Below are 137,348 nucleotides of genomic sequence, written 5' to 3' on the forward strand. Positions count from 1 at the left end.
GTCTTCAACTTTTTACCTAGTCATTCTTAATCAGTTAAATCCTTATCAAGCCTCATCTCTCTCCTGATGGACTGGATTGGGAAGATAATAAATTCTTCTACTGTTGGAAATGCATTTGTTATGTTCTGACTCTGCTTTGATATTGACAAATCAATCATTATAGAATTCTATAACCCAACAGCATCTGATTCCATTTTCTGGCCTTGAATTCAAGATAGTTTGGAACCTACTTACCAATAATAAATAGTTTCTGCACATGACAGAATGGAGAAGTAAATACAACTAGCCTACCTATCCCCTTAGGCTTTACTCTGAGATGTTTTCAGGTATTTTTGCATTCCTCTGATAAATTAAGGGAAACATAGTCAACACCTGCGAGCCAGCCTCTGAATCACCTAGCAAACAGGAAAATCAAGACATTGATCCAATTCCTAATAACTTTTTTGTTAATGGGCTGAGCCCTCAAATGCCTGGAATCGAATTGACAGCATTTCTGAAACATTAAATGTTGTTTCCACTAGATGAATTATATTAGGAGAGCTGATTATTATACCATTGATGGTTATACCAAAAACTTCCCCAAAGAATATCCTTTGGGAGAGGCCTCAGTGAGAAGAAAAGAATCACTAGATTGATTTATTCTACAACTCAGTAGGATGAATGGTGTTTTAGTAATAGGTATATAAATACATGGACAGGGGTGGGAGGGAGGCTCAAGAGGGAGAGGGTTATGTATACTTATACAGGATTCATGTTGTAAAGCAGAAACTAATACAATATGGTAAAGCAATTGTATTCCAATAAATACATGGATAATATCATTATTTAATAATTAATCCTTCTTTGCTTATTTCTATTTTCAGGGTAGACATTTTAGACCTTGTTAAAAGGGATCATTTCTCTCTTGAACATACTCTAATCCCAACTTTAACTTTGCTCACTATGGTGATTTAGGTAATAGGAAGGTTAATGTGGAATGAAGGTTGTTTTTTTTTTTTTTAAGTAACCTATAAGTAGCTTTCTCAGAGCTAAACACTCCACAGACCTTCTTTTCAAACTGATCTTGGGGAAGAATATCCTGTTTAAGAATACTAGCTGATAGGTCAGTTAAGCCAATCTTGAATCCCTTGTGTCTGGGTATTCACTCATTTAAAAATTTAATGAATGCCTACCATGTCCCCAATACTGTGCTAGTTCTTAGAGGTACTAAGATGAGTAAGATACAGCCTCTTTGGTAGCTTTTGAGTTCAATGTAGTGACAGAGCTCATAGGAAAGAGTGGTGAGGAATCCATGTATTTCTTCAAAAATGCCTGAATGTTTGGGATGGACATGTACAAATTGCTATTATCAAAATGGATAACCAACAAGGACTTCCTGTATAGCACATGAACTCTGTCCAATGTTATGTGGCAGACCGGTTGGGAGGGGAGTCTGGGGGAGAATGGATACACGTATATATAAGGCTGAGCCCCTCGCTGTTCACCCGACACTATTACAACACTGTTAATCAGCTACGTGTGCTAAGTCGCTTCAGCCACATCCAACTTTGCGACCCTACGGACCATAACCCACCAGCTCCTCTGTCCATGGAATTCTCCAGGCAAGAATACTGGAGAGGGTTGCCATGCCCTCCTCCAGGAGATCTTCCCAACCCAGGGATCAAACCCACATCTCTCATATCTCCTGTGCTGGCAGGGAGGTTCTTTACCACTATGCCACCTGGGCTATAATTGGCTATACTCCAATATAAAAAAAAGTACCTGAATGCCTAATAACACACTGGGTCCAGTGCTATGGGTGGGCATTCAGTAGGAAAAAAGATGGACATGTACCCTGTTTTCATACAGCTCATGGCTTAATAGGGAAGACATAATCATTTATTAGAGTACACAATAAATACTATAATTACGGAAAAGTACAAAATGCTTAAGAATATACAACAAAGGTAGAGAGAACAATTGCTTTTGATAAGAAAACTACTGGAAGTTAAGACACGGCAACAAATAAAACTCAGAGACAAAGTCTTAGTAGGTTTAAATTCTTTTGTAAGCACTTTATTCTTTCAAACAATAACTGGGAGACTTCAGGTTTAGCCAAGTGTGTCTATAAACTCATTAATAAAAGTAGATTTTTGGCTGTTACCCATGGTCTGAGTACAGCTTATCTTGATAATGACTAGGTTTTCCCATAAAACTTCCAAGTATACACTGATGATGTCAGCAGGTCCTGTCCACTTAGAAAACTTCAGTGACACACACTTAAGACACCTGTAATAAGCTGACTGCTGGGCCCCAAAGATATTCACATGCTAATCACCAGAACCTGTGAATGTTACCTTTTACAGCAAAAGGGACTTTGCAGATAAGGATCTTGAAAAGGAGAGATGAGTTGGAATTATCTGGGAGGGCCTGATGTAGCCACAGAGGTACTAATAAGAAGGAGGCAGAAGACTGGCGCAAGTAGAAGGCCATGTCAGACAACAGGAGCAGAGGCTGGGGTGCTGTGGCCAGGCCTGAGGAACGCTGCACTGTCTAGAAGTTGCAGGAGACAAAGGAACGGATTTCCCCTGGAAAACTCAGGGGGGGAAAACAGCCCTGCTGACATCTTCATTTTAACCCCTTAAAATTCACTTTGTTGCCTGACTTCCAAATATGTAATAGAATAAATCCGTGTTGTCTAAAGCTTATGATATTTTGTTACAGCAGAAATAGGAAACGAATACAGCATCCAATTACTTATGTAAACTAAAAAGGGTCTTGGAGGCTTCCCTGCCGGCTCAGTGGTAAAGAATCTGCTGGCCGATGCAGGAGATATCGGTTCCATCCCTGATTTGGGAAGATTCCACATGCCATGGAGCAGCTAGCCCATGGGCCACAACTACTGAGCCTGTGCTCTAGAGCTGTGTGTGTTAGTTGCTCAGTCGTGTCCGACTCTTTGTGACCCCATGGACTGTACAGCCTGCCAGGCTCTTCTGTCCGTGGGATTTTCCAGGCAAGGATACTGGAGTGGGTTGCCATTTCCTTCTCCAGGGGATCTTCCCAACCCAGGGATCGAACCCAGGTCTCCTGCATTGCAGTCAGATGCTTTACCATCTGAGCTACTAGGGAAGCCCTGGGGAACCATAATTACTGAGCCTATGTGTTGCCACTGCTGAAGCCTGTGTGCCCTAGACCCTCCACTCCCCAACAAGAGAAGCCACTACAGTGAGAGGCTTGGGCATTGCAAATTGAATGTAGCACCTCCTCACCACAACCAGAGAAAAGTCCACGCAGTGACAAAGACCCAATACAGACAAATAAATAAATAAATATTTTTTTTAAAAGAGTCTTGGGAATCTTTATGGAAAAGTTAGTTTGATTGACATTTCTAACCACCAGTGTATTCTGCTGCTATTCTACCTGTAGAAGCAAAATACTCTTTGTCTTCTCTCTTGGTTATAGTACACATTCAGAGAAAACTACAATATAATGTATTAATGATAATACATAGTATGGGAAGAATTTTATTTGAAAGTGAATCGCTGTTGTTACAGTCCCTCTTCTGTTACATTCACACACATATAACTGGATCCTGCTACATAACTGGATGGATGCATGCCACCTGCTATAGCAAACAGGAAAGCAAACACCCTATACATGGTGAAATGTACCTATAGGAAGCAAATGAATTTATTGTATCATCACCAGCAAGCATATTTTGGCTTCTACCATTTAAAAACCCTAATCTGATGTGACAACTATTTACCAACTCTCAAATGCTTCCCCGTGCTGAACAGTTTACCTCTGTGGATCCCGTCCTCAATTTGTGCTGGGGCTAGGAGGCTGACCTGTGCAGACTGTATCAATGGGCTTCCTTCTGCATACTGCCTTCTCTTCTGTGGTTTCTGGAAGCTCTGCCCACATACTGGTAAATCATTCATTTATTATTAAATTCACCTCCAAGTTGAGTGTGCATCTTTACCTATCTTACACAATCATTTCACCCAGTTATATTTTGAAGCAAAGCAATTCCATCAGAGTCTAGTCTATTCAAAATCAATTGTTCTGCAAGGTTCAGACTGAAGTTATTTTATTTTTTTTCTAAATTTTCTGGAGCAAATGTGTCCAGAAGAGGGTCATCTTCATGGTGCTGTCCTATGGGTCCATCCAAGGCCACGTGTTCTGTGTAACCAATGCATTTAAGGAGCGTGGAGAAGAACTGGCTCCCATCTTCTCTACTTTAATTCCCCAAATAATGTCTGTGAATATAGCATCTTCACAACCTCACTTCCTGGCTCTGCCACGCTCCATGCTTCTGCTGATGCACAGCGCCTCTGAAGTTATTTTAATACTCATTTGGCTACATCTGCCCCTGATGTTTTTCAATAAATGACTAATCTCTTCTAAGATTTATATTACAGAGCTCTAGGGTCTCGGTTAAGAAGTGGTCTAAATGTTTTCACAGATGCAAACTCTTTTCCAAGAGAAATTCAGACGTAGAGGGAAGGGGGATAACTCTTCATTTGGGTAGGAAAAATGGTGAGACTTGTATTTCTGCAACAGAATATCAACAGTCTTGACTGTAAAGTATGGCCTAAATAACTGGCAAATATTCCTGTCACTCACTAAAGAAGTTAACCATGAAATAACTTTGATCTAGAAAAGATTAGCTAACATTTGGTTCAACATTGAACATCCATCCACCTGAGTGCATAGAAGTCCCAGATTTAATTCCATTTGCTGAATATAAAATGGTATCTATACATTTCCCTACTGAAGGTATTTCATTGTTTCATTACAACTATAATGGACATCTCTGTACATATCTACTTGCAGACAAGCACACTAGGCAAGTACTAAGGTAAATATGAAAGGTATTATGCTTTACTTCTTGCAACTGCATGCTTTTATTTGCCTATAAATTGTAAAATCACTTTTGTGTGTCTTCACCAATATTCTTTCCATTTTAAAGTAAAATACAATAGCATAGAAAATACAGTGCAATGCATTTAGTGATGGTATTATTTAATGGAAAGTTATTGGTGGCATATATGTACATATGGACATGTATATGTAGGTTTGTGCACTATGTGTGGCACGGCGTGAAATGGTTTCCTTCAAAATATCTGAAAACTCTTCCATGACATATTAATAGATACAGAAGTAGAATCTCTGTGTCACAGAATGTTTACATTTTTCAACCTCACTGGCTATTGACAATCTAGTTGATAAGTAAATTTATACTTCTATCAGAATGTAGAGAAATTCCTTCTTCTTCGTATTTTCAAAACGTTGTTTTAGAACTCTTCTTTTCTTCCAATCTAATAGATTTTGAATAACTTAACATTGTTTCAATTTGCATTTCTCTGATCCTCTAGTGAGGCTGTAAATTACCTAAAAATATATTTTATAAGCTTCCTCATTTTTCTTTTTAATCAGCACTAATTCTTTCTACATTCTGGATACTGATCTTTGTCTTTTACAGAAGTTGCCAATATTCTTTTCCTAATCTATTGCTTTGCTTTTAATTTTGTGGTGTGTCTAGTCATATAGAAAGAAGTTTTACATTTAGACGTAGTGAAACATATCAACCTATCTTCTTAAAAATGATTTGTGATTTTTACTTTCTGTCTGAAAAATCCATCTATCCCTCAAGGTCATAAGAACATTCTCCTATATCATTTTATAATTTTTTTTTAAGTTTTGCCTTTTTCCATTAAGTTCTTCAATTCATTTGGACTTTTTGTTATGGTGTGTAGAAAGGGTGTAATTTTATTTTATTTTTTGATATGGAAACCCAACAGTTGCTCAACAATAACTGAATAGTTCAGTTTTTTTCCCCACTGAGTTGTCATACCATCTTCAGAAAATGCCAAACTGTTATATATCCTTTGTCTTGTTCTGAGATTTCTATTATGTTTTACTGATCTGCTTATCTATTGCTACACTCATACCATAGCTTTGTTTTAATATCTGGGAAGTCAAGTCTCTTGCTTGTCTTATATTTTTGGGATTGTTGAGTATTTTTGAATCTTTACTTTTCCTTAACTAGAGTTATTTTTCCAGGTTCTGTGTAAAAAAAAAAAAAATCTTATTAAGGTTTTAATATGTATTGCCCCTGACTGTCAACATTTCTGCTGAAACTGCCTCAGCAAAACCAAATGCCTCCATCTTTGTAGACCCCAGTAGGAAAAAATGATCCACCACAAGGACGGCCTCCACCTCACTCCCACATTCTCAATTCCATCTGAATCTGAGTGACGGAAACTTAATTGCACCTAGAAGCCTAGCTGCAAAGGGTGTTTGGGAAATGTACATCTTAGCTTTAAAGCCTCTGCAGTACAACAAGAAGTACAAGAGAAGAACCATGGATTTTCATGTTATAGTAGGTCATGAAATTGGTTTGCTGCTGCTGCTGCTGCTAAGTCGCTTCAGTCGTGTCCGACTCTGTGTGACCCCAGAGACGGCAGCCCACCAGGCTCCCCCGTCCCTGGGATTCTCCAGGCAAGAACACTGGAGTGGGTTGCCATTTCCTTCTCCAATGCATGAAAGGGAAAAGTGAAAGTGAAGTCGCTCAGTCGTGTCCGACTCTTTGCAACCCCATGGACGGCAGCCTACCAGGCTCCTCTGTCCATGGGATTTTCCAGGCAAGAGCACTAGAGTGGGAATTGGTTTAGGGGATCACAAATGGCATTTTAAAAAACAAAGTGGGACAGAATATATGCTATCTTAAGAATAAACATGTTTCATGAAAGTTTTATATACATATTTTAATGCATTTTAAATATTTTCATCTAGTAGGCATTTGTAAGGCAAGAAGAAAGAGCAAAACAGAGACAGAGATTAGAAAGAGGTGGAAGAAGAGGGAAGAGAAAGAATCCATTTGTTATTGTGGTCATTATCAGTAAAGTCTGAAGGCCAAAGTTCTGGGAAGGTGATGAGATCTTATGTCCCAATTAACCTTATGTACTACGATATCCCTTATCCTGAGAAGGAAGTTTCTTTTTATTCCTTATCTGCTAGTAGCTTTTATTTTAAATAGGTGTTGAATTTTGCCAAATAATCTTCATGTATCTATTGAGTTGGGCTTCCTTGGTGGCTCAGATGGTAAAGAATCTGCCTGCAATGTGGGAGACCTGGGTTCAGTCCCTGGGATGGGAAGATTCCCTGGAGGAGGGCATGGCAACCCACTCCAGAATTCTTACCTGGAGAATCCCCATGGACAGAGGAGTCTGGTGGGCTACAGTCCATGGAGTCGCAAAGAGTCGGACACAACTGAGCAACTAAGAACATCTATTGAGATGACTATAAGGTCTAATATACTACACAGATAAATTTTCTAACCATGCCCTATCTTTGCATTTTTCTCCTAGATATATTTTTACAGTTATCTTCTGTTTCCACCAACTCCTTAAACTTGCTATAGCCCCTGTCCCACAAACCACCCATAGTTTCTAGCATATTCTATATTTGTTCCATTTGTCAAAGATGCTACTATATACATCCTGACATATTCTGTAAGAACAAAAGAAAAGCCTATGTTTTACAATTCTCTATCAAATTCACAAGCCAAAAAAACTGCATTTTATTTACTGAAAAAAATCCTTTATAGATGTCCAATTTAAGAATTATCTAATAAAAAATATAGATGTCCAATTTAAGAACTAATGAGCTAATAAAAAATTGTAATGGAGGAGTCAGTTCTATTAGAAAGCTACATTTTAATTCTGGTTTAGTAGAGAGAATTATTGCAATGTTTTGTTAAGAATATAAATCTATTAGAAGTATCTTTATCAATTTGACCTCTATAAAAATACTTGTCTGGATCAAATTTATTTGGGCAGTGTCCCAGGAACATTTATTTGCTTCTTACTTACTGTATTTGTGTTTTTTTCTTTATTTTTAGATACTAAAGAATGTCTGTTATCACTTGAAATCAGCCAAATGACAAATATTGCATTTTCAATGGGCAGTGGTTTTTAACCCACTGATCAGAAAACTATAGTACAGTTTCTTTCAAGACATCTGTGTGGTGCCTAAGTTCTGGACAAGCTGTTGATAAGACCTTAGATGCTGGAAGCCCTGGGATTTCTCATGTGTCTTACATTTTTCTTGTTGCTTTTCTGGAGAAAAGAAATTTAATTTTGAATACAATACAGACATTTGAAAGGAAACCTTTTACAAATCATCTGCACAAACAACATATGTTATCTATAAATTAAGAGTTTTCCAATAATTTAATCAACACAAATGTACTCATGTGCAAAATCTCCACAATCACTATTTTTCAACAGTTAACACCAAAAGGAAAAAAAAATCTGTTTTTATAAAAGGCAAATTATTAAACTTTGCCAAAAGACCATCAAGAAAGAAACACTAAAGAAATTTAGTGGCACATCTGACACGAGCAGCTGGTAGTCCAGCCTTAGCAACATGTGTTCAAACTGTGTTTCCTTCCCTCCCTTCTTCTATCCTAGAGTTGGAAAAAGAGAATACTTAGGGACAGAACTAATGGAATCCTTATTTATCTAGTCAGAGGCAGAGGGAACCCCAGTACCAACAAAAAAGATGGGTTACCAGTTGGTCTTCAAAGAGAACAAAGCCACAACACTGGCTGACTCTGGGTGTTGAGTCTATGAGTAGTACATTTTTTTAACTTCTAGTTTCCACATTTTTTGATAATGGGGTCATTACTCTTATAATGCAAAGAGGCTGACAACCAGCCAAGAACGACCAAATGTTAGCTTGTTGTTTTCCATTTAACGTCACAACAAAGAGCTTCTAAGTGTCCTTTTAAGTTCTTCCTTTCTTCTTCTCTTGATGGTGGGCAGGGTCTCCATTTCCCAGAGAAAGATGCCAAGATTCCACAGTCTGGGGGTTTGGGGCAGATTTGCCTGTGATGGACAAAAGCGATACTGGCAGGAGTTCTACAACTTCCTTGATGGCTAGAAACAGCAATACATAGTGTGTTCTGGGCACAGCGGAGAGAAATAAACAGTAGTAGAGATGCTTCCTATTTATAAAGAGCCCAATACATTAAGGGCATGAAGGATATAAAACACTTTAACAAATACAAAGGTACAGGCTAGTATAGTACAAACCAAGAAGTAAATGGAAGAAGACAGGAGAGGGTTGGAGCTGATTCGAGGTGAGTCCTCCAAGATTTCCAGACACAGACACAGTGATGACTTTTATTTCTAATGAAATTTCTTTTTCTCCAAGAGATTAGCAGAAACGGAAATTCTGAAAACACAGAAACAGTCCCAGTTGGGAAACTGACCTAAAGCAATGCGGTCCAAGCTTGTTGACTCCAAGATAACACTTCTTTTTGAGATAACACTGGAGTTTCACAGGAAACACTTCCAGCACATGATTTGAGGAAACAGAGTATGACTGATTTTATTTGAAAGCCAGTGGTTCTTAACGAAAACCAACATTTCCTAGGAAACTCCTGTGCCTTCCATTCTAGCTAAACTAAACAGGCTGGGGCTGACCTAGGACTAAATGAGTTCCAGTCCTTAAAGGTTGCCAAAGTTCCTCCTTGCACAACACTGAAGACAAAACAAACAGAAAATTGTGAAAGGTAACTTTCTTTTCTTCCTTATTAAAAATGGCATCTTTTTTCTCCCCTTCAAACATCCTAGGGCTCAACAAAAGGGCTCAACATGTCACTTTTTAACTGCCCTTCCCCTCTATAAAACGTCATCATTTACTGGGCATGTTTGGAAGTTTCGCTGGTACTAGAATCTGAGATGGAAATTTGAGTATCAAAGGGAGCTGCTGGGTGTGGGGGGCGGGGGTGCAGCCACACCTTGGACTCTGAACATTACTTTGGTGCAGCTGGATTTTTTCTAGAGGGTCATCTGTCGGATTAACACGAGGAGCTGGAACCAGTCACTGAACCAGGGGCCAAGCTGAGGGCCCAGATTTCATCTCTTGGGGTACAGCTGGAGGGCCTCAGGTCATACAAACGATCTCTCAATGCTTTTCTTCTGGCACAAAAATGAATGGAATGCTAACATCAACTTGCCTCCAAAGATTCCTGATGAGAAGCAATCGAGACAGGCAGATGTCAAAGCTGATGCACAGATTCCATCTTAATGGTGAGAAGAAATTTTACATATTTGCCTTTAGGTCACAATGAAGTTGAACGGCAACATAATCAAACTTCTAGAAACAACTGAGTTTATCACTCTGGCATGCAGAATTGAGCAATCTGGCCAAAGGTCATGATTCTGCACTATATCTCAACTGTAGGCAAGTTAATAGCTTTTCACTCAGTGATGTCCTGTTCATGGAAATCTCTTCTCCAACTTCCTTGGTGCCTATAAAACATCAGGCCACACTGAGTACCTTCAGTTTGTTCAAGCCTTTCTTTCCACAGCTCTCTGCAATTTCCCAGGAGCACCTGCCCTTGACAGAGGCACGGAAGATGACCCTCTGCTTCTGAGGAGGAACCTGGGACTCCTCATTTGATCATCTGAGTCTCCTCATCAGCATCGTAAAACTCTTCCTCTTCATCACTCTCGCTCCCTAAAGGGCTCTCCTTGTCCACAGACTAAAGCAGGAGAGAAGAAACGGGTAGGGAAATGGTGTCATGACATCTCTAAAATTAAATTACTGTCTAGCATTCAACTGACAAAGGTACTCTGATGATATTTATTCCCCTAAGGATTAGTCCCTTAAGTGTTCTAAGAAAGCTAAGGAATCATCTTTATTTCCCTGAAAATTAGCTGCAATTGGATCCCACCTTTGTTTTCCAGCATTTTTGCTCAGTTCTATTACTCTAACCAGGTGGCTTTCCAGGTGGCCCAGTGGTAAAGAATTTGCCTGCCAATGTAGGAGATGCAGGTTGGATCCCTGGGTTGGGAAAATCCCCTGGAGAAGGAAATGGCAACCCACTCCAGTATTGTTGCCTGAGAAATCCCAGTATTCTTGCCTGAGAAACAGAGGAGCCTGGCAGGCTACAGCCTGTGGGGCTGCAAAGCCCATGTGACTGAGCACACACACATTACTCTAACCAGACATTCTTTCTTTTTATTACCCCCAAAACTGTCATCATGTAGTAAAGCAGAATGATAAGAACAATTGTGTCATACCTGAGGGGGATCCAAGGTCTGTAAAGATAATGCTTCCTCCCCTAGCCTCCGATATGAGTATACTTGAAGGTCAGAAAATGTCTCCAGCAATGGGCTGTTAAGGGTTTCTGGCAATAATAAACTCAGGAGGCCTGAGGTCAGCCCTGTGGCTCCGAAGACAATGAAGGGTAAAGACCACTGCACATACTTCTGTGGGGACAGGGAGCGGAATGAAAACAAACAGAAGCTCAGCGTTAGTTTCCTGGCAGGTGACATCAGCACTCATGACTAAGGACCTGCCACGCTTACTGTCCAAGTCCTGCTTTCCCACTAGAATACACCACGCAGCCTTCCTTCTCTTCCCATAGAGAATTACCGGGGGAAACCAGAGCCAGTCCTCAGGCACAGTGATGCAACTGAGCAGATAAAAAGGACTGCTGGCTGTGGAGCAGAAGCAGCAGACTGTTTCATGCTCGGGTGGGGGCTGTGGTAGGGGCAGCGTAGACACATGGCCAGGGTGAGCCAGACACTCAGCTCCCACTTGAGGCGAGTGGCCTGGGACACGGTGATCTCCACATGCAGGCAACACTGCAAATGACTTCTAAAGTTCCCAACCCTGCAACTGGCCAAACAGTCTCATACACGTGTGCTGATTCCCTAAGCACCAGAACTGAGAGGCTTGGGGGTTAAAGGTGTAAACACCCTTAAATATTCAGGACTGATTTCCTTTAGGATGGACTGGTTGGATCTCCTTGCTGTTCAATGGACAGGAGTTTGAGTAAACTCCGGGAGTTGGTGATGGACAGGGAAGCCCGGCGTGCTGCAGTCCATGGAGTCGCAAAGAGTCGGACACGACTGAGCATCTGAACTGAACTGAACGCCCTGAAAAGGAAGAGAAAAGCCTAGAGAAACCTACACATGTGGTTTTGATATGCTAGCAGGCTGATCCAAAAGACATTCTCAGGAAAATTTAAATACAAACATATCATTTCAAAGATAATACTATGGTCCTTGCAGGACTGGGCTCCAGGAGATTCCTGAACTGATTATCATTCCTAAATTCCTGCATGGGAACCACCTAGTTTTGTCATCTCTGGTTTGGGCTTCTAAATTCTGTGGCTAGTTAGAATGTCTGCTTTGGTCATCTTTTCCTGATTTTTCAAAGGTGATGACATGATGGGGGAGGAGAGGGAGGTAAGGGGAGGAGGAGAGGGGGACTCCGGCCCTCTGCATGCAAACACGTGACCACACTGCAGGTGTGTGATTGAACCAAGGGGAACACTCGCCTCTTCTCAACTTAGCCGGACTCAGGGGGAAACACCATGTTGGGTTTTATAACGTTCTAGGACAGCCATCCAAAACAGGGTATCTTTAATGATAAACACCTAATGTTGGACACATTTTGCAGACTGGAACTAGTAAGACCTATACAAAGGGTCTTGTGATCTAAAATTGAGTGTGAAACATGGAGAGATGTCTCAGGGAAGAGTCAATTCTTACTTCATGTTGGATCTGTTTCTTTGACTTGCTTTTCATTGCTTTTGTCATTATAATCATACATAATGGCCTGCCTCAGAGAACCTTGGGCTTCTCAGGCGGCGCTAGTGGTAAGGAACCTGCCTGCCAATGCAGGAGACATAAGAGACACAGGTTCGATCCCTGAGTCGGGAAGATCCCCTGGAGAAGGGGATGGCTACTCACTCCAGTGTTCTTGCCTGGAGAAATCCAAGGACAGAGAAGCCTGGTGGGCTATGGTCCATAGGGTGGCAAAGAGTCAGACACGACTGAAGCAACTTAGCACACACATAGCACACAAAGAACCATGCTTGAGGGTTAAAGTGCCATTCTTCAACTCACAGAAAGATAATCTGACCCTGGCCACCTGTGAACTGCTGCAAGAAAGAAGAGATTATCACATCCCCTCTCCAGGCTGGCCATTCTGGGAGATATTTGCAAGATTAATGGCCTTTTTATTTTATTTCTTCACCTCCTCCGACTCTGTGTTCTATGAAAGAACCTAGCATTCAGACTCTGACAAGATGGTTCTGTTGAGACATTAGTGGTTGACTGGCCTGTCACTCAGCAAACAGAGAAAGCTTGGACTCAGTATCAGAGATACTCAGAAAAAGGAAGTATATCCTGCTTCCTCAAGAAAAGAAAAGGCTACAATGGCACTTCAGAAATATCCTATACTAGGGTGTGGTGAGTCGTAGCCTGAGTGATGAGTGGTTGTCTATAGAACAGGCTCACAGCCTCACATCAAACCTAGTCACGTTTCAATAAGTCTTGGCTGGGAAAGTCCTAGAGAAGACCAACAGAGACGTGCCCGGGGGGCTCCATGGGATCTTTCGCAGAACATGGACACTTGAAGATGGGATGGAATTTACACTATTCATATCTCCCTTTCACACATTTCTCTTGTAACTTTCTTTTCCAAGTGGTGTGCTTTGTTCTCCTCATTATTAATACAGGGTACCAACGCATAGCACATAAGGTTATGGTGAAGACTGCATGAGACGATATATGTAAGAGGCTTAGCACAGAGCCCAGCACACAACAGAAACTTCAGAAATGCTCACTAATCTGCTAACTTACAAATAGGGACAGGAGGGTTCAGGTTGGTATCAGCTGACTGCAATGAACACAGTCAACCCCTGGGAAGTGTCCATCTGCACTGACAGATCCTTAATCTAAAAGGCACAAGGTTCTCATTTGCATCGGCTCATCTTCAATGGCAGCTGCTTGCTGCCTCTTTCTACTCAAGAGCACAAACATTTACAAAGCAGAGAATCAAGAAAGACAAAACTAGGAGGTACAAACCAACCAGTGAGGGGATGAAGGGAGCAATGATCCCACCAACTCGGGAGAACATGGAGCAAGTTCCAAGCCCAACATTCCTGTAAGGTATGAGAAAAAGCAAAAAACAAAAAAAAAAAACCAGTAAGTTCTAGGGGGACAATTTTAAGGCTCTAAGGGATAGTGGGCTCGGAATAACAAATCCCAAAGTGGAAGTACAGGATACTATAAGCAGTACTGCCCATTAGAACTTTCTATGATGCTGAAAATGTTCTGTAAGTTCCCTGTCCAGCATGGAAGCCCCCAGACACATGCAGCTACTCAATGCTCAATGTGAGTAAGAATGAGGAACTGCACTTTTAATTAATTTAAACTTACATAGCTACATGCAAGGTTGGACAGTGCAGCTATAGAGGCTGGTGAAAAAACAAGCATGTGAATATTTCTTGTTAAATGTTCTCATGTTTTAGGTCTCCTATTAGTTCAAATAGTCAAAGAAAAGCCAAGGCTTTATGGTCTGAAAAGTCTGTCCATTCTTTTAAACTCAACTAATTAGCTACAGAAGGATCAGGCATATAAATAGGAACTGGCTGAACATATTTTCTCAGGAAACCAAGAACATTACCTTTCTGGGAGTGTGGGTATTAAGGAGCAGGGAGGAAATGAAAATGATAATGATTATAAGTAGTGTGATCATACAGCACTCTGTTATCCCAGCTGAATTGTTAACAAGTCCACTTTCACTCTGAAAAGTGTCCCAGTTTGGAACCAAATGGCCATCCTAGTTTTATAGGGAATAGCCAGAGAAGGCAGTTTCTGGGAATAACCAGGGAATGACAAGCCAATTGTGGGCAATCTGATCTCTTACTGGGAAAAAGGTAGACAGAACCATTAGTCTTCTTGTATGGAGTCCACTTGGAATGATCCTCAAAAAAGATTGGGAAAATGCTAAATAGGGAACCAAGACCCAGCACACAGAGCCAGTTCTGCAAAGACTAAGCTGCATCTCTGCCCTTCAAATTAGGTTTGGTTTCTTGTTTTCAAATTTATTTTATGAGGGGAAACTTGGAAAGAAATATGTTGAGGCTTTTCTTGGTTTGTTTTTGAATATGTTATTTTTGATATAAGCATGTCCTTGTCATTAAAAACTACTTTTAACATGTAAATATAATATTCACTTATAACTATAAAGGATTATCTCTTTTGAAATATGTGTATTTTGTGCTAAAATACAGATTCTATGATAACAGGGACCTTGTTCTCTGGTCCACTGCGTGCCTGGCACAGGAGGGAGGGGTGTCTGAGTCACTCAAGTGACTGAAATAAAAACAACATACGAGCGCTATTCGGGTGATGGGATACACTTAGTGTAGAGTAATTCTCTCACAAGACGGACAGGGAATTCAGCCAAAGATAAAGCAACATTTTCCTCAGCTAGTAGGGCAAGACTGAGCCTCCACAGGCCCTGGGTTCATGACTGCTTACTGCGTTGCTTCTGGCCCCCACCGACTGTGCTCTAGAAGTGAGGACCGTGCCTCTGTCAATGCAAAAATCTACAGCAAAATGCAGGAAATGTGAAGGCGGAGGCTGAGGGCAAGGCGTACCTGATGACTGTGGGGTATAGCTCCGAGGTGTAGATGTACACAATGTTGAAGGCAGCGCTGATGGTCAGCTTTCCCAGCAGGGACAAGGAATGGCTGTTCACCACTGCAAACACACCTGTGTCTGAGGAAGACAAGTTGCATACCTGTGAGGTCTTCGGTGGAGAAAAATCCCTCTGAATGACACACTTAATTCTGAAGGAGTAAGAGACATTCATGGTGATCTCAAGTAGCAGAGAGGTCGTATAACTAGACACACATGCAAAAGGTTTAGTCATCTCAAACGGCACAAAAAAATATTTCTCAGCATTTTGGCCAGCCCCAGGAAATCTTTCACAGTGGCTATCATGATGGGTGATTAAACCTACACAACCTAAATGTCCATTGACAGATGAGTGGATAAAGAAGATATATATGTGTGTGTGTGTGTGTGTGTGTGTGTTTACATATACAATGGAATATTACTTTGTCATAAAAAATGCCATTTGCAGCAATAGGGTGGACCTGGAGACGATCATACTAAGTCAGACAAAGACGAATACCCTATGATGTCACTTACATGCGGAATCTAAAATATGACACAAATGAACATACCTACAAAACAGAACCAGGCTCACATAGAGAGAACAGACTTGTGGTTTCCCGGGATGGGGGTGGGGGAGGGAGAACCTGGGAGTTCGGGACTGTGTGTGTGCTCAGTCTCCCAGCGTGTTAGGGATTAGCAGATGCAGACAATTACACAGAGGATGGATACACAACAAGGTCCTACTCTACAGCACAGGGCGCTGTATCCAATATCCTGTGATAAACCACAACGGAAAAGAATGTGAAGAAGAATATATACGTATAACTGAGTCACTTTGCTATACAGCAGAAATGAACACAACATTGTAAATGAACTATATGTCAATTAGATTAAAAAAAAAAAAAAAAAAAACCTGCACTCACTCCTGAACGACAGAGCTCCCTGAAAACGTCTGTACTGGAGTCGAGTGAGTGGCACAGAAGTCGTGAGTTCTACCTATATGGGTATTACCTGCCTCTCCTTTCTTCCCAACCTCATTCAACAATCAATGATCAGCACGAGAAGCCCTGATACATGAGAGGAGTAAATTTCCCCAAACTCCAATCTTCAGTTTGTATTCCTTGGCATTCCATTGCAAAGATAAGTAATAACCCCACTAAACTATTACCAGAAGGTATACATTAATGTTCCTTAAAGAACAAGATTCTAAATATGGAACTACTTTTCATCCTTCCTCCTCCCCAGCTTCTTACTTGGATTACTAATCAATAATGATACTTGAGTTTCCTAATGTAACCTTTTTCTTTAAACACACAATGCAAAAATACAGTTTATGCCAGTTCATTTCCCTATCTAAAATGCTATCAATTGTCCAGTGGTTCTTTCTTTTTATTAATAACTATCTTCTCTGGGATCTTACAATGTAATTATTCCTCAAAAATATTTAACTTCTTCCCTTCAGCAATCCACTAGCCTCCACCTTCAAAATAACACATTTCTCCTTCTACAAAAATACCCAAAATTCTCATTGGCTCTATTGCACTTTTCCTCACTTCACAATCAAACATCTGCAATGAGTGACTGACCTGAGTGACTGACCCTCCCTTTCCTCAAATGCATCTGCCTTGTGACTCACTACAATGTGGCTTCCAATACCATCCTCTCCTGAAACTCCTATTCTTGAAGGTCAACAGCAATGTCCTGATCACCAAAGTAATTGCTTCTCATTCTCCTTGACATTTCTGTGTAATAGAACATGCCTGTCCCTTCCTTGGGACTGCATACGTGGTTCATCAAAACCACTCTTCCCTTAAATAACTCAAATGCAATATCCTCTCCTGCCCTTGACTTTCATGGCCCCTATTCCCCAGTCCGCGCCACTGGCATGTTTCAGACACTCTCTTGTAGTTGCTTACTTTTCCAGTTTGTCTGCCCCAAATATATTTGGACTTCTCTGAGGCCAAGGCTTTGTTTGTGTCTGTTTCCCTCATGGCACCTCCCATAGTCTGAGGCACAGAGGTGCTCACTAAATATTTAATGAATGGATAAGTGTAAAGACTAGGACCGGGATTAATTTAAGTGAAGACATCTGAAGAGGGAGGCACATAATACACCCCATTCCAAAATACAAGTTTCACATTCCCAGCTTGACTATGAAATAAATCTTCATCTACTTTAAAGATGGCATTCTAAAGATGATGTTCTGAATGCAGTGGCCCAGCACTGCCAAACTCGACCATCTGGGGCCTGCTTCTCTTCTGCCAGGCCATTTGGAAGACTATGTCAGCGATTTTAAGTACTGAATATATTATTTCAAGCCATGAGGTGCTTGCTTCTGGAAAAACAATCATGTTCAAGGTATAGGACTGGGACTTTGATATATAAAAAATTCAAGTAAACCAATAATGAGGGCAAATTAAATTCATCAGTGATTTTTCAGGAAACCGGGGGAGTCAGGAAGTGTCTTGAGTGGCACTGAAGCAAACAGAAATGTGCACATTTGCTTGATTGCAAATGATCTTTGGGACTGTTTTCAACCCACACAGGACGGCATCTTTCAGAACAGAGCTGGAGACACTCTACATCTTTAAAACAGGTTAGGGGATTGTCATCCTGAAAATTAAATTCATATAATATGTCACAGCAGGTGACATCTAAACACCCACAAGACCCCAAGCTGAAAGATGTCTCCCTGGCAAGGTTCAGGACACTTCCAGCCACGGTTCATCTGGGGAGCCCGGCTCCAGCCACATACCCACAGAGTGCTCCCATCAGCCCGACACCTCATCTGCTGCTTGAAACTTCCCCTCTATGTTCCTGCCAATGGAGTCTGCAGTGGCCACTTGAACGTGGGGAAGCTCACTTTCCCCAGAGTAGCTCATGTCAATTTGAGACAGCTCTGATTACTACAAAATGATTTCTTAGCCTTTCCCCTGTGGAGCTGCTGGGCTGTTGGTCATCATGAGCCAATGATGAGGTAGGCTTTGCAGCCACTGGGCTGGTTCCCTGGATTTCTGACCTTGGTTCTTTATCCAAAAATGAAATAATATATTATTGGCTATTTATAAATGTTCAAAGTGACTGTTGAGAAAAAAGAGTGTTTTAAAAGGAAAACTTAAGCTCAATTATCTTTGTGAGGGAAAAAACAGAATTTTCAAAACACTTATATCCTTCAAAGTAATGAACTTAAAAGGCTTTAAGTTAATTCCAATGATGTAGCTACTAAGGATGTCATTTTCAGAACTAGTTATCTGAAGTTTTCTCAGAGTCCGTTGGGGTCACCAGAATACATATCTCAGTATATTATAGTCACATTGCACTGACCCAAAGAGTAAAAGTTCAACTTTATCATCCACTTAATTCACTGGGCGATTACAGTAAATTTCTACTATTTGTGAATATGCTAAAAATCTATTTTGTGAATATGTTAAAAATTTATCAGAGAGCTCTAATGCTTCTGAAATTCATCCACGACCCTGTATGTATCAGAAGGTTTTAATGTCTTCCTTTGTTGTTGGTGAGTAATTCTTTGTATGGATATATCACAATTTGTTTATCCATTCCTCAGCTGGGGCGCATTTGGGAACTATTATATACTATGAACATTTTTATCAAAGTCCTTTCGTGGATCTATGCTTCTGCTTCCACTGGGTATTTAGGAAGTCCTATACATTCACTCTTATGCCAATACCATACTTACTGGTTTTGTTTTTTTTTTTTTCTTTTTCTTGTTTTTAGGCCACACTCCGTAGTTTGTGGGATCTTAGTTCCCCAATTAGGGGTTGAACCCTGGCTACTGAAGAGAAAGGACTAAAGCTTAACCACTGGACCACCAGGGAACCCCCCATGTTGTCTTGATTAATACAAATTTATAATAAGTTTCAAAATCAGGTAGGATAAAATCCTCCAACTTAATTTTTCTTGATAAAAAATTGTTTTGGATATAATTTGCATTTCCATAGAAATTTTAGTATTAACTTGTCACTGCTGCTGCTAGTCACTTCAGTCGTGTCTGACTCTGTGCAACCCCATAGACAGCAGGCTCCCCCGTCCCTGGGACTCTCCAGGCAAGAACACTGGAGTGGGTTGCCATTTCCTTCTCCAATGCATGAAAGTGAAAAGTGAAAGTAAAGTCGCTCAGTTGTGTCCGACCCTCAGCGACCCAATGGACTGCAGCCCACCAGGTTCCTCCATCCATGGGATTTTCCAGGCAAGGGCACTGGAGTGGGGTGCCATAGCCTTCTCTGAACTTGTTACTATGTATCAACAAAAAGAAGCCTGATAAATATTTCACTGGGATTGTGCTGAAGATAAATTGACGTGGGGAGAACTTGACATCTTACATAGTATTTCCTGATCCTTGAGTATGGTAAACTCTTCATTTATTTTATTATTACCATTACCACCAATTCATTTATTTAGTCTTCTTCAATTTCTCCCAATGTTTTATATTTTATAGTTTTATATAGGTTTTATACATATTTTAAAAATTCTATTCCTAGATATTTAATATTTTTATTTTTTTTAAATAGCCTTGTTTTGTTCCAATTTTTTGTTTATTGCTGCTGCTGCTGCTAAGTCGCATCAGTCGTGTCCGACTCTATGCAACCCCATAGATGGCAGCCCACCAGGCTCTCCCGTCCCTGGGATTCTCCAGGCAAGACTTCTGGAGTGGGTTGCCAGTGCCTTCTCTGTGTTTATTGCGAACATACACAAATAAAACCGCACCAAAGACCGCTAAATTCATTTATTTATTCTAAAAGATTTTTTTTTTAGTATTTTCTATGGAGACAATCATGTAGTCTTACGAATAAAGACAATTTTACTTCTTTGTTTTCAGTTTGGATCCCCCTAATTTCTTTTTAATTGCCTCACTGTATTCGCTAGCTATTTCCGTAATTTCAGTAAAATGCTCCAAAGAAGTGGCAATCCTTGCCTTTTCCCCTGATCTTAGGGAACGATAATTTAGCTTTTCACCATTAAATGTGATGTTAGCTACAGGTTTTCTTTTATCAGGCTAAGGAGACTTCTAGTTGCTGTGAGTTTTTTTCCGCTTGCATTTGCACCATACTATTGTCTTTTTATTCATTTTTAAAAATCTTTAATTGGAGGATAGCTGCTTTACAATGCTGTGGTGGTTTCTGTCTTACGTCAACATAAATCAGCCATAGTACACACATGTCCCTTCCCTCCTGAGCCTCTCTCCCACCCCCCACCCCACCCCACCCCACCCTTCTAGGTTGATCGTCACAGAGCACCATGTTGAGCTTCCTGCCTCATATGGCAAATTACCACTCCAGTATTCTTGCCTGGAGAATTCCCAAGGACAGTGGAGCCTGGCAGGCTGCAATCCATGGGGTGGCAAAGAGTCGGACACGACTGAGCAACTGGGCAGAGCACAGCATCTGTTTCACACGTGGAAACGCATGCATTTCAGCGCTACTCTCTGTGCCTCCCTCTTTCCCCGCTGTGTCCACAAGTCTGTTCTCTGTTTGTGTCTCTATTGCTGCCCTCAAATAGGTTCATCAGCACCACTTTTTCCAGATTCTATATATAAGCATTAATATATGATTTTTTTTTTTCTCTTTTTGACTTACTTCATTCTGTATCACAGGATCTAGGTACATCCGTCTCACTAGTGCTGACTCAAATTTGTCCCGTCTTATGGCTGGGTAATATTCTATTGTATATATGTACCACAACTTCTTTATCCATTCATTTGTTGATGGACATCTAGGTTGCTTTCATGTCCTGGCTATTGTAAATAATGCTGTAGTGAACACTGGGGTACATGTGTCTTTTAGAATTGTGGTTTTCTCAGGGTAAATGTCCAGCAGTGGGATTGCTGGGTCATACGGAAGCTTTATTTCTAGTTTTTTAAAGAAATCTCCATACTGTTCTCCATTGTGGGTATATCAATTAACATTCCCATAACTGGTCAAGAGGGTTTCCATTTGTCCACATCCTCTCCAGTATTTATTGTTTATAGATTTTTTTGATGACGGCCATTTTGACCAGTGTGAGGTGGCACCTCATTGTAGTTCTGATTTGCATTTCTCTAATAATAAGTGATATTGAGCATTTTTTTCATGTATTCATGAGCCATCTGTATGACTTCTTTGGAGAAATGTCTGTTTAGGTCTTCTGCCCATTTTTTGGGTTGTTTGTTTTTCTGATATTAAGCTGAATGAGCTATTTGTATCTTTTGGAGATTAATCCTTTGTCAGTTGCTTCATTTGCAATTATTTTTCCCCATTCTGAGAGCTGTCTTTTCATCTTGTTTATGTTTTCCTTTGTTGTGCAAAAGCTTTTATGTTTAAGTAGGTCCCATTGTTTATTTTTGTTTTTATTTCCATATTGTAAAGAATGGGTGTTGAAATCTGACAAGTGCTTTTCCTACTTGTATTGAAAGGATCATATGGTTTGTTTTTCCTTTTGGTCTTTTAATATGGTGAATAACACTGATTAGCTTTTGAATGTTAAGCCAACATTGCACTTGTGGGATAAATCCTGCTTGATCATAATGCATTACCCTTTTTATTTATTGCTGAATTGAATTTGCTAATATTTAGGTAATGATTCTTGTATCTATATTAATGAGAGATACTGACCTGTAGTTTTCTTACGTCTTTTTTTGGTTTTAGTATTACGGTAATTGCTGGTCTCACACACTGGGTTGGAAGAGTATTCTTTTTCTTATTTTCTGAAAGAATGTGTAGAATTATATTATCTCTTCCTTATGTGTTTCATAGTTTACCAGTGTTTCTAATTATGTGTTTCATAATTCCAGCCATCTGGGCCAGGAATTCTCTTTGTGGAAATGTTTTAAACTACCAATTAGATATCTTTACTGGATAAAGTGGCTATTCAGCTTATCTTTGTTTCTATACAATTTGGTAGTTTGTATCTTTCAAGGAATTTTTCCATTTTGCCTGTCGAACTTATTGGCATAAAAATGTTTATGCCAATTTATGCCAAAACTATCTCCTTATAAAAGCCTAAAATTTCTATAGTGATGTCCCTCTTTCATTCCTGATATTGGTAATTTGTGTCCTCTTTCTTTTTCCTTTATTAGTTTCAGTTCAGTTCAGTCACTCAGTAGTGTCCAACTCTTTGAGATCCCATGAACCGCAGCACGCCAGGCCTCCCTGTCCATCATCAACTCCCAAAGTCCACCCAAACCCATGTCCATTGAGTCAGTGATGCCATCCAACCATCTCATCCTCTGTCGTCCCCTTCTCCTCCTGCCCTCAATCTTTCCCAGCAACAGGGTCTTTTCAAATGAGTCAGCTCTTCGCATCAGGTGGCCAAGGTATTAGAGTTACAGCTTCAGCATCAGTCCCTCCAATGAACACCCAGGACTGATGTCCTTTAGGATGGACTGGTTGGATCTCCTTGCAGTCCAAGGGACTCTCAAGAGTCTTCTCCAATACCACAGTTCAAAAGCACCAATTCTACAGTGCTCAGCTTTCTTCACAGTCCAACTCTCACATCCATACATGAGCACTGGAAAAACCATAGCCTTGACTAGACAGACCTTTGTTGACAAAGCAATGTCTCTGCTTTTTATATGCTGTCTAGGTTGGTCATAACTTTCCTTCCAAGGAGTAAGCATCTTTTAATTTCATGGCTGCAGTCACCATCTGCAGTGATTTTCAGTTCAGTTCAGTTGCTCAATCATGTCTGACTCTTTGTGACCCCATGAACCACAGCACACCAGGCCTCCCTGTCCATCACCAACTCCTGGAGTCCACACAAACCCATGTCCATCGAGTCGATGACGCCATCCAACCATCTCATCCTCTGTCGTCCCCTTCTCCTCCTGCCCTCAATCTTTCCCAGCATAAGGGCCTTTTCAAATAAGTCAGCTCTTTGCATCAGGTGGCCAAAGTATTGGAGCTTCAGCCTCAACATCAGTCCTTCCAATGAACACCCAGGACTGATCTTTAGGATGGTCTGGTTGGATCTCCTTGCAGTCCAAGGGACTCTCAAGAGTCTTCTCCAACACCACAGTTCAAAAGCATCAATTCTTCGGCACTCAGCTTTCTTTATAGTCCAACTCTCACATCCATATATGACCACTGGAAAAACCATAGCCTTGACGAGGTGGACCTTTGTTGGCAAAGTAATGTCTCTGCTTTTTAATATAATGTGTAGGTTGGTCAAAACTTTCCTTCCAAGGAGTAAGCGTCTTTTAATTTCATGGCTGCAGTCACCATCTGCAGTGATTTTGGAGCCCAGAAAAATAAAGTTAGCCACTGTTTCCACTGTTTCCCCGTCTATCTGCCATGAAGTGATGGGACCGATGCCATGATCTTCGTTTTCTGAATGTTGAGCTTTAAACCAACTTTTTCCACTCTCCTCTTTCACTTTCATCAAGAGGCTCTTTAGTTCTTCACTTTCTGCCATAAAAGGGTGGTGTCATCTGCATATCTGAGGTTATTGATATTTCTCCCAGCAATCTTGATTCCAGCTTGTGCTTCTTCCAGCCCAGCATTTCTCATGATGTATTCTGCATATAAGTTAAATAAGCAGGGTGACAATATACAGCCTTGACGTACTCCTTTTCCTATTTGGAACCAGTCTGTTGTCCCATGTCCAGTTCTAACTCTTGCTTCCTGACCTGCATATAGGTTTCTCAAGAGGCAGGTCAGGTGGTCTGGTATGCCCATCTCTTTCAGAATTTTCCACAGTTTATTGTGATCCACACAGTCAAAGGCTTTGGCATAGTCAACAAAGCAGAAATAAGATGTTTAGCTAGAGGTTTATTGATTTTATTGATCTCAAAAAAACCAGCTTTTGGTTTCATTGGTTTTTCTCTATTATTCTCCTGTTTATATTTTATTGATTTTTACTTTTATACTTATTATTTCTTTCCTTTTGCTTTCTTTGTGTTTAATTTGTCAGTCTTTTTTTTTCTTTTAATTTGCCTTCTAATTTCTTAAGGGGGATGCTTAGATAACTGATTTGAAAACTTCCTTTTAAAAAATGTCTTACTTTTGGCTGTGCTGGGTCTTCGTTGCTACACATGCGTTTTCCCTAGTTGCGGTAAGCCGGGATAACTCTTGGCTGGAGCATGGGCCCTAGGCACGCCAGGCTTTAGTTAGTTGTGGCACACGGGCTTAGTAGCTCCGTGGCACATGGGATCCTCTCGAACCAGGGATTGATCCCATGACTTCTGCATTGGCAGGCAGATTCTTAACCACTGGACCATGAGGGAAGTCCCCTCTGATGCTTTTTTTAACTACACTAATTTCCCTCCAAACCCTGCTTTACTGTGTCCCACAAACTTGATACATTGTACTTTGTTTATTTTAAAACATTTTCTAATTTCCTTTGTGATTTCTTCTTTGACCCATGTTTTTTTCCGAAGAACGGTTTTTAAAATCCAGGATCTGAGGATTTCCTGATATCTTTCTACTACAGACTTCTAGTTTAATTCACCTTTGGTCAAAGAACTCATTTTTGTAAGAGTTCAATCCTTTTAAATTTATTGAAACTTGTTTCATGGCCCAGAACATAGTCTCTCTTGGTACTTGTTCTGGGCGCACTTTCCAGACAGAATGCATATTCTGCTGTTTTAGGGATGTGTGTTTGATAAATGTCAGTTAGTTCATGTTGGCTGTTTAAGTCTCCATATCCTAATTCTTTTCTGTCTACTTTTTCTATCAGTCATTGAGTCATTATAAATATCTAATTATAATGGTGGATTTGTCTATTTCTCCTCCCACTTCTGTCCATTTTGCTTTCTGAACTTTGATTCTGTTATCAGATGCACACACAATCAGGATGCACACACAATCAGGACTGTAATATCCTTCTGATGAACTGACCACTTTTTCATTAAGCATTTATAGTTATCATCAAATCTGGAAAGTAGTCGCCCATAATTTTTGCAAGTATCTTTTTTTTTTTAACTTTTTCCTTCTTAGGTTCCAATTGCATACATGTTGGGTTTGGTGTTGTCCTATAACTTTTGTTTGTTTCATTCTGGAGTGTGTTTTGCTATGTCTTCCTCACTGATTTTTAAAAAAAATTTAATTTATTTTTGGCTGCACTGGGTCTTCATTGCTATAGTTGGGCTTTCTCTAGTTGTGGTGAGCAGGCTTCTCACTGTGGTGGCTTCTCTTGCTGCAGAGCACAGGCTCTAGGTGTGCGGGCTTCAGCAGCTGCAGCTCACGGGCTCAGTGGTTGTGGTGCATGGGCTTAGTTGTTCTGCAGCATGTGGGAACTTCCCAGACCAGGGACTGAACCTGTGTCCCCCACACTAGCAGGCGGACTCCTGACTGCTGGACCACCAGGGAAGTCCCCTCCTCATTCGTCTTTTTTTCTGTTTTTCATCTCAGTCACTGCTTTTATTTTCATATACTGTATGTTTCATCCCTAGATGTAACGTGTGCCTCTTTTTCTATCTTCTATTTCTCTGCCCATATAATGCTTCTATCTTCTATTTCTCTGCCCATTATGATCATGCTTTCTTCTGTCTTTGTAAACATATGGCATACACTTAAAATGGCTGTTTTAAGGTTCCTGCCTCCTCATTCTATTATCTGTGTCATTTTTGGTTCTGTTTCTATTGACATTTCCCCTTGTTGTGGGAGATACTTTCCTGCTTATTTGCACACCTGGCAACACTGACTGATGCCATAGGTTATGAATGTTACACTGTTAAGTGCTAGATTATGTCATATTCCTTTACATATTGATGTTCTTCTTCCTAGAATGCAGTTAAGTGACTTGGAATCACCGTATCCTCTGAGTGTTTGAAGCGCTTTTCGAGCAGGCTCTGCTATAGCAGAACAGCCTATCATGTTGGGTTACTTTGGCCCAGGAAGTCTCACCCAACACTCCACATTTGGCTAAAGAGAACACAAACCAGGCGTGGCCCCACGTTCTAAGATTTGTTCTACTTGTTCCTTCTGTTCCAGCCTCAGGAGCTTCCTCAGACACATGCCAGATCCGAAAACAGCCAAGGGCTCAGCGATCTTCTGCAGATCTCTGGGGTTCTCCCTAAATAGATCTTACTCCTCTCCAGGATTTTGTCCCAGAAAATTCCAGCTATATTGGCCTTCCCAAGCTTTACTATCCATCTTCTCAATTAGGCTCCTGCTTGGCAGGCAGATTCTTTACTGTCTGAGCCACCAGGGAAGCCCTTAATCAAGGATAGCGATCAGGTAAAATGTATGACAACCAATCTGTGGAATAAATTAGTGACTACTTTGTAACACTGCCCCCGGGGAGAACATCTACTTAGAGGCCAACCAGGGTGCAAATAGGTACTGAACAGACACACAGGCTAAGGAACGCCAAGCAATCTATTTTCTAGCTTACTGGCTGTCTCTTGTAGAGGCACACCTATGTCTGTGCCTCAGACACTGAGCACCACAATCATACGCAAATGCTAAAAAAGAGCTGGGAGGTAGAGGGCCACTTAAGTTGGCAGAAAGGAAAGAGTGAATGTATGCTTGATAAGGAAAAGTGAGGGCAAATGAGCAGAAAAGCAGTAAGAAAGTGAGTGGTCACCAAACTCACGTACAAGATGTTAACAGAAGTTTTTGAATGGCCAGGACTCTTTCTTCATATACATTTACTGGAATTTTCATAACAGGTAGCCTAAACCTCGGGCCTTTGAAAAAAACTGAGCTTTAAAAGAAAGCCATCAGAATATTTTAAAGAGTAAATATGAAAGGTTCAAAGAAAGTTTAAAGAACAAATATTTTTAGCTCAAAGTAGAGAAGACTCAGGAATAGCTTAGATGACTCCCTGCAAAGACAGAAAGGATTATGCAAAAAAGGGGTGACCATATGTTCACTATCTCTAGTGATGAATAAAATGAAAGGAAATGGGCTCCGTTGTAGTGGAAGAGGCTCATTTTAACACTGTAATGGCTATTAAAAATAGAGACAATTTGCGAAGGAACATTACGGAATGTCTTTCTCTGGAAATCTTCAAAAATAGACAACATCCACTTTTCTAAGTGTGTCAGAGGAATCCTATTCCCAGGGCACATCTGAGACTCTGCTGTGCTGTTTGTTACTCAGCGTCCACCAAGGGCATGATCCATGAGGGGCTCAGCTGCTCTCTTAGGATAGATAGGAAGTGAGCAGACAGTGATGACCAGTCTAGTCCAGAGACCACAAATCTGCATTCCCTTTGGCTCTGTGTAGAAACGGCTGTGTGTCAAAAATAAACTCAAAATGGATTAAAGATCTAAACATAAGACCAGAAACTATAAAACTCCTAGAGGAGAACATAGGCAAAACACTCTCCGACATACATCACAGCAGGATCCTCTATGACCCACCTCCCAGAATATTGGAAATAAAAGCAAAAATAAACAAATGGGACCTAATTAAACTTAAAAGCTTCTGCACAACAAAGGAAACTATAAGTAAGGTGAAAAGACAGCCTTCAGAATGGGAGAAAATAATAGCAAATGAAGCAACTGACAAACAACTAATCTCAAAAATATACAAGCAACTCCTACAGCTCAATTCCAGAAAAATAAATGACCCAATCAAAAAATGGGCCAAAGAACTAAATAGACATTTCTCCAAAGAAGACATACAGATGGCTAACAAACACATGAAAAGATGCTCAACATCACTCATTATCAGAGAAATGCAAATCAAAACCACTATGAGGTACCATTTCACGCCAGTCAGAATGGCTGCGATCCAAAAGTCTACAAGCAATAAATGCTGGAGAGGGTGTGGAGAAAAGGGAACCCTCTTACACTGTTGGTGGGAATGCAAACTAGTACAGCCACTATGGAGAACAGTGTGGAGATTCCTTAAAAAACTGGAAATAGAACTGCCTTATGATCCAGCAATCCCACTGCTGGGCATACACACTGAGGAAACCAGAATTAAAAGAGACACGTGTACCCCAATGTTCATCGCAGCACTGTTTATAATAGCCAGGACATGGAAGCAACCTAGATGTCCATCAGCAGATGAATGGATAAGAAAGCTGTGGTACATATACACAATGGAGTATTACTCAGCCATTAAAAAGAATACATTTGAATCAGTTCTAATGAGGTGGATGAAACTGGAGCCTATTATACAGAGTGAAGTAAGCCAGAAAGAAAAACACCAATACAGTATACTAACGCATATATATGGAATTTAGAAAGATGGTAACAATAACCCTGTATATGAGACAGCAAAAGAGACACTGATGTATAGAACAGTCTTTTGGACTCTGTGGGAGAGGGAGAGGGTGGGATGATTTGGGAGAATGGCATTGAAATACGTATAATATCATATATGGAACGAGTCGCCAGTCCAGGTTCGATGCATGATACTGGATGCTTGGGGCTGGTGCACTGGGACGACCCGGAGGGATGGTATGGGGAGCGAGGAGGGAGGAGGGTTCAGGATGGGGAACACATGTATACCTGCGGCAGATTCATTTCAATGTTTGGCAAAACCAATACAATATTGTAAAGTTTAAAAATAAAATAAAATTAAAAAAAAAAAGAAAGAAACGGCTGTGTGTAGAGTCCCACCGTGTGGGTTACCTGGAATTCAGATATGTGGGAGAGAGGAAAGACATGAAGAGGCCAGGCTTGCCTAAGGTGTGACAGCTAATAGATGCACTTAGAATGAAAAGGAAAAGTTTCTCTCTGTAAGAGATGATTACAGGTAGAAAACACCTGAATTTCCAGGTTGTCTATGAAAAACAGAATCTGTTGAACTGAAAACTGCAATGATTTGAAGACCATCAGTGCCTCATTGCAGACAAACAGAACAGGGCACGTAGTTCTCCCAGCTCAAGGCAGGGCCACAGTAGAGAAGCTTCTCCTTTTGCTAGCGGAAGCACAGGTGACAACTTTCTTAGAGGTGAGAGAAGCAGGCAAACCTATTGAATTCTCTAGTTTCCAGGATTCCATGAAAATCACTGTAGGGCTGCGCTAAATACTGAGTAAAATCCTAACTAGAACCAACAGCGCTCTGGTCTTAAGGCACAGAGCCTCAGGCAGCAGCCAACAGCACAGGAGGTGTAGATGGGGCTGCAGAACTAGGGCACGTGGCCTTGGCGTCTTCAGTGACCCCTGAAGAGAAGCCATCACCAAGGCAGCACTTAACACATGATATGCTCCGACAGGAAACGAATTCTTCAGCTGCATTTCTAGCAGTTATCAAAACTTTATGTTAGGGTGAGCCTGGATGGGAGGGGAGTTTGGGGAGAATGGATACATGTATACGTGTGGCTGAGTCCCTTTGCTGTCCACCTGAAACTATCATAACTTTGTTAATTAGTTATACTCCAATATAAAATAGTTAAAAAGAAATAGAATTACTTCCAAGCAACAACCACACAAAAAAGTTTGTTAGAGAGTTCCCTGGCAGTCCAGTGGTTAGGACTCAGAGCTTTCACTGTCGGTGCTTGTATACTAAGTTGCTTTGGTCGTGTCCAACTCTTTGCAACCCTATGGACTGTAGCCCTCCGGGCTCTTCTGTCCATAGGATTCTCCAGGAAAGAATACTGGAGTGGGATGCCATGCCCTTCCTCAGTGGATCTTCCTGACCCAGGGATTGAACCCGTGTCTCCTGTGGCTCCTGCATTGCAGGCAGATTCTTTACTGCTGAACCACCGGGGAGGCCCAACCTGCTGGGCCTCAGGGCCCATATAAGCTCAGACCCTATAAGCTGCCCAGCTTAGCACTCCCTTAAAAATATTTGTGTTAAACCATTTCACAATGATTCTCACCTAAAGAACAAGCGCCATGATGGAGCCCTAACAAAATCCAAAAGCCTCTAAAACAGGGTTTGCATTGTACCCTAAGCCCCAGAAGCAGAGAGTTCATTATGACCCATTTCTTATCTTTGAAAATCACTGCTAAAACCACAGTTCTTGATGCAATAGAGGGCATGCCTCAGGTGTGCTACAGCAGAAAAGAAATTGAGAAACAGCATTATCTACAGAATTTCTACAGATGGGCAGGAATCATATTAGAAATGAATGCCAAAGGGACTTTTCTTTAAAGCTGTGTTTACATAGCAACGCGACAAATATAAAAATAGCGGCATTTCCTAAGGATGTTTTATTCACACTTTACAAAAGACTGAGAGAAGGTCAATCATCACCAATATTATTCTTCTTCTGCTCTTGCTATTATCAGGGTGCCTTGGAAGTACTGATGGGGATGCTGAGGGGTGCCAAAACCACCGTGGAGGCCCAGTGCCCCTCATCTCCGGTCTCGTGATTGGCTGGACCAAGGAGGGCAATCTGCAGCCTTGGACAGAGTTTCCTTCTGTGCAGAACTAAATGGCCCTCATCATCATCAAATAAACAACTCTAACAACACCAGTACTGCAGTCCAGACACCCCAGATGGTAGCTTAATCGCCTGAAAGAATTAATAGTGCACCTCTAAGCACATTATTCACCCAGAGAATAGTTTAGGCAATGGAAAGAATCTGGCCCATTATACCCCACACAATTGCTAAATAATATGCAATCACAGAAATGAAGCATGGCATATGGTAATCTCTCCACTATATTGAGATTCATTGTAATAAAAGTGCTGTTCAAAACCCCCATGTAGAAACTGGAAAGGCATACCTTTCTTTTCTGGGAGAAACATGACAATAAGACAAGCCAGTCCTCCGAGGCACAGAAATGCTGCCAACGTCCGCTTCCGACCAAACCTAAATAAAACAGAGAAGTTCACGTCTCTCTAGAGAAACTTACACATTCATTTCCTCCATCCTCCAACCTTCCTTTTTAAATGTCCCCACGTTTATTACATGTTCATCTTTTCTTAAGGAGTGGGTAGCAAATGTGACTGACCAAGACATGACTTAAGTAACCATCACAAAGCAAAGGAAAACCACCTGGATGGCAGGATTAAATGATGTGTGTGGGACAAGAACAGAGAACGATTCCATCTACTTTTGTGAGTGCTTACTATGTTCTAGGCACTATCGGAAATGTTTTCTGTCTCTATCATCTTTCTTAATGCTAATAATCAACCTTTAAGACATGTGCTTAAGGGTTCTCCATCTTCTAGAGAAGAAAACTGAAACATGGAGAATTTTAGCTCATTTATTCATTTTCTGGTTATTTGTATCTTAAGCAGTTAAAATTTTATACACCTCTTTCTTAAAAAGACAAACAGAAGGAAATTTCTTGTTAGTGTACCAGAATTAAATGAAATTCATTGCACACTTTCTTGGGAGAAATAATTTTCAAATAAGAGCTCTAGACTTGAAAGAAAGATAAGAACAATCACAAGCCTTCCTTTACTAGGCAATATGCTAGGTCCTCTGTGAGGCGCTTCAATGTTATTCGGTACTTTTATGATAATTTTTCCAGGGGACTTTCATAATCCCTGGTTTAAGGATAAATACATCAAGGAACGTAACTTCTCAAAGTCATTAAATTAACACATGGCTAAGATAGGTCTGCCTGACCCCCAATGTGGCGCTCCTTCCCTCTGCCTCAGGTTTTAATCCTGACTCCAGTGGTGGTGGCTGGGGGACAGGGAAGGATGCTAGTCTCCAGGTTATTGTGCTTAATTTAACAGTCAGTATCCAATGTTTTTCAAATGATAGGCATCATTCAAGGCAGGCATTAGGGATTCAAAGACATACAGGACACCCCATGGACTATGTCCTCGTGACACTGTATGTGGTCATCAGAGGGGGGCACAGGAAGCTACAACAGGAAGAACACCTGAGGGGTGTCTGGCCCCCCGAGGATGCTGGGACAGATTTCTGAATAAGTCCCCTGACTCAGCCCTTGGACCATGATGTGAGTACACTCAGGCATGAAGAGAGGGGTCAGCAGAGGCAACTGGGCCCAATCCCCAAAGAAAAGCCCTTCAATTGAATGGAATCTAAAACTGCCCTTTAAAATAAGCTGACCTCAATACCCACAATGACAGCATCCAGTGCATGCTAAAGGAATGCTGTTTTTTTTTTTTTTTTAATAAAAATGATGACTTCTAGAAAATGATAAATGGTATAAGCCAATTGATTTCTAGCTCACAATTTCCAACTGCCCTGGTCAGCGGTTCAGTAATAGAAGGAATCGGAGAAAGCCAAGGAATGAGTGCTCTATAAAAGAACTTTTAAAAAATATTTCAAAACTGTGCTCACTGATTATGATTGGCAAAAGCAGGATCTACTCTTCCCATCAACAAAGTCCGGTGGGACTTAAAAGGAAAGAAAAGTCTTTCTCATTCCTCTAGTTCTTTGTCTTATGTGAGAGCTTCTAAATGACCATGAGTGGGTCATGAAATTCTAATTGGGTCATGGAGTTCTATGTATGTCGAGCTGATATTCCCATTTGGGATGAACGAATTACACACAGCCTGCTCAAAAACAGTCAGGTGGTAACGTCTTTTAATATTGGGTTAAAAATCTATGAAGACCTAAATAGATATTTCTCCAAAGAAGATGTGCGGATGGCCAATCAGCATAGGAAAAGATGCTCAACATTGCTAATTATTAGAGAAATGCAAATAAAAACTACCAGATGTCACCTCCCACCAGCCAGAATGTTCATCATTTAAATTCAACAGATAATAAATGCTGAAGAGGATGTGGAAAAAAGGGAAACTTTTTCTCCATAGCGGCTATACTAATTTACATTCCCACCAGTAGTGTGGAGGGAATGTAAATTGGTATAGCCTCTATGGAGAACAATATAGAGGTTCCTTAAAAAGGTAAAAATAGAGATACCGTATGATCCAGCAATCCCATTCCTGGGCATAAATCCAGAGAAAAACAGAAGATACCCTGCACTCCAATGTTCACCGAAGCACCATTTACAATAGGTAAGACATGGAAGGAACCTAAATGTCCACCAACAGATGAATGGATAAAGATGTGGTACATAAATAAAATGGAATGCTACTCAGGCATAAAAAGGAGTGCAACAATGCCATTTGCAGCAACATGGATGAACCTAGAGATTATCATACTAAGTGAAGTAAAGTCGCTTAGAGAAAGACAAATAGCATGATATCACTTATATGTGCAATCCAAAATATGATACAAATGAACTTATTTATAAAACGTGAACCTAGATATTATCATACTAAGGGAAGCCAGTTACTTCGAGAAAGACAAATATGATACTACTTACATGTGGAATTCAAAAGGTGACACAAATGAACTTATCCACAAAACACAGACATAGAGAACAAACTTATGGTTACCAGAGGGGAAGGGCGGGGAGAGAGACATTAGAGGAGTTTGAGATTGCCAGACACAAACTACTGTATATAAAATAGATCAACAACAAGGTCCTACTGAGAGGGTAACAGGCACGAAAGCTAGGGGTCTCCAATTGGAGGAAATAGGCTGCAAGTGTCAGACGTGTTTTATCGCTCTCTTAAGCGGCAGGAGGAAATAAACTGCAAGTCTCAGATTTTTCCCTTCTCTATACAAAATTAAAAGGAGGTTTCTCTTAAAATTCTGTGTTGCCATGATGACACCTGGTTCCACCTGAACTTAACTTTTCTCAAACCTTGAGCTAACCTGTGCGTTTTTCTTATGTAAATGTTTTTCTTAAGCTATGTTAATGAACTATGAATTTACCCTAGAGTCTGTCTTTCTTCAAGTCCTGCATAAGACTCAGAACCAATAAGGGCTCAACAAACCAGTATGTTTTACTCATACAATTATTCTCCTAATCTATGTTAATGACACTATATATTTGCTTGGAAACCTGCCTTTCTTCAAGATTCATATCAATCATTTTCTGGCATGGGATGATTCACCTTGGCGTAGTCAATAAAGCAGAAGTAGATGTTTTTCTGGAACTCTCTTGCTTTTTCAATGATCCAATGGATGTTGGCAATTGGATCTCTGGTTCCTCTCCCTTTTCTAAATCCAGCTTGAAGTTCATGGTTCACATACTGTTGAAGCCTGGCTTGGAGAATTTTAAACATTACTTTGCTAGCATGTGAGATGAGTACAACTGTGCGGTAGCTTAAACATTCTTTGGCATTGCCCTTCTTTGGAACTGGGATGAAACTGACCTTTTCCAGTTCTGTGACCACTGCTGAGTTTTCCAAATTTCCTGGCATATTGAGTACAGCACTTTCACAGCATCATGTTTTAGGATTTGAAATAGTTTAACTGGAATTTCATCACCTCCACTAGCTTTGTTCATAGTGATGCTTCCTAAGGCCCACTTGACTTCGCATTCCAGGATGTCTGGCTCTAGGTGAGTGATCACACCATCGTGGTTATCTGATTCATGAAGATGTTTTTGGGTAGTTCTTCTGTGTATTGTTGCCACCTCTTCTTAATATCTTCTGCTTCTGTTAGGTCCATACCATTTCTGTCCTTTATTGTGCCCATCTTTGCATGAAATGTTCCCCTGGTATCTCTAATTTTCTTGAAGAGATCTCTAGTCTTTCCCATTCTATTGTTTTCCTCTATTTCTTTGTACTGATCACTGAGGAAAGCTTTCTTATCTTTCCTTGATATTCTTTGGAATTCTGTGTTCAAATGGGTATATCTTTCCTTTTCTCTTTTGCCTTTTGCTTCTCTTCTTTTCTCAGCTATTTGTAAGGCCTCCTCAGACAACCATGTTGCCTTTTGCGTTTCTTTTTCTTGGGGATGGTCTTGATCACTGCCTCCTCTACAATGTCATGAACTTCCATCCATAGTTCTTCAGGCACTCTATCAGATCTAATCCCTTGAATCTATTTGTCACTTTCACTGTATAATCATAAGGGATTTGATTTAGGTCATACCTGAATGGTCTAGTGGTTTTCCCTACTCTCTTCAATTTAAATCTGAATTTGGCAATAAGGAGTTCATGATCTCAGCCACAGTCAGCTCCCAGTATTGCTTTTGCTGACTGTATAGAGCTTCTCCATCTTTGGCTGCAAAGAATATACTCAATCTGATTTCAGTGTCGATCATCTGGTGATGTCCATGTGTAGAGTCTTCTCTTGTGTTGTTGGAAGAGGGTGTTTGCTATGACCAGTGTGTTCTCTTGGCAAAACTCTGTTACCTTTGACCTGCTTTGTTTTGTACTCCAAGGCCAAATTTGCCTGTTACTCCAGGTGTTTCTTGACTTCCTATTTTTGCATTCCAGTCCCCTATAATGAAAAGGACATCTTTTTCGGATGTTAGTTCTAAAAGGTCTTGTAGGTCTTCATAGAACTGTTCAACTTCAGCTTCTTCAGCGTTACTGGTTGGGGCATAGACTTGGATTACTGTGATATTGAATGGTTTGCCTTGGAAACGAACAGAGATCATTCTGTCATTTTTGAGACTGCATCCAAGTACTGCATTTTGGACTCTTTTGTTGACTATGATGGCTACTCCATTTCTTCCAAGGGATTCTTGCTCACAGTAGTAGATATAACGGTCATCTGAGTTAAATTCTCCCATTCCAGTCCATTTTAGTTCACCAATTCCTAAAATGTCGATGTCCACTCTGCCATCTCCTGTTTGATCACTTACAATTTGCCTTGATTCATGGACCTAAGATTCCAGGTTCCTATGCAATATTGCTGTTTATAGCATCAGACTTTACTTCCATCACCAGTCACATCCATAACTAGGTATTGTTTTTGCTTTGGCTCTGTCTCTTCTTTCTGGAGTTATTTCTCCACTGATCTCCAGTAGCATACTGGGCATGTACCGACCTGAGGAGTTCATCTTTCAGTGTATCAGAAAAACATCTAAGTGTAAGTAAGTAAGTGTTAGTCGCTCAGTCGTGCCCGACTCTTTGCGACCCCATGGACTGCAGCCCACCAGGCTCCTCTGTACATGAGATTTTCCAGGCAAGGATACTGAAGTGTGTTGCCATTTCCTTCTCCAGGGGATCTTCTCAACCCAGGGATCGAACCAGGGGGTCTCCTGCACTGAAGGCAGATTCTTTACCAACTGAGCTATACTTTATTGACTACTACAATCACAACAAACTGTGGAAAATTCTTGAAGATATGGGAACACCAGACCACCTGACCTGCCTCCTGAGAAATCTGTATGCAGGTCAAGAAGCAACAGTTAGAACTGGACATGGAACAGACTGATTCCAAACCAGGAAAGGAGTACATCAAGGCTGTATATTGTCACCCTACTTATTTAACTCATATGCAGAATACATCATGTGAAATGCCGGGCTAGATGAAGCACAAGCTGGGATCAAGATTTCTCAGATATGCAGATGGCCCCACCCTTATGGCAGAAAGTGAAGAAGAACTAAAGAGCCTCTTGATGAAAGTTAAAGAGGAGAGTGAAAATGCTGGCTTAAAACTCAACATTCAGAAAACTAAGAGCATGGCATCTGGTCCCATTACTTCATGGCAGATAGATGGGGAAACAATGGAAACAGTGACAGACTTTATTTTTCTAGGCTCCAAAACCACTGCAGATGGTGACTGCAGCCATGAAATTAAAAGACACTTGCTCCTTGGAAGAAAAGTTATGACCAACCTAGGCAGCATATTAAAAAGCAGAGACATTACTTTGCCAACAAAGGTCCATCTAGTCAAAGATATGGTTTTTCAATAGTCATGTATGGATGTGAAAGTTGGAGTATAAAGTAAGCTGAGTGCCAAAGAATTGATGCTTTTGAACTGTGGTGTTGGAGAAAACTCTTGAGAGTTCCTTGGACTACAAGGAGATCAAACCAATCAATCCCAAAGTAAATCAGTCCTGAATAGTCATTGGAAGGACTGATGCTGAAGCTGAAACTCCAATACTTTGATCACCTGATGTGAAGAACTGACTCACTGGAAAAGACCCTGACGCTGGGCAAGATTGAAGGCAGGAGAAGGGGACAACAGAGGAAGAGATGGTTGGATGGCATCACCGACTCGATGGACATGAGTGTGAGTAAGCTTTGGACATTGGTGATGGACAGGGAAGCCTGGCGTGCTGCAGTCCATGGGGTCACAAAGAGTTGGACACGACTGAGGGACTGAAGTGAACTGCCTCACCTTGTGCCAATGTTATCTCAAAATGCATGTTGTGGGTGAGGGACCTGGCACCACTCTGAGTTTTGAGACATTTCCTTTCTCTAATTAGCAGCCTGCTGATATAACATACTGCTAAAGGCTAGCAGGTGGGGAACTCTTTCTGCCCTCTTCTGATGTCTATGTCAGAAGCTTTGTCTTATCTCTTTTATACTTTAATAAAACTTTATCACACAAAAGTTCTGAGCGATCAAGCCTCGTCACTGGCCCCAGACTGAATTCCTCTCCTCCAGAGGCCAAGAATCCTGGTGTCTTTCATGGCTCAGCAACAACTTTTCACTATTGTATGGCACATGGAACTATATTCAATATCTTGTAATAAACTATAATGGAAAAAGTTATGAAAAAGAATATATATATATATGTATAACTGAGCTGCTTTGCTATACACCAAAAACTAACACAACACTGTAAATCAACTATACTTCAATTGAAAAAAAAATCTACACAATAACTCATAAACTTGAAACCCAAGGAATAACGCACTAAATAATGAATTCTCAATGTGTCTGGTCTGAAAAGAATTCTGATCATCACGGAATACTTAGCAGATACTGCATATGGACAACAACAGGAACATTTGGGTGTTTATGCATGTTAGTGTATGTGTCCTCTACACGGTACATTTCATATCCACCCATACTCACCATCTTTGGTTAATCAAGTAGATGCAGACAGGGTAAGATGGAATCTCTATGAGGCCGGACAGGGCTAAGTTGGCATAAATGTTTCCACCTAGATCACCTGCACTCAGAGTGAGGCCATAATACACCAAGCTGCACACGAACCTGCAATTGGGGGTGAAAGACAAGAAAGACAATGGGAAAGTCCATAAGCATTTGTCAGAAAAAATTAAAACACTGGTTCAAATAATGCCCTCTGTCTCAAAGAGTAAGTTTGACTCCCTCATTAGGCTTTCTATCCTAATATAATTTCTATACTAGGACAAAATAAAAATAAAATAAAGGGGCCTTGGAAATGTTGTGAGCTACGTCTAGATGCTCTATAAAGCAAACGAGTGGCCAGGCCCTGACAGAGAAGATGTCATTAGTGCCCTCATTACACACTTCTGCATTTATTAGGAGACAATGACTCTATTTTAAATTTATTTAATTCAACTATTTATAAACACTTGCCCTAAGCAGTCACTGTGATATTATGAAAATGACTCTACAAAAGAACTCCTAAGGACAGGCCAACAGGGGATGGTGTTGAGAACACATGCTAATAAGTGCCTGAGTCACCAGTGGGTGGCCTGCTGGCCAGAGTAACAGGGACTCTAACACCTGGCCATAGTCTCAACCCCTCCTGGCATTCAGCAGGTGCATATGCTGCAGACAGCCACAACAGGTAAGAGAAGACGAGGCCATGGCAGAGGCAAGCTCCTCTAGGACTATCAAAGCCCGGTACTGATTTCTGCGCAGCTTTGCCGAAACATCGAGGCAGCACCCCTTGCGTGGCAGATATTGTGCCAGGCATGGAGCCTATGTCTTACAGCCCAGAAGCTACACTGGAGAAAAGGCCATCCTGAAACTCCAAACTGGGGAGTAACAGGAACTTCTTCCAGAGTGAAGGGAATACAGCACTCTCTGCTTATCCACAGGGGATACGTTCTAAGACTCCTGGTGGATGCCTGAAACCATCGATAGGATCAAATCCTTTATGTACTATTTTTTGCCCTAGACAGCCATCCCTATAATAAGGTTTAACTTCTATATTAGGCCTCGTAATAGAACATATGAATTGCTGGCATCGCTACTCTTATGCTTTGGGGTCATTACTAAGTAAAATAAGGGTGATGTGAACACAAGCCCTGGGATACGGATAGTCGATCTGATAAGTAAGACAATGTAAGTGACTAATAAGCAGGATATGCTGGACAAGGAGATGATTCATGTCTTAGGTGGGATGGAGTGGGAGGGAACGAGATTTCATCATACACTTAGAATGTCATGCAATTTAAAAACTTATGAGTTGTTACTTTCTGGAATTTTTCATTTAATATTTTCAGACTGCAGCTGACCTCAGGTAATTGAAAACCACAGAGAGCAAAACCTTTTGTGCCTAGGAAACTGCATTATTAAAAATAAAACAAACTAGAACAGAACGTAAATAAACCCTGAAACTAGGCTTCGTTAAACATGAATGCATTTTGTAAACCAAAAATTTCTATACAACAGTAAAACACTTGGGTTTTGGAAATTCATTAGTTTTTATGTTTATACAGTTCATTTTGACAAGTGTTAATTACGAGGAAACTCCCAGTTGCATCTCTTTTCCTTAGAAAAAGTCCAATAAGCTACAACTATGAAGAGATCAACAGGAAAGGGAAAGCGTTCTTTCCATCTCTGCCAAAAAAGCAGAGTGGGCCAAGCGCCCCAGGTTATTATTACGAATGGGCCACAGGAACCAGGGAGAGGGAAGGTTACAAATGGGCCACAGGAACCAGGGAGAGGGAAGGCAGGGAGAGCGGTCCCCGGAGACGGCCTGCTTAGTGACTCATCCCTCTCTGGCAAATGAGCTCCGGCAGCAGCTACTTCCCATTACTTCGTCCTAGGTGGAGCTGTCATTCATAAACTATGGATGACGAGCAGAGTCACAGCTGGGGCATCACGGGTAAGGATGCAAGGCAACAGGGAATTGTCTGGTTTCCCTGCCTGCTAGTACTTTGCTGTGAGCAGCAAGCTGAGCAAACTGAAATATTTTCCTAATTTTTTTTTTCTTCACTCCCCACAGCCTGTGGGATCTCAGTTCCCCAACCAGGGAATGAACCTGTGTCCCCTGCATCGGAAGCACAGGGTTTTAACCACTGGACTGCCAGGGGAATCCCCTTCCTAAAGTATTTTTTAAATCCTTTCCATCTGCAGTAGAGACGAGACCCTCCTCTTACTTAGTGCTATTCCTAATGTATTGTATGTGTTGGTATGTATTTATTCTGCATTTAAAACAGGAGTCCTAGTGAAGAATTCCAGACATAGAAATACACATACATATTTAATTCAGGCTGTGAAGGTAGTAAGAAGGGCACAAACAAACAAAGCCAGTTCGAGACACTAGAGGAGCCTAGCTGGTGGTAAGAGAAAATAGGGAGAACATGCAAGGAAGGCCTCTGGTCCCGAGATGCGGACCCTGCCTACAAATTTCCTTGATGGCAGAGTTGGTCGTTTGGATGCATAATTACAGCTATTAAAATCATTTCAATCCTGTTTATGGGACCCAAACAAAAATTTTAAATGCTTGCATAATATTTAACAGTATACTTAGGGCATCATGAAATTATTATCCCACACTACTGTGGGAAACAGCAAAGGAACAGATGTTAAACACAGAAGCATAATTTCACTCCCCAGTTAAGGCTTCTTCAGTGACAGATCCACAGAAAAGATTTTAGAATTTTATAGCATCTTCAAAAAGAACGGCTCTATGTGGAATGACACTGTCTCTGTTATCATGTGTTTTAACATTCTGAGCCCTGGGGGCAGAAGTTTATTTGAGAAGAGCTCATTTGGCTGTGTAAGACACAAAATAAACAGGAATATTCTCCCTGACTCTGGGTCTAGTTTGTCTATTTTATTTTTTTATCCCCTGAAGTCTAGAACCCAAAAGTTAATATTCCTGGGGAAAAACCTTAAAAACTGTAAGTAACCCCTAAGAAAGCAGATGCTTCCTTCAAGGCAGAGGGTTTGATTGACTGTCTACATGACATGCAAATGCAGTTTTATGGAGCCTTAAAGTACCTGAACATACTTTGTAAGTATTTCCTTTACAATTGATAGAACCTCAAATTAGTAGCTCCCATGGAAGGACATAGAAATTGGCATACTGAGTGAAGTGAGTCAGACAGAGAAAGATAAATATCATGTGATGTTGCTTATATGTGGAATCAAAAAAAAAAGGGTACAAATAAACTTATCTACAGAACAGAGAGTTACAGATGTAGAAAACAAACTTATGGTTATCAGGGGTAAGGGGGAGAGACAAACTGAGAGACTGGGATTGGCAGATACACAGTGTGTGTGTGTAGGTGGGGGGCTGCTGTGTGTGCTTGAACTCATTTGCTAAGGCATGTCTGACTCTTTGTGACCCTGTGTACTGCAGCCCTCCAGGCTCCTCTGTCCACAGGATTTTCCAGGCAAGAACACTGGAGTGGGTTGCCATGCCCTCCTTCAGGGGATCTTCCCAACCCAGGGATTGAACTTACGTCTCCTGCATTGGCAGGCAGGTTCTATACCACTACCACCACCTGGAAGCCCCCATACATACCCTACTACATATAAAATAGATAACTAACAGTCCTGCCCTGTGCTACTGTATAGCACAGGGAACTCTGCTCAAAACCCTATAATGGCCTATATGGGAGAAGAATCTTAAAAAAATGGATATATGTATATGCACGACTGATTCACTTTGCTGCACACCTGAGGCTAACACAACAGTGTAGATCAACTGTATGCCAATAAATATTTTAAATTAATTAATCAATTGATTATTTTAAAAACAGGTTCCCTTACTCCCTGAATCCCCATGCCTCCAAGCTTGTGTCCTTCATTCAACATTTCTTATGTATCCATGATATTCCAGCAGCAAGCTGGCTCAGAGAGCTGGTATGACCTGACCCCTAACCATATAGGTGGTAGCCAGGGTTTGATTGGGTGGGAAAAGAGAATCATGCTATAGAAAACTATCTTTGCAGCTTCTTCTTCTCAATCTACTGTTCTTTTTAGCTTTATATATATATGATTAACTTCAAATAAAATGACTTCCCATGTGAAAAATACAAGTTTCTATGTAGCCTTCTTGCCAAATACATGCAAACCACAGCACATCCATCCTTTAGGCCAGTAAATATGATGTTCGTGTCCAATCCTGGACCAAATTACACTTATGGCACTTTAATGGAATGGATAATATTAAAACACATGGGTACTCTACAAATTCTACATATGGATTATCCATTTTTCCCTTTTCCACAATTTTATTCTTTCAATGGAACCATTTGAACCACTCAGTGCAATCTACATTAATGCTAAGAACATTCTGACGGCAGGTCAGAATTAGCCAAACTAGAAAATCAGGTTTGGAGAGTACTAACCCATTCATTCACTGACTGGCACCGGGGCTTTGAGGCTTTTTTGAGGCTGTCATGTGGCACTCCTAGGACACTCCTAGGATCTCACTGATAGGAGGGATAACAGCTCACTTGTTGAGTCAGTGAGTGGGAATGTTCAATTAGAATGTGCTACCTGCCTGAGGCCAAAACCAAGGGGAGGTGCTTCAAAGCTCTCCTTAGAAACTCTTCTGTCCCTGTTCTGTCTGCTGCTTTCCTTTTTTTTTAAGGAGGAGGGTTGGGGGATTTAGATCCAGCTAGTCAAGGCTATGGTTTTTCCAGTAGTCATGTATAGATGTGAGAGTTGGACTGTGAAGAAAGCTGAGGACTGAGAATTGATCCTTTTGAACTGTGGTGTTGGAGAAGACTCTTGAGAGTCCCTTGGACTGCAAGGAGATCCAACCAGTCCATCCTAAAGGAGATCAGTCCTGGGTGTTCATTGGAAGGATTGATGTTGAAGCTGAAACTCCAATACTTTGGCTACCTGATGCAAAGAGCTGACTCATTTGAAAAGACCCTGATGCTGGGAAAGATTGAGGGCAGGAGGAGAAGGGGATGACAGAGGATGAGATGGTTGGATGGCATGACCGACTCGATGGACATGAGTTTGGGTGAACTCCGGGAGTTGGTGATGGACAGGGAAGCCTGGTGTGCTGTCGCAAAGAGTCAGACACGACTGAGCGACTGAACTGAACTGAACTGGGGGATTTAAAATTTACATTATATACTTCATAAGCAAAGATGTGTTTCTGACATCTATAAGTTCAGTAAACCTCCTGGCAGACACCATTATTTCCTCCTTGAAAGGGAGGATGCTGAGAAAGCTCAGGTGAGTACAATGCCTAAGGGAGGCAGGGAGGGTTGTTTCTTCTGAAAACAATCTCATGCTGAACGCAAGAGTGAAATTTTCTGTAACCCTGAAGAAAGAAGAGACTATCAGTAACCTGGGTTGCGGACCACAGCAGAGCCCTTAGAGAGAATTACCAGATGAACATCAGGGTCAGCGTGTGCCCCAGGAGCACCCGGCGACGGAAGAGGTCCAGGACGCTGCCGGCCTCCTCGCAGCTCCCGCCTGCTGGGCGCGCCAGCGAGAAGCTGCACCTGAGCTGCCGGTTCCTCTTGGCGATGAGGCGCAGAGTGGCTTCAGCCTCAAGCAGCCGACCCTGGGAGTATAACCAACGAGGGGATTCAGGAATGGATCTGAAAGAGACGTCATCAGAGGCTGTATATTCGTACAGGTACATACGCACCGGAAGGAAACAGATCCCCCACGCAGGACATGGTCCCCAGACCACAAGTGGATTCCATGTTAGGGTTAAAGCTTGACTCTCCCAATGACAAGTGGAAGGGAGAGGGCTACAGAGGGCAGCTGTCAACAGCTGCCAACATTAATAATGGCCTCTTTTATGACTGGAAACCAAAAACATGCTTCCAAAGCTGCAGTGAAAAAAGCAGACTATGCGTTTACTTTTTTTTACTTATTTTTAATTGAAGGAAAATTGCTTTACAGTATTGTGTTGGTTTCTACTAAGCATCAACATGATGCATTTACTTTTCAGCAAATTTTAATATATAAATAGCAATTTATAATTTATAAATCATATAAATAATATATAAACAGTAATACAATACTGAGTAATTCTTCATAAAACATGCATCAGAGATGAGACTCCAAATCATGGTCAAGTGTTGTTAGAATAATATTAATAAACATAATACAGAGTTTTTAAAGTTCTGAAAAAGCCTCACAAAGATTAAAATCTCTATTATACATCAGAAGAGAATTTTTAAAGTGTTTTTAACATAGTGATGCTATTTAAAAGGTAGAGATTATTTGAAGACTACATATAAAAATGAAAAAGAAGTGATCACATTTTAGCAGCTTTAGAGCTTTTAAAGCTTTAATATTTTCCAGTCAGCTGACACACTCACTTTAATATGTCCTGAGGATATTTCCTGATCTCCCAAGTCCTTCAAGAAACAAAGCTTATTTTCTGGTTAACTTTCATTTCCAAAAAATAACAGTTGTTTCTCACTATAGCAACAAAGTATCGAACATTTCTGTTGCCACAGCTCTCTTTCATCAGTTTCAAGACAGGTATTATGCATCTTTTCTCCTCTTCACAGTTCTGCATATTTTTAGGGGACCTTTCAAAACCAACTGGTGGCAGGAACATGGACACCTTGTTTATAAAACACAGCATCAAACCTTTTGATCTAGTTTGATATTATTTGACTAAAATGAAACCTGTATGCATTTACTTTTCTTTGATGTACTTGTTTTTAATTGAAGGATATTTAAAGTGCCTTTTAGAACTCTCCCTGCCTTTCAGTAAGGAGAGCGAAGGGCAGCAAACACCACACAGTTTGTGACTTCATGGAGAGCCAGTTCCTCAATAACCATGTGAGCGCTTTCATTTTGCATGAGCGATGTAATAGGCACTGAGAGGAGAGACAATGGAAACAAAAAAAGGCAGGCATTTTCCCAGGAGTTCTGCTAGGGAGAGAGACTATTCAGGCACAACATTTGGTTATCAACAAAAGCAGGAATAAAGGCTTCTATAACCCCCTGAAAAAATTCTTTTATTCACCTTTTCACTGCTATCTGATTATTGTTACTAATACACAAGTAAATAATCAAGTAAAATGCCATTTGATTGGAAGTTAGGCCAGCCGATGATTATCATCTGATCAACTGGTCCTATCCACAGGGCCATATATGAGGTACAATGTAAAACTATCTGATCAAGCCTACTACTACTACTACTACTAAGTCGCTTCAGTCGTGTCCGACTCTGTGTGACCCCACAGACAGCAGCCCACCAGGCTCTGCTGTCCCTGGGATTCTCCAGGCAAGAACACTGGAGTGGGTTGCCATTTCCTTCTCCAATGCATGAAAGTGAAAAGTGAAAGTGAAGTCGCTCAGTCGTGTCCGACTCTTCGCAACCCCATGGACGGCAGCCTACCAGGCTCCTCTGTCCATGGGATTTTCCAGGCAAGAGTACTGGAGTGGGTTGCCATTGCCTTCTGGTGATCAAGCCTAAATACAAATAAAAAGAACATAAGACTGGTGGGGTGATATGGAGAGTATACGTGGGATAGAAATATAACTGAAATAACAGAAAATCTATTATAGTAAAAATTAAAACTGAGGAGGACGAGAGGAGTGGAAAAGGACCAACAAGGAGATAGTAACACATTGGCAGTCACTATTATTATATCTTTGACTAATTTATTTCCCCCCTTCCTATTAAGGTTCTCTGTGTTTTCAGAATTGTTTATAAGCAATAAAGTCACTTTTAAAACTTTGTAAATCATGTTTAAAGATGGTATTTGAGAGATACTCAGGTTTTAGAAATTTGACTCTGTGTTAATAAAATTATTTCTACTTGGATTTATCTGGGTGATTTAAACATAGGACCTGATATTTCTCCACATTTTGAGAAGCCGATAAGCTTCTCAATAACAAAGCCCCACCCAGTTGCCAATGGACAGTTTTAGGAATATGAGTTCTAATGTGAGCTCATTATTTCCACAAAACAGCAGGGCATGTTTCTAAAAGGAAAAGGAGGCCCTTGAATATGCTGCCCTCTACACAGTGTCCTGATCACTTTTAGAAGCTATATTGCTAATTTAACACTGAGGCCTCTGCTTGAAAATGTCCTGTGTATTTCTTTCAAGGTGCCCTTTTTAAATTAAGGGGGCACTGATTTCTAAAATAAAACTGTTCTAATTCAAGTATTGTAAAAACGAGGAATTTTCTAGCTAAGTAACAAGGTCTCTAGTAAAACAAAAAAGGTATGTCTCTAAAATGACATGACTGTTTCTGATGTTGCTGACAGTTAATGAAGGCTAATTCTAAAGGTTTTTGTGCCAACATCTGTCCAATGGACAGGAGGCATCTGGTCTATGGAAGGGCCCCGGGCTTTGGTGCTGGGAAATGCAGCTGAGCAAAGAGCTGGGGCTGTTCAGAGCTCGTTTTATAGAGGTTAGGCTCCGTGTGAGGCAGAAGTAAGGGACCACTGGAAGGGCGCCAAGTAAGTACTGCAGAATTCAGACAAGAAAGTGAATGATTGGTATCTGACCAGGAAAAGCTTGGAGCGGGTGGCTTTTAAGCAAACTGGGAAGGCTACTAATAAATAAGAGAAATAGCGAGAAGGGCACTGAAGGAGCTGGCCATAGCACTGAGTGGGAGGCACCAGGGCAGACCAGCCTAAGGGGTAAACCGGAACAGTGAGCAGCCTAGTATGCTGATGGGAACACAAGATGGGGTAGGGGATAAACTGGAGGCTGACTGCAGCAAACCTTACTTTCCAGGCTTGATGGTATAGAGTGATTTTACGTCCTTTCTTCCGTTTCCCATTTTTCACGACCAGAATTAATCTCTCATCAAGTCAAAGTCCCCACCGACTACTAAGCGGTAACAAACAGAATATACATTCTGAAAACTCAAAGAATGCCTCGGATCAACCAGTGAAGTCACTCTACTATTGAAGGAGGGATGAGAACCAGCCTGGATTAAAAAGTATGCCTGCATGCTCAATCACTCAGTCGTGCTTGACTCTTTGCGACCCCATGGTGTTTGCGTCTCCTGCATTGGCAGGCAGATTCTTTACCAACTGTGCCACCTGGAAAGCTCTATGAAGTAGGCAGTTTATTAAATGTTTAAAAATAAATTCATTTATTTACTAATATGAACAAGAATGCTTATTAATTCAAGGAATACATTTTTTCCCAAAAATTTACAATATACAGCGTAATAATATAAGGCTAGTTTTCCTTTCTAATAAAATTATCTCACTCTAGTTCACATAACTGAATGCATTTCATAAATTTTACCTTTCTAATATAGGTTGGGGGCTTCCCTGGAGGCTCAGTGGTAAAGAATCTGCCTGCTAAGCAGGAGACATGGGTTCGATCCCTGGGTAGGGAAGATTCCCTGGAGAAGGAAATGGCAACCCACTCCAGCATTCTTGCCTGAGAAATCCCATGGACAGAGAAGCCTGCTGGGCTACAGTCCATGAGGTCGCAAAAGAATCAGATATGACTTAGAGACTAAACAACAACATCAATAAATATAGGTTAACTATTTCTATTATATTCGTTTTTGCACTTAACAATTCTCTTGATTTCAAAGAGAGAATGAAAACAGATTTCAGCTCAATCCCCACCAAATCTCAATTAGTAGAACTTATATAAAGAATTACTAAATCGAATTGCTGCCTCAATGAAAATTCTATTACAGGTATCTCACTTTACAGCACAGAAGAAAGCTGGTGCCGCTGGCTGAAAGTTTTATTTATCCAAAAGATTTTGATGTTTTGGATTAAAGGTCTGATATCTAAAGGGAGAAAACCTTTCATAAGCACAGTCAAACTTCTGGAGAAACAGGCCTAAGTTGGTGGCTCATCTTACAGCCTTAAGAGGAGCATGGTGTGATATCTTGCCTTGACCAGGGCATCATCCTTGTACTGCTTTGAATCCATGCACTCTAAGGATTTCTCCCATATCTGAGCATCTTCCCATGTCCACCTGTAGAGGCCCTGAGATGACAGTCATCTGTGGAATGAGGAGGTATCACTATACATTCAACATGCATAGACTGGTCTATAATATCATACTTCGGTCACACCCCTAGCACAGGATCTGATCCAGCCTGAAGATTTTTAAGCTTAAGGCATTAGGTTAAAAAAGAAACTAGTACCCTCCCTTGAGAATTTGAAGGTTAAAATGCAGAGGTTGAGAGGTTACTTTAAACAAGGGATACCTGCATTCTGAATTAATTAAGCATCTCTCTTCCCAGGAGCTGCCAAGCATTGGAGCGCTTGCGGAATTTAGTTCTTCACCAAAGTCAGTTCAGGCAAACTCCTGAAAGGGAATAACGCTGCTCATTGACCCGCATCCTCTTAAGACATTCCTTCTGCTTATTAAATTAAAAGTCTAAGAGGAAAAACTACTTACAAAGATAAGAGAAAGACCACGGTTCCCTGCAGGTTAACCAGTATGGCTAGGGTCCTCCAGGAACGGATGAAGTATCCCAACAGGGCATATTGGGCGATGCCAACTGCGAAGAAGAGGCCACCAATTGACCCTAATTCAGGAAAAGAGACTTGTTACTGGAGAAAGAACCATCTGCAACCCCATTCCAACCCAGGTCAAGGAACCAATCCTTTCTTTCTGAGACGTCAGCAGAAAGAAAAACCTACACAGATATCATCAAGGATCAGATGATAAAACCAGAAGAGAGGCCAGGAGATTAGTGGGAAAGAAGGAAGGACAGATGAAAACTACAAACCGCATGTGGTCAAGATAAATTTTAAGGGCTGCCCAAGTGCTTTCTCATTGATGTTGCACTGACATCTGCCTGAACTTGTGGCTGAGGCCTGGAAATACTGCTTGCTGTGTGGTGGGAGGTTTTTAGGTCACGAGACTATGGCAGTGGTGGGCCTGCATCTCCTTCACAGTGGCTGTCCCTGAAATCCTTGAGTCACAGCCTACTCCCCAGTTCTCATATGGTCCTTCCCCATTTATCACCACCAGACACATGACATTTTACATTTGTTTCTTGTCTTTCTCTTCCAAGTAGAATGTAAGTTCCACAAAGCATGAATTTTTGTCAGCACACTGACAGTACAAACATCAACCACGGGTTGTTAAGATCTTATGATTTTTAAATAAATAACAAATGAGTACAAACCCACCGTGCTGCCCAGTATACTTGCAAACTCTGCGCCTCTGACATGCTTTCTGTAACTGCTACTATTAGTAGTAGAGAGCATCCATCACTATTTATTTATATAACAGCTACTATTGGTTGAGATTTAGACTTTATAAACATTGTCCCATAAAGCCGGTACCACTATTAGCTATCTAGAGACGGAGGAAATAGCTCAGAGAAAGTTAGGTGCTGCGGTCTAAGACATGGGGCTGTAGGGGCCCCACCAGGAGGTGCTGTCCCCCGGTCTGACTGGACAGCCTGCACTCGGTACCGCTCCTGTCCCCTGTCACCCTTCTAGGGAAAGGCCGGCTCCTGTGGGCACCCCACAGCAACACGACTTTGTTACAGGAATTTTCTACAACAATCCTGCAAGACAAACATTTCTCTTATTCTTGTCCACAGATTATCAGCCTACAACAAAACACAATGACTTGTTTGCTGTCTGCCCTAGTGAGGAAAAGGGGATGCAGAAGGAAAGGCTAATGTGACAGTAAGTTCAGCATGAACAGAAAACCAGTCAGGGCATGCGGTCTGCTAAGTAAGGGAATGGGATTTCCATTCCCTGTGATTTCCCTAGAAACTTAGATAATCAATAGCTATTACAGATTCATTACAGGGCACCAAATAGCACCTGGTTTCCAAGAACAAGGCTTTCTGTCACTGCTCAGAACAGTTCCGAGTACTCGGTATCCACTGACAACGTAGCAAAAAGACAAAGGACCACAGGATGAGGCCATTTCAGCGGAACCAAGTTCAGACCCCAGTTCTTCTCTACACTGCCATATGACTTTGGGAAAATCCCTAAATATCTGAGTCTCTGTTTTCTCATAAATGAAAGAGAAATAATAATACAAACCTCAAAAAGTAGAGTCATTAGTTTCAAATGAAATAATGCATGCTGTACAAATGTTAGCTATACGGTCCTACTGTAAAAAGGGCATAGCCCTTTATATCAATTAACGTCCCCAAAAATGCGATCTGGAAGCCTCCTCTGGTGAGTGTCTGTTATAAAGCGTTGCCTACTTAGCACTCCTTTCTAACTCCGAGAATCCTTTCCTTTTTTTTGGAAAGATGACCTCCCTATATTTCATCCCTGTGGTTCAAGGGGGAGACGTCAATCGTGGTTCCACCGTGGTGACCCCAGCTGGGACAATCAGAGTTCCTACCACTATTTCAGGATTTTCAAATACTGAACTTGGCAGTGAAACCAATGACCTGCTGGGCCTCATCCCTGACTGAGCAGGGGAAGTTTCTCAGAGACAACGGAAAACAGAAATGAGATGCACCTAACTTCCTGGTTCTAAGCATTGCCAAGGCCTGGCTCTTCTTGGTTTGGGTGTGTTAACCGAAAGATTTCTCTTTGCATCTAAGCTCATCACAGTTGAATCTCTGTCACAGAAAGACCTGGTATCAGCTGGATATGGTATACAGGAGGAAAAGGATTCAAAGGTTCTAGTTTCATGACTTAAATACCATGATGACATGGCTATAGATAGAAGTCCCAGAAAAGGATGTAGATTTTAGGCGAAAGAAAGCAATACCTTTAATTTGAGGGGTCAACAGACATCTGCATGTGATACCCAGCCAGAAGTTGCACACATATGCCCGGAAATGACAACAGGAATAAGGCGAGGAGATAAAGATGTGGTAAGGCTCTAGGCTATTTGAAAAATTTAATTAAAAAAAAATGAACATTTCAAATCACCACTTCTGCATTTTGTAACTCTGGAATGCCATAGGTGGTTTTGTAGCTGTTTATGGGCCTATCCAGGTGGCACAGTGGTAAAGAATCTGCCTGCCAATGCAAGAGACTCAGGAGACTCGGGTTCCATCCCTGTGTCGGGATGGAACCTACTCCTGTTTTCTTGCCTGGGAAATCCCATGGACAGAGAAGCCTGGCAGAGTCCACGGCATCACAAAGAGTCAGACACAACTGAGCACACACACACGCGCCCATGGTCTTTGGTTATTTACATCTATTTTTCAGATTTCTTTTCTGCTTATTTTTAATTAATTTCAAGTCTGCAACCCCTGGTCAGTTTGCACTAGCAAAAGTCAAATTTCAGCAGGTGAGAAGATAATGTACAGTGATGACTTTATTTTTTTAAGCAGCACCAATGATCCATCCAGCTTTCAAGCAGAAGGCCGTGAAGCCCCCTTGGTCCCTTTTTCTCTTGCCTTCTCTGCTGATTCTTTAGCAGGTCACCATGTATGCACTTTCCTCCTCTTTCACTACTCCCACCTGGTACAAAACATCTGCGGATTCCACAGGGGTAACCACACCAGCCTCCTGAATGGCCCCTCAAATTCTACTCTTGCTTCTCTAAGATCCAGCCTGCATACACCTACCAGAGTAATCTTTCTCTATGTAAAATTCTATGGCTCCTCTCTTTAATTCAGTCACTGGCTACTCATTGCATTTTGAGTTAAAAAAAAAAAAATCCCTAATTTGGCCCATTACGCTACATCACTCAGCCCCTCCAGCCTGATCTCAGCCCAGCCTCCTCCTGCCTTTCCACACTGCATCTTTTCAGGTGCTCTGAGAAGCTCATTCCTGCCCTCAGGGGCCTGGTTCTTGCCACTCCATCTGACTGGAATGTTTGCTCAGAAAATCATACCCCCTAGGTCTTTTGCTTCATTCACATCTTTGATTAAATACCTACATCAAAGTTTCCTCTAACTATCCTATTTAATGTAACTGTCCCCTGCACTTACTGCCTACTCTATTATCCTGTTTAATTTTCTTCACTGCACTTAAAGTTTTCAGAAATTACTTCACATTGATTATGCCTCTCCTGACTAAAACATAAGTTCTGTAAGAGCAAGGACCTTCCCCCACCCAGGCCTGGCATGTTCACTCTTTTATCCCAAGTGTCTGTCTACAAAAGTAGTATCTGGATAGCATTAACATATATACCTACCACGTGTAAAATAGACAGCTAGTGGGAAGCTGCTGTATAGCACAGGGAGCTCTACTGGGTGCTCTGTGATGACCTAGAGAGCCGGGATGGGGAGCAGTGGGAGGGAGGGGACATATGTATACATACAGCTGACTCAGTTGTATAACAGAAACTAACACAACATCGTAAAGCAATTATATTCCAATAAGAAAATAATAAACGGAAAAGGCCAACTTAAGAGATTGGGATTGACATATACATACTACAATATACAAAACAGATGACCAACAAGGACCTACTGAACAGCACCGGGAAATTTACTCCGTACTCTGTAATGGCCTATATGGGAAAAGAACCTAAAAAAAGAGTGGCCTCATGAGTATATATAACTGCTTGACTTGCTGTCCACCTAAAACTAACACAACGTTGTAAATCAACTATATTCCCATGAAAAGTTTTTTAAAAAGCGGTGTGTCTGGTACATGACCAGGTCTGTTTAATAAATGCATGTTGCAGAACAGATATGCAAAGGAGAAGCTCTGGAAGGACACACAGCAATCTGTTTACAATTGTGGTCTTTGGGTGAGCAGGACTATATGTGTTCTTTATGTTTCACTTCTATATGTTTCTTGATTTTTTTTTTTACAATGAACATCAATAACTTTTGATATAAGGTATTTATATAAGAAAATTAAAAACAAATATACTAATATGACATTTTTCATAGCTTTAGTATTTTACCTTTTCTACTCTCAAAAATTTTCAATCAATTTTACTTATTCTTGTTAAGCACTACACTGCAACTGGTTAAAAGTGGATGTTTTCAGTTTGCACTTATACTTTGTTATATGTACTTTATATAGTATTTTATACATACTGCAAATATTATTTGTAATCATGCACAATTTTTCAAAACAAATTTTTTTTTTTACTGCTAAACAATCAGGGTGCCGAGCCGTGCTAAGACGCTTTAGTAATGTCCGACTCTTTGCAACCCATGGACTGTATAGCCTGCCATGCTCCTCTGTCCATTGGATTCCTCCAATGAATCCCCTATTGCAAATCATTTAGGTTTTTCCCCTCAATTTCTTTCAGTTCTGAGCATATCTGACATTATAGGAGTACATAAAATCATGCTGGAGAGCAGCATGGATGGACCTAGAGAGTGTCATACTGACTGGAGTCAGATAGAGGAGAAATATCACATGACATCCCTTATATGTGGAATCTAAAAAGAAACGATACAAATGTATTTACTTACAAAACATAGACTCATAGACTTACAGAACAAATGTGTGACTGCTGTGGGGGAAGGGATAGTTAGGGAGTTTGGGATGGACAAGTACACACTGCTACATTTAAAACAGAAAACCAACAAGGATGTACTGTATAGCATACGGAAAGCTGCTCAATGCTATGTGGCAGCCTAGATGGGAGGGGAGTTTGGGGGAGAACGGACACATGTATATGTATGGCTGAGACTCTTCCCTGTTCACTTGAAATTATCACAACGTTGTTCATCAGCTATACCTCAAAACAAAATAAAAAGGTGTTTTTTTTTTTAATTGTGCTGGAGAGAACAGCCTGGAAAGAAAGGTGAAGGACAAAACTTTGGGGGAAGACTGCTCATGGGAGAGAGAAGGAGGAAACTCCTCGCAAAAGAGTTTTAGGGGCAGCAGAAACTTATTTCTGTCCTGGGTGCAGGTCAAGTGCACTGGCCTTCTGGGAACTCTCTCAAGCTCCTTCTGAATTTCACATTGAATTTGGCAACCATCTGGTACCACTGTTGCAGTTTTTTCCCCTTTCTTCCTTTTCCCTTTGCTATAAAAATTTTAATAGCCTTACTTTAACTCAGCCTCAAGGACAAGAACGGAAGGTGAAAGCACTTTAACAGAAATCTTTTCACTGGCTTCAGGCAACTGGAAAGGGAGCAAGAGAACAAGAGGTCTTTCTTTTTGCTGAAGGTAGGCAACGGGACAGGAATCATCCTAGAGAACTTGGTAGGGTGGGGGAAGTATACATGTTTTGTAAGAAAGCATCCTCTTCATGGAACAACTAGGGGCAAATGTGAATATTTTAATAGACGAATGTGCCAGGAAGATGAAGAACACGTACTCATGATGCTTTGTATGAGCAAGATTTTGGACTCAGGGAAACCAAAACCCCAGGAGAGGCTGCTTTTGTGTCTTCCCCTGGATAATGTGAGTGGTCATGAACACCATCATCACTCATTTCTGGCAAAGTCCCAGCAAGACTGAACCCACTACTTGCAAAAATGACTTTAACAGTCTCAATGCAAACTGAAGACTCAAAGGATGTTTTCTCACTGATCCTAACTTAGGACTTGAGCTAGGGGAAAAAAAAAAAAAAGCCCACCTCTAATGGCTTTGCTGAAAGCTAATATAGACAAAGTGAATTATGAAGCATGATGTGTAAGAAGCAGGTAAGAAGCCTGTCCTGTGAGGATGGAGCTGGTGTCTCCTCCTCCCCAGTCTAGTTCTAACTTGTTCAACCCTCTGTGTCCTTCAGCTTGGACAGCAGTTCGGTGGACATAATACAGCAGAGCTTATTTTGCCTCTGTCTTCCAGTTCAATACATTAGCCTTTACTAACTCCAAAGACACGACCAGTGACAAAAAAGGGCCAAGCCACCAGTATTCATATGAGGTGACCCATGACAACACCCTCATGGCAGAAAGCAAAGAAGAACTAAAGCACCGCTTGATGAAGGTGAAAGAGGAGAGTGGAAAAGCTGGCCTAAAACTAAACATTCAAAAAACTAAGATCCCATCACTTCATGGCAGATAAATGGGGAAACAATGGAAACAGTGACAGCTTTTATTTTTGGGGCTCCAAAATCACTGAGAACGGTGACTGCAGCCATGAAATTAAAAGATGCTTGCTTCTTGGAAGAAAGGCTATGACAAACCAGACAGCATATTAAAAGGCAGAGACATTACTTTGCTGACAAAGATCTATAAAGTCAAAGCTATGATTTTTCTAGTAGTCATATACGGATGTGAGAGCTGGATCATAAAGAAGGCTGAGTGCTGAAGAACTGATGCTTTTGAACTGTGGTGTTGGAGAAGACTCCTGAGAGTCCCTTGGACTGCAAGGAAATCAAACCAGTCAGTGCTGAAGGAAATCCACCCTGAATATTAATTGGAAGGATTAATGGTGAAGCTAAAGCTCTAATACTTTGGCCACCTGATGTGAAAAGCCAACTCATTAGAAAAGATCCTGATACTGGGAAAGACTGAAGGCAGGAGGAGAAGGCGGTGACAGATGATGAGATGCTTGGATGGCATCACAGACTCAAGGGACACGAGTTTGAGCAAACTCTGGGAGATGGTGAAGGACAGGGAAGCCTGGCATGCTGCATCCATGGGATTGCAAGAGTCGGACGTGACTGAGTGACTGAACAACAATAAATGGAAGATACAAGAGGGGAGTCCTCAGGGAAAAGTGGGATGACATGGGCCTGGCATCATCCTCGCCCTGACAGTCATGAGCTGTGTGAAAACAGGCACACAACCTCTCCTTTTGTTATGTGGAACATATTGACTGAAACCACCCACTCCAGCCAGGCACCAGTAACCATTTGCAGTATTTTATGACAGGAGGTCCTAGTAAGGAACCCGGAACTAACAAGCCACCACCAACCAAAAGAGTTTGGGAAAGGTCAAAAGGAGACACCTTGTGTCCGACAACCTCCCAGAATTCTTCTCACTGGCATCCATCTTGGCTAAGCAACACTTATGCCACTAGGAAGCACCCTGAGTCAGAATGACTGGCCAAAGACTACCCAGAAACTAATCCTATCACCATAAAACCACGTGGTAGAGCCACGTGGTAGAGCAGCTCTCCTGGGTTCCCTTACGTTGCTGCTCTACACCCAGGCGCTCCTTCCCAATAAAGTCTCTTGCTTTGTCAGCATGGGTGTCTCCTCTGACAATTCACTTCTGAGTGTTAGACAAGAGCCCATTCTCAGGTTCTAGAAGGGCTCCCCTTCCTGCAACATTTTCAGCAGTGAAGTGTCCTCATTTGTAAAATGAAGGTAGAAATTCTTAACTTGTAGGTTCTGGGAATATTAGAGGCATTGGCCAGATGCAGAGCTTGGTTCCTGGTATATAACAGATGCTCAGCAAATGACAGCTGGCATTCTATCACCTACATCCTCATGTAGACTCATTTCTACAGTTGCACAATCAACTTGTTCCCATATTAGTATAAGAACATCTATAGTACTCAATAACATTTAAATGAATGGAAAGCAAAACAAAGTTCTCACTGCAAACCTATAGTCCACAAAGTAGAATCTTAGTGCAATCACCCTCCCAAGACATTAAGTCAAGGATGCTTTTAAAATCATTGATAGTTCTTGAGAAGATGATGGGATGGTTAAAAGTAATACAGAACATGGCCTCCATTTGGAAACTTAAACATCACTAAAGAAATACTACAAGAGTACTACCTGCTGATTTGAAGAGAACAGTAAAAAGGCCTATGAGACAAAGATTTAATAAAATACAATACCAAGGCACTGAAACAGGAGTTTCTAGTATTTCCTCTGCACTAGTTTTCACTTCATGGTAAAAAGCAGTTAACGAATACCTTCAGGCAATCTGTGAGTATAGGGAAAAGGTCACCATCTGTAGGCCCCAGGGGAGACTATCAATAGGGGAATAAAATAAAATACTAATGACTCATTCAAGGCCACACAGAACTCAGGAAAGGAAATCTAGGGATTTCCCTGGCAGTCCCATGATGACAACTATGCTTCCAAGGCAGGGAATGCAGGTTGGATCCCTGCTCAGGGAACTAAGAGCCCATATGGTCAAAAAATTTAAAAAAAAAAAAAAAAATCCAGAAAGAAAGCAAATCTAGTATCTGGATCAGATCAGATCAGATCAGTCGCTCAGTCGTGTCCGACTCTTTGCGACCCCATGAATCGCAGCACGCCAGGCCTCCCTGTCCATCACCAACTCCTGGAGTTCATTGAGACTCACGTCCATCGAGTCAGTATTTGGATAGAGCACCCCAAATCTAGATGCATTTTTAGACACGAGGGCTAAGCTGGTTCCTACATAGTTCTCTGGAGCCCCTCCCCATCTCCAAGTAGGCCTGGATTGAAGCAGTACCTGCGAGTGCCCAGTAGGCGGTGCCCACACATTCATTCAGCAGGACAAAGGCCACTAGCGACATCCCTCCATTCATCATGCCCACCAGGAAGCGAGTTACTGCAAAGAACTCATATGAGGGGGAAAAGCCATTTGCGATAGCAAACAAGATGTCAAGAGCAAAACCTAGAAAGAGAAGAACAGTATGCAATAATCCAGAGGCAAAACACACTTGATGAATGCAATATATATGTTAATTTGTAAAGATAAATCTTTGTGAATTTAAATTTTCTAAGCTATGGTTTGTATTTAAATCAGTTTCTCTTAAAGATTATCAAGAAAAACTGAGGTTTTCTTTGTTACAAGTTGATTTCTGTCCTCATGTGCAGTTTTCAACTATTCCCAATAATGCTGAAAATTGAAAATTCCTAGCTCATACTCAGCTTGTCAAGTGAACTATGCTGAGTCCTGTGGAGCTCATCTGCATGAATCAACATACAAGATATAAGGAAATGGATATAAGGAAATGGACTAGCAAACCGCCTCAATATTTGTTCTCTGTAGAAGCATGGCATGAATTGGGACCCACAGCTTGCAGAAGGCACCACTAGGAAATGCTTATAATGCAGATACCTGGCCTTTCTCAGGTGTGCTTTAAAATGCTTGGCCAGAAGCACCTGGCTTCTCACCAGTGAAATAAAAATCAGTTCTGGGTCCACACAGCAATTCCCTGAGAAACTTAAGAAAATGGTCTCCTTACTATTTCTCTGGGAACCTTAGGAAAATAACTTCTCTTATTCAGTTCATGAACACTAACAGATTACCTGTGAGATAGACTTTTTTCCTTCCGAAGCGATCAGAGAGTTGACCAAAAGTGATAACTCCCACAAACACACCACTGAAGAAAAAAGAGCTTGCTGCACTCACTTTGTAAGATCTGTTGGCAATTAAAAACCACTAGAGGAAGAAAAAAAAACAGAGACGTTTAAGTCACAGAAAAGACAGATGGATGGAGTTAGCTATTTTAAAAAAGCAAATGTACAACAAAAACTTGTATACTAGAATTTCTCCACTGCATTACCACTATTCACCAGAATTCAACAGAACATCCATCCAGGACAACACCCAAGGAGATTCTGTCTTCAGAAACCCCAGAAATTGTCATTGTAATCTGCTCCCACAGTAGTCTATAAACGTGCTGTTACAGCACTGAACACAGTACAGTATGTAATAGCTAATTACTTACCCGTCTGTTGACTATGTCCTCACTCCAAGTCCCTGCATTTTTAGTCCCTGAATACAGGAAGAGCTGTATGCCATTAGTTTCCATTTCTCTGACACCTAACATACTATATGACATATATGAGGCCAAAAACGAACGGTCCTTTTCTCCAATAAATTAATGGGCTTTAAATCCCTTGAGTATTTTCCTTGAAAAATGATCTATACAATATGATTGGGCTTCCCAGGTGGCTCACTGCTAAAGAATCCTGCAATGCAGAAGACTTGAGTTTGATCCCTAGGTCAGAAAGATTCCCCAGAGGAGGAACCGGTAACATACTCTAGTATTCTTACCTGGGAAATCCCATGGGCAGAGGAGACTGGTGGAGTCCACAGAGTCGCAAAGAGTTGGACATGACTTCGCAATTAAATAAAAACAAACCATATGATACAGTGATTCCACTTCTGAGTATACAATACAAAAGAACTGAAAGCAGGGATTCAAACAGGTATTTGTGTGCTAAGGTTCATAGCAGCATTAGTTACAACACCCAAAAGGTGGAATGAACCCTAATGTTCATTCACAGATGAACGGATAAACAAAATGTGGTATATACATCCAATGGAATATTATACAGCCTTAAAAAGGAATGAAATTCTAGCAAGCTACAACATGGATGAACTCTGACTTTATGCTAAGTGAAACAAACAGACAAAAAGAAAACATATTGTGTGATTACATTTATGAGTGTGACACTGCAATTTATAATAAGAAATATATATTTGGTTTTTAACCACTGTTCCTATAACATAGCTCTTGAAGCCCTTGTAATTTCCTATGTAAGAATTACAGGGCTATCTTTTTTTTTTTTTTTTAAGGAGTCAGTAATTCCTTTTTTTACTTCAAACAACTTCAGACAATATTTTAAAGATTTTTATACATAAGCTAACATACAGCTTATTTTTCTTTTATGAGAGAAATGTACGAACAGTACCCTTAATTATACCTCTGCAAATAGGGCATTTTCTTAGAGAAGGGGCACATTCCTGGCATACTACCAGATGACCACAAGGAATGAATACAATAGAAACTTCTTTGTCCATACACACTTTACAAGTTCTTTCTTCTTGCAGCCTTCTCAACTGCTCTTCCAGGGACAGACCTGAAACATCTGTTGGAATATACTTCATATTCTTTTCCACAAACAAGTTCTTATATAATGTAGGGTCAATTTCCTTAAGACAGTTTTTGAAGATGTTGGCAGCACTATTTCCTTTAACTAAAACGGTATCAATCAGTTCTCTTGCTTGTAAAGGTATCTGTGTTTTTTGCTTAATAATATCATGCTCCTGTTTATTAATTACATTGGCCTTTAAAAGATTATCCAGGATAGGAAGCACACACGTCAACTGTTGAAAGAGAGCCATTCTATTCCTCCGAAGTAATGACAAATCATCTGATGCTGTTTCTTCAGTTTGTCTTTCCTTCTCTTCCTCCTTTTCTTCTTCTCTTTTCTCATCTTCAGCATTAAGAAGTGCTGACACAATATCATTAACTGTTTTGTAATTCTCTCCAGTTGTTAGGATTTTACTCTGAACTGTCCGCTTTACCAGGCTTCTACTAAAGCCCATTTCCAAGGCAGCTTTAACCACAGGTGTATTCATCATGACTGCATCGTCTGAAGAACTTTCTCCAGGTCCAAAATGAACAATTGGTGGATCAGCATTTTCATCTCCAGAAGTATTTGCAGTTGACAAGAGCTGTTCAAGAAGATGAGGATATCTGGCTTGAATCTCACTAACAAACTCCTGCCCTTTCATTCGTATCAAGAACTCACACCTTGGAAACCATTTGGCGTGTTCTACCCATGGGTCATCTCCAGATTCCCAACACCTTAAGCCACCATCACAACAAAAGCACTTGACATCGTCGTTGCGACCTACATAATAGAAACCAGCACTTGCAAGCTGCTCGGGCTGAACTGATACAGTAGATGGCCAGTACATAAATGTTCTCAGGCGAGCTGCATGTGTCTGCATACTCAAATTTGAAATGCTGAACCTCAGCGTTTTTTCCAGAGAATTTTCCAAAAATGGACAGCTGGGAAAATGTTTCTGGTGTTCTAACATGGCATCATCCTTTGGTTCCCAGTTATTTAGCGTCCCACCACAGGCAAAGCAGGCTACCCTGTCTCCAGGTCCTATATAATAAAAGCCAGCTCTTGCCAATTCTGATGGTGACAGAAAGGTTAATGGCCACATTTGATAAGTAAGAAATCTCGCTTCTTCAGTACTCATGGCATAACTGTAGGGGTTAGTCCTCAATGGGGAAAAGTCTTCGACTGCTCGAGAATTAATAGGGTTTGGTGAAAGGTTGGAATAAGAACCACTGAATGATCTACCATGTTCCAAAGTGGGTGATAATGAGTGCGTAAAACTGTTTCTCATTGGAGAAGAAGCATTCTTAGAAGTAGATTCCAGACTAGTAACAGAAACTAGATTCTGAATAAAGCTACAGCTCGGATACAGTTGTTTATGCTTCTCAATAGGATTGTCTCCTTGTTTCCAGTTATCCAGCATCAGGCCACAACAGAAGCATTTGACCTTGTCATTCACACCAGTGTAATAAAAACCAGCACGAGCAAGACTCCTTTCTGAGACAGGAACACCGGCGGGGAAAGTTGAATATGTAGACATTCGGTAGAGCTCACATGAAAAGTCGTATGTCATTTTTTGTTTGTTGCCAATCGTCCAATTTGACAAGACTGTGCTGTCTTCCATCACACTCTTGATTTTTACTTTTTGACAGCAAAAATCCTTTACATGAAATTTTTCTTCTCTTCACATTAGTTTGTTTTTTTTTTTTCACCATTAAAAAAGAATCAAATGATAGGCTCCTACTTACATAAAATTCACTACACCTTCTTTACTGGATTTACATCTGAATTTACACTCAGGCAGGATGACTCTATCTCCTATATTATCAAAATACTATTTAATACTCTTTAGGACTATATTAACTCAAGTACTATCTCTGTTCACTATTTGGTATAATACTAAGCAGACTGAAAGAAGTTGAGACACTTTTGAAAATATGTTTAACACTCCTTGATTTTTCAAGGAAGTTTATATTCCCAAAATTCTAAACAAAGACACAATACTTATGCCTTTAATTTGCTTTTGGTTACAAATCACATAGCCTGGATATCAAGCCAATTAATGGCCATCCTATAAGAGAAAAAAAACTATATGCAGACTTTTTTCCCTCCAAGCACTCTTAATATATTTTTTATAAAAAAAATCTTTTATTCTAGTAAACAATAAGTCTTCATATGGTCACATTATCTAAAGGCTAATTTCACATAGCTTATCATCATAGTATTTACTTAAGAAAGTTAAAGTAGCTTCAGTTAACAATTTTGGAGGATGTCAACACCTACAAGCATTGTTGAACCTGTATCTGTTATACTGTGTATGATGTTAAAACTCACAAGCCACTAACTCATCTTTGTTAATACTGTCTATATTTGTTTTCATTTCCTGCAGCATCATTATGTTGTCTTTCTTCCTAACTTTGCATACCACTTTATAATATTTGGTCAACTGAAGGTATTGCCTCCATAAACTAGTTAACCATAAGGTTTCTACAGCAGAACCTTTTTACATAACTTGTCTTTCATTTAAGAATCATGCATCTACAATATCACTCATTTTGTATTTAAAGGTAAATCAAGTTTATCAAGATACAGCTTGACTGTTCTAGTATTATCACAAATGCCTAACAAGATCTTATCACCAACACTGCTTATGCATAATATGCCAGTAATTAAGTCTACTAGCCTTGTTTCTGAAAACCCTTCATATTTTAAAAGTATAAGTCATACACAAAATTACACTCCACAGAATTCAAACGATATCCCTTTATAAAGTTTCTGGGTGTCCATAATGGGATTTATTACTGCAGGGGAAAAAATGAGGGGAAAAAAGTAGATTCTTCAGGGCTGTAAATCGCGGGGCCGGCGCAGCAGACGCGGAAACTGCTCAGCCGCCCGGAGCCTCCTCAGACCCTTGAACGCGACGCCGGCAGAAGGGGGCGGCCGGGTGGCTGAGCTCCAGCGCGCCACAGGGCGGCTGAGCTCCAGCGCGCCACAGGCTCCCCGCCCGCGCGAGGCCCACGCCGACAGGGCTATCTTTAAAAAAAAAAACTTTTTATATGATTTTGGGGTAGAGCCAATTAACAATGTTGTGTCAATTTCAAGTGAACAGCAAAGGGACTCAGTCACACATGTACACATACCTATTCTCCCCTCCCCTCCAGGCTGTCACTTAACACTGAACAGAGCTCCACATGCTGTACAGTAGGTTCCTGTTGGTTACCCGTTTTAAATATAGCAGTGTGTACACGTCCATTCCAAACTCCCTAACTCTCCCCTCAGGGGGTATATTTTTTTATAAGATTTATTTTTCCAGTTCCTGAAAAAGCTTCAGAGCAATAAAGCTAAAACAGGTGTCTTTTATCATTTGTAACAAGCCCCTTTCAATCACACCGAGCTTATTATGTTAATGAGGTGGCTTTTGGAAAGCCTCATAGATAGGGGCTGGTTGTCAGGGGAGCCAACCATGTAAAGAGGGTTGGAACTTTCAGCCCCTCCCTCCAGGCCTCTGGGCAGGGGAGAGCGATTGGAGGTTGAATCAACTGCCAATGGCCAAAGGCTTAATCAATCATGCCTTCATAATGAAGCTGCCAAAAAATCCAAAAAGATGTGGTTTGGAGAGCTTCCAGGTCACTGAACTTGTGCTGGTACTGGGAGGGCAGTTGAGCTCTGAGGGTGTGGAAGCTCTGTTCTCTTCCATCCGTCTACACCTTGCCCTGTGCACCTCTTCTACCTGGCTGTTCTGGAGTTACAGCTTTTTATAATAAATCAGTAGTCTAGTAAATAAAATGTTTGAGTTCTGGGAAATTCCCTAGCAAATTAATCCAACCAAAGGAGGAGGTAAGAGGACCCTCTGATTTACAATCAGCTTATCAGAAGCACAGGAAATAGCCTGAACTTGTGACTGGTGTCTGAAGGGGGCAGAGGGGGCAGTCCTGTGGGATGGAACCCTGACCTGTGAGACCTGATGTTAACTCAGGTAGATGGTATCAGACCTGAACCAAACTGTAGTACACCCTGCTGGTATGGCAGAACAGCCTGATGTGGGAACCCCACCCTGCCCCCTAACTCCCACCCACACGTATCTGTTGGCAGAAGTGTCTGAAGGGAAGTAGCTGCCAGTAGAGGAGATACTGGAGGAGTGTTTTTCCTTCACCTGGACTAATCAAATCCCCAGAGACAAAGCAGCATAGTGGTTACCAGGGGCTGGGAGAGTGAGGATTACCTGTTAGTTTGGGATAATGACAGAGTTGTTGAGGTGGATAGTGGTGATGTTTGCACAAAGATGTGAATGTATTTAATGTCCCTCGACTGTACACTTTAAAATGACATGCTTTATGCTATGTATGTTTTACCACAATAAAAAAGAATCCCTGGAGTACTGTGTGTCTTAGTTGTTCAGTCGTGTCTGACTCTTTGTGACCTATGGACTGTAGCCCCCCAGGCTCCTCTGTCCATGGGATTTCCCAGGCAAGAATACTGGAGTGGGTTGCCATTTCCTTCTCCAAGGGATCTTCCCAACCCAGGGACTGAACCTGGGTCTCCTGCATTGCAGGCAGATTCTTTACCATTAGGGAAACTTACAAGCTCAAAGAGAAAGCAATCACCTTCTACTTAAAATGCCATTATCTTTAGACCTAGCTAGTGACGTGTTACGGTGACCTTTGCTAACAGAGATGAAAGCCAACCTGTGTCTCAGATGTGACCTCAGAGAACCAAGAGACTGCTCATCTCTCCCCTCCACAGCCCCTTTCCTGGGCTCAGCAAAGACAAGTTTAACAAAGCCCCTTCTCAAAAACTTGCATGGAGACACCTCTTACTTGTCCCTTTTCTATCCTTCAAACTGCTCCTGTCCCACGCTTTGACAATCAGTTGTTATGGCCCAAAGCACATCTAACTCCTCTCCTTCTCTTGTATTTCCTGCAGGACCAGATGGATAAAGATCTTGACAAGACATCTTTAGGCAACAACAACACACACAAACATTTAGGCACTGGAAAATAAACAAGGATGAAGCCCCTCACTAATTCTGTGCTTTACTACTTCTGAGTTCTTCTGTCCTTCACATGCAGTTCTTAACAAGATTAATTAACTATTTTCCTAGCCCTTCATGGATTAGAAATAATAATCTAGGCTGCTACTGCCCTTAAAAATAGTAATCAGGCAGTTACTGCTCTTGGTGGCAGTCGTAATTTAAATAAGAGAGTGATGGAAGATCTATGACCAAAAACTGAACTATACTCCAGGTTTTTTTTCATCCCAGTATTTAATAAGTATTTGATTAATTTTTACTAGAGGTTAATAATGGAGAAGGCAATGGCACCCCACTACAGTACTCTTGCCTGGAAAATCCCATGGACAGAGGAGCCTGATAGACTGAAGTCCATGGGGTCGCTAAGAGTCGGACACGACTGAGCGAATCCACTTTCACTTTTCACTTTCATGCATTGGAGAGGAAATGGCAACCCACTCCAGTGTTCTTGCTTGGAGAATCCCAGGGACAGGGAGCCTGGTGGGCTGCCGTCTATGGGGTCACACAGAGTCGGACACGACTGAAGTGACTTAGCATAGCATAGAGGTTAATAAAACTATACTAAACACTGGGAATACAGATGCAAATGAGCTAGACTTGGTCCCTGCCCTCATGGAGTGCAAGTTCTAGTAGAGTGAGACATTAAACAAGTAAACATATAGGGATAGGCTGGAAGAAAATCTCTTTAAATAAGGTATCCAGGAAGGCTTCTCTGGGGAGGTGACATTTGTGACCTGGATGATGAGGAAGTGATCAACACCAAAAAGCTGTTTGGGGAACATGAGGATAAGTGTAATGGACATAAGGTCCTTGAAGACTTGTCAGAGTGCCTTTTGCAGGGTGGGATGTAATGAGACCAGAGAGCTGTGCAGGCATCAGGTCATGCAGGCCCTTGAGTCACAGTAAAGAGCTGGGATTTTAGTCCAGGGCACAGGGAAGACGTTGCACTCCTGGACTTACATTTCTAAAGCTCAGCATTCACACTTAGAGAATATAATACGACAGGAAAAGTGGGAGCAGGGAACCTCCTACAATAGTCCAGGAGATGATGTGGCTTGGATGAAAGCAAGAATGATGGAATTACATGAATCACGTGAACATGGAGGGATCTTGAAGGCAAAACTAGCAGGACTTGTTGATGAGTGAGATGTGGAGCGGGGAGGAGAGAAAGGGAGAGTGAAGGATTTAACCCAAGTTTTTAACTTTAGCCATGCAGGAGATGGTGGTGACATTTTTTTCATTTTTATTTTTTTATATTGAGGATATATATTTTTTAAATTGGAGGACAACTGCTTTACAATGCTGGGTTAGTTTCTACTGTACAACAATGTGAATCAGCTGTAAGTATGCATATATCCCCTCTCTCTCGAGCCTCCCTCCACTCCCATCCCACCCCTCTAGGTGGTCACGGAGCACGGAGCTGAGCTCCCTGTGTTACACAGAGCTTCTCACTAGATGTGTGTTGCACACCTGGCAGTGGATGCACGTAGGCACTACCCCCTCAGTTCGTCCCACCCTCCCTCCCCGACTATGCCCACAAGTCCGTTGTCTACATCTGTGTCTCTTTCCTGTCCCACAGAGGTTCATCAGTACCAAATGTATGTGTTAATATACAATATTTGTTTTTCTCTGACCTACTTCACTCTGTATAACAGGGTCTAGGTTCATCCACATCACTAATAAATGACCCAACTCATTTCTTTTATGGCTGAGTAATATTCCATTGTATATACGTGGTGGTGACATTTTGAGGTAGAGGAAGCTGCAAAAGGGTTATCAGGTACATAGTGGGAAAGTAAGAGTTCTGTTTAGACACATTTTGAGGATGAGATGGAGACTGAGATGCCTATAAAAACATTCATACTGAAATGCTCATCAAGCATTTGGATGTGTCTTGAGCTCAAGGGAGAGGAAATGAGAGCTTATGAAAAAGAGATGAAGGAGGAGGCTCAGGAGCCCAGTACACGTCCACATTTGGTGGCTGAGTAGAAGAGAACTAAAACTCACTACTAGTAGGGGTCAGTGGAGAAGGCAATGGCAGCCCACTCCAGTACTCTTGCCTGGAAAATCCCACGGATGGAGGAGCCTGGTCGGCTGCAGTCCATGGGGTCGCTAAGAGTCGGACACGACTGAACAAATTCACTTTCATTCTTCACTTTCATGCATTGGAGAAGGAAATGGAAACCCACTCCAGTGTTCTTGCCTGGAGAATCCCAGGGACGGGGGAGCCTGGTGGGCTGCCGTCTATGGGGTCACACAGAGTCGGACACGACTGAAGTGACGCAGCAGCAGCAGCAGCAGCAGCAGCAGCAGCAGTAGGGGGTCAGAGAGAGCAAGAAACAGAGGGGAGGGTGGTGTCACAATCACTACAAGAAGAGACGTGACTGAAGGAGGAAGGGGGTAATCAAGTATATCCAATGTTGCTTTAGAGGTCAAGTTAAGATGAGGACAGGGGTGTGCAGTTATATTTGGAAACAAAATGGACACTTCAAGAACAGCGATTTCAGTAGAGTGCTAAGGGCAGCTGGGTTGGAGAAGGTTGAAGAACTAGACAAGTTTAAGGAACTGCAGGCAGCAGATGTACACAGAATGGGTTCCATGAGTTTTGCTGTGAAGAAGAGTAAGGAAACAGGACAGTATTTGGACAGGTAGATGGGGGTCAGAGATAACTGGTGTATTTTTTGACATGTATATGCATTAATGAGAGACAGTAGCGAAGATATCCTTGTAGGAGAAAAGTACTTGGAAAAGCAAGAAAGAAAGGGCTTGAAGGTACAAAGTAGAGAGGGTATGCTCAGTCACATCTGACTCTTTGTGACCCCATGGACTATAGCCCACTAGTCTCCTCTGTCCGTGGGATTCTCCAGGCATGAATACTGGAGTGGGTTGCCATGCCCTCCTCCAGGGATCTTCCAGACTCAGGGACGGAACCCACATCTCTTCATGTCTCCTGCACTGGCAGACAGGTTCTTTACCACTGGCGCCACCTTCAGGAGAAACAAACCAGGAAAAGCAAGAAGGAAGGGTCTTGATGGCACAAAGTAGAGAAGGGAGCCTTTCACAGACGGGAGGAACTTCCAATGCAAATGGGAGGAAGACAGAACGTGGATTCAGAAGCAGGCAGTAAAGGGACCTTGCTGGATTGCTTCAGTTCTTTTTCACTGAAATATCAAGTGAGGTTGACGGCTGAAGGGAGTGTGAGCGGAGGGGGAGCTTAAAGTTTAAGGAGGAAGAAGGCAGGCCCTTCTCAGAAGGGGACATGGCCCATTCAAAGGAAATGTCACAGGGCACGGTGAATGCACACTCGAGTTCTAGGCGGGGAGGAGTCAAGGTGTTTCCCAGAAGTATTACACAGGGAACGAGGCACCAGGAAGTTGTGGGGATTTGCAAAGGACTGTTTACTATAATAACAAAATCTATGCTGAGAAAAGGAGAAAAGGAAGACATAGCGGGATGGTGGGTGGCGAAATAATGTCCCACCTTCAGGAAATCCCCTACTTCTTTAATTCCTCTGTACTTTCCGTTCTTGCTCTTACTGAACTTTGATTGTCCACAGAGGAAATTCACCCACTGAACCAGGTCCCTCTCAACTGGAGGCTGCTTTTCCTTTTTACCCAAGGACCTGAGAACCTGAGGTGTGAGCAGATAACCAAACTCCAAAATTATCAGCTTGTCTGAAGACCACATCATTAGACTGTGTAACCTACTAGCTTTTGGGGGCACAGAATCTAGCCTGTTTTAAAACAGCCATTCTTCTTTTCTTTCACAGGAAGAGAATGCTTAGCTGGGCATATGGCTCCCCAGAAGAAAGGCTAAATTTCCCAATCTCCCTGACAATCAGGATGGCCACACTATCAAGTTCTGCACAATAAACATAATTGGAAGCATCACGTCGCTGTGTCCAGGAAATGGTCTCAAGAGATGGCTGATCTATCCTCTGTCTCTTCTTTATTTCCACTAATCTACTTAGAATGTCTATTTGAAAGCTAGATCTCTTAAAAAAAAAAAAAAGAGGAGAGTTACCATATTATCCCCGGAGAAGGCAATGGCACCCCACTCCAGTACTCTTGCCTGGAAAATCCCATGGACGGAGGAGCCTGGTGGGCTGCAGTCCATGCTAAGGGTCGGACACGACTGAGCGACTGAGTGACTTCACTTTTCACTTTCATGCATTGGAGAAAGAAATGGCAACCCACTCCACTGTTCTTGCCTAGAGAATTCCAGGGACGGGGGAGCCTGGTGGGCTGCTGTCTATGGGGTCACACAGAGTCAGACACGACTGAAGCGACTTAGCAGCAGCAGCAACCATATTATTTCACAATCCCACTCGTGGGTATATATCTGGAGAAAACCATAATTTGAAGACACATGTACCCCAGTGTTCACTGCAGCACTATTTACAATAACCAAGACATGGAAGCAACCTAAATGTCCATTGACAGATGAATAGATAAAGGAAATGTGTTATATAAATACAATGGAATATTACTCAACCATAAGAAAGAATGAAATAATGTCATTTGCAGCAACATGGATGGACCCAGAGATGATCATACCAAGTGAAGTCAAACAGAGAAAGACAAATGCCATATGATGTCACTTATATGTGGAATCTAAAAAAAAAAAAAAAAAAAAGATACAAATGAACTTATTTACAGAACAGAAATAGATCCACATACATAGAAAACAAACTTATGGTTACCAAAGGGGAAGAAGAAGTGTTAGTCACTCAATCGTATACAAATCTTTGCGACTCCATGGATTGTAGCCCACCAGGCTCCTCTGTCCATGGGATTTTCCAGGCAAAAATACTGGAGTAGGTTGCCATGACCTTTTCCAGGGGATCTTTCTGAACCAGGGATAAAACCCGGGTCTCCCACATTGCAGGCAGATTCTTTACTGTTTGAGCTGCCAGGGAAGGGGGAGGGATAAATTAGGAAGATGGGATTAACATATATACACTACTGTATATGAAACAGATAACCAACAAGGACCCACTGTATAACACAGGGAATGCTACTCAACATTTTGTTATAAGGGAAAATAATCTAAAAAAGATCTTCCCAACCTGGAGATCAAACCCATGTCTCTTATGCCTCCTACACTGGCAGGGGGTTCTTTACCAGTAGCACCACCTAGAAAGCCCATATATATGTGTGTATATATAAAACTGAATCACTGTGCGGTATTCCTGAAACTAACACAACAGTGTAAATCAACTATAATTTAAAAATTAAAAATTAAAAAGGTAACGTGTGTATGCAAAAAAGAAGAAAAAGAAAAGAAAGCGGGCGCTCTACCTGAATCCATGATGAAGAGGGTCACATGTTAGTGATGGTGAGGTCAAAAGCTGAACCCCTGACAACACTGTGGTAGAGCTGAGGCACTGCATGTTTTTAAGCTTTCCAGATGATTCTCACAGGCAATTGGGTTAAGAATCCCCTAACCCACTCATCTGGACCATGTCATCCTCAACAACAGCATCACCCCTATAAACTCTTGGTTATGCACATTCCAGTCTCAGACCACCTTTCCCCAGACTTCCACCCACTTCCTCCAGTGCCCCTACTCCAAGCATTCTTCAACCTCTTCAAGACCTCCAGTTAACCAAGTACTTCAGGAAGCACGGCCTGAGTGATCAAAAAAAAATGAAGTGATGTTAAGAAACTCTGATTTAAGGATCTGTAAGGAATGAGTAAATACATTTTAAAGCTTCACACAAAATGACTACAAGTTTTGGAATTTGAAGGAGAAATTCTGTTTTGTGAAAAATTAATTTATTTTGGATGTATGGACAATCGTTCTGTGATAGAATTCTCAACTTACAAGGAATGCATAGGGGGACAATTTTCAGGTTGAAAAATGAATCAAATATTAAATATTAGCTTGGTTTATTAGAGAAGAAAGGGCTGTATGTGTCACAGGCTATATCCCTTCTCTTACAACGGCCAATAAAAAACAAGTGCAACCAGGTCTTGTTAACACCCTGGTGTTCAAACACGTGCTTTTATGTCTTTCAGATGCTTGGTGTTTGTTTTGGTGCTTTCATGCCTTTAAAATCTGGCCTGCAAGTTTAGCTTTGATTATCCTGCACTTCAATTCTGCTGTTCTGTTTATATGGCCAAGAGGTTCAGACTTGCATTGATCAGTTTTGCACTTAATCAATAAGGAAAGACCAACATGACTGCTCCATCACCAACTATTCTGTGAACCATATTTGCAGAACTTCTCAAACTCATCAAAAAGGCTGTAATACTAACCTTCCAGCCACCAGACAGCTATCAGATTGGATGGCAGTTTTAGGAAGACATGGCCCAAGGGATGTTTCACCAGGAAATTTCAAATTCTAATTCTCAGCCTGCTAGTTCTAATTGTCAAAGTAATTTCTAGTAATTTTTATTCAGGTTAATGCCAGCTGGACTAATGCATCTTCCTACATCTCTGGAAAACAGTTAGGAACCTATAGAAAAATTGAAAAGCACTGCCCGATTTTTAAAAAGCAAATTAGAGAATGTGACGACTGGAACCTGGAAGACCCACTGACAAATCTAGGTGAACTAGGGATGGCCGACTCGGGAATGCCAAGGCACGTACTTAGGATAGTGTGTTTACAAGTCAGTTTCCCACACTCCCTGTCCCCTGAACTTACGCAATTTTGGTTTGAATGTTTTGTCCTGTTTTCAATATTAAAACCTTTCCAAATATAGTTTACATGCTTATCACATACCTACTATATAATCTAAAGAGTTTTATTTTGTCAAAGCGCAGACAAAATACACTGGGAGAGTGATCCTCACAGCATTTGAGAAAATTTATCAGGAGATGACCTATTTTTCCAGTTTTATTTATTTGTTTATTTATTTTCGGCTGTGCTGGGTCTGTGTTGCTGAGCAGTCTTTCTCTAGCTGTGGAGAGCGGGGGCACCTTTTAGCTGTGATGCTTGCTTTCTCGTTGCACTGGCTTCTCTTGCGGAGCACAGGCTCTGGCATGCTCGGGCTTCAGTAGTTGCAGTAGCGGGCCCAGCAGTTGCTCCGGGGCTCTAGAGCACAGGCTCCGTGGTTGCGGCTCCCGGGCTCTAGAGCACAGGCTCAGTGGTTGCGGCACACGGGCTTACCTGCTCTATGGCAGGCAGGATCTTCCCAGATCAGGGCTTGAACCCATGTTTCCTACACTGGCAGGCGGATTCTTTACCACCGACCAAAGAGGTCACCCACCAAGTTAGACTAAATTACTAGGTTATTTTCTTGCCCTTTGGTCAATACTTAGTACCAAGGCAAAACCCAAACCAGGGTATCAGAAACTAAACTATAAGAAACCTAAATATGATGACTGTGACATTCTTGAAAAATGTGTTCTTTATGAGGCTTTAAATTTTAAAAATCATAAATTTATAAGTCACTCAAACCCTTAATTGGCTAGAGATTATAAGTGATGACTCTCCTCTCATTTTTAATGACAAGCCAAATTCTAAAGCTACAGAATATTCCTTTCTATACTAATTCATTTCAAATTGAAAAATCACTTGCAAATTGAAAAGGCAGGAAATCTACTTTTCTTTTATCATACAGAAAAGGAAGAATGTAAAATTAAGATATTTTCAGTTCATCAGTTTGACCTATCTATTTTTATTTCATAACCAACATCTGTATTTCTGTTCATATGCTTACCACCATCACTATATTGAGTTAAGTTAATAACACTGTATTTTCAAAAAGGATTTAAGGGGCCTGGCATTAACAGCACTGGTACAATCATTCACTCATCTAAAGAAAGCAGACCTGAGAGAAAATTGGGCACAATTGGGAATAGGCACCAACAGCAGGTGCCTTGAAAGGAACAAAAATATGGTAAATATGGGTTTGAGTATGGGGCCAGGTGGCATGCAAGGCCTTCCAGCTCTCAAAGAGGGTAAAAAGGCAGGAAAACAGAAGTGAAGAGTTGAGACAGTAACCACTGAATGGGTATTAAGGAAGCATCTGGGAGGTTTTTTGTTTAATATTAGGATTCTTACTGATTAGAGACTGAGAATGGCACCTTTCAAAAAGGGATAAAGTATAAGTGTATGTCAAGAAAAGTTGAACTAATATTTACATACAGAGTGGATAAATGGTGAGGTCCTACTGTATACGGCACAGGGAACTATATTCAATATCCTGTGAAAAACCATAATGGAAAAGAATGTAAAGGAGAATATGTATATTCTCCTTCATATTGAATCACTTTGCTGTACAGCTGAAATTAACACAACTTTGTAAATCAACTATATTTCAAGAAAATAATTTTTTTTAATTGATTTGGCTGCACTTCAAAGAATGGAAGAATGATAGTAAGCATAGGTATGGAAAGACCTGTCAAGGTCACTGCAGTGGTCTAGGCCAGTCTGGACAAGGTGGAGACCTCAGAGAAGAGAACAGGTTCAAGCTGGAAATACTTAGGCTGACTCATCCGTGAACAAGTATTATCTGATACCATTAGCATGGATGAGATCAACCTCAAATTGAATGGAACTAGAGATAAGTTTTAAAGGTGGTAACAAAATATGTTTTAAGAAATTCCCTTGAAATCATCAAACCTTATGCCTTAAGGGACCATCACAAAGCAAATCAATCGTGTTTTTTTGACATGGCAGAAATATAATTGCAAAAACTAAATTATTCCTTTAAAATGGATTGCATGCTTACATAATCCTAAAAACAAAATTAATATGAGTAATAAAAATATATATCAAAGACATGTCACAGACATACAGATCAATGGAACAGAATGACACCCCAGAAATAAATCCACATGTATATGGTCAGGTAATTTACAAAAAAGGAACCAAGAATGTTTTATGGGGAAAGGACAGTCTCTTCCATAAATGATGTTGAGAAAACCAGATACAAAAGAATGAAACTGGACCTCTATCTTACAACATATACAAAGATTAAAAAAAAAAATCAAAACAGATTAAAGACTTGAACACAAGACCTGAAACCATAGAACTCTTAGAAGAAAACAGGGTTAATAAGCTCCTGGACATTGATCTTGGTGATGATTTTTTGGATTTGACACCAAAAGCAAAAGTAACCAAAGTAAAAATAAACAAGTTGGACTATATCAAACCAAAAAACTTCTGCATAGCAAAGGAAACAATCAACAAAATGAAAAGCAACATACTGGACAGGAGAAATTATTTGCAAAGCATATATCTGATAAAGGGTTAATATCCAGAATATATAATAACTCATACAACCTAATAGCAAAACCCCCAAACAATCCAATTAAAAACTGGGCAGACAATCTGCCAAATTTCCAAAGAAGACAGATAGACGGCCAATGGGTATATTAAAAGGTGCTCAGCATCACTAATCATCAGAGAAACGCAAATCAAACCACAATGAGGTATCATCTTATACCTGTTGGAAAGGCTGTTATCAAAAGGACAAGAAACAAGTGCTGGTGAGGATGTGAAGAAAAGGGAGCCCTTATGCACTGTTGGTGGGAATGTAAACTGGTACAGTCACTGTGGAGAACAGTATGGTGGTTCTTCAAAAAATTAAAATCAGTACTGCCATATGACCCAGTAATTCTACTTCTAAGTATTTTTCTGAAGAAAGTGAAAACACTAGCTAGAAATCCCACGGAGAAAGGAGCCTGGCAGGCTACGGTCCATGGGGTCACAAGAGTCAGACACGACTTAGTGACTAAACCACCACCAACTAGAAATGACACAGGCACCCTCATATTCACTGTAGCATTATTATAATAGCTAAGGTATGGAAACAACCTAATATTCATCAATAAAGAAAATCTGAGATATATATATGTGTGTGTGTGTGTGTGAATATTATTTAGTTACGAGAAAGAAGGAAATTCTGCTATTTGCAACAACAGGATGGGACCTGAAGGTGTTATGCTAAGTGAAGTAAGTCAGACAGAAAAAGACAGATAGACAAATACTGTATGATCTCATTTATATGAAGACTCTAAAACAGAAAAAAAAGCTCATAGGTACAGAGATCAAATTAGTGGCTGCAGAGAGGGCAGAGGAGGGGGGTACAAAATGCGTGAAGGGAGTCAAAAAGCTCAAACTTCCAGTTATAAAATAGGTAAGTCATGGGACTTACTAATATAATATAATCATGTAATATACAGCATGATGTCTATAGTTAATGCTAGACAGCATATTTGAAAGTTGCTGAGAACAGATCTTAAAAATTCTCATCACAAGAAACAAATTTTTTTATAACTATATATGGTGAGGGATGCAAGCTAGACTTATTGTGGTTGTCTTTTCACAATATTATTGCACAAATATTGAATCATTACATTGTACACTTGAAACTACTATAATGTTGAAGGTCAATTATACCTCAATTAAAAAAGATGTATCAAATGGGGTATGCTGCTTACAACTAGATAATGAGTAACCATCCAACTTTTATATAATATTTTCCTCTAATCTCAAATAACCACATTTTAAAATAGGTATTTGCTATTTCCATTTTATAGATGACCCAACTGCAGCTCAGACACAATCTTATTAGAGAGGGCAATGGATTATAGTCCTAATGCCAAGACACCTGCCTCAAAATCTTCCTTGAGCATTATATGCTCAAATTACTTACAAGTTTTAGAATTCTGGAGCTAACTAGTGATAAAATGGTGTATTTGAGCGTGTTAAACGACAAGCACAGAGATTACAACATGCTGGGTGAAAGCTATTTTTTAGCATGTGTTCCACTCAGGAAACTATGGAAAAAATGAACTGATCATTAGAAGGAATACTAGAAATAAGCAGGTCATTGTGGCTTAGGGTAACAGCACCAGGGGCTGGCAGAAAGGAGAGGGAAAAGGTAGAAGGAAGATGGCATGTCAAATTTGGAGTGGAGGTTCTGTGGCCTGGCTACTTGGGAAATGATAAGAAGGCTGGGAGTGAGGAGATAGGAATAACTCGTTTTAAAATCAACTTCCAAGTTGGTTTTGTTTATTCATTTATTTTTTTAAGAGTAGATTTAGCTCGTTCTATAGTGCATGTTTTAAATACAGATCCTTAATAAAATTTCTAACTTTTAACTGAACTTTTATCCTTTACACACTGTCTGACATCCTGGTATAGCCTCAGGGATACAAACAAACCATCCCCAGGTTGCTTTCTTGTCTTCCCTCCTCTGAATAGTGCTGTGCTGCCTTAACCTTCCTCACTGGCCTAGAATGCGATTATAAGAGAGATTTCTTAAATTGGTTACACACATTAGGAAGACTTTAGAGCAAGAAGGATCTTTAGACACACAACCAGCCTCTGCTCGGAGCGACTTCTCGTTGGCTGTCACTGTCACGAGTTTGTCCGCCTCTGCAGCAGTTTCCTCCTGTGACCTGAGCTGCCCCTTTCCCCCACTAATGTCTGGTGACATTTCATGAAACAAGGGTTGAGAAACGTGCTGTAACCACAGACCACTCTAATGGAAGGGGCGGCGCATGGTAAACAAAAGCCCTTTCTCCTAAGCTTTCTGGAGCGTGGGTCATGTACCTCCCCGAGGAGGCTGTGACCTTCCGGTCCTCCTTGCTTTGGCCATCAGTGGATGAATGACTCTGCATTAGCCACACATGAATAATGCAGGACTGAGAATTGCAGGTGCCCAGGGAGGGCACAGCTCCCCAAAGAAAACAAACATTACTCACTCCACTGTTGCCGAGAAGCCTGCCACCTTAGAGAAACTGACTACCCTTAGAATGGGCTGTGCCCCTGCCTCGTGTACCCACCCCCAACCCCACCTGGTCTCCTGGTGGGCTCCTATTCATCTTTCCTCCTCTCCTGGGAAGTCCTGCCTGACTTGTAGGAACAGGGCTGACCACTCTAGCCCTTCTGCCATCTCCTTCCTATTTTTGCTTCTGTTCCATAGGGTCGCAAAGAGTCAGACATGACTGAAGCAACTCAGCACGTGATGGATGTGTGGTGAGTTACCGGTTTACTTGTCTTTCTCCTATGATGCTGTGAGTCTCCTAAGTGCATAGTTATATCATCCCATGTGCTTAACTGACAGTACCAGCACAAATTAAGTATCTGATGCATTATCTATATAATAGGAGTTTGTATACACTATTTCATAAATGTTATAGTCTTATAGGCATCTTCATATACACTATCTCAAAGTCATGACTTCAAGCATCAAGTTGTAAGTTGATGGACAAGTGGGGAACCACCTAGCTTGTCATCATTTCCTTGGAGCCACTGAATGAATGGCTTTCTTGTACGAGAAAAGATTTGGTGTATGAGACAGATTTGGGATTTGAGGGGTTTTCTTTTCTCCTAGCACCAATCTGACACATGGAACATTCTGGTTTCAGCTTAGCCCTACATCAATGAGAAAGAAAGCTAAGGAGAAATGTAAGTATGGCAGTGTACTGGAAACCTGGCTGAAAAAGCTGTCAAGGCAAAATCTGCCACTGAAACATCTACTTCCCAATGCCCGAGGGACTGAAGCAGTACGGCCCTGAACGCACTTTCCCTGGTCCACAGATACCCCTCTGAGAGGAGCACAAGGATCACACAGCCGTAAGAACAGTGCCATATGTAATACACAGAACATCAACGAGCCAACAAGCCAGGCAGGGGCCTAAGCAGGACAGAGAGAGGGACTCAAGCCCCTCTCCCCACCACCTGGCTGCTGTGTCCCTTTCAAAAGGCACACTCACTCACTAGCCCAGAGGAGATCACTAGTCCAATGTAGCCTTTCCCAGAAAGGAAAATGAACCCATGGCTACTTGGGGACACAGCCTGCCTGACCATAAAGAAAAACTAAGACTAAAGCAGCTTCCATGGGCTGACTGGGTGGCCAAACAAGACTGGGCGGCCAAACAAGACTGGGCACATGTTACTGATTGAGCTCCTGTCACCCAAAGTCCTGCTTTGGTGAAACCAAGTCAGACATCGTATTAAAAAGCAGAGACATCACTTTGCTGACAAAGGTCCATAGAGTCAAAGCTATGTTTTTTCCAGTAATGTATGGATGTGAGAGCTGGACCATAAAGAAGAGCACCGAGGAACTGAGGCTGTGAACTGTGGTGCTGGAGAAGACTCTTGAGAGTCCCTTGGACTGCAAGGAGATCAAACCAGTCAATTCTAAAGGGAATCAACCCTGAATATTCACTGGAAGGACTGATGCTGAAGCTCCAATACTTTGGCCACCTAATGCGAAGAGCTGACTCACTGGAAAAGACTGATGCTCGTAAAGACTGAAGGCAGGAGGAGAAGGGGGCAAAGGATGAGATGATTGGATGGCATTGCTGACTCAATGGACATGAGTTTGAGCAAACTCTGGGAGATAGTGAAGGACAGGGAAGCCTGGTGTGGTGCAGTCCATGGGGTCACAAAGAGTTGGACACAACCTAGCAACTGAACAACAAAGAAGTCAGATTACCAGCACCACAGCCCCACCCAGACTGGCTCCTCACTTGTCAGTATTTCCAGGCTGTGGGGCTGAATCAGACAGTGGCTTCCCCTGCACCACTATAGCACATCCCCCAGGGCTCAGCTGAGAAAAATTCTGAACCGTTCTGGTAACAATTTTAACCAAACTTCAGCACTCCGCTGTCCTGTATATCCCACAAAAATATAATATTTACGGCTCTGTACACAGGAAAATCTCCCTTCAGTAGAAAGTCAGGTCCTCAGGGGCCTCCTGTGATTAGGGAGTGCTTGGACAGGGTAGTTCAGGAACAGTTTCATGGTGATTAACTAACTTGCTTCATTTCAATGTAGTTGTCACTCTGAATTACCACTTAATGGGTGAAGTGTGTAGCCGATAACAATCAGTAGTACAGGCGTAAGGAAGCAAGACATTAAAAAAAAATTAGCCCCTAAAGCAATTATTGCAGTGAATTTTTCCAATAGTTTTAACACTCTGTCTTTTGACCCCAGGGTATGGCTTGGGGAAAATATATTAATCTCCAGATAATAATCAGTCAATTTCAGTTCTTCAATATCTACAATGATATTAAAGATTCCAACCGTACTCTTTTTGGTGGCAAACATTAATTAAGCATGATAATTGTGTGTCTCCGTGATATTTGGTGCTTTCTGAATGAGTCAGAGCTCGGGGAATAATTTGAATACAGCAGACAGCAATTTGCTACATAAATTCACCCCAATGGCTATTAGCTCATTTTAAAGTAGTCAAGACTCCTAGATTAGAGGGGGGTTTTTTTGCATTAATACCAAGTTAATCACATCTACATAACCTTTTATTCACCCTTCCTCAAAATCCTCCATGAATAACTTCTGCAAAGCCTGACCTGAATGTAATAAGGGTAGGAGTCTTCAAGTGCGTGTTTATAAGACAATCTCCTTAAACTCGAGTTCTGCAGACTCTACCTTGGTATTTATTTTCAAGTATTTTATATGAAAAGACAAAAAGACTTTACACTTTTTCACATTTTTATTTACTTATTTATTTGGCTGAGCTATAGGTATCAGTTGAGGCACACGGGATGTTTGTTCTTTGTTGCAGCATGCAGGATCTTTAGTTGCAGCATGTGGGGTCTAGTTCCCTGACCAGGGATTGAACTGTGGGGGACTGCATTGGAAACCCAGAGTCTTAGCTACTGGACTTAGCCCACCAAAGAAGTCCCTCTACTTGCTTTTTAAACTCTCATTTTATACCAAATAATTTCAATATGTGCTACATATTGTCTACAAACACAGATTGTATACCAAGGATATTTACCAACTTACTGGCAAAGTTTGGGTGCTGCTTTTAAGATTATCACTTTGGAGTTTCGGAAGAATAACTGAAAAACTAGAGTAGTAATCAAAACTAAAGTAATGCTAAAGAGGGAAACTAAGATCCCACATGCCAAGCAGCAGTCAAGGAAAAAAAAGTAATGTTAAGCCTTTATGTGGAGTGCTTGGCTGGGGTTGCACTCCACCACTGTAACTATGGATGAACCTCGCGTGAGTGCAGAGAGCAGCAGTTTCTAAAGGATACTGGCTGAAGAGTGGCCGCCACCGCCATCCCTCCTGGCACCGCTGCCTCCTGATCATCATCTCATCATTCTGCCCCTGCTGCTGTTGCTCCGCTGACTCTAGTCATGCTGGTAGAGGAGGCAAGAACACTGGACACCACCCATACCACCTGCTCCTGTTCCAAAATTTGTAACACCACCTGACTAGGGCTGCGGTGCCCAAGGCAAAAGTGGAGCATGTGAACCCACAGGGAACTCACACACTCTGAGGGCTGGAGATGAGGGTGCATGGGGGACACTGTCTTTGGACCTCAAAATAAATGACTTCAGGGAAAACAGGAGATTCTGCACTAAAAATACGCAGCAAACATGCCTCATCTTGGTACTGCGTGGACACATGCAAAGAGACGGGGTGACCCTCTGAACACCAGGGCAGCAGGCACTGAGTTCTGAGCATCCGGGTGAATGGCAGAGCGGCACAGGAGTTGTTGCTCATTTTATTTGATTCTTCATGATTTTTTGTTAGATCAGGACACCTGTAAGTTTACTGGGGCTTGACAATTATGAAAGCTGAATGGAATCATTACTACTTCTGTAGTACTTGTGTGATGTTTGTGTGGGACCACTCGCCAGGCTCCTCATGAACTAGATATAAATATCTTGATAGCCACATCACTTTAGAGAAGACCAGACCATGGCAGATTCCTAAGTGGGCTGACTCCCTGCCTCTGTCACATGCCACTGGAGAAAGACCACAGAAATCAGTGGCCACACACCTCCACTCACCACTGGACACTAAGTCGTCCTGCTACTCTGAACCTGTGCACTCTTATATTTTTAATTTGCCAGCCACAATACAAACATTACAATTGTTTGCTCTCTCCCCTAGAATTTACTCTGTCAGAGGCAGCTGGGGGAGATGAGAATCTACTTTGCTTTCAGCCCAACCCGTGTGCACCATGTGCGGTCCCCCACGGTCCCCCCGCGAGTCTTCTCTCTCAGCGCCCCACACACCACACTCCTGCCCCTCCTCCCAGACAGAGCCAAGCACTTGCCCTGCTCACCACTGCCTGTGGCACTGGCAGGGCTGGCTGGTGGCGGCTAAGCACTGGGCCCTGGACTCTGCTTCCCTTCAATGCAACAGCACAGCACCCAGCTCTTTCCAATATTGAGATGTCAACTGAGATGCCATTCAAAAACGAAAGGCTTCTGTTTTGTAAGGAAAAAAAAAAAGGAGTCTGAAGATCACTGGTACAATGGGAAGAATATGGGCTGGCTCACTGAGTCCCCAGATGAGTGGCTTATTAAAAAGGGCTAATTTAAAAAACTGTCTTCATGTCAGTTGTTGAATCCACAGGGTGGGGCTGTTGGCAGGAGTAAACAAGCAGCACACAGGGAAGGCTCCTGGGAGAGAGCCTCTCCCACGACACGGCCCTGGAAGGTAGTCAGGGTTATCTGCCTCTTGACTCCCCTCTACCTACTAAACCCTGTAAGACGCATCATCTCACCCACAAACTCCCTGCGAAGTATGAACAGTCTTGCTGCAGCTGAGGAGCCTTGGGGACAGTGGACTTCTGTCTCACTGTGCAGCCAGAGACGCCACCTGTGCTCCATCACCACGGCGGGCAGGCCACAGCCACCCTTGGAAGCATCACAAACTCACACAGGCTGGGAGCATAGGTTGAGCATCTGAGATGCTCTCAGAGAATTCCTCCTAAACCATGACCCCACCGTCTCCACGGAACATCCCCTGGGAATCACACAGAGAGGTATATTCGTACCAACAAGCTATGCAGCTGGCTAGATCTCTGCCTCCCCCCCTCCCCCAATAGTTCTGGAACACCAGGTGGAGACTGAAGGTCACTTTCTGCACAGGGGATGTTTGTGCCTTGAGACACATTTCTGAGGTAGAGAACTGTTCTGACCTTCTGACAGCTTGGCAACAGCATGGGCACAAATATATGCTTCGGTTGGGAAGATCCCCTGGAGAAGGAAATGGCAACCCACTCCAGTACTCTTGCCTGGAAAATTCCGTGGACTGAGGAGCCTGGCAGGCTACAGTCTATGGGGTCGCAAAGAGTCAGACACGATTGAGCAACTTCACTTCACTTCACTTCATACCATGGGGGAAAGTATTGTGTATCTATAAATCTACAATGATATACGTATAAGCAGGATGGATAATGATATATGCTAGTATGTACATCTCCGTGGAGTTACATAGGTGGGAATGGGAAAGAGGGCAGGTGAGTAACCAGGGAGAGGGAGAGAGGGCAGGGAAGAAAGAATGAAAAAGGGAAAGACACATGGAGATACACACAGAAAGACACAGAGACATCAGAGAAAGAGACTGAAAGACAAGTTAGAGACAGCCAGTGAGACAGAGACACAGACAAAGGCAGAGATGAAGAAATGGTATAAATACAGAGAGACAGAAACTGGGATGGGAAAGGTGGGGATAGACAGGGGCTCAGAAAGACAAAATGACAGAGACAGAGGGATACAGGGAACAGGAGAGAGAAAAGGAGAAGGGAGGGAAGGAAAGCAGGAAGCAGACAGAGTTACAGTATGACAAAGACAGATGGCAGGAGAGAGAACGACTCACAGACACAAGCGGTGATAAGAGGGACCTGAGGCTGCTATCACGGGAAGGTAAGGTAAAGGGCCATCCCAGTCAGCTCTTTATCTCCTTTCTCCAAGCTGCTCTAAAGACCTTCAGCACTTTGCTAGGGAAGATATTTAATTCCATTTCTCCTGCATCTACCAACTTTCTGTCTTGGGAATAGTAGCCCTCTGGGGTGCCTTCCCTTCTTATTCAGTCTCTAGTCAAGTTGTGCTATAGGTGAGCTTCCCAAGAGCCAAGGTGCCAGCACAGGAGGCCAGCTGTTGACTAAGTGCCCACTGCTGCTGTCTTAGAGGATACGGTCTAACAGTACTCTCCTTCTTCACATCAAGGCTTCCTCTGGCATCAGGCATGCAGTAGTTGCTCAATGACATTTGCTAAGAATGGTGTCCCTCAAGTGATATCTAAAAGGACTCCTAATTACAGGTTTCCTAGGTATTAATTTAATTTAATTCCACTGAAATTTGTTGCATGTCTACGATGCTGAAGCATGGCGTCACTGTGTCATCTAATTTACTTTAAAGTATTAAGCACATTCAGCGGGATGTTATGCATCAGTATTACTTAGGTCAAGCTTTCACCCTGGTACCACGAGCATTCTCATCAAGGTTGCATTGTCCAGTGGTGGTCAGCCGGCCTTCTCTTCAGAAAGCCCATTCTCCATCATTGTCTCTATCAACAAAGGGTGCTTTGCTTATTCTTGATTAAAATAGTGGCCTGTTGACTAGCAATGATGAGTATAAAAAATGGGCCATCCCTAGTGAAATTAGACAGTGAAGATACACAGATTAGCTCAACATATTTGAAAGATACTCACTAACTTTCCATGAATTTTTCAGATAACCCAGTATGTTTTGTACTCTATAGAGGTGATGCCTAGGTTAAAACCCCTGCTTGGTCCTGAGCCAATATGAGCTCTGGAAAGTTCTCTGTGTTTGAAGCTGTGGGAAGGTGGGTATCTGCACCCTGACTACGGAAAATTGGGGTTTGCCTGTAGTGACCTGCCATGTAAGCAAAGTACAGAACACCTATAAAACCAGAGTTGAGACTTTTAAAGCCTGAAAGAAAGATTATTTTGAACTTCTCTGAGAATAAGAATTGAGTTAATAAGTTAATAAGTACATTTATACCTGTGGTGGAATGTGGTTTGAGATCTACTTTCACTATAATGTGGTTAATGGATTTGTTGGAGAGCAGACTTATGGCTTTCACCCTTTGCAAAATCCTATGGGGGCAATAAATAGAACCAGAGCTTTTTGGAGAAATGCCTAGTCCCACAGTTAGAGTAGGAAGATGCAAGATAAACCCAGACTATCTTGTTATGCCAAAAAATTTTAAAGTGCTCATAAAAGAAAAAAAGTGGGCACATCAAAAGACACAGAATTTTCAGCTCCAGGAAGATGGAGTAAACATAAAGTGATTTTGTAATTTATAGGAAAATATATATATTTGGTCATTCAGATGACCAAATGCAGATATATCTGTCACATATATTCGGTCTTCATTCATAGTTCCTGGTTCACAGCTCCCAACCCCTTGGAATTCCTGAGCTTAGCATAAGAGTACCTCAGATATGCACATGACACCACCCTTATGGCAGAAAGTGAAGAGGAACTAAAAAGCCTCTTGATGAAGGTGAAAGAGGAGCGTGAAAAAGTTGCCTTAAAACTCAACATTCAGAAAACGAAGATCATGGTATCTGGTCCCATCACTTCATGGGAAATAGATGGGGAAACAGTGGAAACAGTGTCAGAATTTATATTTTTGGGCTCCAAAATCACTGCAGATGGTGACTGCAGCCATGAAATTAAAAGACGCTTACTCCTTGGAAGAAAAGTTATAACCAACCTAGATAGCATATTGAAAAGCAGAGACATTACTTTGCCAACAAAGGTCCGTCTAGTCAAGGCTATGGTTTTTCCAGTGGTCATGTATGGATGTGAGAGTTGGACTGTGAAGAAAGCTGAGAGCCGAAGAATTGATGCTTTTAAACTGTGGTGTTGGAGAAGACTCTTGAGAGTCCAAGTGACTGCAAGGATATCCAACCCGTCCATTCTGAAGGAGATCAGCCCTGGGATTTCTTTGGAAGGAATGATGCTAAAGCTGAAACTCCAGTACTTTGGCCACCTCATGTGAAGAGTTGACTCATTGGAAAAGACTCTGATGCTGGGAGGGATTGGGGGCAGGAGGAAAAGGAGACGACAGAGGATGAGATGCCTGGATGGCATCTCTGACTCGATGGACGTGAGTCTGAGTGAACTCCGGGAGTTGGTGATGAACAGGGAGGCCTGGCGTGCTGCGATTCATGGGGTCGCAAAGAGTCGGACTGAGCGACTGAACTGAACTGAATGGAGTAATTGTCTCTTGTCCTTTGTTCCTGAAAAATGCTTCAGGGAAGGTGACTTTTGGGTCCCACCCTGGAGGAGGAAATGGCAACCCACTCCAGTATTCTTGCCTTGGAGATCCCATGGACAGAGGAACCTGGCAGGCTACAGTCCATCGGGTTGCAAAGAGTTGTCCACTTACATGGACATATGAGTGACTAATGCACACAAAAGGGTGGAGGCTGGTTGCTGAGAGAACAAACCCTGTGATTAGAGGGTTAGATCTTTTAGTCTCAACCCCCATCCCTCCCCCTAAACTCCAGGGACAGGAGAGGGGATGAAATTTAAATTAATCACCAATAGCCAATGATTTAATTGATCATGGTAATGAAGCCTCCAAAAATCCAAACTAAACTAGAAGATACAATGAATGGATTCAACAGCAGACTAGAGGAATAGAGGAGATAGAAGAAAGAATCAGTAAACTTGAAAACAGACAGAACAATAGGAAACACTCAATCTGAAAACAAAACAGACTAAAAAAATGAACAAAAATTCAGGGATCTCTAGGGCTAAAACAAAAGAATTAATATTTCTGTCATTGGAGTTCTAGAAGGAAAGGAGAAAGAAGGAAATATTAAAAAAAAGGAAAGAAAGAAAAAGTACATGAATAAATAACAGCAGAAAATGTTCCAAGCTGTCAAGAGATAAAAATCTAAAGATCCAAGAAGCTCAGTAAATCCCAAGTAAGGTAAGTCTGAAGAAATCAATGTCAGGAAACATCACAGTCTAACTTCTACATATTGACTTTCGTGGTGGCTCAGTTGGTAAGGCTCCAAAAATAAACAACCTTAAAAGTATCAAGAGATACTTGCCAACAAAGGTCCATCTAGTCAAGACTATGGTTTTTCTAGTAGTCATGTATGGATGTGAGAGTTGGACTATAAAGAAGGCTGAGTGCTGAAGAATTGATGCTTTTGACCTGTGATGTCAGAGAAGACTCTTGAGAGTCCCTTGGACTGCAAAGAGATCCAACCGGTCCATCCTAAAGGAGATCAGTCCTTGGTGTTCATTGGAAGGACTGATGTTGAAGCTGAAACTCCAATACTTGGGCCACTTGATGCAAAGAGTTGACTCATTTGAAAAGACCCTGATGCTGGGAAAGATTGAGGGCAGGCGGAGAAGGGGATGATAGGGGATGAGATGGTTGGATGGCATCACCGACTCAATGGACATGAGTTTCTGTAAACTCTGGGAGTTGGTGATGGACAGGGAGGCCTGGTGTGCTGTGGTCCATGGAGTTGCAGAGTCAGACATGACTGAACGACTGAACTGAACTGAATACAGGAGGGAAAAAAGACAATTCAAATAATACCATATTTTCCATCACAAACCATAAAGGCTAGAAGGAAATGGCACAGGAAATTTTAAATGCCGAAGAAAAAGATTCTAAACCAAGAGTTTTCTAACCAGTGAAAATAAGAGATGAAGAAGAAATCAAGATAGTCTTGGATAAGAGTAGCATGGAAACATATACAGTAACATACATAAAATACCCAGTAGGAATTTGCTATATGACTCAGGGAACTCAAACCAGGGGTCTGTGACAACACAGAAGGGTAGGATTGGGTGGGAGGGGGGAAGGAGGTTCAAGAGGGGGGTACATATGTATACCCATCGCTGACTCATGCTGATGTGTGGCAGAAACCAACACAATATTGTAAAGCAATTATCCTTCAATTAAAAATAATTTTTTTAAAAGATAGTATTGGATAAAGAAAAAAAAAATCTGTCACCATCAGAACTACACTAAAACAACAGCTAATGGAAATTTTCTAGAAAGTAAAAAAAAACACAAAAGAAGGGATTCTGAAACATCAGGAAGAAAGAAAAATGTAACAAAAAATGAGAATAAATATAATAGACTTTTCTTTTCATCATGAGTTTTCTAAATTATGTTTAATGGTTGAAGCAAAAATTATAACACTATAATATGGTTCTACAAGTATATAGAAAAACATTTAAGACAATTATAAACGTGAGGGCAAAGGGATATAAGATGAGGTAAAGTTTCTGTTTGTCACTCATACTGGTGATCTGACATTAGTAGACTGTGGTAAGTTATATATATATATATATATGTGTGTGTGTGTGTGTGTGTGTGTATCCGTCCGACACAACTGAGCGACTGAACTGAACTGATATATACACACATACACACACACACATACACACACACACTATAATGCAAACAGCAATCACTAAAATCGCTGGCCAAAGAGATACAGTCAAAAACACTATAGATAAGTCACCAGAATTCTAAAAAATGTTCACGTAATCTACCAGAAGGCAAGGAAAATAAAAGAGAAAAATAAAAACTCAGAGAACAAAATAATAATAAAGTGAAAGAGGTAAGCCCTAACATACAAAGAATTGCATTAAATGTAAATTATTTAAATACACAAATAAAGACAGAGATTGACAGTCTGGATTTTAAAACTTGATCCAGTTATATGTTATCTATAAGAAACTAATTTTATATATCACAATATAGGCAAACTGAAAGTAAAAGGAGGAAAAAATATATATCATACCAAAATTAATTAAAGAAAGCAGGAGTGGCTATAATAATATCAAATAAACCACATTTCAGAACAAGAAAATGATCAGGGAAATTATAAAATGATAAAAAGGTTAATCTTTCAGGTCAGGATTCAAGAAGACATAGCAATCATAAATCCACATACATACAACAAACAACAGAACTATAAAATACATGAGGCAAAAGCCGAGAGTAGTGAAAGGAGAACTTGGCATGTCCATAATTATAAGTGAAGACATAAACACTCCTCTCTTGACAGTTTATAGAGAAACAAAACAGAAAATCAGTGGGGATATACAAGAACTCAACAATACCATCAGCCAACAGGATCTCAATAACATTTATAAAGTACTCCATCCCAAAGCAGCAGAATATACATTTGGTTCATGTGCTAATAGAACATACACCCAAGTGAGACCAAATCCCAGGCCATAAAAGAAACCTCAACAAATTTAAAAGAATTGAAATTATCCAGAGAGTATCCTCTGACTATAAAAGAATCAAACTAGAAATCAAAAAAAGAAAGCTAACAAAAAAATCTCCAAACATTTAGGAAACTAAGGAGCATACTTCTAAATAACATTGGGTCAAACCTCAAGGAGGAAAAAAACCACATTGATCTAAATGAAAATGAAAATACAATATCAAAATTTGTGGGGCATAGCTAAAGCAGTCCTGAGAGGGAAATTTCCATTACTAATTGCCTTTTTTGCAAAGAGAAAGACTCTCATCAACAGACTACCACCTCTAGAACTGAAAAAAGAAAAAAGAGAAAGAAACTCAAAGCGAACACAAGAACATAAATCAATAAAAGTGAAAACAGAAAAAAATATCTATAAAACAAAATGTTAGTTCTTTAAAAAGATCAATAAAATTGACAAAATCCCATCATGACAAGTAATTAAGAAAGGACAGAAATCACCAATACTGATATTTTGTTACCAATACTATAACAAAAGAGGATATCATTTCAGACTCTGCAGACATCAAAAGGATAATAAAGTAATACAATGAACAGCTCTGCATACATAAATTTGAAAACTTAGATGAAATGAATCCATTCTGTGAAAATCACAGACTGCCCCAACTCACAATACGATGCAGATTATTTAATTAGTCTTACATCTTTTGAGGAAACTGAATTCGTAATTTTAAAACTCCCCAAAAAGAAAACTAAAGACTCAGATAATTTCACTGAAGAATTCTTCCAAATGCTTTAAGGACTAACACCAATTCTACACACTCCCTTCCAGAAAACAAAAAAGGAGAGAACGTGTTTCAATTCATTTTATGAAGCTTGTTATCATCCTGATACCAACACCAGACAAAGACAGTACAAAACAAAAGAAAGCTAGAGACCAATCTCCCTAATGAATACAGAAGCAAAAATCCTTAACAAATTACTAGCAGTTAAAATTCAGCAATACACAAAAAGAAGTATCTACCACGCAGAGATATAAGGCTAGTTCAGTATTTGAAAATCAAACAGTGCAACCCACCACATTACGAGGTGAAGAAGGAAAACCACATACATGATCACCGCAACTTATGTAGAAAATTACAAAGCGGTATATTTGACAAAATTCAATACGTGCTCACGATAAAAAATAATATTGGAATGAAGGGGTTTCCTCAACATAATAAAAAATACCTACAAACACCAACGGCTAACATTAAACTTAACGGTAAAAGACTACAGCCTCCCCATAAGACTGGGAATAATGCATGGATGCCATATATACAACAGAGTGCTAGAAATTCTGGCAGAGCAATAAAGCAACAAAACAAAACACAAAAGCCATGCGGTCTGCAAAGGGAAAAATAAAACTGTCCTTATTTTTTATAAAATTATCTAGAAATCTCCAAAGAATCTTCAAAATATTCCTAGAATTAATGAGTTCATAACTACATAGATTAAACATACAAAAATCAACCGTATTTCTACAAACCAGCAATGAACATACGAACACCAAAATTTTAAATACAATACCACTTACAATCGCTCAACAACAACAACAAAAAAAGAAGCATTTAGGATAAATCTAACAAAACGTGTACAGGATTTATAAGCTAAGTCTACGAAACACTAAAATCAAAGAATCCCTAAATAATACATACAGTGTTCATGTACTGGAAGTTTTAACAGAGTGAAGATGCCATTTCTCCTCAAACTGATATACAGGTTTAATGCAGCTCCTATCAAAATTGCAAGATTTTCTGCAGATACAGAAAAAAAGTTATCCTACAATTTACATGGAAAGCCAAAGGAACTAAAATAGCTAAAGCAATCTTTGAAAAAGAATAAAGTGAGAGAAACCAATCTATCTGCATAAAAGACTTATCATATAACTAAAGTAATATAACTAAACCTAGATGAGTCTTCGGAGAAGTAAGCTGAGTGAAAAACAGCCAATCCTAAAAGGCTATCTGCATGATTGCATTTTTATAATATTCTTGAAATGAGAACATTAAAGTATAAGAGAACAGATCAGTGGTTACCAGGGAAACTGGATAGCGTTTGGGGAGGGCGGAAAGTGGGTATGTCTATATATAAATATACATGGCAACAGACCCTTGTGGTGATAGACATGCTCTGTGTCTTAGCCATATCAACATCATTATCCTGGTTGTGATATTATATTATGATTTTAAAAGATGCTACCATTGGGAAAAACTGGGTAAAGCGTTCATGGAATTTCTCCGTATTATTTACTGCAACTTCATGTAAATCTACAATTATCTCAAAACAAAAATTTTAATTACTAAAGAGCCACCTCAAAGAGGTTCCTACTGGTAAACTGGGAATAATTTGAGCAGCAAAATAACTAAAAAGTGAAAGTGAAGTCGCTCAGTCATGTCCGACTCTTTGAGACCCCATGGACAGTAGCCTGCATCAGGCTCCTCCGTCCATGGGATTTTCTAGGCAAGAGTACTGGAGTGGGTTGCCATTTCCTTCTCCAGGGAATCTTCCCGACCCAGGGATTGAACCCAGGTCTCCCGCATTGTAGACAGACGCTTTACTATCTGAGCCACCAGGGAAGTGCTGACGGCTATAATAAATTATAAATAGTTGAAAAGACTTCATGGGGTTGCAAAGAGTTAGACACGACTGAGTGACTAAGACTTTCACTTTCTTTCAGGAAGCCATTAGTACACACTAATGACAGAGAGATAGAAATGGAGATGGACAAGGAAGAAGAAAACGGCTCTTATTTACAGTAGAATCCAAAAAGATGAAAAACAAAAAACAAACCCAAGCTCCTAGATACAGAGAAGAGACTGGTGGTTGCCAGAGGTGGGAGGGGAGGGGAAACATGAAATGAGAGAAGGGGTCAAAAGGTATAAACTTCTGATTATAAAATAACTAAGTCACAATGATGTTACAGATAGCATGGTGATCACAGTTAATACCCTATTGTGCATTTGAAAGTTCCAAAGAGAACAGATCTTAAAAGTTCTCATCACAAGAAAAAAAATTTTTTCTGCAACCATGTATGGTAAGGAATGTTAACTAGATTTATGGTGATCTTCTCACAATAATAGAAATAGTGAATCATTATGTCGTACACCTGAAATTAATATAATGTTAAATATCAACTGTACCTCAATTAAAAAAAAAAAAAACCCAACTGGCAAAGATGGAAGAAGCATTAGAGTTAAGAATTTATCATTTTGTAACCATCATAGTCTAGCTTGGCTTATGAAGCTAGATCAATAGATGCTAAACTGGAGGGAGGGGGTTCTGATACAGAATAGCAAATTAGCATAATCTTAGTGACTCAACTCCCCATAGATTCCTTACTTCTTGAAATGAAAAAAACAAAAAAACAAAAAAACAGTAACTGTACAGGGGAGAAATCAGGTAATATCTGGCATGGATGGTCAAACTTCACATCACCCCAAAAGGGCAGATGAATACTGTGTATCTCTATATGTGATCCCCTGTGGACACAACATTACTTATGTGTTTTTCTAACTGTGGATGAGCACCCTGAATGAGGAATCATCAGAAAGTTTGAAAATGAAGAACACCCTAACTACTTAACAGGGAGGTATCATGTATTCTTCAAAAGTATCGATATCATAAAAATGAAAGGGCTGAAGATACTGAACAGCTATGACAACTAAATGTAGTATGTGATCCTAAACTGAACTCAATGGAAGAGGGGAAATCAGCACTATCAAGGATATCACTGGCTCAAGTGGGAAAACTGGGCACGGAGAGCAGATTTGATAAAACATCAGCATTTCTTGAAGTTGGTAAGTGTACTATGGCTTTCGAAGAGAATGTCCTTATTTTTAGGAAATACATACTGAAGTTGTCCTTGTTTAGTTGCTAAGTTATATCCAATATCCGACTCCTTTATGACCCCATGGACTGCAGCCCACCAGTCTCCTCTGTCCACAGGATTTTCCAGGCAAGAATACTGGAGGGGGTTGTTATTTCCTTCTCCAGGGATTGAACCTGTGTCTCCTGCACTGGCTGGCAGATTCTTTACCACTTAGCCACCTGGGAAGCCCACATACTGAAGCATTTGGTTGTAAAAAAAAAACACCAATACTTATAGCTTTCAAGTGGCTTTTAAAAATTAAGAAAAACAGGTAGTAACAATGAGGTAAAATGCTAACAACAGATGAAACTAAAGGATATAAGGGTAATCTTTAAACTATTCTTGAAATTTCTGTCAGTTTGAAATTATTTCCAAATAAAATAATTTTAAAGTCCTTCAGCTTTTGTTAACCAATCAAAAAGAAGGAAGATGTGGATACTAATTTAGATTGGATCAGTCAGTTTAGTCGCTCAGTCGTGTCTCGCTCTTTGTGACCCCATGGACTGCAGCATGCCAGGCTTCCCTGTCCATCACCAACTCCCGGAGCTTGCTCAAACCCATGTCCATCAAATCGGTGATGCCATCCAACCATCTCATCCTCTGTCATCCCTTCTCCTCCCACCTTCAATCTTGCCCAGCATCAGGGTCTTTTCAGATGAGTCAGTTCGTAGCATCAGGTGGCCAAAGTATTGGATTTTCAGCTTCAGTATCAGTCCTTCCAATGAACACCCAGGACTGAGCTCCTTTAGGATGGACTGGTTGGATCTCCTTGCAGTTCAAGGGACTCTCAAGAGTCTTCTCCAACACCACAGTTCAGAAGCATCAATTTTTCAGTGTTCAGCTTTCTTTATAGTCCAACTCTCACATCCATACTGGAAAAACCATAGCTTTGACTAGATGGACTTTTGTTGGTAAAGTAATGTCTCTGCTTTTAAACATGCTATCTAGGTTGGTGATAACTTTTCTTCCAAGGAGCAAACGTCTTTTAATTTCATGGCTGCAGTCACCATCTGCAGTGATTTAAATTGGATAGGCCCCTAAAAAGTACAATATTAAGAGCATAGGCTTCTGGGTTAAGAGAAATTTGGGTTGAAATCCTAGCTCTGCCCTTATTAGCTGACCTCAAGATGTCTCAATTTCTTCATCTATAAAATGGGGGAAATAATGCTTACTTCATAACTTATCTTGAGAGTTAAACGAAACAAGGGCTGTGAAATATTACAATGCCTGGCTCACTGTTGTCACTAAGTAGCACAAGGCTACTTATTATTGTTATAGGTGAGTAGTGGTGATACACGTGGTGAGGGTAGTTATTGTGGTGGTGGCGAGGAAGCCATGGAGACACAAAGATGACCAAAATAAGGTTTCTGAGCTCAAAGGATTTAAAAATATAGAGTTGAACCATAAACTACAGTGTGTCATGTGAGTGCAAACAAAATGTTACTGGAGCAGAAACAAAAGTGTATTTACTTCTGGGCAGCTGGTCAGAAAAGACTTACCAGGGAAGGCGATGGTCATGTGAGCGGGAGAGGGTAAGTCAAGATGTCATGGGGCAGAGGAGCGGGTGAATGGTGCGGCTGTCCTAACTGAGGTAAGAGGTGCAGTCTGAGAGCTTGTGGCATGTATGTGAAGCAGGGGAGGCGGAGGGAAATACAGAACGTGGCTGGAAAGTATACCAGCACCAAGCTGGGGAGGGTAAGGGCCCTGAATGTAACATACAGGGTTTCACTGTGTGTGATGGGAGAACTACTGGAGGATTTTGGGTAAGGGGTGCTGGACTGTTGTCATGAAAACCCCACTGGGCCAGGGTGTCAGCAGGCAAATGGATAGCTTGTGGGGACCAGGCAAAGGACACTGAGGATTTCTACTTTTTAACAACCAGCTGTGTCCGGGCCCTGTGGCTCTTATTCCAGAGTTTCTCTGCACCAGACTGTGGGCTCAGTCACTCAGTCATGTCCAACTCTTTGCGCTTCATGGACTGTAGCTCACCAGGCTCCTCTCTCCGTATCTCCTGCATCTCCTGCATTGGCTGGGTGATTCTTTACCACTTAGCGCCACCAGGGGAGCCCTCACCCATCTATGTAGACTCAGCTTATTTACCTCAGGCTGGCCCAGAAGGTGCTTTCCTTATCAGAACCTTCTGGCTACCAAAATCCCCTTGAAGATAAGGCTTCCTGCCCACACTGGGTGGTACCATATGTATTTGATGTTGTACAGTCAAGGAGCCCCCAGGCGGTCCACATGCAGGACTATACTTAAGCATGAACTGTGGATGTTAAAGGTGAGTCATTATACTTCTCTCTTTACTCTTGATTTTTGTGGATATAAGAAAAAGACATGAAAGTTTTAATTCATTTTTTTTAAAGGACACACTAGTCAAAATGGGGTTCTTCTAGAGTTCGTGTGTGCGTGTTCAGTCACTTCAGTCATATCCTACTCTTTGTGACCCTATGGACTGTAGCCTGCCAGGCTCCTCTGTCCATGGGGATTCTCCAGGCAAGCATACTGGGATGGGTTGCCATGCCCTCCTCCAGGGGATCAAACCCACATCTCTTATGTCTCCTGCATTGGCAGGTGGGCTCTCTACCACCAGTAAGTGCCACCTGGGAGGCCCCTTCTGTTCATGTCTTACTTAATCTAACCAGTTTGGTTAGGACTCACGCTTCTCCCATTTGTAGTAAGAAGGAAGAAGAAAGTGTTTTCCAAGGATGTTCTTTAACTCTCAAATTTACTAGAAAACGATCTGAAGATGGGCTGAAATTTAAATCAACCAGACCACACGGTGGCTCCCGGTGGGTCACTCAGTGGTCACGAGGGCCCTCCCACCCCCCCGCAGTCACCTCAGAGGCGATGGAGGTGAAGCTGCTACTGAAGTGCACATGCTTGTGCATCTCGCTGCCGTTGGCCGTCAGGAGCCAGGCCCCGAGGGCCTGGTCTTCGCCAGCCGACTGGTTGCTGTGGCTCTGGTTGGGCAGGAGCTCGGCCAGGTCCCAGTGGTACGACGGTGTGGCCCCGACCAGCGCAATGAGGATGGCTTCCGTGGCCACGTAGAGCTGAAAGAGGAAACACACAGAGCCATCTAGGCTGGAAATGCAATTAGCAAGTTTACAAACCTTCAATGAGCAGTCTTGCTTTTGTGTCTGTGCTGCTGCTGTGCTGCTCCTACATCGCGTCAGTCGTGCCCGACTCTGTGCGACAGGAGCTACAGAAATGAGACACTTTAGAAACAAAGGAGAAAATGGAAGGAAGCTTCCTGATCTACTACAAACGGAACCATCAGCTATCGCATCTGTAAAGCACCCTGTAGTTCCTTCAAGGGTTTTTTCTGCATTTGAGATACATCAGATTTGAGGACACAGCATAGAATGGTTCCACACTCGCAGGGAGTAGGGGAGGAGGGATATTACCTGCCCTGACTTAGACTAACATTCTAGTTATTTTCTCCTCAACACCACACATTAGTTCAGATAAGCAGTTACCAGGGCACAGGAGTGTCCTGGTCTTGGACTCATGATCTAAACAAGAAAACATGTTGTGGCATAGTTAATGTTTCCAAAAACAGTATATGTGTGTGTACATATACATAAATCAACAAGACCACACAGTGACTCCAGGCAGATTGTATATACATATATATGAGAGTTAACTCAGGCAGGTTGATAAGAAGTCCAAGCCTAAGACCCCTTTAAGGAGGACATAAACATTAGACAAGTAGGCCTCATGGGCAGCAGTATCTCTTGTTCAAGGACATGCCTTTTTTTGAACTTTGGATGTACGCTATGAGAGAAGTGAAGTGAAGTCGCTCAGTCGTGTCCAACTCTTTGCAACCCCGTGGACTGTAGCCTACCAGGCTTCTCAGTCCATGGCATTTTCTAGGCAAGAGTACTGGAGTGGGGTGCCATTTCCTTCTCCAGGGGATCTTCCCAACCCAGGGATCGAACCCGGGTCTCCCACGTTGTAGGCAGACGCTTTACCCTCTGAGCCACCAGGGAAGCCCACGCTATGGGAGAAGGTCTGGGCAACATTTTCACAGCCTTGAGGTATTTTCTTTTCTATTCTCAGCAGCTAGCAGAAAAGAATAGAAGGCTCTGCTTAAACTAGCGAGGCGGGTGCTCTCCTGCCCACTTCCAGTGCCTCTATCCCTGTTACTTTAATAAAACCTACACAAAGCTCTGAGTGATTGAGACTGCCTTTGGTCCCAGAGTTAAATCTTCTCCTTGGGAGACCACGAATCCGGCAGCACTGATCACCATAAGCTGTTGTCTATGTGTGTGTGTATATACACATACACACACGTCAGGGAGGAAGGACGCATGCTCTGTTAAAGCAGGGAAGCATTATATGCACTTGAGTAGGTACTAAGGTATCCTATACAACCTGCAAGATGTGAACAACTCAAAATCCTAGGTGCTCACCCAGGCTTTTAGCTGTAATTGTTGTTTAATCTAAACGGAACTTCCCTCTAAAGAAAAAATATCTCATTCATTCAATCAGTGATTATTTATTGAGCATATATGACATTTGTCACTGAATGTTTTGGGCTTTATGGCTATTCACAAAGCCATACTGGGTTTGTAAGCTGTTGAGCCCTGTGCAACCTTTTTATGCTATAGATCCATTTAAATTTTTTTTTTCCATTTAACAACTTTTTATTTTATATTGGAGTATAACTGATTAACAGTGTTGTAATAGTTTCAGGTGGACAGGGATGGGACTCAGTCACACACATTCATCTATCCATTCTCCCCGAAACTTCCCCCCTATCCAGGAGGCCACATAACATGGAGCAGAGTTCCTGTACCCCACAGTAGGACCTTGTCAGTTACCCATTTTAAATATAACAGCGTGTACATGTCCATCCCGAAGTCCCTAACTATTCCTTCCCCCAATCGTTCCCCCCGCCACCGTAAGTTCATTCTCTCTGTTTCTGTTTTGTAAATAAGCTCATTTGTATCATTTCTTTTCAGATTCTGCTTATAAAGATTGTCTTATATTTCTCCTTCTCTACCTGACTTACTATAGATCCATTTTATGTTACTCTCGTGATGATTGTTTCAAGTTTAAATTTTATTAGGAAAATACAGGAAGTTTGTTCCATTGTGAAACAATCTTACTCTAAGAAATTAACAGTACTTATAAAAAATTTAAGCTAAAAAATTATCACTATTAACTTAGAACTTAAAGTCTAAAAATACCTTTAAACAGATTAAGTGTTTAAAAAACACAAAGTATATGATTTCTGTATAGTACCTAGTAACACCTAACTGGATGGATGAGTTGACCGAGGCATAAAAAGGTGGAGAAACTTGCTCACAGATTTATCTCCACTGCCAGGGAACTCCCAGCTCCTTCCACACCATTCTGGAGGGGCATATTCAGCTGTTAAGTGGATAAGCTGAAGCGCCAAAGGCAGAGTAATTTATCACAAGTAGATGATGAAATTACTGTCAAGGAAAGAGAAAAGAAATCATGACATTGTGTATGTCATAACAGAAAGCTAAAACCCAAGATGTGATTTTTCCCCTGTCTGCCAAGGCTGCAAGGATGTAAGCAGTCCCAACCTATGTGAGTCCAATGACTATGGGCCTCTGGAGATGCACAAAGTCGCCACAGGTCAGTCTGTGTGTGTGATTTACTGTAAAATGCAAAGGAAAACATGTTTCTAGACTTATATTGCTTCTTGGCCCCTATTTGCATATTATTAAGGAAGTTTTCAGAACAGGAGGCAATCAGCTTACAAAAATGAAAACCTTAATAATTGCAAGAGCAGCATTTAGCAGCAGCTATAATTACAAAGCCACTTGCACCCATTTTAGTAACTGCCCTTCCTGATTACAACCTGCTGAAACTTAATTCATGGGTAAAGAAATGAAAAAAATACAGCAAAGGGAACTCAGGAGATGAGGCAGAACACATGTTCTAGTAAATGCACAGTCTGCAATCCAGCAAAGCTAACTAATGGTATTTTCTCTCTAAATATGCTCTTTTCTGCTTTGGTTTGTACCACTGACTTTTCCTGGAAAGCCCTTTCTCCTGCTGTCAATGTCTGACTCTTTCCCCACCTCTGAGATGTAACTCAGATACCCCTCCTTCACCCCACCTACCACCACCTTCCCTCCAACCCCCCAGAAGCCTTCCCCTGCTTCCACTCACTCTGAAAACTCGACTGAGACCTTTCTTAGAACCCATATCATTTTCTTCACTGCACTATACATTTATGTATTTGCTTGCTTTAGTTTTTTCTATTGAAATATACTCTCTGAGGGCAGGATCTACATCAGATTCACCTTTAGGCTCCTGACGCAAAAAAATAAGGGCCCAAATAGATGATATCACATATTCAACAAGTCAATGGATGAATGAATGACCAGAATGGGAATACCAATAATAGCAGCAAGCACTTCTCTAACTATATAAAAGGCGCCATTCTAAGTGCTTATTGAAAATATATTAATGCATCTTATTTTTATCTGGATTATTCTAGGATAAGTAATGTTCTAGGTAAAGGAGGAAATCCTCCAAAGGATCCTCTAATCTGAGGCATATTTCACTGTGGAGGCTATCATTCCTGGAAGAAACTACAATGTGTAGAAAAGAGTTAAAATACAAAAGAGGTGGAGCTGATACATAACACAGGAATATAACACAGGGAGCAGTAAAACCTAGCTAATTGGTATTATCTGTATCATTCTTATCATTCTGCAGGTTGATTAAATCTTCCTCCTTTCTCACTTTCTCTGCCCTCCTTCCACCACTCCGCAATGTTCTCATTACCCCCACGTGCACACATGCACCTCAGGGAACACACAGGGCCACGGCTTTGTCACCAGAGGGGTCGAAGCCTGCAGCTCTTCCCTCAGTGCCACCTCCTGCACCCCACCTCCTTGTCTTCCCTCCAGTTCCTCCGGAAGCCCCTCCTGCTTCTGCTCACCCCCTGAAGATCCATCTAGACCCTTCTTGGAACCCACATCATTTGCTTCACTGCACTATACTTACATATAACACGGTATCAGCCTTTCTGTCTTTGACACAGATGGTCACCTGGCTTTGCTAGAGATAAGAGAGACCGAGTAGCCTGGTAACTATGATACTGCATGACGCATGCTAACTACGAAAGGTGATAGGGATACAGGGATTAGGTAAAAGTGGAGATGCTTAAACTTTGCATACAGATTACTGTTAGGTCCTTTACACCAGAGCCACAGACATGGCACACATGGTGCTAGAAGTCAAAGATGGTTTAGCCCTTAGCTAGTCAGAGGGATGTGCCACCTATACAAGAACACAGAGTGGTTTTCCTCGGTTTGCCTTCTTCAGCTGTGACAGCGTCCCAGAGCGCTCATCCTGCTTCTTCCACCAAGGACAAACACTTTCCTGTCTTCCCTCTGCCGTGACACTGTGCACATTCACCATATAGCCTTGTCTAGAGAATCACACCCATCTGCAGATGGGCCTTAAAGCCACGATGAAAAACCACCATCCACTCTCCTTCGGAGTGGGACTAACAACATCTCAAATAAATCATTATCCTCACTCGTGCTACCTCCAGGGAAGGAAAACAAGTGCCACAGATGGCGGGATTGTTGTTTCCCTCTCAGTATAATTATAATTAGAAAGTGACTAAGATGCACTGGGGGATTGAAATTTTAAAAGTTTCAAAAAGTGAACGTTTTAGAAGTAATTTTATACTAACAGCATAAGCTTTTATCATGCTCAGGAAATGAAAAATGTCTCCCATAAATTATCTCATCACAATACCTTGTGCTGTGATGTCATGGTAAATGTGATGTTTATGTTGTAAGTAGGAAAGATGAGCCACAGGGCAATTATGTAACACACTAATGGCAAAACCAGGATGCGACTGGGAGCCACCTAACTTTGGGGCCAGAACTTTTTTCAGAGAAAAGGTTGGGAGAGGGGAAACAAGGTGACTTCATGATGGTCATCACTGTTAATATTTTACGCACTTAGTACTCAGTTATCTAATTGACTCAACCAAAAGCATTATTTGAGCATGACCACATCATGAAGGCAGCACTAAATGCCCATGGCCCAGCACAAAGTAGGTGTTCAATAAATATCTGTGGGGTGATTACTGATATTTTTTTTGGTCACACCACACAGCTTTGTGGGATCTTAGTTCCCCAACCAAGGATCAAAACAGAAGCACAGAGTCATAAACAATGGACCACCAGGGAATTTCCTGATACTATTTTTTTTATTATTTTTATTTATTTTACTTTTTGGCAGCACTGGGTCTTCATTGCTGCATGTGCACTTCTCATTACCGGGGCTTCTCTTGTTGCAGAGTATGGGCTCTAGAGCATGGGCTCAGTAGTTGTGGTGGACCGGTTTACCCTGAGGAATATGGGGTCCTCCCAGGCCAGGGGTTGAACCTGTGTCCCCTACATTAGCAGGCAGATTCTCAACCACTACACCACTAGGGAAGTCCCATTGACACTATTTTTTGTGTTTAAAAATTTTAATTATGCTCTAAATAACTGGTGTCTCTAAGTCCCATTTCCTCCCTGACTCTTATCTACATAATGCCACCAGAGCAGTCTCCTCGATGCAGTCCTCATGAAACTCTTCTGGTTAAATCATATTAATGGATAAATACTAGATGTCCTAGCATCCAAATCTCCACCACTTGGCACAATTGCTACCTTATCCACATTCAAGCTTTCTGAACTAGCCTGTTGAATTCCCCAAACAGGACTTTTCACGGTGTGCTGTGAAAAGCATATGCAATCTGTACACCTGAGTCTGAACTGCAGCTCTAGTAAATTTCCAGCAAATCAAAACTTTTCTAAACTTCATGTTTCCTTCTAGTAAGACTGGACACTGGCAGTACATCTTTATCTAATTCATTCATATCTAGCTAGCCTATTCTGAAGGTCAAAGGGGATATTTCTTTAGCCAACAATGTAGAGTAAATCTTACAGCTCCATCCAAATAGCACCTATCAGAGCCTCCCAAACTCTACCTTGCAGAGACTGATTCTGTAGGCTGGGATGGGACCTGAGATTCTGTTTTTCTAACAAGCTCTGGTGGTGTCAGTGTTGATGGCTTGGGCCACACCTTGTGTAGCAAGGGTCTAGGGTATGCCCTCTTCTATACTTTCTCCAATGCTATGTCTTCCCACCTGAAATGACCTTCCCGCTTCTCTCTAAACCCAACCTTCAAAGTTTAGCTTGAGCTCAGTTCTTCTTCTGAAGTTTCAACAAATCACTCTGGACCACGGTGATGTCTCTTTTTTAATTAATTTATTTTTTAATTGAAGGATAATTGCTTTACAGAATTGTGTTGTTTTCTGCCAAACATCAACATGAATTAGCCACAGGTATATATATGTCTCCTCCTTTTTTAATGTCTAAAGCATTCAATGGTTCTATTACTTACTGCTGCTGCTAAGTCACTTCAGTCGTGTCTGACTCTGTGTGACCCCATAGACAGCAGCCCACCACGCTCCCCCGTCCCTGGGATTCTCCAGGCAAGAACACTAGAGTGGGTTGCCATTTTCTTCTCCAAGGCATTAAAGTGAAAAGTGAAAGTGAAGTCACTCAGTCGTGTCCGACTCTGTGCGACCCCATGGACTGCAGCCTACCAGGCTCCTCTGTCCATGGGATTTTCCAGTCAAGAGTACTGGAGTGGGTTGCCATTGCCTTCTCCATTATTTACTGGGAAAATATTATTTTGCATCATTATTTAACAGTATAGATAGAATTACATTTTCCTTTGCTAATGATTGATCATCTTCTGAAGAGAAGAAACCCTGACTTGTATTTCTATATCCTTTTAAGAAAACCAACACACTACTGTGTGTCTAACAGTCTAAGATACATTTTGTTAATGAATTCCTTGCATAATGTGGCACAGAAAATGACAATGGGTTAAAAACAAGTAATTTTGGGACCAGCCAGTAATTAAGATTTTGGACACATATTTGATATGCATCTGCTTCACTCTCAATCTCCCAAATTAAATGGAAATGCCACCACCTGACCACCTGCCTTCTGTTACTGTAGTTTACTTTTTAAAAAAATTTTAGTGAGCACCAACACTTCACAACACAGTGTATCATGAGCCTCGGGTGATCACAATGATGAATAAGAAACAGTTGTTTTCTTCTGAGCACATACATTCAGGTAAGGGCAACAAATATGCCCAAAAATATAAATACAAGGCACATTTAACAAATGCTCTATTAGCCAGAGTAGAAATGAAATTAATGAGAGCATAAAAAAAGCAGATGTGAATTCTAACTCAGGGAATAAGAGAAAGGTTGCAACTGTGACATCTGGGCTAGGCAGGGAAAGACTGGGAGGGGTTTAGTCAAAACAAAACTCAAGGAAAGGGGATTCCCTGGTGGCTCAGGGGCAGAGAATCCACCTGCCAATGCAGGAGACATAGGTTCTATCCTTGATCCCAGAACATCCACATGCCTCAGAGCAGCTAAGACCAAGTGCCCCAACTACGGAGCCTGTGCTCTAGAGCCGGGGAGCCACAACTAATGAGCCCACGTGCCGAAACCAGAGAAGAGCCCGAGCAGCAGTGAAGACCCAGCACAGCCAAAATTAAAATTAAAATTATTTTTTAAAAATCAGGGAAAGAATTCTTAAGCCAAAGAAGTCCAGTCACAGCCAGGAAAATAAAGAACACATTCTTAGTGTTCTTTGAAGAAGTAGTACAGGGCAGGCTCAGCTTTTGCCAAACTCAGTCACCTGAGTAACCCCAGCTGCAAGAGTGCTGCATGCCCATTTCTGTTTTTTATTATTTACTTAATGGTCTGCTTTTAAACTGACTCAAATTTTTTTAACTTAAGTGAACTTACAGAGAAATAAAATTGTATATCAATACAAATATAATCATCCAGATGTAACTATAAACACCCTGTTACAATGTAAGTGTTAGCTGGAGTATTTTTATTTAAGGTAGGACACAAGAGATATTTTGGGGCAAGTTTTGGCCGGGAGGGGTGAAAGCAAGGGAGCATGCTCAGAAGGTTGGGGTCAGTGCTTTTGCTCCTCACAGCCACTGCCTCGTTTGGACCTGCTTCTGATCTATACTCCCCTGGACCCTCCTTCAGCTGCTCTGATTCCTGGGCCAGACGTGTGTTTAGCTCCATGATACCATTTGCTTCATCAAGGTTGCAGGCGGTGAGAATGACACTGATTCCAATCAATTCTGATGGGCTCCAGGCTGCCTTCCCTGCAGACGTCAAGCTCCAGCTTCAAACACCGAGACAACAGCCTTACAGAGACTGCCAAATCAGCTCCCACAATGGTATAAGGTCAAATCCTCAGAACAAATTATTCACTGACACATATATAATCGTATACATATATACAACACAGATACACACACATATACAAACATATATCTCTATCTAGGAGTTCTGTTTCCTCTTTCTCTGGTTGAACTATGACCAACACAACCTTAGACAAACATGGCATAATACAGGCATTTATTAAACCTGGAAGTAAGTATACGTGTGTTTGTGATATTATTCTCTGTATTCCATTTGAAATGTTTCATAATTTTTGAAAGTTTTTTTTTAAAAAATGAGTAATAGGGGAGTTCCCAGGTTGCCTAGTGGCTAAGATCCTAGGCTTTTACTGCTGTGGCCTGGGTTCAATATTCGATGGGAAACTGAGATCCTGCAAGCCACGTGGTATGGCCAAAAAAAAAAAAAAAAAGAAATAATAATTGCAATGATAAATGAATGATAAATAATAAATGAATAATAAATGCAATAAAAACAGAATAATATTGTTCAGTCCTAACTAGGTAATGTTTTTATACAAAGTCTGAACCTTCCTTAATTCTGGTTCAGTCCCTTTGTTAAAAGAGGTATTTGCTAATGTTTTGAGAAGTGCTAGCACTTTTTTCTTAAATAAACAAAAGGATTCAAGGATTCAAAAGGGAGTACCCCTCTTATTTTATGCGTTAATGCTATTTAATAACATTTCCATATACCACCTAAATCTACCACGCAGTCCATTCCTTGGGATGTCAGAGAATGCGGAAAGCTGGAAGATCAGAAATAAATGATGTGGTGGTTGCCAGGGCTTAGGAAGGAGAAATGGAAGGCAGAGTGCAAAGGATTTTTAAGGCAGTAGAAAGACTAAATATGATACTATAATAGTAGATACTTGTCATTATAAATTTGTCCAAGCTCATAGAATGTACAACACCAAGAGGGAACCCTAATGTAAACTGGAGACACTGGGTGACGATGTGTCAGCTTAGTTTCATCAGTTGTAACAAATGTACCATTCTGATGGGGGATGTTGACAATGGAGAAGGCTGTATATGTTCAGGTCTTCCCCTGTGGCTCAGACTGTAAAGAATCTGCCCGCAGTGCAAGAGACCTGAGTTCAAACCCTGGGTTGGGAAGGCCCCTAGAGAAGGCAATAGCTATGGCAACTCACTCCAGTATTCTTGCCTGGAGATACAGGGGAAACCTTCGTACCTTCTGCTCAACTTCGCTGTGAACCTAACACTTCTCATTACTTTGCCAACAAAGGTCCATCTAGTCAAGGCTATGGTTTTTCCAGTGGTCATGTACGGATGTGAGAGTTGGACTGTGAAGAAAGCTGAGTGCCGAAGAATTGATGCTTTTGAACTGTGGTGTTGGAGAAGACTCTTGAGAGTCCCTTGGACTGCAAGGAGATCCAACCAGTCTATCCTAAAGGAGATCAGTCCTGGGTGTTCTTTGGAAGGAATGATGCTAAAGCTGAAACTCCAGTACTTTGGCCACCTCATGTGGAGAGTTGACTCATTGGAAAAGACTCTGATGCTGGGAGGGATTGGGGGCAGGAGGAGCAGGGGACGACAGAGGATGAGATGGCTGGATGGCATCACTGACTTGATGGACGTGAGTCTGAGTGAACTCCGGGAGTTGGTGATGGACAGGGAGGCCTGGCGTGCTGCGATTCATGGGGTCGCAAAGAGTCGGACATGACTGAGCGACTGAACTGAACTGAACGCTTCTCTAAAAAATAAAGTCTACATAATACTATGCTAAAAAAAAAAAGAAAAGAAAAGAAAGAGCTGATGTAGAATAATATAGAATCAAGAACAAAAGTGAGAGGATATCCCTGAAAAGAAGGCAGAGGTATGTTTTCCTCTTGGACACTGTGGAGAAACATAGACAAGAATAAAAAATTAATTCTGAAGTTAAAGGAAAGGATGCTTATGAAGTTTACATTCGTAACCTCCATCTCATCCATCAAGCTGAGACAAAGAAGATCTGGGGGAAATGAGAGGAACCAAAACATCAGAAATTTGGGCTTAAAAAGAGTGATAAAACTGACTGGAAGAAGTGAAGGCCTGAGTCAAAGGATGACCAAAAAGTCATGAGTTCCAGAATACGGAAAAAGAGGAACCAACCAATCTACATTTGCAACAAAAGAGAACTGAATAAGCAAATTATGATATGGCCACACATTGGGACACCATGCTGCAGCCATTAAAAAATACGGAGTTGTTAATCTGTGAGTGCAGCAAGATATTTGCAATATTATTGACAGACAAAATCAGGTCAAGATAAAAACTTTTGCACAAAAGACAAATGTACATATTTATATAATACAAAGTTGGGAAGCTCATCTGTATGCCAAAGGGTGAGCATATTTTACTTCTGGGTGGCAGAAGTTCTGATAATTTTTATCCTATATTTTCTCTTTTTTCTACAGCCACCATATACTATTTGTTGAGCCCCATACAATTCCCATTAGTGCAGACGTTAGTTTCTGTTTAAGTGTTTGGTCAAGGAAATGAGAAAGGAGATTTCTGAGCTGTGTGTGTCTTTGGATTTGACGGCTCCTTCTTCTAAGGCAGCCGCCTCTAGCTGCGGGGATGAATCAAGCCAGTATTCTGACAATCCCAAAGTCAACACTAACACAATGCCAACTAATTGATAGGCACAGGGCAACTTCAAGAGATTCTGACCTTGCAAAACAAATGAATTCAACTTTCATGATCCAGTCATTTCCAAGAGCACAAAGAAAACTGAGGGGTCGACGGCATGAGTTGACTCAGCCACCTCTCAGCGGTGTCACAGCCTTCAAGTCTAGTGTTTATACTGTCATAGTCACATTGCCTGGCTTCATATTTTAAATGCTTTTCTGTGCTGTCTTAGAGTGTAACACCTTCTCTCATGGCGTGTATCAATCAGCTGCGAGTAGCCCTGGCCAGCATGCTGCTGGGGGCTTGGGTGCTACAATGATGTCAGTTGCTTCCCAAGGCGCATCCTAGCTCTTGAGACCCTCCAGGCTCTAAGGAGCTCCCTTGGGAAGTTCCCCTGGAGAAGGGACAGGCTACCCACTCCAGTATTCTTGGGCTTCACTTGTGTCTCAGCTGGTAAAGAACCTTCCTGTAATGCAGGAGACCTGGGTTCAATCCATGGATTGAGAAGATACCCTGGAGAAGGGAAAGGCTGCCCACTCCAGTATTCTGGCCTGGAGAATGCCATGGACTGTATAGTCCATGGAGTAGCAAAGAGTCGGACACACGATTGAGCGACTTTCACTTTCACACCTTTTGGAGGCCTCCCGGTATCTCCATATCCTCCCCAAATGGAAACAGGCGAGTCTGATAATCTGCAGCTTCCTCTGCTTTACACCAGGGGGCAGTGTCTGTTTGTAGACAACAGTTTTCCTGAGATCATACTGGGGACAAGAGTAACTATGGTCTCCTTGACCTACCGGCACCCATTCACCTAAACTGATGGAAGGAACACCAGGCAAAGCTCCCCAGATTATCATCCAAGCTCTCAGCCATTGTCTCAAGGCAGACAGAACTAAATTTGAGGGTAAGTGTGGCATAAAACTGGCTCAGACAAGCAGAGATCTCTGGTAGATGGTCCCACGTCTTAGGAGTCCTGACAAAAGCTCTAATGCCACAGGTTCTCATCATGGCTGAACGCCAGGTGGTGGTGAGAATTCCTTGGGGCCTAAGGGACGGTCTTAGTGATTGCAGTCCAATAAGGTCTTCACTAAGGCTTATGATGTGGACTGTATCACTCACTTATGGTTGAGAGGTTAGAACCATAAGCTATCCACCTCCGTGACACCTCATGGAAAGGCAGTCTTCCTATGAATCTCCTGGGGAGAAGGGACATAAAGATAAATACTAGCAGGTAGGAGCCATGAGATGGGATAATGTTCTACACAAAGTTCAATAAAGCATCCCGAACAAAACCCACTCTTCCTCCTGAGTATTTACTTTTTGCTCAGTTGCTTTAGTCACATCAGACTATGTTGTGACCCTATGGACTGTAACCCACCAGGCTCCTCTGTCCATGGGATTCTCTAGGTAAGAATACCGGAGTGGGTTGCCATGCCCTCCCCCAAAGGTTCTTCCTGACTCAGGGATCGAACTCGGGTCTCCTGCACTGCACGCAGACTCTTTTACCACTGAGCCACAGGGGAAGCCCCACTCCTGAGTAGTAAATGACCACAACTCACAGTCATAATGGGTTAAAGGAAGAGCAATAAAAGTGAATTGTTATTCTCATATTGTAGCATCCTCTCTAAGGTATGCAGATCTTCTTTTACCATTTTAATTTTTAAAAAAAATTTTTAACACAGAAAAGTGGAACAAATAAAAATGATTCATGAACCCACCACCACAACAAACTAGTGGCAGTTTATCATATTTGTCTTAGATTCTAATAACACAATATTACAGATACAGAGGAAATCTCCTTTGTATCCATCCCTTCTCACATCCCCTCCCTTCCTTCCCAAGAGGGAAGGAATTGTGTGTCAATCTACTTCATGTTTATGCTTCTACATTGTTCATATACGTTCATAAGCCATATAAGTATTGTTTCCTAATTTTTAAAAATTTGTTATGAGAGTATGTTTCACATTGTATATATCACACTGTTTTTTTTTCATTTCACATTGTGTTTTAATAGATTCATCCATGTGGCCGTGTGTAGACCTAGTGTGTTCATGTTAACTGTTTTATTCTATCAAATTTATATTACATTTTAATTATCCAGTTCCTTTTGGGGAATCATTTAGAAAGAAAAGAAAGAAAGTGAAGTCGTTCAGTCGTGTCCAATTCTTTGCAACCCCTGTAGCCTACCAGGCTCCTCCGTCCATGGGATTCTTCAGGCAAGAATACTGGACTGGGTTGCCATTTCCTTCTCCAGGGGATCTTCCCAACCGAGGGATTGAACCCGGGTCTCATGCATTGCAGGCAGATGCTGTACCCTCTGAGCCACCAATCATTTAGGTGGTTACTAGTTTTTATCATGACAAATAGTGCTGTAATAAACATCCTACACGTATCTGCTTATGTAGAAGCTCAAGAGATATTATCACACACACACCAAGGAGTCCAATGCTGGTTGTAATTTTACTAGACAGTGCCAAATTGTTCTCTAAGTGGGATACTTTCTACTTCTCATTTTCATCACGCTTGTATTGTTAGATTATTAAATGTTTGCTAACCTAATAAGTGTGAAATCATATTTCATAGTTATTTTAATATGCCTGTCCCAGATGACCACTGAAGGTAGACATCTTTTTATGTGTTGACTATTATAGTTTCCTCTTCTGCAAAATATCTGTTCTATCATTCCACTTTCTAAAGCACCATGAAAAGATATTTATTGCATGAACAATATGAAAATACTGGCAGTTTTAGGAGCTGAAAAGTATTGTTGAGGTTATTAAGAGTTTATATAAAAATAATGCACTCCGAAACACCAGAGTACTATATCTCAAGCTGAGGTTCACAGCAGCATCTCAATTCTGCAGGTGAAATGAAGGCTTATTACAGGTTACATGTTCCTGTTAATTAATGGGTGTTTTAAATTCTGTGCAAATTATACCACAACCTATGATTCATAATCCTGAGCAAAATGAGGGAGCTGAAATCTCTGACTCGGAACAAAGGAGTAGGGTCCTTTTCCACTTTATGTCCAAAGGGATCGAGAAGCAAAGATCTGTATTCCAACTTTCCTCCAAACGGTCTGGCAAATAAGCGCACACAAACACAAACACAAAACAGTGATGACAGCATCAATTTTGAATCACGACTAGAAAATAGAAATGGTAATAAATAGAATTATTCATATATTAATATTACAAATATTTACCTCCTGCCCAAAGGAGGGCAAGGCTTCCTACATGGCACAGTGGTAAAGAATCCAGCTGCCAATACAGGAGATGTAAGAGACGCAGCTTGGGGTGGGAAGATCTCCTGGAGTAGGAAACGGCAACCCACTCAAGTACTCTTGCCGGGAAAATCCCGTGCACAGAGGAGCCTGGCGGGTTACAGTCTATGGGGTCACAAGGAGTTGGACACGACTGAGCGTACACAAAGGAGGGTATGTATATTTCGGGGGTGGGTAAGAATTTTTCTAACTAAAAAATTAGAAATCTTATTGCTTGTTTATAACATGACTAGTTTCACAGAAGGCAATTTTTCTCCTCTAGATTTCTGCTAATGAAAATGTGGGCTTCCCCGATGGTTCAGAGGGTAAAGATTCCATCTGCAAGGCAGGAGACACTAAAACCAAGCATCCTTATTATCAGGGCATGTGATCCCATCATGATGATAAGAACTCTACAAAACCTGCATTTATTCTCTATATATCAGATAGTTGACCACTATGGGGATTCCAAAGATTGTGTTTGCAAAGCAAGGGAAGGTAGGTCTCCTAGTCAAAGGAAATTGGATATTGAGAAAATGTTTGAGGAATTACATGATGGTATCTACAATCTAAGAAAACAGTTAACCTAAAGACCTTTAGATGTGGCTTATAATTTGGTTTTGTCCTCTCAGTTGTAACTTGGATGTGTTTGAAGTACAGGGAGTTGTTTTTTTTTTTAATGATCCTAGAAAGAAGAAAATGCAAAAGGGTCTGTAAGGTTTCCATCTTTGTCCCTCTAGCTTGGTGTTTCTTGGATGAAGCTGGTCATCACCAAACCACAGACACAGAAAAGGCTCCTGCTGAGGCAGTCCCCACCCCGCTCCGCCACAGTCCCTCTCCCTGGCAGTCCACAATGTGCAGTCTTAATGTGCAGGACTCCCCGTCTCGGGCAGGGCTGCTAAACCATTGGTCTGTACCCTCGCTGAGCACTGGGAAGACAAGGGCTTCAGTTTTAAAAGCAGACAAGCCATCAACCTCCTTCCATTAAAGCCAATCAACTCTAAAAATGGCTTTTTCCTTTGGTAGAGAAAGCGACCCCCACATGAATGATGAAAGCATCACATTACAACTGTGTTATGGGGCTCTCCAGTTCTCACACTCTGCAGGCCAGCTCCCCTAGCCCAAATCATGAAGTCTACCAAGTAGACTTGGTAGAATGGGCTCTGGGGAGCTCCACTCTCATATCCAGGATAGCTGTGAGTGACCCTAGGACCATTTGGATGATATAGCTCTATGGGGTAGTTAAGTCCTCACAAACAGGTAACAGCTGTGAATAATTCACTTCTGCTTGGATGGGCATCTAATATCTTTTGGGATCAGCACAGCTACAGGGTACCTTCCCAGCCCATACCCACAAGATAAACAGTTACTCATGCCTAATGCTCTAAGAGCTAGTTCTTCTATGATGAATGCTGACCACATGACAAGTAGGGTTCACTGAACGGTCATGGGCTTAGATCACTCTGGTACTAAACTCTAACCACCTGCGTCAACCATTAAAAAAAGGTTAAAGTGAAGTTGCTCAGTTGTGTCTGACTCTGCAACCCCCATGGACTGTGGCCTGCAAGGCTCCTCTGTCTATGGGTTTTTCCAGGCAAGAATACTGGAGTGGGTTGCTATTTCCTTCTCCAGGCGATCTTCTCGACCCAGGGATCGAATCCAGGTCTCCTGCATTGCAGGCAGACTCTTTACCATCTGAGCCACCAGGGAATCCCCCCAAAAAAGGTAAGTGGTGGAAATTTAACAGGTCCTGAACACAGGAATAGTGGCCTTTTTAGTGCCACACTCCACTCAAGACAAAGTTATTCAAGGTCACTGAATACCTGGCCAGTCAGGTGAGAAGATAATGTCATAGGAGGTAGAGTGCAGGGATGGGGAGGTAAGGTTACTCAGAGAGGGACTCATGTTCCTGAAATTCTTGGTTAGAATAAGAAAAGAATTTTCTCAAAGAGAAAATATACTGGGTTTTCCCGTAAGATGTTATGAAAAACCTGAACAAGCTTTTTGGCCAACCCAATAAGCACCCATCAGGCATCATGCTTACAATTCTGTTTTTGGCATTAAATACTCTTTTATGATTTAGCACAAACACTTTTTCTCCACAGTAAACTGCATTTAAAGCTAAAACAACACACTTAAAGGAACTTCAGAAAATTGCATATTTGTGAACTGAGAACTTGTTTTGCTAGAGAAAGAACTGACTTAATCTATGAGTGCATCATTTAGATGGTTCTACTGCCAGATGATGAAATCAACTGAACTTTCAAACTTTTTAGTGGAAAAGAGAATCACTTAGTCAATCCTCACCTCTAACCCTCCCAATCTTCCTGCTGAGCAGTTGACTTATGCAAGGTTTAAGCAACTGGTGGACTGGTACTTATATCCATGACCACCCTGTCCCTTACCTCAGAATAACTAATTCAATTAACCATCACAGGTTAATTGTAATTATTTAACTTCCTGCCTTCTGTGGGAGACATGAAAGAAGAGGGTTCAATCTCTGGGTAGGGAAGATGCCCTGGAGGAGGCATGGGAACCCACTCCAGTATTCTTGCCAGGAAAATCTCATGGACAGAGGTGTCTGGCGGGCTACAGTTCATGGGGGTCGCAAAGACTGGGACGCGACTGAAGCAACTTAGCACACACTGCTTCACCCCAAGGCCACAAGAATGCAAACTTCACAGGAAAGAGATTTCGGTTTATAAACATTGCAGCCCCTGCTAAGCATACAGTAGGCACTCACTATATGCTGAATAAAGGAAAAACTAAAATGGCCAACTCATAGTAGATACTAAAAAGGATCTATGAATAAAATGCCACTAGAATAAAAGTAGTAATTAATGTCAAAAGGGCCATTTAAAAAAGAAAAGGAAGAGTAACTTTTGCATGGCAAAGTGTATTTGTAGTGACCTTGAGCATACAGAACTCACATTTCTAGGATGGGGTGTGCAGGCAGTTTGGGAGAATTCTGTACCACGAAGAACTGATTCCCTTTTACACCACCCATTGTAGATGGTACTATGGACTTAAAATAGTGTCAAGCCCAAAGTGGCTCTGGGCAGAATGACCCAGCAGAACTTAAACCAGAAAGAAACCCGAAGCATTGAAAGCCCCTGGAACAGGAGTGAGTGAAGTCGCTCAGTCGCGTCCGACTCTTTGTGACCCCATGGACAGTAGCCTACCAGGCTCTACCGTCCATGGGATTTTCCAGGCAGGAACACTGGAGTGGGTTAGCCATTTCCTTTTCCAGGGAATCTTCCCAACCCAGGGATCGAACCCGGGTCTCCTGCATTGCAGACAGACGCTTTACCATCTGAGCCACCAGGGAAGCCGCCTCAAGTCAAGGAAAAGATAGTAAGTCGACACCAGAGCGGATGGGCCCTTTGGTCAGTGGGTGACCAGGGCCCTCTCTGTTTAAGATTTCAAGGGGACAGCGCCACAGGTTAGAGATTCCCTTTCCGTAGTCACAGAGTATTCCAGCTAACAAGGGGATTTTGCATCTCTTACTAACCAGCTCGCCAGATTAAGTATTCATTCTCCACACATTCCTTCCCTGCTCCAGGTGAGGGGACCAGGGCGCCTATGGGGCGAGGATCCGAGGCTTGGGCGGGGACAAAGCTTGACAGGCCGGCCAGCGACCTTGGCTCTCCCTGGCGCAGGCCAAAGCGTGGCGCCTAGCCCAGCGCCGTCCTCGCGCGAGGTGGAGGTGGAGGCGGGGGAGGCTCGCCACACCTGGGGGTTTGCAGAGCCTTGGCATCTGGGCCGGGCTTTGGGAAATCGCGGGGCGGGGGCGGTATGCCTCACCCCAAGCTGGGTGGCCAGGAAGAGGCAGCGGTGGTAGCTGCGGGAGACTCACCTGCAGCAGCACGGCCAGCAGGAAGCACAGGTACATCTGGTAGATGCCCATCTCGCCCACCGCCTGGAACGCCTCCTCCACCTCCATGGCGGGCCGAGCGTTCGGCCCCGGCCCCGCACCCAGCTGGAGCCCGGCCGCGGCCCCGGCCCGCCCTCCGCTACCCCCGCTCCGGCGTGGCCCGGCGTGGCCCTCCCCGGCCGGCCCGGTGCGCCAGGCATCCGCCTGGCCCAGCCAGAGAGGAGCGGCGAGAGAGCGCGGGCAGGGCGGGGCGCGCGGGCGGCGCGTTGGCGCGGGCGGGGCCGAGGGCCGCGTGAGCCGGCGAGATGCCGGGTTCCCCGGGCCTCTAGGCTTTCTGTTAAAGATTTCCTTCTGAGAGGGTGGGTTAAAACGGAGCTTAAAGCGGCTTAAAATGAGAGAAAAGAGGAAGTGGGTTCCGGTGTAGGCATCCTCTCTGATGGAGAAATAAGGCGAAGGGCAGCCTCCTCGTCTAAGCCACGGCCTGCCCGCCCCCCGCTTCAGGGGCTGTGGGGCGCAATGACGGTTGGGAGACCCGGTGCCCGCTGGTAAAATTTGTCCTTTTGTACAAATCGTTTAAATACAGGAAGTGGAAATGGGTTCTAGATCCTTCGGAGAAGAGTGCTGTTTAACATTTCTTTCCTCCTGCTCCCTGCTTGCTATGTGGTCAGGCCGCAGGTAACCAAATTCTTGCAAAAGCCTGAGATACATTTGGTTATGTAAATAGGCACGAAGTAAAAAATATGAAAGGTTAATTTGTGGGACAGGAGGTGATGGCTGCTAAAATGTTTGAAGGATAAACAGCAGTTTGAAAGGCTGGCAATGGAGAAAAATGCAGCAGGACCTAGAGACACCGGTCACCTGGTTTAAGTCCCCTCATTTCTCCACCTCCCTAGGTTGGTTTTAACAACTGCATAGCATTCCACTCTGCGGGCCATGCCACCCAATACGATATTGAACAGAAAAGGTGACTAGCAATGCTTTACCTAGAATTTTACACATAAAGAGAGTGACATAGGCCTATAATTTTCTTGTTACTGTTCTTGTCTAGGTTTGGCTGGAAGATTATCGTAGCCTAATAAAATGAGTTGCAGGTGTTTGGTAAAACTTCAAGCCATCTAGGCTTGGCTTGTTTTGCAGGGGGAGCCTCTTTATTACAGAGATGGATAAAGATACATAGAGATTTTTGTCACATATGTTTTGGACTTTTGTTTTTGAATCACTTTTAGTTTATTCTAGAAGTGTTACTGTTTTATCCACTTTTTCTATTGTTTTTGGAATAAACTTGTTCATCTTGTTTTCATAGGGTTTTTAATTATGCTCTAGCTGTTTTTATGCCTTGTTTTTTTATTACTCTTTTTTATTGTCCTTTTCTTATGAGTCTTGCTAGAAGTTTGTCTACTGTATTATTTTCTGAAGAACCAGTTTTTATTTTGTGATTTTTAAAAAATTTGTCTTTGTTTTCTGTTTTATGAATTATTTTTGTTTCTTATTTTTGCTAGTCTATAATTCTTTTACTACCTATGTGACTTGAAAGTTTAGCTTTTTGCTTTCAATTTTCCTTTTATAGGAATAATTATACATAAGACTTATGCATTTCTCTCTCGGTGCTACTTTGCTCTATCCCATAACTTTGTCGGGTGGTGCTTACATTGTCTTTAGTTTTAAATATTCCATGACATTGTAATGTCCTCTCTAACCAATGAGCTATTTGTTAGTTCATATTTCTTTAGTTTCCAATTAAAGGTTGTTGCTCTTTTTTAACTATCTTTTTATTGTTGATTACTAATTTAAGTGCTTTGTGTATGAAGATGATCTGAAATCTTGGAAATCATTTGAATTTTCTTGTGACCTAGAGATTATCATTTTTGAGTTTTTATCAAGTTGTCTTTTTATTTGTGAAAGTTTGTAAAAGTACCAATGGAATCATTCCTCTTAAATCATGATAAAATACCTCTTTTTACTTTTAATGCTTTTTGTCTTAAGTTTTGTTTTGTTTAGTGTTAATATTGCTGTGTCAGGTTTTTGTTGTTGTCATTTTCCTTGTAATCCTTTTATTTATCTCATATTTTCAGTTTTGTTATATTCTAGACATGTTTATTAAAGGAAAGCTTTTTAAATTTGTTTGTTTATACAATTTTGTAATCTTGGTCTTTTAACAGGTAAATTAAATCAATGTATATTTATTGTGAATGATATATTTGGAGTCATTTCTACTATTTCCTGTTTTATGTTTACCATCTTCTTTCTTTTTACTTCCTGGCCATCTATTGGAGTCTTAAAGACGTTTTTATATGATCCTTCTCTCTTTCTGCTACTTTTGGGAGCTACAGATTGCACAGTTATTATTTTAGTAGTTACTCAACATTTTAACATCTACAGAACTGAAATACTGTTCTACCATGTTGATAGTTACTTAATATATCTATTCTCTTTTTAAACTACCCGAGATTCCAAGAATGCTTTATCTGAGAAAACATAGGAGACATAAAATGTTATATTTTGGAAAACTTTGTTAGGTGACTCAATAAGTGACTATTGTGGTGCCAAAACACTGATAAAGAAGACTAATGTGAAGTGTTTGTGTTTTAATTAAAATTAAAAAAAAAAAACAACCCTTCTATTGTTAAGGAAAATTATCCTGCATTTAGAAATAATAAGAAAGCAAGAAAGAGGACTATATGTCCTTTCAATGTAGTAATGAAGCAGTATTCAACAAGTCCACCCCCAGAATTATTTAATTATTTAATTCAGTAGGAAAATTTAACTGTATTTGACCTGGCTATTTGCTATGAATTTGACTCTATGTAACCCCATGGACTGTATAGCCCACCAGGCTCCTCTGTCCATGGGATTTACCAGGCAAGAATACTGGAGTGGGTTGCCATTTCCTTCTCCAAGATACTGTGCATTTACATTTAAATTTGTAGATTTTTGTTTGGTAGAGATGTAAATAATTATGTCTAATAGGAAAGATAATAATTATTATTTCATTGCCCTGTAAAACATTCAGTCCAGTTCAGTTCAGTTCAGTCGCTCAGTCGTGTCCAACTCTTTGCGACCCCGTGAATCGCAGCACGCCAGGCCTCCCTGTCCATCACCAACTCCCAGAGTTCACTTAGACTCACGTCCATCGAGTCAGTGATGCCATCCAGCCATCTTATCCTCTGTCGTCCCCTTCTCCTCCTGCCCCCAATCCCTCCCAGCATCAGAGTCTTTTCCAATGAGTCAACTCTCCACATGAGGTGGCCAAAGTATTGGAGTTACAGCTTTAGCATCATTCCCTCCAAAGAAATCCCCAGGGTGATCTCCTTCAGAATGGACTGGTTGGATCTCCTTGCAGTCCAAGGGACTCTCAAGAATCTTCTCCAACACCATAGTTCAAAAGCATAAATTCTTCAGTGCTCAGCTTTCTTCACAGTCCAACTCTCACATCCATACATGATCACTGGAAAAACCATAGCCTTGACTAAACAGACCTTTGTTGGCAAAGTAATGTCTCTGCTTTTCAATATGCTATCTAAGTTGGTCATAACTTTTCTTCCAAGGAGTAAAACATTAACTTGTTTTATATCTAACCTAGCAATCTTTTTTCCCCCTAGAAATAACCAGTTTTTCAAATGCTCTTGGAACCAGCTTTACCATCCTACCTGTTCTTTCATCAATTAAAATAAAATCATTGACAAGGGTTCATTCTATGTAGGTACAAGAGTCATATTTTTAACTTTTGAAATTTTCCTTTGAGATTATGATGTGTGGGAATGAAAAATTATAAATCAATATTTATGATACATGGCTAAATTAAATTGTTAACTAAAAATTGGGTTATTTCATCTTAATTAAATTTTATATATTTTAAATGAGTCAGAAACTTTTCTATATATTCAGTGTTAATTCACATTATATTGGAACATATATGCTAAAAGCAATTGGTTATTGTGAGGACAGAAGATACAATCTAGGGAGTGTCAGAAATGAGGTCTGTGGGTTGATAGAGACCAGGTATGCAGTACTAAAGAGCTTTATTTAACCTTTTCCTATGGGTAATGGGCACCACTGAAGTGTTTTTTAAGGTTGAGTGGTGTGATTTTTAAAAGATGATTTGGCAGCAGTGGAAAATGCACAGAACACCAGTGGAGACACTGTAGTAATGGCCCAGGGACTTCCCTGGTGGCTCAGCGGTAAAGAATCTTCCTGCAATGCAGGAGACACAGGAGATGTGGGATCGATTCCTGGATTGGGAAGATCTCCTGGAGGAGGGCATGGCAACCCACTCCAGTAGTCTTGCCTGGAGAATCACACGGACAGAGGAGCCTTGTGGGCTACAGTCCGTGGGGTCACAATGAGTCAGACACGACTGAAGCCATTTAACACACATGCAGTAAAGCCCAGGCAGGACCCAGTGATAATAGTGATTGAGAAATGAAGTCAAACTTATGGTAAAATCTGCAAAAATTGATAGTCATTCATTTTGCAGACTCGTAAGAGAGGAATCAGCAATGATTCTTATGTTTTTGAAGTCAATAACTGGGGAAATGGAGGTAGTAGTATTAACTGAGGTAGGGAAAACAGAAAGTGGAGTAGGACGGAGGTGATAGGTCTAGAGGCCTCAGACAAATGGTGGGGCCAAGAGGCATTGCTCGTTTAAATGGCCATTGCCCCTTTAAGATCCTGCCCTTCCCCCGCATTAACCCACCAAGGCCCCTGCTGGATTTCCTTGCCCTAATTTACAGTCTGTGCCAGAGCTTCTGAGCATGCGCTGAAGGAAGAGCTGGCCTAATTAAGGCTCTCCTGAGGCTCAAGGTATTGCATCTGTGGCTCTTAGCAAAGAGTTCCATTTTGAGAGCATATTTTCCCCATCTGACCATTCTTTACTCATTTTTCTTTTTCTCAAGTTCTTTTCTACCATAATTTAATATAGTACCTGTATTTCCTTTTATAACTCAGAAGTAATGAACATCTGGGGTTTTTTGAATAATAAAAAATTAAAATAATATTTAAAATACTGTGTGTATCAAATATACACTTGTTGGGATGTGAGGAAGAAAGGTAACTTATCTGGTAAATTACAGAAAGCCTTGAAGCAAATATATCCAGATATTATTATCTTCTTTCTTTTGTTACACTTCACCACTGTGTCATGCCTTTTGCTTCTTTGGTAATTTGATGTCCCAGAAGACTACTAAAATTTGCTTTGCAAGCTAGTAGACTTCAGGTGTGTTAAGTGTTGCTTCAAATCCTTGGAATCAGTGTTGCCAGCCTAATGTTTACCAGCCTAAATGTACCCAGAATGAGTCTTTTTTTTTTAATCTGAAGAACATTTTTCCTTTTACATAAGCCTTCATGCTGGATAACTACTGTTAGTATTGCACAGCAACATTCCTTAATAAAGATAGCCAAAAGGCAAATACCTCTGTCAACATTAAGTTGGTATAAACACAGCGAATGTGATGGGAGTGACCAGATCACAAGGAATCCAGATTTTGAGGGCAGCTGTCTGGGAGGAAGGAGCAAGAAGACAAAGGGAGGAAAAGCAAAAAGAAAACGGAATTAGCAGTGAGATGGACGTATCTCTGTCATCTGGCCTCCCAAACCAACAGCTATCATTCAAAAACCATCTGTAAGTGGATGAAAGCGTATACTAAAATAGATCTAAATTTAATATGGAGGAGTTGGCCATTTCCATGTCTCAAACCTTAGCAATAAAAGAATATGAATAGAGTTAGGACTAAAATTCAGGAGGTTACAGCAGAGAAAGATGAAATATGAGGGAAATTAGTCATTAATTATGTTTGAATTTAGATCGTAGAGTGTTTTGCTTGCTAAGAGTCCAATTTTACATGCTGTCCCAAGAGGCACTGAGCTTAGATAATAGGACATTCATTTAATTCAACAGATTCATTCCTGAGTGCCCAACTCTAATGAAAATGTCAGGGTTGTTGTTGCTGTTATTGTCGCTGTGCTACTTACATAGGAGAGTTCTACAACAACGCAATACAGACTGAAATGATGAATTTGCCGTACTCATGGGGATCGATCAGTTGAGGCTATGATTCAGTAGGAGTGATAAAAATTTGCCAGTTGCCCCAAACTTCCCCAGGCTTGAAATCTGGATGCTATTGGAATTGCCTAAAACACTGCTATGCTAAGTCACTTCAGTCGTGTCCGACTCTGTGCGACCCCATAGACGACAGCCCACCAGGCTCCCCCGACCCTGGGATTCTCTAGGCAAGAACACTGGAGTGGGCTGCCATTTCCTTCTCCAATGCATGAAAGTGAAAAGTGAAAGTGAAGTCGCTCAGTCGTGTCTGACTCTTAGCGACCCCATGGATTGCAGCCTACCAGGCTCCTCCATCCATGGGATTTTCCAAGCAAGAGTACTGGAGTGGGGTCCCATTGCCTTCTCCGGCCTAAAACACTAGAGTTGATTGAATATCAGAAAAACATGATGATAACCTGCAGATTAACAGTCTGAACCTCCAACTGGGCTTTCTAAATTAAAACCAGAAATTTACATTGTTTTCAAAAAGTAGGAAGCCAAAGTAAATTTCAGCGAATCAAGTTTGATCCACTGGGTCTACTCAGTCTCAGAAAGAAGTCACCAATCCTGAAACCATTCTGAAAATTGTTAAGCGTGAGAATTCATTCAACAAATGTGTTCTGAACAACCACTCTGTATTGGGCACATTGTTCAAGGTGTGAGGAATACAGTGTTAAACCAGCAAAACCTCTCCCTCTCCCTAGTGGCCCTTGCCTTCCAGTGAAGACTTTACTCTTGGCTGCCGTACTGGATGGGATGGGTGGGCTGAGAGCAAGGAGGAGGAATTGTAGTCTATGGAAATTGATCCTTGCTTTACTATCTGATCATGAGATGGACTCCAAATCAAAAGATAACAATGTGAACCAAATAGATTATATGAATGATGGCATTCATTATGTTTTCTTCAGTCTAAAGGCTCTTCTCCGTATCTTTATCTGCCTTAGGAAGAATTAGCCAAATCTTATTATCTCCCTACAGTAGTGAAAGTCACTTAGAAAGTTACATTAGTGAATAAATTCACATGATTTTCAGAACCAAGTGAATCCTTAAATTACTGGCATCTAGCTATTTAAGCCAGAAGATCATATTGCATCTTAAATTGTATAAACAACTCTTCATCAGTTTTCATTTGAATGAGATGAGTATATTATTCTCAGCCAAACAGAGCAAATCAAATCCTCCTGTTAATTATCTGTTCCGGCACAAGATTCTGAGTATTGTCAGTTTTATTTGCCCCTCTCACTAGCCCTGGGATTCTTCCTTCACCTTAAAAAAAAAAAAAAAAATTATTTATTTGTTTGGCTGAGCTGGGTCTTTGTTGCTGCACGGGCTTTACCTAGTTGTGGAGAGAAGGGGCTACTCTAGTTACAGCGCATGAGTTTCTCATTGCACTGGCTTCTCGTTGCAGAGCACAGTCTCTAGGCACACAGGCTTCGGGGTTGTGGCACATGGGCTGCAGAGCACAGGCTCAGTAGTTGTGGCGAATGGGCTTAGTTGCTCTGCAGCATATGGGATCTTCCTGGATCAGGGATCAAACCTGTGTCTTCTGCATTGGCAGGTGGATTCTTCAACTAAGGAAACCCCTTTCACCTTTCTTTTTTTAATAAAGAAATTTTAAAATTGAATTATAATTTATTTACAACTTTATGTTCGTTTCAGGTGTACAGCAAAATGACTCATATATATATATATTCTTTTTCAGATTATTTTCCATTATAGGTTATTATATTTTATATTAAATATAGTTCCCTGCTGCTGCTGCTGCTAAGTCGCTTCAGTTGTGTCTGACTCTGTGCAACCCCATAGATGGCAGCCCACCAGGCTCCCCCGTCCCTGGGATTCTCCAGGCAAGAACGCTGGAGTGGGTTGCCATTTCCTTCTGCAATGCATGAAAGTGAAAAGTGAAAGGGAAGTCGCTCAGTCGTGTCCGACTCTTCGCGACCCCATGGACTGCAGCCCACCAGGCTCCTCTGTCCATGGGGTTTTCCAGGCAGGAGTCCTGGAGTGGGTGCCATCGCCTTCTCTGGTAGTTCCCTGTGCTATACAGTAGTCTTTGTTGTGTATCTGTTTTCTATTTAGTGGTATGTAGCTATTAATCTCAAATTCCTAATTGATCTCTCCCCAGCACCTTTTCCACTTTGGTAACCGTATATTTGTTTTCTATGTCTGTGAGTCTGTTTCTGTTCTGTAAATACTTTCATTTATGTCATATTTTTGATTCCACATATAAGCAATATTGCACAGTATTTGTCTTTTTCTGTCTGACTGACTTAGTATGATAATCTCTGAGTCAGTCCACGTTGCTGCAAATAGCATTATTTTATTCTTTTCCCTTTACCTTTTTTTTAGTCACAGCACCTTGTGCAAATCCAATGAAATTAATGGTTTTTCTCAGGAAAATGAGAGTACTGGAGAAGGTACACTCATACACACATTTTGAATGTCATTTTAGAAATCACTGAGCCCACTCCCCACATTATAAAAATGTTAAATTAAGGCTATGGGAGGTTAGATAATAGGTTTAAGATGGTTCAGGGACATACTGAAAGTCACATAGTTGGCACAGCAGGACATGAAGCAAAGTTCTCCAAAGTTAGTGGGTTATTTTTTTGGTTTTGTTTTTTGTTTGTTTTTATTCACAGAAACCGTTCTCTGGTACAGGTCCCATCTCAGAACCACTTTTTTCTTACCTGGAAATGTTAATACAGAACAATATTATCTTTGTTAACACATTTGCACTCTGATTCCTTTGTAAACAGAGTAAATGTGTCCCTGGATCCATGATTTTAAGGTTGGGGCTTTAACTGAATAGGGCCCTCCCTCCCTGTCTCTGAGGCCAGACACTCTAGTTGGGCATAGATAATAACTCAGCAACGTGACTGCAATCTCTAACACATGCAAAAGGAGTTCTCATCTGTTGTGTTTGAAGCCAGAGGATGGAATAGTGCTATAACTTTCCTTGGTGGATTATTCCTTACTCAACAGCCACTTTGCTTTTGACCTGAAAAACTGGGCCACAGAGATCTTACACCATCAGGCGTCTCTCTTATTGGGCTGTGAAAGTCTAGCATATGGCTAATTACAATTTACACCTCCTTAAGTGCTCTAACAATCCGCTAAAGGATGTTTTGTCTCTTTGGTTTACTGTTCGGAGCACTTTTTGCAGACAAAGCAGTAAACAGTTCCTTCGGAGGTACTTTTTAATTTCACTTGACTGTGAAAGATGATGATCTTCTGTCTGGGTTCTTAATGATGTATTCTCGGCCTGGTCTGTTACATGACTGTGTTCCTAATGACGTGGCATTGCCATTTACAGCATCCCAGTGACCAGCTTGCCTTTTCCTCACTATCTTCTTCCCAGGGTAGAGACATGAGTTATGTCCGTTGAAGATAAAATGATGAACTAAAGTAAGTGAAAGAAGAGATTTTAGGAACAAAATGTCTATGGTATAAAATAATGTAATGGACAATAAAGATATTTGATAAAAGATACCTAAGTTGTTTTGTGTTTATGTTTTTGGGTTTTTTTTGGGGGGGGTGTTGTTTTGCTTTTTAATTTTTTGGCTGTGTTGTGCAGCATATGGGATCTTAGTTCCCTGACCACAGATCAAACCTGTGCCTCCTGAATTAGAAGTGCAGAGTCTTAACCACTGACCGCCAGGGAAGTCCCTAAGTTTTTATTTCTTATCATTGCTCTTTTCAGCTGTGTGTGTGTTTGTGATATAAAAACACACTCTGTTGCAAGGAGATGGGTGTCTCTTGAAATAACATATAATGGAAAGTTATTGCACCAGACTGAAAACTTGAGTTTTTAGTTTGTTGGATACCAAAATACAAGCTGATAATGAGACATCACTTAAGCAGAGAAGTTTTCTGTTCAATGAAGTGATTTGCACATAGAGAAGATGAGCTGATGGATATGTTTTATTTGAAGCTGGATATAGAAGGTAAGGATGGATTTAGTCCTGGAGCTTTCTTCTGGCCGTGCCAGCAAGTGACCAGCTGGCTCAGTCACTCAGTCATATCCAACTCTTTGCGACCCCACAGACTGTAGCCCAACAGGCTTCTCTGTCCATGGGATTCTCCAGGCAAGAATACTGGAGTGAATTGCCATTCCCTTCTTCAGGGCATCTTCCTGACCCAGGGATCGAACCTGGGTCTCCTGCATTGGCAGGTGGATTCTTTACCACTGAGTCAATTGTGTATTTTCTCAACCCCAGAATTTTTTCAAGCTCCAGACTCCCCACTACCAATTACTGCTTATCTTGAACATTTCAAACATCATGTTCTAAAGTGACCGTGTGATTCCAGCCCACTGCTCTGCACCTGCTTCTCTTCCAAGGTTCCCGCCTAATTGAAAGGCACCATCTGGTTTCTCATGCAAAAAAAAAAAAAAAATCTAGGAGTCATTCTTGAAGCCTCTTTCTCAACGTATATAAATCATAAAGTACAAACATTTTTCCTTCTAAATATCTTTTGACTCTGTCCCCAATATCTAATAAGAAACTATCGGTCCTGGATACTAAGCATGACTCTAGAGCAGAAGAGAGATATGTGGCATGTTGATGTAGCAGGGCCGAGAGGCCTCCAAGTGTTTTCCACAGCCAGATTGAGAAGAAGCAGAATATTTTCCTTTGGAGAACAGTTTAGACACGGTGTAAGAATCAGTGGATATAAGGAGGTATCAGTATGGGACAAAGATGGGAGGGAGGCCCAAGAGGGAGGGAAATATATATACTTATGGCTAATTCATGTTGTACAGCAGAAACCAACACAACATTGTAAAGTAATATGGACATGGGGGTGCAGCAGAAGCCTGGGTGAACCTCTGACCATAGGTCAGATAAGACCAAGGATATGTCGGTGGATCTCAGGGTAGAACACCATCAAGGGGACAAGATTGTTCACCTGTGCAAGATCTTGTGCAAGATCTCAGCATACCACCCCCCCCACCACGTTCAGATCCATTCCAAAGAGATGGCAAGACCCCCTAAAGCGACTGAAGTAAAATTTACGAATTCTATAACAATGCAGCTTGAAACTGAAATTCACTTGTATAAAAATATTATGTTACTTCTTTGCAAAGGAATAAAAGTTATACTCAGTATCTGGCTAACTTCATTGATAAAGACTTGATATTTAATGTAAATTATAAATAAGTGTAAATGCAAAGATTAAGTAGGCTCTGCAATTAGGAAATTTTCATCCTCATCCAAGCCACTATCATTTCTTGCCTAAAGGCAAATAATCACCTACTGAATGTTCTGTCATTTTCACTTATTTACTTCCAATCCCACTGTCTACACCAAAACGTGGATGATCTTTTTGAAATGCAAACTTGAGCCTATGATTCCTCTGCTTATGACCCATTAACAGCTTCTCTTTCTTTTTAGGGTAGAGTCCAAATTCATTTACCAGGGCCTCCAAGATTACTACCCTTGTGGTCCTCTCTTCTTTAGCCTCACTTTAAAAAAAATGTGTATATAAGCCTTTGACTGTGTGGATCACAATAAACTGTGGAAAATTCTGAAACAGATGAGAATACCAGACCACCTGATCTGCCTCTTGAGAAATTTGTATGCAGGTCAGGAAGCAACAGTTAGAACTGGACATGGAACAACAGACTGGTTCCAAATAGAAAAAGGAGTACGTCAAGGCTGTATATTGTCACCCTGCTTATTTAACTTATATGCAGAGTACATCATGAGAAACGCTGGACTGGAAGAAACACAAGCTGGAATCAAGATTGCCGGGAGAAATATCAATCACCTCAGATATGCAGATGACATCACCCTTATGGCAGAAAGTGAAGAGGAACTAAAAAGCCTCTTGATGAAAGTGAAAGTGGAGAGTGAAAAAGTTGGCTTAAAGCTCAACATTTAGAAAACAAAGATCATGGCATCCGGTCCCATCACTTCATGGGAAATAGATGGGGAAACAGTGGAAACAGTGTCAGACTTTATTTTTCTGGGCTCCAAAATCACTGCAGATGGTAACTGCAGCCATGAAATTAAAAGACGCTTACTCCTTGGAAGGAAAGTTATGACCAACCTAGATAGCATATTCAAAAGCAGAGACATTACTTTGCCAACAAAGGTTCATCTAGTCAAGGCTATGGTTTTTCCAGTGGTCATGTATGGATGTGAGAGTTGGACTGTGAAGAAAGCTGAGCACTGAAGAATTGATGCTTTTGAATTGTGGTGTTGGAGAAGACTCTTGAGAGTCCCTTGGACTGCAAGGAGATCCAACCAGTCCATTCTGAAGGAGATCAGTCCTGGGATTTCCTTGGAAGGAATGATGCTAAAGCTGAAACTCCAGTACTTTGGCCACCTCATGCGAAGAGTAGACTCATTGGAAAAGACTCTGATGCTGGGAGGGATTGGGGGCAGGAGGAGAAGGGGACGACAGAGGATGAGATGGCTGGATGGCATCACTGACTCAATGGATGTGAGTTTGGGTGAAGTCCAGGAGTTGGTGATGGACAGGGAGGCCTGGCATGCTGCAATTCATGGGGTTGCAAAAGTCGGACATAACTGAGCGACTGATCTGATCTGATCTGATCTGGTGTATATATATATATATATATATATATATATATAGCTGCTCCCAGGTCTTAGTTGCAGCATACAGGATCTTTAGTTGCACCTATGAACCCTTTGTTATAACACTATGGGATCTAGTTCCCTGACCAGGGATCAAACCTGAGCCCCCTCCATTCAGAGCTCAGAGTCTTAGCCACTGGACTACCAGGGAAGTTCCCAATTTTCGTTTTCAACCTCTGTGCACTGAACTTCTCTCAGTTCCTCTAGCATGCTAATTCCATAGGACTCTAGGCAGACCTGGAATACACCTTTTCAGTTCCTCCCTATATACACACTAACTGGCCAACTCCTATTGATCCTTCAGTTTCCTGCCTAAGTGCCACCTCCTCCCTAAAGCCTTCTTCTTTTGCCCAGATCATTCTGGGGAATCCTATGAACCACTCTTGTTTGCTCCCTGTGATTTTCTCTCACAGCACTTTATCACTACTGTGCTCCAAGACAGCAGGGAGAGGCTCTCTCCCTTCCTCCACACACGTGTAGCACACTAAGCAGAGCTGTCTGGCACAAGAAGGCATGCAGCAAATGTTGAATGAAAGAAACAGGTCCAGAAAACTTATTCCCACTACCAACTCAATGGACATGAATTTGAGTAAACTCTGGGAGAGAGTGAAGGACAGGGAAGCCTGGCATGATGCAGTCTATGGGGTCACAAAGACTCAGACACAACTTAGCGACTGAACAACAACAAAACAACAACTGAAGTATCAATTGATAGTGGTTTAAAAATGCTTCCTGGAGGATGGAAGATATTCAGATAAAATTTCCAAACCGAAAGGAAGGTATCTCTACTGGTAAGGCTTCAATTACTGGCATATTTCTTAGCTAGAAGCTTTCTACCTCCTGATACTTCCTGGCTGTTCACCAGGAGAAAAGGGACCAGTTATGTCTGCCATTACCTTTGAATTCCTAGGTCATCTATCCCCTGCTGACATCACTCTGGTCTCTGCTTCTGCGGTCACATTACTTTCTCTTTTGTGATCAAATCTCCCTCTGTTTTTCTCTTGTAAGGACACTTGAGACTACATTAAGTGCTGTCTGAATAATCCAGAATAATCTCCCTAGCTCAGGAACCTTACTCACTCACACCTGCAAAGTCCCTTTTGCAATAAAAGGCCACGTTTCCAGCTTCCAGGGAATAGGAAGTTTGTGTCTCTGAGGGCCGTTACTCAGTCTACCATGCGTGCTTGTGCTCAGTCGCTTCAGTCGTGTCCAGCTCTTTGTGACCCTGTGGACTGTAGCCTGCCAGGCTCCTCTGTCCATGGGATTCTCCAGGCAAGAATCCTGGAGTGGGCTGTCATGCCCTCTTCCTGGGGATCTTCCTAACCCAGGGATCAAACTCGCGTCTCTCACATCTGCATTGGCAGGCAGGTTGTCTACTACCAGTGCCTCCTGGGAAGCCCAGTCTCTCATGGGTCCACTTCAAATTTGAATTTTTTATCATGTTATCTCTTTAAAAAAAACAAGTGCTTTGTTTGTTTGAGTTGCTTTATTGTTATAACTCTAACAGGCTCTTCATTATTATTCTTTTCTTCATTTCTCATAGACCAAAATTTTGTTTTTCTAAGAAAGAGGAAGTATATCCGAAACCAACAAAACACTTCAGCTTTGTTTTCTGTCAGGCATTTCTTTTGAAAGGCACCTTCAGTGAAACTACACTTAAATAAATATTTATCTGATTAGAGGTTTGTTTTAGATAGGACAAAAAAGAAAACTTCCAGAGATTTCTGTGAGGCAAAGTCCTGAGCAACATAGGTTTTAATGTTTCTGCTCTTAACAGATCTAGGCCCACCTATTTAGAATGGAGACATTTATGGTAGGGAGATTTTTGCTATTCTGTTTTGAAACTTCACAGTTGTGGTGCTTAAAAAGCAACTTAAGTGGAATTTGCCCTTGAGGCTGCTCTCTCATAACCCTGAATACCTGTTCAACCGCATATCCCCCGGTTAAGTTTCTGACGGAAATAGTTTTAATTATAGCTCCCTGAAGGCCATAATTTGAGAGCCTGCGTGCAGAGCCTGGAGCTGCTCTCTGATGGAGACCGTTAGTTTCAGACCTAGATCAGGTAAGGAGGAAGCTATTCCTAGAAAGAACCCCAGACTTCTCAGCTCAGTTGCCATGGACATGAATTAGTTACTTCTAGCCCAGTGCTGTCCAAATAGAAATATAACACAAACATTCTATTTAAATATGTAGTTGACATTTTTCTAGAAGCTATGTTAAAAACAGCACAAAGAATAAGTGAAATTAATTTTAATGATACAGTTTACTTAACCCAATATACCATTGGGTATATCATTTCAATACCAATCAATCAATAATTATTAGAAAATTTTACATTCTTTGAACATTTTTTTTTTAATATTAGGCCTTGATTCTGGTGTATATTTCATACCTCTGGAGCATCACAGTTTGAACCAGCCCCATTTCAAGTGTTCAGTAGTCAATATGCTCAGCAGCTACTTGTGGGTTGGTTAGTCTTTCTGGATAACTAACAAAACTTTGGGTTTCCCAGGTGGCTCATTGCTAAGAATCCACCTACCAATGCAGGTGGCTCCCCTGGTGGCTCAGATGCTAAAGCGTCTGCCTACAATGCGGGAGACCCAGGTTCAATCCCCGGCTGGGGAAAATCCTCTGGAGAAGGAAATGGCAACCCACTGCAGTATTCTTGCCTGGAAAATCCCATGGGAGGAACCTGGTAGGCTACAGTCCATGGGGTCACAAAGAGTTGGACACGACTGAGCGACTTGACTTCACTTCACTTCACCAATCCAGGAGACATGAGCTTGATCCCTGGGTCTGGAAGATCCCCTGGAGAAGGAAATGGCTACCCACTCCAGTATTCTTGCCTGAAAAATCCCATGGACAGAGGAGCTTGGCAGGTTACAGTCCATGCAGTTGCAAAGAGCCAGACACAACTTAGCAAGTAAACAACAAAACTAGTCAATAGTGGCTCTTTGCCATCAAAGACACACTCTTTTACTCCTTTATATATGTCTCTGATTTTGTTGTAGTTTTGCTTATCGGTTTTCTTATTAGCTGTAAATCTTTGTTTTTAAAAAACAAATCTTTGTTTCTAGAGATTACAAAAAAAATTTTTTTTTCCAGTGGGAATCAAGAACTTCTTCTTAATGAAAGTCAGAGGAAAACCCATAGGATAGCCCCTGTGTTGCTCAGGACTTTGCCTAACAGAAATCTCTGGAAGTTTTCTTTTTTTGTCCTGTCTAAAACAAACCTTTAATCAGATAAATATTTATTTAAGTTTGGTTTCACTGGAGGTGCCTTTCAAAAGTAGTAAAAATGAGATAAGATGATTTTTATTTCCCTGGTTAGCTTCACAGATGCTTTCTGAGCCCTTCAAAATATCTCCTCCAAGACTCAGAATGTGACCTTGGTCTGAAAGACGCACATGGAAAATGGTGATGGAGCCATATCACAGCTGCTCTAGCAAAGCCTACATGCTTCCCAGGATGGCAGTAACACCTTCTCAGCACAAGGTCAGAACCAGACTGTGAAATAAACTTGTTATATCTGGGATTCCTCTATCAACTTAAAAAATAGTTGCAACCTGAAAGTTGAAAGCTAAGGTTTTTTCAGTGGAAATTTTCAGGACTTAGCCTGGGAGACAGCACTCAAGTAGCCTTTAGAGAACTGCTCCAAGGAGCCGAGGGAAGGAGCTAGGTTATATAGCAGTCTTACAACAAAGGGCAAGTAGTCTGAACGTCAAAAGATTATTGTCAGTTAAAGAAAACCAGATATCTCAAGTTAAGGAATTTAGCACTTTTCTATGAGTCCAGTTCAGTCGCTCAGTCAAGTCTGACGCAAGGGCGTCCCCATGGACTGCAGCACTCCAGGGCTCCCTGTCCATCACCAACTCCCGGAGCTTGCTCAGACTCGTGTCCATGGAGTCGGTGATGCCGTCCAACCATCTCGTATTCTGTTGTCCCTTCTCCTCCGGCCTTCAATCTTTCCCAGCATCCGGGTCTTTTCCAATGAGTCTGTTCTTTGCATCAGGTGGCCAAAGTATTGGAGTTTCAGCTGCTGAGTTTCTTTGTATGGGAAGATGCAAGAGTCTGGGCTCACTGTAATCATTCCTTTCATATGCATCTCAGCTGCCTGGGGCCAGTATCTCATATTTTTTTCACATTGTAAGTTCCTCTGTTTACCATAGGGAGTGGCTGCAGCCTTGTGGCTGCCAGATGGCAGGTATTGTCCTCTATCCCAGGTGCCCTCAGTGCTCAGAAATTCACATTTGGAGGGCTGGAATCACTGATGACTATGGCATCCTTGTTTACTGATATGGCAGGAAATAACTCCATTTCTCACCTCAATCTCCGCTTAAAGAAAAAGCCCTGAACTGAGGTTGGACATTTCTCTTTCTTAGCTATTGGGAGACCTTGGAAAACTTACTTAAATTCTCTGAGCCACGGGGCACTCATTTGTAAAATGGGGGAGTCAGAATAGATCAGTGGTTTTCTAACACTAAGCAGCGAACTCATTTTCCAAACAAAACTTTGCAAATCCTGATACACTGAACAGATCCAAGTGGAGCTGCTCTGATAGCAGTCAGGGCAGGGAGTTGTAGGAGATGGAGGTTCAAAAACAGGGTGAACCAGAGCCCTACTCTCTCAGCCTTTCTTATGCATCTAAGGCACAGTTTGAAAATCTGAATAGATATTCCCTGGTGGCTCAGATGGTAAAGCATCTGTCTACAATGCAGGAAACCTGGGTTAGATCCCTGGGTTGGGAGGATTCCCTGGAGAAGGAAATGGCAACCCACTCCAGTACTCTTGCCTAGAAAATCCCAGGGATGGAGGAGCCTGGTGCAGGCTACTGTCCATCGGGTGGCAAAGAATCGGACACGACTGAGCGACTTCACTTTCACTTTCTGTAGTTTTCAGCATTAAATATTCTAATTCTCTGTTATTCTCCATTGTGCTCTATCAGCCAGTGGTCTCAATCAACAAGCTGTAAACTAAAACCAAAGTAGGTGGAAGTCCATTTCCAAGAGGTTCAAGACTGACTTAAGACTTGCATGTGTTCTAAGTACTTTTCCTTTGGAGCCCCATTACCCTACTTCACAGCATATCAAGCACACAATTTTCTTTTGGTATTTGAGAGACAATTTTTTTTCAGGTCTCAAACACTTCTGAAAGTCCATAAAAAACTCAGAAGCTGAAGGTAGAATGCCTTCAGTGCTTGATGGATAAGTAGCCCAGAGGAAGGCATCTCAATGTCCTGTCTCCACAGGTCCAGTTTTCTTTATTTCCAATGATGGAATGTGATGGAGCAAAACTGGTTGATGTGCAAAACTTTCAGAAAAAAACTCTTTTTAACCCCAAGTCATCCCTATCGTGGCCTTTCTCAGTAGTAAAGACTCAGTGGTAAAGACTTCACCTGCAAAGCAGAAGATGCAAGAGAGGAGGATTCCTGGGCCAGGAAAATCTCCTGGAAGAGGAAATGGTAACCATTCCAGTATTCTTGCCAGGAAGATCCCAAGGACAGAGGAGCCTGGTTGGCTACAGTCTATAGGATACAAAGAGTCAGACATGACTGAGTGACTGAACACATACACAATCTGTACCTTGTGGCTAGGATATTAAAACAGCTAGTCTAATGAATGAAGGGAAATGGGAGCTATGGAAAAATTGCAGTAAAACTGAAGCTCAGTACATATTAAAATACCTGATCTGAATCTGAGTATTTCAGGGTAGTGACCATTGACATAATAAATAATGTCTGACTTTGATATTACTAAGAGGAAAAAAGACTTAATAATTTGGTGAAACAACTAGGAGAATAAAAATAGAACGTGTAATTTTTGACTCATTATTATGGTCTCTGATTCAGAGATTCAGAATCTCTGCTGAAATTCTCTCATGCTTCTTGTCCTCTTTTTTTTTTTCCATTAGATTCTTTAGCATGTGAATCATGGTTATTTAAAGTCCCTTTCTGATCATTTGAATATCTGGATCAGATTCTTTGATTGCTTGTGTCTTGACACTGTTTTTTTCCCCTTAATTTTTGTATGCCCTATAATTTTTCCTTTTTAGTTCTATGACTTAAAGTTCTTTAATATAACTTTTTAAAGTTACTTTCCATTTACAGTTATTACAAAATGGAATAACTGTATTCCATTTACAGTTATTTCAAAATATTACCAAACATATATTCTCCATGTTGAACAATACCTCCCTGAGCCTACCGTATATTCAATAGTCTGTCTCTCGAACCCCGCTTCCCCCAGTTCCCTCTCACCCCAATCGTTAGTTCGTTCTCTATGAGTCTGCTTTGTTTATGCTGTTTTCACTAGTTTGTTAGACTTCACATATCAGTGATATCATACAGTATTTGTCTTTCTCTGATGTATATCCTATAATTTTTATCGGATGCTAGACATTGTGTGTAGAAAAACAGTTGAGACTGGAATAGATAGTATTTATGTCAATAGGCCAATAGATATGGAGGGTTAATCAGTCAGGAAGCGGGCTGGGTGTACCACAGGATTTCTGTTCAATAAAGAAAATCTAAACATAGATAATAAAAAGGTGATGAATTGAGGGAAGATAGTTCCAATATCCAACATTAATAAATGCTACATCTCTAAAATATATAAGAAACAACTTCAAATCAACCACAAGAAGATAGGATGCCCAATAGAAAAAGAGTCAAAATGTACCTATAGACAATTCTCAGAAAAGATATGGATTAGCTAATAAGTATGTGCTCAGTCTCACTCTCTTCAGAATTGAAAATTAAAATACCATTTTTGCCAATCAGATTGGTAAAAATTTTCAAAGTCTGATGACACTGGATGTTGACAAAGAAAGCACAAGAGCCCTCATGTGCTGGCAGCAAACGTGTGAACTTGTGAGCAGGTGACCAACGTTCAGTGAATTTAGGTAAGTAACTCATTCCTGGCTATAAGAAGAGTTAGTTTCCCAGAGTTTAGTTTGCATAGGACTGAAGAAAAGCATTGCCTATCATACCTTAGGCACTCAATAAATGTATATTGAGCAGACTTCTGAAGGTGTTCATCACAAGACTGTTTTTGATAAGAGGAGCTGAGGCAACCCAATCATTCATTGTTAGAAGTACGGAAAAGTAAAACATATACCAAAGTTACATTTGACAGGAACCAACACTGGCTAAGTTATTGCAGGTTACCAGGCAGTCTGTCAAGTGCTTTCACATAGTTGTTCTCACAACAGTGCTGTCAGATATTTATTTCACAAAGAACAGCTTAAGTCAGATTAAGCAGGAGGTCATGCAAGCAATAAGAGGGTGACCTGGGTTGGAACCCAGACACCTGGCTCCAGCAGCCAAGCACGGAGCCACCTGTGACCAGGGTCTGCCTGCCTTCAGTCCTGAGCATCTCTACTGGAGACCTGCCCCGGGGGCGGGACCATTCCCACCTTCCCAGACAGCCCTTTCTGTCAAGGGTCTTCTTTCCCTCTTTGACTGTTTCCTGTACAGGAGACGGGAGCATATCTTAACTAAGCTCAGAATGATTCTTCCCTTATGTAGTTAGTGAAAGGGTTTCCTCCCAGGATTTTCAAATCTTTTAAGGTCCTGTCATGAGGAGCTGGAACCTCAGGCAGCCTCTTCCCTAGTCTTGTGATTCATTTTCAAATTATCTGAGACAATACAGTGATTCCCTCCTCCATGTCCCTTTCCCCTGGGGTTCAGGCACGTGCAGTCCTAACAGGATATTTCAGAGATATTCTTTGTGTATCTGTGTGTTGCCAAGGGACTTTAGACATGTCAATGTTAATCATTGCACGAGACTATGAGACAGTGAATCCGTCAGAGGCAACTTAGGTCTGGAGGGCTATTTTTATGTACAGTAAAAGACCTCAGGCTACTAAACTTCGGCATTTTGTCTTATTTTTATAAAATGTTTTATTTTGTCCTTCTTTATGTATTTATCATCTCTTTCAGCCCTGTCTCCCTTCTCACTTGTCAGTGAGCTTCCTCCTTTGTAGGTCTGGTGTCCTGGTTTGAATTTTTTCCAAAGAAGAGGTCATTAAGTCCTGAGCCCAGCAGTGAAGGGCTGTGTGTCTGAGCTCAGTGGAAACTATTTTCAAGTTCAAGCGCTGCTTCAGTCAGTATGTGCCACACACTATATCCTGCACTGGGCTGTGTTTCTTACTTCATCCTCACGACCATGCTGTCAGCTGGGGATGAGTATCCCCATTATGTAGACACTGAAGTTAAGCAAGGGGGAGGGTCTTGCCAAGGGTCAAACAGTTAAAAGCTTGCAGCCCAGGTCTTTTGGCAGAACCACCTCAAAGTCCTCCGTTCTTTTTCCCTGTTGCCAACTTCCATGCTCTAAATTGCCAGTTAATTAACCTCTATTTAAATGGTGCATTTCTGTGTTTAATTTCCTTTTTTTTCCCCTAAAAACAAGTTGCCTGTAATTTGAAACACTGTCTTACTTTAAAAATATTCAGTCGTCTAATAGAGATGAATTAGCAAATGGAAATTTCCTGCGAGGAAAAAAAGATCACTTTATAACCTGAAACACAATTCAGTTCTTCTCAACCCAAGCTCTGTTTTCACTAGCCTGGCTGTTGTGTCAGGGAGGAGTCGTCTCCTTTCCTTGGAGCATGTCTGTTTAATGATTTAACAAGCACATGGTGCATCATGTATCAGGGACTATCCTGAACCTTTTATGGATGTTAACTCCCTTAGTCCCACAGTGGAAACAAATATCATCATCCACATCTCGCGGATGAGGAGACTGAGGTTCAGAGAGTGCTATCTATTTTTAAGTGGCACAAGCAAGATTGGAGGCCTGGTAGTTCGCGTCTAGAGTCCAGGAGAATAAGCACTGCACCTCAGTCCTTCTTTGCTAACTCCTGCTCTGCCAAGCAAAGCAGAGCAACAGCACGTAGGAGGTGAAAGAACTCGGGGGAGCCTGGGAGACCTTCTCTGTGGATTGCATGACAGCCTAACATGAAACTATCCTTAGTGCCTCTATCAGCTGGGCTGTTCCAGCAGACTATTACTGTGGGGAAGAGGGGGCCCTCAGGCATTGTTAACTGACACGGCTTTGGTCTGAAGCAAATTAGTGTGAAGGAGAAACGTGGTAGTCTTTTATACAACGTAAAGCGAAGTGACTGCCCACTGTGGCTTTTCGTACTAGAACCACCTGCCTGGCAGGGTGGCAGGGTTTTAGAAGGGTCCAGGTGTTTAAAATACCTTAGACATAGTAGAGCAAGTTGTTAAATCAGAAAGAAAGAAAAAAAAAGATATTTTGTAACGAAGTGGATTGATGTGTTTGGTTCATAGTCCTGAAATGGAAGGAGGAAAAAAAGAATGCATTTTGCTTCTGCTTTTACAATTTATAGGATGAAAAATACTCTCAATTCTGCCTTTATCCACAGAGGGGAGCAGAGTGGTTCTAAAAACCCAAGTCTCAGCACAATGTAATCAGGTTCCACCACTCAGAGTCTGAGTCTTCTATGAAATACGCTGACTTCTTGCTTCCCATTTCACTTTCCTCTTGGTTCCAGACTTTGGATTAGTTAGGTCACAAGAAGAAGAATGGGATAAGTGACCCATGGACTATACAGTCCATGGATTTCTCCAAGCTGGGATACTGGAGTGGGTAGCCATTCCCTTCTCCAGGGGATCTTCCCAACCCAGGGACTGAACCCAGGTCTCCTGCATTGCAGGCAGATTCTTTACCAGCTGAGCTACCAAGGAAGCCCCTAAAACCAAAAAGATGAAGGACCAATTTGCTCACAAATTTCCTTTTTTAAAAAAAAAGTATTTATTTTTGGCTGTGTTGGGCCTTCATTGCTGCGCGGGTTTTTCTCCAGTTGCAGTGAGTGGAGGCTTTTCTTAGTTGCAGTGCATGGGCTTCTCATTGCGATGGCTTCTCTTGTGGAGCATGGGCTCTAGGGCACGCAGGCCTCAGACGTTGCAGCTTGCTGACTTTAGAGCACAGGCTCAGTATTCGTGGCCCACGGCCTTAGTTGCTCTGTGGCATGTGGGATCCTCCCAGATCAGGGATCAAACCTGTGTCAGTGCCCTGGCAGGCAAATTCTTTGTCACTCAGCCACCAGGGAAGCCCCCCAAAGTTTCCTATTTAAAGACTGATGAGAAAGAGCTTTTCAAACAGGACCTTGTAGTCCTATGGAATAGAGACTCACCAAAGTTTCCTGGGAAATTCAGAAAACCCAGGAAGTCCCAAGCCTGGGTCTCTCTTAGCGTCTCTGCTTCCCTCCCCTCCATCGCTCAGCCCTTCCACTTTCTTTTTCTCTGTCTCTGAGCATCTCTATGTCTTTCTGTCCACTTCTCTCCACCAGCCAGTTCCCATGTCCTCTGTTTTACAGAGCACAGACTTTACCTCCTTTTAACATTAGCTTTATGTGATTTTTAAAATCAGTTTGATATCAGAGCCTCCCTTTCCCTTCAGCTCCATGACTGCATTGCTCAGTCTCTCAGTTTCCCAGTTTCTGGTTCCCATGAGAGCTGTTTGCATGGCCCATCTTTTTTTTTGGTAGAAAATTCCTTTATTATAGTGCAAATAACTTTCAGCAGTGACATCATAATGAAAGAAAACATTTAGCAACATTTGACATGCAGTAAATAAGGAAGTGTTTCTTTGAAAATATGTCATCATAGAAATATTATTTCTACATTAATAATGTAGCTGGAAAATACCAAGGCTGTTTCTCTCGAGGCAAAAAGGCTCCCTCCCTCTTTTTGGATATTTTCTTTTTAATACAAATGAAAGGATTTGCCATTTTAGCAAATTACCAATTCTAAGAGTGCTGTCTTTGGAGGTTTTGAACTAAGGTTGGCATGATTTGAAATGGGATTTCAAATTAAAAGAAAACAAACATTTTAAGACAATTCTGGTATAGCCCAGAAAGTAGAGGTCACTTCTATTAACTTTTAAGTAGAATACATACATTCACTCTGATTTTGATGCAGAAATGAACAGATTGTCTAAAGCCTGCCTATTATTCCCCCAGAGCCTGATTGTTATTTATGTTCCTTGGTTTTGGTCATATTGCAGAATTAGGGCTCTGGTCAGAAATAACACCTTACACATCCAGATGCTTTCCTGTGAAGCTTAGAATTGTACTTTTCATCCTGAATTCCCACCTTAGACCTCCCATGCTGATGAGAGGATGTGAACAGTTTCCGGTTTACAGCTAATAATTAGGACAGCTGGACTAACCACTCCCCCCCCTAACTTAATTATACCTAAATCAGACCATCACATCATTCAGATTAATTTCAATAGGCTTAACCAAGAGGTTCTCACTGACCCCACAGAACAATGAAGGGTTTACAGTGTATCTTTACACAAAGCTGCCTAAGGGCTTGGCTGCCAACCCGTCCCTGATAGGTAGAGAGAACAGTGTCAGTTCCAACAGTTATACTCCCAACTCTAGTTTCTGCTGAATTATGCAGTGGGTGGGAATGGATGCCCCCTCAAAGAAAACATCCTGTTGGGGCTGGGGGTGTCTTCTACCACAAGGAGAATCAAAACCCCTACCAATATATTTCAGGGTGCCCTCTAGGTCTCTCCACAAACACAACAAAATCTAGTGGCTGCACAAGGTTGGTCATGGGCTCCAAATACCCAGAGCCAGAGCACAGCCCTTCTGGCTGAACATGGCTGGTTAAGTCAGCTGGGACATAAAGCTTTTCAATGCTCAGCCAGTCTTGTTGGATAAAGCATCTCCTTACATAACACAATGGAACTGTGCTGAACAGTTTCAAAGTTGAGGAGAATCCAAATATATCACCTATTTAAAAAATTCACAATTTTAGTGTGCTTTTTCTTAAACTTTGGTTCTGAAACACTGTCTACATTCTTGACACGTGAAATGACGTGGCCACTTCAGTGCCTCTGCATGTTGTGTAAAAAAACTCAAAAAGTAAAGCAGGACAAGGATGTGTCATAACAGGACGCAGTATGCTGTACAAACAAAACCTAAATTATATATAAATACACACCCACCCCTGGTGGCTCAGATGGTAAAGCATCGGCCTACAATACGGTAGACCTGGGTTCGATCCCTGGGTCAGGAAGATCCCCTAGAGAAGGAAATGGCAACCCACTCCAGTACTCTTGCCTGGAAAACCCCATGGACAGAGGAGCCTGGTAGGCTATAGTCCAG

At 41.5% G+C, this 137,348-nt stretch overlaps 2 protein-coding genes across 4 annotated transcripts; both read right to left on the bottom strand.

Moving 5' to 3' along the window:
• Nucleotides 1-2,029: 2,029 nt before the first annotated feature.
• On the bottom strand, nt 2,030-112,785 carry SLC22A15 (solute carrier family 22 member 15). Of its 3 annotated transcripts, none has more exons than XR_011565732.1 (12): nt 112,549-112,784; nt 94,357-94,569; nt 58,108-58,240; nt 57,305-57,469; nt 48,508-48,637; nt 43,531-43,746; nt 38,087-38,227; nt 31,052-31,137; nt 15,458-15,578; nt 13,878-13,954; nt 11,079-11,267; nt 2,030-10,537 (listed from the first exon to the last, which is right to left on the bottom strand). XR_011565732.1 is itself a non-coding variant. In XM_019956743.2 (12 exons), exons 1-12 carry the CDS (start codon nt 112,633-112,635, stop codon nt 10,448-10,450), a joined length of 1,644 nt encoding a protein of 547 aa, XP_019812302.2. In that variant the 5' UTR covers nt 112,636-112,783; the 3' UTR covers nt 2,030-10,447. The 3 variants fall into 3 exon arrangements, 2 of the variants coding, with proteins under 2 accessions (XP_019812302.2, XP_070641962.1); XM_019956743.2 differs by having other exon boundaries at nt 13,882-13,954; nt 112,549-112,783; XM_070785861.1 differs by lacking the exon at nt 2,030-10,537 and having other exon boundaries at nt 11,125-11,939; nt 13,882-13,954; nt 112,549-112,785.
• Nucleotides 58,293-62,640, bottom strand: LOC109555878 (baculoviral IAP repeat-containing protein 2). The gene has a single exon (XM_019956741.2). It carries the CDS (start codon nt 61,283-61,285, stop codon nt 59,474-59,476), a length of 1,812 nt encoding a protein of 603 aa, XP_019812300.2. The 5' UTR covers nt 61,286-62,640; the 3' UTR covers nt 58,293-59,473.
• Nucleotides 112,786-137,348: the final 24,563 nt, after the last annotated feature.

The sequence above is a fragment of the Bos indicus genome, chromosome 3 (genome assembly GCF_029378745.1).
Source record: "Bos indicus isolate NIAB-ARS_2022 breed Sahiwal x Tharparkar chromosome 3, NIAB-ARS_B.indTharparkar_mat_pri_1.0, whole genome shotgun sequence".
In the NCBI taxonomy this organism is placed as follows: Eukaryota; Metazoa; Chordata; class Mammalia; order Artiodactyla; family Bovidae; genus Bos; species Bos indicus.

Excerpts from the sequence above, each read along its gene's own strand:
- LOC109555878 (XM_019956741.2), bottom strand. The coding sequence starts at position 61,285 with ATGGAAGACAGCACAGTCTTGTCAAATTGGACGATTGGCAACAAACAA.
- SLC22A15 (XM_019956743.2), bottom strand. The coding sequence starts at position 112,635 with ATGGAGGTGGAGGAGGCGTTCCAGGCGGTGGGCGAGATGGGCATCTAC. Across the intron at positions 11,268-13,881 it reads CTCCCTTCATCCCCTCACTG|AAGTATGTGCAGTGGTCTTT; the intron begins GTTGGTTTGTAC and ends CTGTCCCCACAG. Across the intron at positions 10,538-11,078 it reads AGACCTTGGATCCCCCTCAG|TCTGTGGACAAGGAGAGCCC; the intron begins GTATGACACAAT and ends CTCCTGCTTTAG.